Source organism: Eleginops maclovinus, chromosome 4 (genome assembly GCF_036324505.1).
Source record: "Eleginops maclovinus isolate JMC-PN-2008 ecotype Puerto Natales chromosome 4, JC_Emac_rtc_rv5, whole genome shotgun sequence".
Classification (NCBI taxonomy): Eukaryota; Metazoa; Chordata; class Actinopteri; order Perciformes; family Eleginopidae; genus Eleginops; species Eleginops maclovinus.
The window spans coordinates 14,332,460-14,434,195 of NC_086352.1; the positions used below are offsets into that span (position 1 = coordinate 14,332,460).

The 101,736-nt window shown below is 41.3% G+C and overlaps 3 protein-coding genes and 1 long non-coding RNA gene across 14 annotated transcripts; 1 reads left to right on the plus strand and 3 right to left on the minus strand.

The window, feature by feature from the left end:
* Positions 1 to 562: 562 nt before the first annotated feature.
* immp1l (inner mitochondrial membrane peptidase subunit 1) lies at positions 563 to 12,486 on the minus strand. Its single transcript, XM_063881922.1, has 6 exons — positions 12,336 to 12,486; positions 5,634 to 5,744; positions 5,440 to 5,528; positions 5,169 to 5,295; positions 1,288 to 1,398; positions 563 to 720 (listed from the first exon to the last, which is right to left on the minus strand). The coding sequence occupies exons 1-6, from the start codon at positions 12,441 to 12,443 to the stop codon at positions 640 to 642; spliced, it is 627 nt and encodes a 208-aa protein (XP_063737992.1). The 5' UTR covers positions 12,444 to 12,486; the 3' UTR covers positions 563 to 639.
* Positions 12,487 to 12,523: 37 nt separating this feature from the next.
* On the plus strand, positions 12,524 to 61,230 carry elp4 (elongator acetyltransferase complex subunit 4). Its single transcript, XM_063881921.1, has 10 exons — positions 12,524 to 12,701; positions 14,429 to 14,464; positions 18,978 to 19,099; positions 20,078 to 20,212; positions 21,650 to 21,786; positions 24,755 to 24,839; positions 27,554 to 27,742; positions 31,426 to 31,534; positions 33,860 to 33,966; positions 60,418 to 61,230. Exons 1-10 carry the CDS (start codon positions 12,524 to 12,526, stop codon positions 60,544 to 60,546), a joined length of 1,227 nt encoding a protein of 408 aa, XP_063737991.1. The 3' UTR covers positions 60,547 to 61,230.
* On the minus strand, positions 17,356 to 25,782 carry LOC134863413 (uncharacterized). The gene is made up of 4 exons (XR_010165662.1): positions 25,674 to 25,782; positions 21,617 to 21,839; positions 20,060 to 20,197; positions 17,356 to 17,458 (listed from the first exon to the last, which is right to left on the minus strand). It is a non-coding gene; the product is annotated as an uncharacterized LOC134863413 (long non-coding RNA).
* A 2,494-nt stretch (positions 61,231 to 63,724) lies between the features above and the next one.
* Positions 63,725 to 85,049, minus strand: pax6b (paired box 6b). Of its 11 annotated transcripts, XM_063881913.1 has the most exons (15): positions 84,826 to 84,874; positions 78,848 to 79,023; positions 76,193 to 76,266; positions 75,917 to 75,970; positions 75,115 to 75,138; positions 72,576 to 72,706; positions 72,197 to 72,232; positions 71,896 to 72,111; positions 71,394 to 71,559; positions 68,181 to 68,339; positions 67,924 to 68,006; positions 67,668 to 67,818; positions 66,948 to 67,060; positions 66,567 to 66,708; positions 63,725 to 65,852 (listed from the first exon to the last, which is right to left on the minus strand). In XM_063881913.1, exons 4-15 carry the CDS (start codon positions 75,927 to 75,929, stop codon positions 65,767 to 65,769), a joined length of 1,320 nt encoding a protein of 439 aa, XP_063737983.1. In that variant the 5' UTR covers positions 75,930 to 75,970; positions 76,193 to 76,266; positions 78,848 to 79,023; positions 84,826 to 84,874; the 3' UTR covers positions 63,725 to 65,766. The 11 variants fall into 11 exon arrangements, with proteins under 11 accessions (XP_063737983.1, XP_063737979.1, XP_063737982.1 ...); XM_063881909.1 differs by lacking the exon at positions 76,193 to 76,266 and having other exon boundaries at positions 84,826 to 85,049; XM_063881912.1 differs by lacking the exon at positions 84,826 to 84,874 and having other exon boundaries at positions 78,848 to 79,089.
* Between the last annotated feature and the right edge of the window lie 16,687 nt (positions 85,050 to 101,736).

Consider the following 101,736-nt stretch of genomic DNA (forward strand, 5'->3'; position numbering starts at 1 on the left):
TCCATTGCCTTGGCAGCCTAATGAAATATTAAATAATAAGAGAGCTTTTGTTTTACCATAATACTAAGAAAGAGTAAACATGAAATTAATAATATCTTTTTAAAAGCATGTCTTTCCTTTGGTCCTAGTTTATAGATTAAGACAGATATCTCTGTTTAAAGCAATTGTTCAGTTGTCCTGCAAATAGTTGTTTGGGTGCATTTCAGAGTAAATTAAATTAAACAGTTAAATTCAACAATAAGTACCCATCCCATAATATTTTTATTCAAAACGTTGAATTATTTTGTCTTATTAATGAATGAGCACAATCTTCAACATAAATGTTGTGCTGCCCATTTTCTACCATTAGCAGTTCCTCAGAGACGCAGCTTTATTTGCTGCTCACGCAGTGCCGTTTTTTATAGTATAGTGCTGCACATCCAGCACAATGTAAGCCCCAGATGACAAGGCCTTATCACAAAACAAATAATCTAAAGATGAAGCAAGTATAATGTACGGTTGCATGTTTTAACCCTTTAAAAGACTGGGTACCCTGATTGAAGAATAACTACCTTTTAAAATACACATTTATATAAATATCAGCTTTATTCAAAAATGGTTGAAAACAAAGCAACATACGGTGCAAACAAAGTGAATGAGTCAGTCTGAGTCACTCCGAGCTTTAATGATCCGTCTGCTTGGGCTTTCACTGAGACTCCCAAAACTATGCAGTGGCCAGAGCTGTATAGGACAAAGGTTACAGAGAAACAATGGGTTAATAAAAGAGAGATTAGACTCACAAAATAACATAAATGACTCCTAACCATCATGTGCAACTCTTTATCTCACTTTTTGGACACATTTGCTAATATGCCTTTTAATAATGCGTTTGACTCCATAGAAGATCTTGTTATTTCGTCAGCTGTCGTTATAGGGCCTCCAGTGGAGTGCCGCTGTCCAATCAGAGGGACAGAAGGTTGGCTGACCTGTTTCCAGGGTTGTGGTTGCTATGACATTCAGTGACATGACAACACAGCAGAATGGAAAGCTAGACAATATGTTGTCCAGGCTTTGGTCAATCAGACACACTTGCTTTGAACTTCCAACTGACTCACGTCTCTCAATTGTGCTTAAAAATGGCCATACTGCACTAATGAAAAACCAAATGAAGAGGAGCTCAACACCTAGCACTGGTAGACCCCATGATTGAAAGATTTGATCAAAACTATTCCTCATTATGCAATAGAACATATTTTTTATGAATCAAAAATAAATACATCACAACATGCAGTTCACAACACCAGTTACCTTTAAGCAAACACGCCCTCGGATGAGGGCATAGGGAATTGGGCCATAGGTCCTTGAGTCAGAGGAGTTCCTCAGGTTATCCCCTTCTAGCCATACATGGCCTTTTGGAACCTAAACACATCACCACACACATGGAAAGAGGGCAAAATCATAAACATGTGGACTCTTTCAACCCACAAATGTTTTTATTAAATCTCCAAAAATGCAGCACTACTTAAGTTTAACACGTAAAAGTGAGTTAATTAATAAAAATGATATTCAGTGAGAATCTACCTTAACCCCACCCCCTACCCCCAACAAGTCGCCTCAGCCGGCCCTCCCTCCTCAACCTATCTTAACGTCAAACCTGCCTGTCCCTTTTTAACCCTGAACCGTCTTAGGAGAGGGGTCATGGGTAACGGGCAGGGTCGGAGGGATTTAGAAGAACTTCAAACGGGGTCATTAGGCTGTTGGCTGAGATCTGCGCCCCTCTTACCCAGGGAGGGCAAAGCAGGAGAGGGGCCTGAGATAGCTGGGCAGAGAGGGAGAGGGAAATAGGGAGACGGAGAGGGCTAAGCTTCGGCTAGCAGCAGTGTCCAAGGGTCTCCACCGCGGTCTGACCTGCCAGTGGGGCGCTCATCCAAGCGGGCTCTAATTCACAGTGACACCAATTATGATTAATCTCATCACTTTAGGAGAGTAGGCTTGTCAAGGCCCTAATTAAGTGCGCTGTCCCCCCTATATGGGCAGACAGGATCAACAACACATTATATTGTCATAATGGGCATCACAATCCACGAGTCTATTTTTGTGGTGCCTAACTTTTTAACGGCAAAAGTCTTCTGGAGAAGAGAACAACATGAATAAGGAAAGAGAATAATACACAAACTGAGGTGACATCACATCTTTGCATCTGCTCGTATTTCTCAGTCCCATCACCCTGCTCTCTGATTAAAGTCTTCAGTCCTACTGGGATGATGCGTTTTCTTTCATATTCGATAATTGAGACAGATGATGTGACATAATCACGAGCCATTGACATGTTGACCTAACATGAGGTAAACAACTCACTGAATAACGACAACACAAATGAATATCATTAAAGGAGTCATCTGAGAACCATATGTCAGCATGCTGGATTCCCACCATTACACCTCATTAACATGGTAACATATGCTGGCTCCCAAGCAAAGGAAAAAGAAACACCACCGTTTGTCATCTGCCAAACCAGAACCCCCCCATATCTCTGCATCTTCTATTAAAAAAAGCTTTATCTTTGTTGTACTTATCCTTAAGACGTGGAGGTTTGATTAAGACATTTCAATCTGCAGCACTTTCGGGGAAATGAGGAAGCTTTTCTTAGTCACTCTCCACATCTCTTCTGCTTTATTAATAGGCAAGCTTGAGGAATACCTCTATGACGATCGATCAATATGATCGGCAACAGCTGAAATAACGCTTGGATTTTGAGACCCGTCAAACAAATGACACTATGGAGAAATCCAAGCCTTAATAAAGCGAAAAGTACTTTAAGGATCATCCAAGCGGTATTTCAGAAAAGTGGGAAAGTGAAGTGGTCTGAAACTTGATCTGCTGTTCTGTGGTCAGAATGAGGAAAAAAGCTCATGCATATCACCTTGCAAGTCGCAGGTGTGTGAACGAGGGGGGAAAGTAAGTCAAAAGGTGAGGCTCTGAATTAAAGGTAGTTTAATGCTAAACAGCGGTGTAGCCAGATAATGCCCCTGTAAATGACCACAAAGCCATGAGCATCATTTCTTTTTCTAAGCACGAGCGTTGTGTTTGAGACACTTCTCTGCAGACAGGGTGGTGCGGAGAAACCTAACAGTTTAGGCATATAGTTATAGTTTTCAGAAGCGGAGTCTCTTTGATCAGCCCTGCCGGCGGCTCTGGTGTGAATGAGAGCAGAGATTGCCCTCGTCCTGGAGTTATAAGCTGGGTCTAAGCGAGGCATTGTGTACCTGTCAAAGGCGTGTCAAGAGGCACTGAAACTAGAGCTCTCCTTGCTGCGGAGGTGTGTTGTTTAACAACCACACCATTACAGCGCTCATTACGTTAACATGATTGAGGTAGTGAACTACGTTTAGCTTAAATACATACTGGCTTATAGAGATCATCTTCTACTACATCTCTCCGTCTATCTTTACTGCAAAGAACATAACTTGAGGGGACATTTTATCTCCCCTTCTCTCTCCCTCGCTTTGCTATAATATTTGGGATCAAGTGTCATTGTTTTGACACAATAGCTCAGATACAGAAATGATTCCTAAAAGGTGACAGGGCAATTAGTCGGCTGTTGGATCTCTGAGGGAGGAGAGGACCTGCCTGTCTGTCAGGACACAGAAAGGAGGTGATGACAGGGTCTAACATTGGCTTCCAAAATTCATCTTTACAGGTCCAACCCTAATGCCTAACACCATCCTAATAGTCACAGACAAAACATACATCCTCTGGGGAAAAAAGTCCCTGAGGGAACGCAAACATTTATATTGTCAGCGGGTGTTTTCTCAGCTACCTCCAATGCTGTCACATGAAGCAGATGATTTTGCTCCAGGGAGATAATGAAATAATTTACCATGGGAAACTTATTAGGCTTTATAAAAATAAAAGCTCAGTGACAATCAGCTTTGGGAAGAGTTATTTTAAGCTTTCGTCCTCCACTGTTTGTGATGAAGACAATTGTAAGATTTTAGAACAACATCAGCTAGGCAGGTGTGCCTTTTCAGACCAATTATTTTTGTAATCAATTTTAGCCACTATTGAGGGCATTACGTTTTGTCCAGTCTGGGCAAAATACTTCTTTTGACTTGTTCTAAAGTTCTGGACGTATACGACCGTGTCTGTTGTGTGAGTTCCGAATGCTTTAACATCATGATTGTTAAAAAGGTTGCCCAAAGCATCATCTCTACTATCAGTGCTACTAGGGACACATTGGAGCTTATTTTTAGTGTGAATGCCCCTCATAGACCCAATGAGATGGTTAGTCATAATGGCCAAATGATAATAAGCATTTATGGGCCAGCCAAACCCTTTAGTGCACCTAGTGGGAAACTTAAATATGACTCAAACTGGACTGTCAGTTCATCCTGGGATCAAAACACAATGATGTCACCTGTTACAAGTCCACTCCTGTGTATGAGGGGCTGGGATTGAAGCTAGTAGAAGAGGAAACCTTTGTTGAATGACACTTACAGACTTGGCCTTATGCTATGTTTATTTCTGAACTCATTCAACAGTCTGCCCATAGTCTATAAAATGCACAATAAATTCAAAAACATTCAACGCAACCTTTGCTTTGCCGACGTATGCACACAAACACACAAGCACACACACACACACACACACACACACACACACCTCCGCCCACCCATCAGTCTGTCCATTCGACTGGCACTAACTCTAACAGGCTTCAGAGAGATTGCAGGCCTGAGCTGTGGGCGTTGGGGAGAGTAGTAATAGAAAAGCAATGACAGTGGTTTCAGCAGCAGAACCCCTGCTCACTCTGTGGTTTTATCACTGTTCTGAGGAAATATAGGTGTTGTCAAAAGCTGATATTTTGACCAATGACACAAAATGGATGTGTGCCGTCTAAAATGTAAACAACTATGATAGTCTATAGACTGTGGTACACACACAAAGAAAACCAAAGACCAACTGAGAGACGGTTTTGCATTATGCATAGAGATTTTGTCATTTTAGGATGAAACAAACTATCAAGTATTTTATTGTAAACACATTCTTTAGTCGTAGTCTTTTTTCTCCCCAAGAGACTCTAAAGCTGCTACAAGGCACCTTTTTTAGAAAGCAGGTTATCAGGATAGTATAAGAAAAGCAGCTGGAAATCATGGAAATGTTAAACAAATGTAAGATGTAAACACACTCACATATGTGTGGGCCTTGAACAGATCTGACGGGGAACTTGTGCAGACCTTGTCCCCCTCCAGTCCAATGACCCTTTTACAAATGTTCATGTTAGGGTCAAATGGACTCTTTGCAATTACTACATCACCCCTGAAAAGAAAACATACACAACATCCCTTAGTTTCAACACCTCAGTGTGGGGTCATTCACAAAAAATAAAGCAAAATATCTTGCTTTCAACATGTGTTGTCCTATTTTTGCCATATGCATAGGAACCCATTGAATGTAACTCACTTTTGTATTTTGCACATCTTACGACTCATTCGTTCAGAGAAGACAATATCATGGTTGACAATGGTTGGCTCCATGGATGGACCTGAACACTGAAGCAAAAATACATCATTATTTCTTGTGTATAGATCTGTTATCAGGATTTGAGAAAGGAAATAACGGCCAGGACGTCAATTCTTTAACATTAACCTACGAACCACCACAAATTCTCCAATGTATTCGAAGGCACAATGTGCAATGCAACCATACTGGACTGTGTAGCCCACAAAGCCCAAGGTCTTCCCCAGTACACTGCGGAACATCTCCACCTGCAACACAAAAGCACAACCAGAGGTTATAACACGGTGTCAGTGTACATTGTTATCATGCTCTATACAATAGGGGTTACATGATATGAGGAAGACATGCAATAACAATATTTCATCCAATATTAGGCCTGATATTTGATACTTCCCTTTATAATCTACTTTTCCTTTCTGTTTTTTTTTAGAAAGCCATTCAAATACAAATATTGCTTGCTCAAAAATTAAAAAAATATGTGTAAACATTCTTTATTCAAACTAATTAAAAAAGGCACCAACAATAAAACAAATATACAGTTTTCTACTGATACTCTCCTTAAAAACAATATATTGTGGAGCCCTATTAAACATACAGTGGTGAGTAAAGGACTCAACCTTTGCTCCATTTATGGTAGGCTTATGTCTTTTACAATATTACTAAAACAAAAGCGGTTTGGGGTTTAATTTTTAAAGGTGTGGAAAGGTTGTCACAGTTGGCCTACTGCTAAGATGGCACATTCCCTGGTGTTTCATTCTCAGACGCTGAGCGGCCGGTTCACACCAGAAAACTGTGCTGAACTTTGCTCTTGTGTAGGATGGACCAATCGACACCTTGCGCTCAGGTGATGGACAAACACCGAGGCTGTGACACATCCAGCCATGCAGCTCCACCGCTGACACTGTGCTGCCTCCACTACCACCACAATCATTAGAGCAGTTATCAACTTCTGTCAGCACCATAGAAACACAAAGACACCCCCAGCAGCACTCATCCGCCCGCCCCGCAAACACTCTGTCACACAAACACACACAAGGACCGTGTGTCTTCTGAGCAAACATCCCAGCCACACTCAGGTTATTGACTTTTACTCAAGCTGCAACCTGTTGTTCGGAGAGAAGAAAGTAAGTCAATCTTTACACACCGCCATGCTCAGTGTGTACGCAGGCTCACCTGCACACGCACACGCACACACACACACACACACACACACACACACACACACAAACAGATTGAAACTCTATGTATTTGAGAAGAATAGATAAAGCTCGGCTTAGACGTTAGTCTGCACTTCAAACATTTTATAGTTCAGGCCGCCGTCCTGCCAGTCCGCCACAGGGTAAAGAAATCTTTTCCTCCGTCTCCCTTATTCCTTCTGTCTCTTTCCTTCTTTCTCTCTCCATGTCTTCTCTCCCTCCCAGGGTATTATTAACAAAAGCAAGTAGAGCGGAAACCAAAGCCCCAAATCCTCAGAGCTCTGGGAATGACTTCCCAAAGATGGACACGGATTAGACCCCCAATTTCTCCCTTGCCCAACCACCTCCACCCCCCTTTCTCCCCAGGTCCCCAACAGACCGGGTGTCAGGTGGCTCTCCCAGCCCTGCCAAAGGTGTTACCCCTAATCCCATTACCCCCCTCTGCTCTTCTCACACACAAATACAAACACACACACAATGCTCTCTCATTCATGCCAACTATATTCCACCTATTAAACCCTCTATCTATTCGTTCATCCCTAGCAGGGTTTGTCTCTTTGGTCCATTCACCATCCTCTCTGATCCAAAAAAGACCAACTTCATCCTTTCACCTCCCTGCGTGCTGCCTTTCCACTCTTCCCACTTTTCGTTGATCACCCCTGGCAACCCTGAATAACAGGTGATGGGGGACATATATGGTGTCAGCACAGGGCCCAAATGAGGTGCACCTTTCCAGTCAGATTCTGCTCTCTTGTGCTGTTCCACAGGAACTATAAACTCAGTCCTTCCACAGCTGGTACAATAACACCTCTGGCCCTATAATTCCTCTATAGGGAAGCGAGTGGTCTAAAGGTTAATGTGAATCTCTAGGTCTGCACTAAGGTGACATGTTCTACTCTATTTGTCTTGTCCTCAGCATCCTCCAGCAGCAGCTCTGTCATTGCAGGACTGTAAAGCACTCTCAGACATGATCTCACATGTGCTCTTCCTTCTGCTAGGCTGGGGATCAGGAATCTTTGCTAGCACTCATTCGCAGAGCACAGTGGACTGCCTCCCTTACAGCTGCCCTCATATCTCTGTTTCAGCTCCCCCCTCCATTCCAGCCTGCATTCATCATAGGTAGGGATTAAGGGACTTTGCATAACAAGATCACACGGCCAGTGACTGATATCAAGAGAGTCCATATGCAGCCGCCTGGTTTTCTGAGGCACCCTCTGTCATTGATAGTGTGTGCTTGTGTGTGTGCGCATGTGGTGTGACTGTGCACAGACAAAAGCATTACCTATGTGTTTCATAGAGAGTGTATTTGAGCCGCAGTGACTCCTTTGGGATTCAGAATAAGGTGGACATCCACAGAGACTTCTGATTAGATCTCTATTACCTCTAACTCCCTAGGGCAAAGAGTCAGACAACCCACACTATCTGTTGGCCCTAATACCCAGTCCATGTGTGTGCTGGGGAGCACCAACATTAATCGAATGCTGTATTACAGCTGTAAATGAACACAAAGTCTCTCTGTTAATCCAGGATTACACACCAAACATGTTCATTGGAAAACAAAGTAAGTCAGTGCAGCCCCCTCTGCAGAACCATCTGTGGCCACCGGCCTCCCGTGGTCACAGCACAGCGCTGCAGTGGGGAAAAGAGGGGGATCCCAAATGAATAGCTGTGGATGGAAACACTTCATTGTGTGTTTAACTCTGTGATCCTCTTACTGAGGGGGCCCGTTACTCAGGACAGAGCGAGCACAAGTAGATACATTCTTTTTTTTTGCCAATAACAACTATGAGAAGAAAGTGCAGCAATGACAGGGATGCCAATTAATGTGTCCATCGAGCTGTCAAAGGCATTTTAAATGTAGAATTTGAGACACACAAATAAAATGTAAACAAATGCTTATTCCTGCCTGCTGTATTGACATTAATGAAGAAGCTGCCTGAATGTCGCTTTGACAATAAAACTACTAGAAAATAAAAGCAGTCTCTCAAAAGTTGATATGTGTTGGACAAGTAGTTATTGTCCTTTCATAGTGCTTTATCAGGATGTAAACAATGAAATGCCCTTAGCAATATCCCATTTTACTTTAATGGTTGTGGTTCAAAGATAAAGACACTCTTTTTCATCTCATTATATAAAGGCTATTATCTTTCGCTTTATAATAATGACACAAAGAAGTTTCATATCAGCATGAAAACATCAACTGTCCTTTTTCTGTCGAAGTTATACAGCCAGTTCTTTTGGGTTTTGCCAAGTGTCATTGAAATACCTGCACATACTAAGCTAATTTAGGAGCAGCAAACCAAAAAACATAGAGAAGGTGAAGTCAATAACAGCATATCAACATTGATACCTGATTAAACACGCATCATTGAAGCCATAAGGAAATATTCAAAAAGGAATTACCGCTACTGGTCTCAAGAGAGTCGAACCTGCCACTGGCTGAGGAGTGTTAATTGAAAAACACGGCCAGTCTATTAGAGTCACAAAGAGAATCCGAATCCAAACATCACATAAGGGCCTTGCAGTGGACTCCTTACACAACTAAATTAGGAAAACATGGGCTGAGAGAGAGCTGGGCAACAGGGGGGCTAAGAGGCTTACAAGCCCCTTGTCAGATATTCTTTTTCTCCCTGAGGATCCCAGATGGAAGGGAGTCTGGAGGAGCAGGCAGCACCAGAGAGGGGACCAATCCCACCTCTGATGTCTTCCTCTGGGCAGCAGAAGGCAGAGGAGGGTGGGGCATTAGTCCTGTTGCGCAGAGCTTGATTTGATCTTAATGTGATCTATAAAAAGGAGGAGGTTTGGCAACCAGGGGGGTCTGTTTCAACTATCAGTTCAATCAGAGATAATCCTGCTGATTTAGACACAGACACCTGGCAAGATGGAGAGTGACAGATGTAAAAGTCCCAGTCACAGAGAACTCTGTCTAGCCCCCATCTCCTTTAGGTCTGCCTTCTATCAGAAGCTTTATTGAAGCAACTGATCTCCATATTGCTCTTTTCATTGTTGCTAACGGCAACATAGCCGTGAAACAGCTGAGCGAGGTTACTATTTGAGGAGCTGAGGGTTTAAAGCTACAATCAATGGGTCAGACAGAGCAAATAATAGCCAAGTGATATGAATACAACTGCTATGAATTGAAAGGAAGTGTGGGTTGACAGAGTCCCCAGCCAATTACATAGAATGGAAAAATCAGCAACTAAGCCTTATTGTATAGACCAAAGCGAATGCATGTTGCTGGCCTGGTGCTGAGAGAATTGAAAGATCTTATCATGGTTTGTATCAGATTCACAAAGGAGTTTGTCTTTGGCACTTGCCTGTTCACAACAAAGCCCCATATATATTTGACAATAGCTAATGACAGACACCTGAACCTTAAGGCAAACCTATGATTTTTAACTATGAGATTTCCTTACATTCTAAATGAATTACTTACTCTTTATTGTCATTTTCTTTTCTATCCAGTAAGTCAAACTAAATATGGCTTGCTGTATGTTATACCATATTAACAAAGAATCTAAATACAGCTTTTCAAAACAGTGGATGTTGAATAAATGGAAAAATCCTTTGACAACATCAGGTGGTTACAAAACCCATCCTATGCTTATTGTACTTGAGCCCTTAGAATATTACTTTACTTTTGTGGCTAACTAAACAAATATGGTGCAAGTTGATGATAATCTTGCATCCCCCGGACGCGAGAAGTGTACTGCTTCTCGCAGTTCAACACTGATGGCAGAATTACACTGAAGAAACCAAAACAATCTGACCAGGAAAAGTCTGACATGTTATGACTGCTGCCATTATATAGCTCAATCAGATACAGAGACTGATAAAACACTGCAGAAAAACACCAACATGCACAGATGACATATTGAAAAAGGGGGGAAATTATGTTGTTTTTCTACAATTAGGCTGCAGTATTTACACTAACACACAGGATTGTGCTACAGAGCCAAGGGTTAAATTGGGATTCAAGACAATTGGAAATAAGGTGACTGGCACTGTGCAGAGGATGTGGAGAAAGTTTCCACAGAAACGTACTACATCCTGCAAGTTGCACTGCTAAAGCCGGCTCTCCTCTGTCTGAGATGCAGGTCAGTCTCGCATCTTATTTGTCTCGTATAGGCTTTCCACAATGCTCAGTGTTGTCAGTCATGATATATTCCCTTGGTCTCCTGTCAGCACATATAAATCTCAACAGTGCTGTCAAAACAGCAGGACTGCCTCTGCTGAGAGCATTTGTAAAGTGAGCAGTTGGGCTATTGCCTCCTCGGGAGTCTTACAGTGTCCTGTGATCTTGGGCTGCCTCTGGCCTCTCTCTGCCACAAAAAGGTTTTTACAGCTGCCTTAAGGATTGCACTGATCATTCATCAGTCAGCTAGTAACAGTGGACATCATACAGTACAAAATAAATTGACCTTTCCCGTTCAGCGGTTTGCCTGATCAGACAGAGTATTCTTAAAAAATATAAAATAAGTTTCCATGATCAGTAGTCCTTCCTCACACCGGACCTTTTGACTTGTCATATTAGGAAAGACACTGAAATTACTAAAAACAATGACAATGGCTCTGTGCTAGTGGAGTGGCAAAATGGCTCTCACTGCAGCTAAATGGAATACATACATAATCATTTTATTATTTACCCTCCCTTATCCTACTATGAAATGTGCTGCATTACAATCCATACTTTAGCCCTTAACATCCCTTACAAAAACATGAATAAGCTCAAAGTATTTTAGTTTTTGTTCCTTATGGAGACTTAAACATACAAAAGAGGAGTCACAGTGTGCATTATTTGAAATAGATTGTACAGATGCAATACTTGGTTGTGTGTTGTCACATAGGCTCAAATGTGAATGTAATAAGGACAATTTAAGTAATATTGAAAATATACTCCAAGTTCAAGGTTGTATTCAGCAGAACACTTTTTCAACATTTTGGCTATAAAATTATATAAAATGTAATTGGACTACTGCGTTTAATAAAACTCTTTAAACCAAAAAAGATAACAGAATTGGAGTAGAGCAGGTAAGCAGGAATAGTTGCATAATTTTACCATTAAATCTTGCTGTTCAATATTGTTATGTAAAATAATAAATAATTGTAATATTTGCAAAAATTGTAAATCATAAATGCAAATTTCGTCTAAAATAGTCCCCTATCTGGTATAGTTGCTTTACTTACAGGTGTGAGCTATGCCTGTCATTTACATATTGCTGTGTGTTTTTAAAACATATAATGTAAGACACGTAAGGTAATCCGTTATGCAATGAAGCAATTTAGTGTACGCCTGATTCCTGCAAATTGCACATAAGTACCCCATTCATTCATTGTAGTATGTTTTCCTTTTTACATCTACGATAAGTCCTAGAATGGAATATTGAGCCGACTTGTTCATATGTAATACATTAACATACAGTTTAATTGATTATAATTATACTCTGGCAGTTATAGTGCTTCTGTAAAACAGTTTGCAGGTTCTGTAGTGTAATGAAATGAACCAACAAGGTCAAAGCGACACCCTCATGAGTTAGGTGACTCTTTTAGGCACGGAATAGCAGCTGGCCATTGTATAGAGCACATAAGCTCACATTAATGTTAATAATAAAAAATATAAGAAGGGGCTTTAGCTTTACTTACCGACTGACTGAGTGACTCAATGCTCCGACAGTTAAATGTACCACAACAAATTGAAAAATCGCGTTCGTCAGTTCTCACACTTGGCCCCGCAACAATCTTTGCCCTCATTGGTCGAGCGACACTAAAGTCTTCGGTGATTGGACAACACGCTCCAAAACATTAACAGGCGTCACCACGTTACAAACAGTATGGCTGCCCCCATGAGCAGTGTGGGTAAACCCTCAGCTGAACGATCACCGTTCAATAATACGAGTTTTCAGAAGAAAACGAGAAGCAAGTTAATCTCCATACCTGGTACCAGACCCTCGGTTCAAAATGGACAACTCTTAGTTTCCACTGGGGTCACGTCTCTCGACTATCTGCTGGGTCAGTCTGATGTTAGTGTATGCGCTAGCTACACAGGCTAACGTTAACTTTGTTTATATATGTAACGTTAGCTAAGCCCTGCGTTTCAGCCTGCTAAAAAATGGATCGGATTACTGTCCCAAAGAGGGAATGTATGATTCACACAGAATATGCAGTTTTGTCACTGTCAGGATCAGAGAACCTGTCCAAAATGTGTGAAATGTAACAATGTAGATAGGCTACTATGCAGATTTAAGGCATATTTGGTTGGAACCTGTTCACATACCACTCTACATTGAATTTAAGGGTATTTGATTAAATTCTGCATAATCAGTCATTTTAATCTTTGTATTTTAACTATGTTTGGATTCTAAATACGACAGGATTGTTCCTTGTAACAGAGTATGTTTTAAACCATGGTAGTGCTTCTTCCATCGATGCCCTTATGCTGATGACAACAGCAAGGATGTCAACCTGGTCTGATTTAAGCTATGAAAGACCCACACAACTGTATTTTCCCTATTCTATCTCAATGCACATATCAGAATGTAAAAACAGACAGCAACACTTAAAAATCTAAATTTGACCCACATGAGCAGAGGGACCAACAAGTCAGAAAGTGTGTGATTAGGAGGAGTTTATCTGAATAAATGAAACAGTGTACCAATAAAAGATTGCAAATATTTTAAGAGGAACATCACTATTGTTGTTTCTAAACGAATATAACTTAAAAGTATGTGATCTTTAAATAAGGTTAAATTAAATAATTCCTATCCTCATCCTCATTTGGTTTTTGATCTTGAAGCCTGAATGGGTATCATTTATCTCTATATATTTATGGCCATATTTAAAGCAATACATAACAGGTCTCTATTCACTTTTTATAGAATATTTCCCCCTTTATATAAAGAAATATATCTCGCAAGCTTTGATATTGGGATATTGAATTCCGTGTGTCATTATCTGATAAGGGCCATTATTCTCTTCTTATGCCTTGGAGTTCTGACAGAAATGTAACAATGCCTTAATAGAAACATTGTAACCTGCCTATTTTTTTAGTTTGTTTGATCTGTTTTATAGTTATTCTATATAACATGATGCAACATGTGCGTGGCAACAGCTGACTCTTTGTTCTTTTCGCTTAAACTTTTTGAGGCCACTTTAATTTTGAGATTACCAGCCAGTCCAATATCAAGCAGAACCTATAAGCAATGCAGGTTAGTAAAAAACTATCCTGAAATGCTCTTAGTTTAGAAATGGTCCTCGTTGTTTAACATAGTCAAAAAAATTCTTGCCATAATGGTGTGAAAGCCACATGTCAGCTGTCTCTTCAGATGCTTAGTTCTCCAATTGGCCATTTCCAAAGGAGGCATTTTGACATGTCACAGTAGGAGAGGCCCAGGTGTAAATAACAAAATGAATGATGGCTGCGTCGTTTTTTATCTGTTTGAGTTTCAAGGTCCTGTTGTCATGCTCATTGTCACAGCTTAATTGGACACTTGAATAGAACACAGCCTTTATTACTGTTATTATAAACATCTGTGCTTTTCCTACTATGACAAGTCAAAATGCCTGCTGTGAAAAATGGCTCTTTTCTTATAAAGATGAATCCACAGCTTTGGAGACATGGAGGGAGAGTGAAAGGAGCAGCAGTCAGCCAAAGGGTGGCTCAAAGTGGTTCACATTGATTCAGTGCCTGTAATATGTGACTGATATAATTAAGAAGATATTTTTCTTTGTTTTTACAGGTGGCGGGTTAGCAGTTGGAACAGTACTTCTCATAGGTGAGCTCGCCTGACAAATTGAACAATGATTTAAAGGTCCTTATTAATGGAATGATTACTTTCTTTCTTAATTAAGCAGTAGGTCACGCACGCCATGGTATGTTGTGAATATGTCACAGCTAAGGGGGTGTTGTTAGGCCCACTGCAAATCAATGGCAATATGAAAGTTTTGGATATTGCGTGTGAAATAGTTATAAAAGTCCCTTCTGGCACATACTGTAATGGTTGTTTCGTACAAAAGTGGCTAACATAATTACAATTAGAATAAATAAATCTTTAGAATAATATTTATAATAATGGACCTACTCTCAGTGGGCTCTGCTCAATCCACTCTCATGAAAGTTAAAAAGAAATGTTTTCCAGCTGGAAGCAGCTTTTATTTTAGCTATCTAACAGTCTGTGGGTGATTGGGAATCCATGGTACACAATGATTGATGATTTTAAGTCTTTAAGTGAATGGTTTAATACCTGAAGCCATGTCTTTTTGTTGCTCTGAACAATGAAAGATACATTGCAATTAATGCATTACTGTTACAGTTGATGTAGATACATGTGTAGACTTTAATGCACTGGTGTTTAGAAAGATCCATTATGTACTATATTTAATACCCCAAGTCAAAAAGGTGCATAATTGCTACTTTTTCTGAAGCATTATAACCTTCAGCTTTTAAGCAATTCTGTCAATAGAGAACCTGTATAGATAAATGACTCTGTGTTAACCCATCACTGCAATAATACATATTTTATATTCATGTGTAGCCAAACATCAAATATATCCCCACAACAGAATTCAGTAGCACTTCTTAGCATGCCACAGCTAATGATACTGTCTGTCTGTTCTCGGGCTCTTTGTAGTTAGTGTATCACTGTCTATCAGAGTGGTAAATATTGTAATAACTTGAAGGTCTGTAGCTAGAATCCCAGGTGTTTACTCGCACACTGTGATTCTTAATTGATATGCTCATCTGCAGATGTTATGTAGAAGTTTCCGGAAGTACATTTAAAGCAAGTTTTTCTAGACACATAAATGTCTTCCACTGTATTATTATTGTTATTATCATTCATCATAGGCTAGGCTATATGCACTGGGAGACAGTAAGGTTAAGGTATTCTTGTTTTCCCTTGAAGCTGTAATTTGTGTGTAGCAAAGGCCTATACCAACTGATGATATTGCTTTGCCCTTTAATTCACCCCCCCAATCGATGCAGGAGTCAGTGATTATACACTAATGCGTTCTTCCCTTCCATTTTGGGAATCAATGTACGGTTGGTTTCATCTGGTAATGAGAGACACAGTAAAGGTGAAATGCGTGTGTGAGCTCTCTTGTGTTTGTGTCTCTGAAAGCTGTGTGTGTGTGTGTGTGTGTGTGTGTGTGTGTGTGTGTGTGTGTGTGTGTGTGTGTGTGTGTGTGTGTGTGTGTGTGTGTGTGTGTGTGTGTGTGTGTGTGTGTGTGTGTGTGTGTGTGTGTGTGTGTGTGTGTGTGTGTGTGTGTGTGTGTGGACAGTGTGCTGTCTGTGTTGTTGTGTGTTTTGAATGGGTGTGATGGGGGGGTGTAGTTTGGAGTGTGTTTGTTTGTGTTTCAGGCAGTCGTCTCCTACAGTCTCCCCCTTTAGCTGTGATGGCCTGTTTGTGAGACACGGACATAAAATTATCAGGCTGGTTGTTGTCGGCCTTTGAAGTGTCTTGAACTGTCCTTCCCGATTTGTCAACTCGAGGGGGATCCGCTCAGTATGGCCGCTGTCTGAAGGTCTCTCATCTGGTGTTTTCGTAATAGAACGAACAAAGCTTCTTATTATGTTGACCATGTACGCTTTCATTCCATTAGTTCAATTTAATGTGTTTGTCCATTAATGTACCCATAATAATTACTTTTAAATGTGGCCTATTTGTTTTGTGTTTAAATGTTTCAATGATGTACTTTGAATATGAATTAATCTTAGATTTGGTCATAGTTTTAGTATTTATGTAGAAAACTCTAACAAATGGTTTGGAAGTTGTTCATCATAATTATTACTCTGACAAACCAAATAGAACTGGTTGGAGAGTACAATAAATATTTATATAACAACATGAAATGCAGTGAGCATGTAGACACATTTGCAATGAATGTTACTTACTCAATCATATTACAAACACTTCTATAGAGGTAAGCTATAAAGAAACAATAACAAAGCATAAGCACAATCGAAAAAGATACTAAGACAACTGAAGACATTTAAAACACAAGTACTGTACATGCAATAGACAGATAGACAGATACACAGATAGACAGATAGACAGATACACAGATACACAGATACACAGATACACAGATACACAGATACACAGATGGATGGATAGAAATACTTTATTGATCCAAATTTGGGAATTTTTTTCGTTGCTTTTAAAAATAAACTAAATATACAAATATACATTTGGGACAAAAAAGTGTTTTCAAAATATAAACAAACACAAAATATAAAGCAGGATATTATTTGTACAATAAGTGTGAAAGGTGTGGAATATTACATAGAATAAATATTGAATGTACAGTATGGTATGGAAAACAGGATACAACAAAATGTTTGTAAAAGCATTTCAAAAACACAACAAGAAAAGGCACAAGATAATAGGTAAGAATGTTCTGACAAAGACAAACAAAGGTCCCATGCAGAAGCTTAACAAAATAAGTGTGTTATACATATACAGTGTATGGTTCTCGAGAGGTGCTGCTGATTGGCATTTCACACAACTTTGTAGTAGTACAGTGCATTAGTTATTTTAAAGATAACATGCTGTCAAAATTGTATTTACCTGCCGTATGGCCTAAATGAATTTGAGCTCCTATAATAGAAATGATGTAGACCAAAGATTCATACGAGGGGGAAATCACCCTGACCTACATATTTTGTCTCCTCCCCCTGCGCCTTTAGCAGATATGATTCAGGACTCTCGCCTGTTTGAAGGCAAATGAAGCAGAGGCGTTTCCCCCCTCAACCAAACCAGCGTCAGAATCTGCCAAAAAAAAAGAAGAAAAAATCATCCCATGACTGTCCAGAGTGACTGATCTACCTCAAAGATATGACCGTCCCCCACCCCCTGTTGCTTGTATACCCCGCCACCTCCCGCCCCCTCCCTTACCCCCCGCCTCAACAGCCTAATGACTCCTGGAGGTTCCATTTGTAAGGCTCCCATAGAAACACAGCCACAATAGGCCCCATCTTGAGAGGGCCCATCTGGGAGTCTTTGTGGGGCCTGCTGAAAGCCACAAAGGCCTGCTGACCTAGAAACCCATCAATAAGAGAACAGGGAGCCCCACCGACAACAAATTGAAGAGCCCTGGAATTTCCTGTGCCATCCTAAGTCCGTAGGTGAGGACATAGACCGGGAACGTGGGAGGGGGGAATTCTCCGGATGTTTAAGGTTGACACGTCAGGATGTCATTCCCAAGCTGTCAGCTGTATGCCCATTAACTTAAATTGTCAGTGCTGCCTTTGTCCTTGTGCCCACTGTTTGTCATTGTGTGGAGAGGCCTATGAAATCTTTACAAAATAACGATAGTGACAGGAAGCAGCACCAGCCTGCTGGGTAGAGTTATGTGTCCTGTGAGTAGGGGGGTTCATAGTGATGATGCATGCATTTTTTGTGAGTTTGGGTTGTGGAATGACCGGGTGGCCGCTTTGTGTTCACCGAGAAACGACACATTTGGGAAAGTATTTTCAATTTTAGAATCACTTGTCAGTCCATTTAATGCTTTAACAAGACACTCCTCTATATGAGCTTGAGTCCTTCCACCTCTGTTTACAAGTATATTATGTAACCTGTCTATGCCATCTAACCTACTTTCATGATATAAAACACAACTGATGTAAATGGCTGCTGAAACATAATGAAAGGTTGCCATTGCCATCAGAGTTCAGTCAAAAAACTGAAAGATTCAACTGAACCAGATGTCGAGAAGCATTTTTGAAGATAGGAAATATCTTATCTAGCTTCTGCCTACACTTGTCAGTTGTCCCAATAACTGGGGTACCTTTGTGTTCAGGGGGAGGTGTCAGGTGAAGGCTTAAGACAGGTGTCTCCTTCTCACCTCCGCTGCGGGTTGGGTTATGATAGGTGGAAGTGGACAGGAATACTGTGAAGACCTTAACAAGAGCGTTAAAGATGTCAGCTCCACTCCGATAGTCAGGTCACACAATAACACCCATGTTTCTGTGCCATGTCGATTGCCACTTCATCTCTTCCCTTCAAAAGATAGCTCGAAGTGTGGTCCTTATATCAATTAGAGTTAGTGATTGTGATGTGGTCATAAACCTCCGGATCTGTGGCGTCTGAATGAATGTTCAGAATAAGACCAGATCCAATGATAGACTTGAGGGTGATATATTTTTCTCATAGGGAAGATGTTGTACCTAGTTTATCACTGAATCATTTAGTCAGGCCTTGTTGGCAGTGTTAGAAGTATGACATTAAATATGTGTTTGAGTTCTCCCACTCACCCTGAAATTGTTGTTGTCTCTGTTTCTTTTTTTAGAGGAAGACCGATATGATAGCTACTCTCGTATGATCTTAAAGTACTTCCTGGCAGAAGGAGTTGTGTGTCGACATGAACTTTATGTGGCGGCGGCTCAAGATAACCCAGATGACATCTTACAGGTATGAGAGGAGGTGTCGTACTTTCCCTAAGCTTTTAAGAAGGACATGTTTTGTACCTCAAAGCCTGATTTATTTTAGAGATGCAAGTTTTGACAAACCATCCACAAAGAAGAAAGCATGGCCTCAATATGTCTACTTTAACATCATCCCTATAGAACTGCAAAAAATACCTTTTACTTTTATCTTGTTGACCTGTTCGTCATCTGAAGTGGTGGGTATGTTCTGCCTACTTTTATTATGTTATTGTCACAATTTATAAATCAGTTCCTGCTGTACTGTATTCATCCTGGTTCATGCTGGTCAGACCATGATTTAAAAGACATTATAGGCACACAGCTTTCCCCAAGATGTGTCAGGGTCAGCGGGGGTATTTGAGAGGTCGAGGGTGGCATGGTTGTGACATTGTTGAAATGTTTCCCGATGCATCACTCTGTGAAGAGGAACGTTGCCCCAGAAGCTGACTGCCACCCAGCATACAGGAGGAGGGCCTCTCTCCCACTGATTGATAGTGGGAGGGGTCACAGCCTCACCCTCTCTTTACATATCAAAGGCTTATTAAGAGAGGGGACTCCCAAAGGGGATATATCACATCATTTAGTGTTTTCACAGCTACATTCACAGTATGCTAATCTTCCGATGCTGAGGTTGTACTTTATGCATTACGTTAACATGCACACAAAAAACAAGCTTATTGGAAATCATTGAGTTAAAGCAGAACATTTCAGAACGGGTTTACACCTACGCCATCAACAAACCTATCAAATACCCCCCCACACACATAGCCAACCAATATTGAAACGTATTGTCTTTTTGTTTTATTGTAAAGTTAAGATAACTTCAAAAAGCTTACACCGATGTGCATATACTGATAGAAAAGTCTGTACGGTCTTTTACGTCATATGATTTTATGATATATCTCCACACCATTCACAATCAACATGTTTATACTTTTAATATTACTTGTATCATCTCCTGTAGGAACTCCCGGCTCCCATCCTGGATGATGTTGCCCTGCACAAACCTCCAGAGCAGCCCAGGCTGTCGTGTGAACCTCAGGATGGTTTGGACGCCATGAAGATTGCCTGGCGCTATCAGAATCTGCCAAAAGTACAGGTAATCAGGTGATCACATGACAGTTTACGGTACATTGTCTGTTATTATAATGGAATATATGTTAGAAAATAGGTGATTTGTAATTATGCTACTTTTAATAAACTTCCTAATGTTGTCTTTGTTAATGATTAAATGAGAAAGAACAGCACTGGCTCTCTGGTCTTAGTGGTTTGGCAATTGTCTCTACCACTAAATCCATCAGCTTCTAAACTCTTTTGTGGAGTGAATGAGGCCTCAGCCTCTCCTTTCAGAGCTGGACCAGATTACTCACACTTAGCTGGCAATAGGTAGGCTTTTCACTGGTCCCCAACTCACAAATACACACATACACACACGCCTGCACCCCTGCTTAGCCTGGGAAACAAGAGTACTTTGCAGCCTGTGCATTGACATGTCTGCTCGCTCAACCCCATGACCCAGACCTGCGCCTCTGTCTTCCCCCAAATCCCTGCCTTTCCCCCTGCTAAGGTCGGCAGCCCTACACTCTTTCTTCCGCTTTGAGGAGAGGTGACCCTCCCCTTCTACTTCTCTGCAGTCTTCCCCCTTCAGTCTATAATCCATATCGCTATGTGGATTAACAGCACACAGTGTATCCCTGGGGATCCTCTCCCTCTTTCTCTCTCCCTGGAAACTTCTTTATATCTGTGTCCTTTCCTCACCTCTCCCCCTTCCCCTGTAAAATCGTCTTTACAAACCACTAGTAAGCCCCACCAGAGGATTTGCATCCCAAATTCACCCCCAGAGTCAACGCTTACTTTCCCCTTACACACACCTCTCCTGGCATAGCCCAGTGTGTCGCTCTCCCGATGAAGACATCAGATCAAAGGTGAGGCCGCCAGGGCGGGGATGGAACGCTAAGCGGGTTGCCTGGCTCACAAAGAGAAGATGAGCCCCTGACCCCCCTGCCCTGCTGACCCCCTCGTCCCGCCAGGAGAGGGACACACCAGGGGCCCTAATCCAGATTAGGAGTAGATTAAGGGCCCCTCTAACAATGGAATCCCTGGTTTCACTGAGAGAGAAGAGCTAAAATTCTCTCTTTCAGCTGCAGGAAAACATCCGCCTTCCCCTGCGTCCCTGACACGTTTGCTTTCACAGCCAGAAGTGGACATTTATGTGAAGAAATGATTAAGAGCGTGGTCGTAGTGGTTATTTAACTTCTCTGCTTAGGGAATGTAGAGGAATGACCCATAAAAAATGCAATTGCATAACCATAGTATCGTCAAGCACACTCATTGAACGTTTTAAAAGACAAGTGAGATAATTATTTAATAGATTGCTTTATAGTCATCTGATATAAGTTAAATGCAGGTTATTTTTTGTTTGAAGCAAGCAGTAGCGCCACACAGAGATGAATGAAAATGCATTAAAATGCTCTTAAGTTAAAGTTCTTAAGTCCCCTGATACCTTGACATGAGTTTGACTTGTTGACCTCCTCAGACTGCCCTGGCCTCTTCATCCCGGTTCGGGCACTACTATGACGTTTCCAAGACGATGGAGCCAGAAATTCGCCAGGCAGCCAAGTGCCACCGCTTCTACCTTCCAGAACATCCCACCCAGTCATCACCCACGCACAGGTAAACCGACAAGACATCATCCACAGAACGCACTGAAACCAATGAGACACCGTCTGCATAACACAGGGACACAAACACGACATCATCCACGAAACACAGAGGCACAAATAAGACATATTCAACAGAACTCAGGTAAACAAACATGGCATGATTCACAGAATACAGGTAAGCCAACAATGCAGGCAGACCAACATGTTTTAAAGAGTGTATACTTTATAAGGCACATAATATGTGTCTTGGAGAAAAGTCAACCTGAAAGGAAAACACTTCAGATTTAGCATCCCCCAGTGTTATGAAGAGCCCTTTGTTTTAGACATTTGTAATAATATAATAAACTGATGCAACTAATGCAACTACTGGTAAAGATTATTTTCATTATCAATGTATCTTTCTGAATTTATCGTTTCAGTGATTTTTCTATACAACTTCAGAAATAGTCAGAAAAAATTATTATAACAGGAATAACTAAAACAAAAATACATATACAAAATATGAATTCCCAAAAGGCAAAAGAATTTCAATTTTTATCAATTTACTCAAATGTTAATAAAACATTTTTTGAAGAAGCCGGAGACAGATTTTGTGTATTTCTGCTTGAAATATTACTTATATTATTAAAATATGTCTGTTGTAGTTGCTCCATAAATTGTATTAGACCTACAAATGTACAGTACAGTGCGGTCTATTAGTTTTGGATAGTTACTGAAATTCATTTATTTGCTTAAAATAATTATCATTTAAATCATTTCAGGTGAAACCTAAGAATCCACATTTTAAATCCTGTCTTTTTATTTTTTCAACCCAGTATTATTTTGTTGAAAGTAAATAAATAATTCAAATATACATTTTTTCACACTTTTTAAAGCTCATACAAATCATTTAAACACCTGCTTGGTCCATCCTCTGTTCTAAGTAGTTTGCGTTTGGCTTAAGACACTCAGCCTCTTGGAAAGGTTGTGTATGTCTATTCAAATAAGGGTTGTGTTTGCTCAGCGTCTGTTTGATTTCTCCTGCGTTGAGTGTATTTAAGGTTCAGAGGTCATGCAGGCTCTTTACTTAGAGAGTGCTGTTGAACACACAAGGGCACACGAAGCCACACTCACACACACTGGGTAAATACAGCAATCTGGAGCATTGAGGATGTGGAGGAGGCTTTATAAAATCCCTTTATTTCAGCAAACAGAGACTGTTTAACAGCACAGCGATGCAAACACAATAAATGTTGTGGATATTCAGTTTAAAAAACACATTTTGTGGACCACTGAATGAAAAGCATTCTCTATTTTACTAATTAACAGTTCAGAATTTAAAAAATCTTATTGCTTGGGAGAAAATAATAATAATATCTTCTCCGTTGATGTTTGCAGCAGAGTGTCACAGTGTAGTGAGTAGGAGTGACATGGTGGTACTGTTTGTGTCTGAATAGCTTGTAGATCTTACAGACATTTTGACAGCAGGAAACTACACCTGCACCCCACCATTGTGCCCCCAGCACCGCCCAAATACTGACACACACACACTCACACTCACACTCACACTCACACTCACACTCACACTCACACACACTCACACACACTCACACTCACACACACACACACACACACACACACACACACACACACACACACACACACACACACACTCAGCATATTACAGACGCACATGTTCCACACAAACTCCTAAGCAGGCTACTCCCCCTTGCACGTGTCCACAGCCCCATGTTGATACCCTAGCTGTTAAATTGCTCCGTTTCACTTGAAGGCATAATTGGCACAAATTGCTCTCTAGGTGATACAGATCCTGTTGTTTAAGACCAAGCATCCCCCTTCTCTCGTCCTTTCTTTCATTGCTGAAAGAGAAACACCGAGATAAAGAAGCGTCCCTGTGTATGATCCTAATTAGCCGACGCACTAGCCCCTGTAGCTAAGCACCTAGACCTTTTTGGTACCTGAATGAGGGGTGCTCGGTAGGGGTAGCTAAAACACAATACCATCCCACACAATAGCTGCCAACCAGCGGCAACCTCCTGCTTAACTGCATGTCAAACCATCCCAGCCCCCTACCTCAGAGCAGGGGCATGGGCAGAGAGGCCAAGAAGGGTAGGTGTCCCTCTTTCACCAAACCAGCTCTATCATTAGCCCCAGCAGGGTCAGGAGGCACCATTGTTGGGTTGAATAACTGAAATAGAGTACATGGATGTACTTGGCGCAAGTGTAATCAACACAAGTGTGTATTACTGTTCTTTATGCGGGGCTATTGGCGTGTGACCAATCTATGTGTATCAGCTTTTGTAGCCTGCAGGTTGAATTGACAACTGACATAGCTGCCCACTGTGACTCACTGCAGAGTGGTCATTACAATGGTGGGGCGTTCTTAAGTTGACGGACCTTAGTAAAAACATGGGGTTAACATTGTCCGTCCTATAGGTCCATGATGGGTTCAGCAGTAATCATTCCCTCGACTGTTTCTAAATGTGGCTCTGATGGCACTGTACGCCCTTTGTCAGTAGTGCACATCTTACCCCTGATTAAACACCAAAATGCTGTTCCTTGTTAATTTTAGATATCAGCCCATTAATCCCCCCCCCGCTCCCCTCCTTCTCACTTATCGTCTTTGTTGTGTGTATGTTTGTGCATATCCACGTCTCATCTGTCTGTTTGTCCGTCTGTCTCGGCACAATCAGATCCTCGGGGAGCTGACAGAGAACCAGTCATGTTGTAATTTAATCAACCAAATAAATTAATTGGATCTCTTGATATGGATCATCTGTCTGCCTCAGTGGCTCCAGAAAAGCACAGTCAGGAGGAACATACTGCAGTCATACAGGATTAAGCTACTGTGGTGAAAGGCTTGGCCCAGATTTATCAAATGTTACAGTTAACACATCTGAAGTAACCCCTTTTATGTTCTCTTTCTGGTTGTCCCCTCCACTGTGTCCACCCTCTCCTCTGTCTTGTGCTCTTTTCAGTACCATGCTTGAGTCCTACTCTGCGTTGCTCAAGTCTCTTCAAGAGGTCATAAGCAGGGAGGGCTTTGATGTAGCAGCCCCTATGGTAAGAACTAGAACTGATGATCCACTTTGCATTTGTTCCCTTCAGCCTGAATGATGGGTTTTCCTATATATTTTTCAAACTTTTGCAAATGTGTATCTCAATTAAAAAGCAATATACTAAACAGCAACCCCACTGTGAATCTATGGATATATATTTGCAGCAGGTAAAGTTGCTAAACAAAAGAAATATTTCCACTTTAGGCCATTGATCTTTTTACGATCAACCGTTTAGTTTTTGTGATAAAAATTGCTTCAATTTGTTAATTGATTTGACTCTATAATAGAAACAAAAATCACCTGCCACTCATATTTGATCACACACAATTCCACAAGTTTAAATTTGATTTTTTAGATAGTTTTACTTTTTAATGATAGCTTCACTGGAGATGGACAGGAAATAGAGAGAGTTTTTAATCATTTACCTTTCCATTGATTGTGGATTTGGTTTCAGCGATTATAAAAAAAACAATGCTTAAAAGCAGTAAACATGCAGTAAGATGCCGCTAGCAGTGAAGCAACACAAAATGTTTGTGTGCATTTTTTCTTCTCGTTCACTAATTGTTAAATAAGGTGAACTCGTTGACGTTCTGGTGCGTACAGGTGTGTTCTTCCAGCCATGCTAATTATTATAAGCCCAGTCAAACTATTGTGCTTTTAAAGTATTATGTGTGAGCTGCAATCGAGGACTAATTTTGAAAGAGAAAAAGTCAAACAGCGTCTGTGACCTGCAGCTCTTCTGTCACATTCCAACCACCACTTGTCTGGAGTCTGTTCACCTCTCTGTCACCTGCTCGGGATAGGCCTCACCTGTGTGTCCCAGCTGTGTGTGTCTTACCTTTGACATACATCTTTTTAATAATCATCAGTCCCTTACAGAATGCCAGAAACATCCACGGCCCCTTCTGTTTCCCACAGGACCCAGTGTAATCCTCTTAACACTGTGATGTGCCTGTATATATAGATATACGGTACGAGTGTTTGTGTGTGTCTGCACCTCCTGTGTCTTATTCACCTACTTTCGATGACCCCTCTGCTCGTCACCTGGAGCCACCTCTCCCCCTGTCAATCTCGCACAGGGTTTACCTCCAATACCCCCCACCCTCCCTCCCCAAGCGCTGTCACTCACACGCCAGATTAACTGCTGACATCATTAAAGCAGTGTGGCCGCCTGACATGCTGTTGGCACAGTCGAGGAATGCAGAGCGGCGCAGAGCGACATGGGCACTGGCACAAGAATGCCCAGTATGGGTGATAATCAGTGTGTGTGAGTTTATATGTTTATTTGTGATTCTGCCATTATGGACTGGAAACAAGAAGCTGATTTGATATAAACCGTGTAATGTAAATAACAGATTACATCAAGGGTTAATCTCCCAGAACATTTTTTTTTTTGTCTTTTCAGATGAATGGGACAGGGGTGGCAGCAGGACTGTGAGTCTGCTCAGTGATTGGCTGGTGATTAGGTTGTGGTCCCAGGCTGGCTGCAGTCTATATGGCTGGCCTTGGGTCCTTGGCTGGACTCAACTGGCACTGTTCCCTGATTTTTCTATAGGCTAAACTATAGGAGTTAAGTTTGGCTTCTACTCTTGATGCCACAGCAACAGTCGTGTTACCACAACCCCCACCCCCTGCTGGGCTGCAAACATAGAAATCGAATTCTTATTCTCTGGCCCCCCGGGACCTGCGTAGGCAAAGCCTGTTAAACAAAGAAAGGGTATATCTAACAACGACAAAGGCCCACACAAAACACTTTCACTTAAGTATAGTAAGGTATTGAGATGTAGCACTGATTTTGAATGCTGTAGCGGAGGATAAATGTAGTCCGGTGTGAGAGTCCTCCTTTGGGAAACTATGAGCCAACTGTGGAAAACTCCCAGAAACAATGGGGTTTATTTTTCTTAGATGCCTGTGATTCTGATCCAGATCCAAACCAAGCTTAGGTCATACTGTTGGGAGAGGAAGCGATGGGGAGTGGGGTAGAGGACATTCTGGAAGGGTTGAGATAATAGAGGGGGAGGGATGAAAGAGAGGAGAGGCTGAAAAAAAAAAGGAAAAAGCGATCCGATTTTGGGCCAGAGCTTTGTTAATCACTCTTGGCTCTCACCTCAGTAATCAGGAGCCACCCTGAAGAAACTCCAAATAAAAGGCAATTGTAGGAAAGGTTAAAAACCTCTCACAGTTTGGACAGGCTCCTCCATTCTCTGAGTTTCAGTGATATATATCCCACCACTGTTTGGCCACTTTTTCTCTGTCTTCATGAGAGTGGGTTACTGTTGATCTCTTATGGTGGGTTGGGGGGGTTGTTACAAGGGAAGGCACTCCACCCTTACCCAGGCCCCCTTGGCTGCAGAGCATCACTGTTGTGCCAAGAATGTGCTGGGGTTTCTGGGTGGCGGCCATATTGGAAGCCTGTCTGACAGGTCCATTGTGCGTGTGTCAGATGGCCTCTGTGATTGGGCAGTTGTGTCCAGTCACGTTTGGGCACCGATCGTCTGTGTTGGTGAGCAGACTGTCCAGTCGCTCTCTCCCAGAGTTTGGGAATAGTACCCATAACAGCACCTTTCCAAAATATTCCAAAAGCAGCAACCTTTTAATCTTCAGATGCACTGGGAGAACTTTTAATAAAGTAAAAATGTATTACTGAGTAGAAAGTAACATATTTCTCATGTTTTTCGGTTTGCCTGACCCCTGCTTTTTGGTTCTTCTTGCTCATAGTCAAATTCACGTAACATCCTGCGAATCGGGCTTCACTCTCTTGGCTCGGCTCTGTGGGGTGATGACCTGTGTTGCCATGACAACCCTAAAAATGGCCGCGCCCTCACTACCTTTCTCTATGGACTGCGTGCTTTGCTGAGGACCTCGTTGTCAGTGGCAGTAATTACTCTGCCTTCACATCTCATCCAGGTAAGACTCATTTTTGACACATGAAGAACAATTCTTTGCAGTTCACAAGCATCAGCATTCGCTCAGAATACAACTTACTGTTTCTGATTCAACATCAGCTGAACTGATAAATAACTGATGTTTCCACTTCTAATGCTAGTTTTAAAAAGTTGAGAACAGTTTGTCATTAGTTTCTAAAATGTGTGGTGCTGATAAAATACCACACGTCCAAAGTTTACAAATCATATCTCCAGTATGTTTTGCATTATTCTCTTCTACATCTCTTTGTCTTTCCTCCTCTGTTGTGTTTTAAACCACAACCGCCAGGGGGGATAAAAAAACGAACATTGAATTGACTTGAATTTACAGATAATAGACTGTCTGGATTTTTTGTGCGTGGTTTGATGTTTGGCCCATGTGCTTTTTCTTTGTCTCATTTCGTTAATGGGAAACAAAGTTGGAAGTCTTTTGTAGCGGGGCCTCCTCTTGACCCTGTAGTTCGGTGTCAACCTGGTATGACTCAGGCCTGCGCGGGGGCCTCTTGCTCACGCATCGCTCCCCCAACAGACCCAGTCGAGTGCACACTTCATTCAAAGCCCTCTAGATCTATGTTTGTTTGTTTGGGCTTTTAATTACTTTGAAGCGCTACACAATGAGAGTCTGTGTTTATGCATTTTATTCTCTTACAAAAATCCCTCCGTGTAGTCTGTATCTTTGGCTGTGTGTGTTTTTGTGTGGGTTGGGGGGGGTTATGAGTCTGCGTGCATGCGTCTGTGTACAGTCTGGCCTCTCAGTGTGAAGGTGGAGTCATCTGCTGAGGCATATGGCAAACCACAGCCCTCCCCCAGACAGTGGACCGTAGAAGCATACTTACCAGAAAAGCCATCTGAGACTTACTCTACATAAATGTTTTATCTTGCCTAGACGTAAAACACCCTACTTCTTGAATCTTTTCAATCACAACAGCATGGGAACACAATAGTCTCCGTTGGTTTATATAAAGATATAGGTTGATGCTTAACTTTCAGAACAGCTGTGTTGTCACAACATGCTCTGGCTTCAAGCCTATATACTCAGTGCACAGCGGCCTTGGCCTAGTCAAAAAAAGGTAGAGTGGCTAACTAGCAGATGTCAGCTGTGGTGGGAGCAGTCCCCCTGTCCCTCTCCGACCTGGCCTCCAAACCCTTAATCTGTCCCCTCCCCCTTCTCCACCCTGGGGAGTGAAGTGAATGAGCGGGTGAGGAAGAGGAGAGGGGGACATATTGGACTGAATCAGGTGTTGGGTGACTAAGCCAACATGGAGGTAATGAGAGGCGGTTAGGATGGGCATCTATTGACCTTATGATTAGTTTAATTACACTTGGTCTTGTTATAAAAAAACGACTCTAATTGATCAGATGATCCCACCAAGGTGTGCAGGCTGCTCATTTTAACTAAATGACAACAATGTGTCTGGTACTTTAACAATTTAAGTGTTAGCAGAGCTTCTTTCCGGCCGTACCTTTGCTTAGATGTTTAGCTTAGTTAATGTGGCCTTTTTAAGACTGTCTAGACTAGTAGCAGTGGGCTAGCTGGCCGAGAGCGTGCTGGACTCTCTATCCATTATTGAGCAGCTTGGGAAGTTGAGAAACTCACTGAAAGCCTCCTCACAGCGGCACAGTGCCACAGTCCATCTGAAACATTAATTAGACTTGTCCTAGCCCGGTCCTCCTCCATCATACTATCTCCTGCCACCACCCCCATAAGTAAACACACACAAACACAAAATACACAGTCGTCGCTAAGATGTATCCATATACACCTCACCTGCTGCTCAGACTAAGTGGTGTCCTGACCTATGCAAATATGTAGACGCAGAGTTTGGACTGGTCAGGCAGAGTTGTTGTGTTGCTACAAAACCACAACTAATTATTTGGTAAAGAATACATGTGATCATTATGTTGTTATATTTAACCTCCATAAACAGAGTGAATGTTACTTAGTGGCTGTTTGTTACATTTAACAGTTGTTTTTCCATCTTAATCTCTCTGCTTTTTACACATATTTAAGCATTTTTCAAAGCATGTAACCACATAATAATCATGAAAACTGCAACTATGAGTTACATTTTATTGTGGAAAAACTGTGCCTGTGTTTTTTTTTGAGAAACACCTTCCTATCCTAGCCTTGGAAGTGTGCATTCATTCTGTCTCATATATAGACTTTACTCTCCAAAGACATTAAACAGACGGAAAGACATCTGCCTCCCTCAGAGTGATGTATTGAATTTTTGAGTCTGTACACATAATACATCCGTTTTCCAAAAAAGCAAACAAAAGTACAGAGAGACATACTGCCGAAACCTGATAAGTCAAACATCTGTGATGAAATGGTGATAATCAGTAACTGGTTACATGAATTGACTGCGGTGTATTCAGTCAAGTTAAGATGCTGCAGGCTAAATGAAGGCTGGCTCTCCCTATGATCTGTCAGTCAGTGAGTGTCAGCTGAGGCTCTGGGTGTTCAGGGGATTTACACTGATGGAATCTGAGCTAATTGAGCCAGCATATACTTTCATTGCAGAATGGAGGACACTCTACTTTGAGCTCGTTATCAATTATGAATTTGATTTTAAAAAAGATGTAGACCTCGTAAAACTCAAGGAGCTGTGTACCACGTGCATTTCTTGCTGACGTCATTCTGCCTTTCTGCCCCTGAACTGAGCAGCTCTGTGACTTTGAAACTTTTGAGTCTTTGCCAGAGAGCCTCATCTTTGTATTCAAGTAAGCACAGAATAATTATTATGGCGTAGACAGACTAGCACAGATAAAGTTTTTGCTTCTCTCTCGTACAGACGCTATTGGCCATACTGTACCATTAGTGTTTTAAGAAAATGTCATAGCCAAACTCTTACACTGAGTTTAATTGCTGCATTTAAGTGACCTCAGATACCCTGTAAGTGCTGGCAGCCCTGACTGGTGGGATATGAATACTTTAAAAGTAGGACAAAAATGAAAAGGAAGAAGAAAGAGTGGGGAAAAGACATGAAGGCATGAAAACTGCATTAGGCGGTGGCAGCCAACACAGAGAGAAGGATGTGAATGATTCAAGAGGCAAAGGGATTAATAATGCAGGACTCCCTCTTTCCCTCCATCCCAATGTCCCTCTCTCTCCCCCTCCTCTGCCTTTACCCTCTGCCTCCACCCTTTTGTATGTTTCTCATTCTTTCTGTCTACTGTATTCGCCCCTGATGTGTCCTCTTTGTTGTCAAGTCAATCACCTAACCAGTAGGGGGAGCCCTTCCCATCGAGCCTCTACTGATTTCTCCCACTTCCTCTCTATCCTCCCCCTCTGTGTGCCAGTTTGAAAGTGTGCACCAATTGTGAGCCTTACTGTTATAATTGTTCATTCATGAAGTAAAATCATTATAATGTGTTGCCATTGACTTTTCCTATGGCACGTTTGAAGATGTATGCCAGTTGTAAGGTTTTAGTTAATTTACCTGCCCCAACATCACCTGTGTAACCCCTATCAGGGCTCTTTCCCCTCATCACCCTCACCTCAGCCTTGGGCAGAAATGACCTGGCCACGGGACATGATGACCTAATTTAATTGCAACACTGATGGCCCGTCAGGAGGCTTTTAATTACCTGCTCATGTTTCTCTCCCTCTCTCTCCCTCCCTCTCTCTCCCCCTCTCACTCACTCACTCTCTCGACCCTACAGGACAGAGCTCTAATGGGCAGCATAACCAGGCTGTGTGACAATGCCATAGCCCTGGAATCATTCAAAGGCTCTGAGAGAGAGACCAACCCACTCTACAAAGATTACCATGGTAAGAACACACACACACACACACACACACACACACACACACACACACACACACACACACACACACACACACACACACACACGCACACTCGCTTATCTTTCTGTCTCTTTCCCTCAGTTGCACACACACATGTACACACAAGCAGTGCATTAAGGCTGGGGCTGGGCTGTGGATGGAGGCAGGGCAGCCCCCTTGCAGGCCAGGCTGTCAGTGCATGTTAGTGTGCTGCTGCTCAATCAGACGTGCTCCTCAGTAGACAGGCCGGGGGGGATTCAGCTGCCACGCTGTACCCCCTCTCCCTCGCACCCTCACCCACTCCATCCCTGCCTCCCCCCCTCCAGCAGAGCCTCTCTCCCTCTCGCCTCGCCCTCTCTCCATCCCCAGTCCCATACCCCTGAGGCTCTGGAGCAGAGCAGACCAACACTGGGGAATCGATATTCTCACCATCACTCTCTCTTCCTCTCTGCCTGTATCTCTCCATCCCTCGCTCAATGTCTCCATGGCCAGCATGCTCTGCTAATAAATGGAGGGCAAGGCTTTCAGTAGGGGGAAGAGGACACCAATAAGGGACGAGTGCAGAGACGGAAACGAAGAAAGGGAGGGGTTGAAGCATAGTTTGTCTCTGCTCTCTCCGGCCTCGCCATCACTTTTCTTTTACGGTTTTATACTTCCTTCTTTCTCTCGTTTGCTTCCCTCTTTTCTATCACACTCTCAGCGAATAAAGGTCAGTTTAAGCGAGTGGGGTATTTTTAGCCATGCCTCTCGAACTCTCCGACTCACTCTTGCGCTTTTTCTCTCGTTTCCCCCCCTTCCTCCCCTCCTCAGGGTTAGACGGGCTCGGTTGTGACAGATGAAGGGATGAGGAGTAAAAACATTCAATGGCAGATTTTGGTTTCATCCAACAGCATGTTTTATTTAGATAACACATCCCATAGTGATCACATTCCTCTGCATTGCAAAGGCAGGTGGCATGTAAACCTGTGTATCATTTGAGTGTTGTGGGGCATTGTTTTAAAAATAATTTTGTAGTGTAAAATGTTCTTTTAGATTTGAAATTAATATTATTTGAGTTTCTCGTAAGAGAATATACTTGCCGTCTATTTAACCAGCCAGTGAAATTCTGGTTGGGTTATGAAATACATTTTGTGCATGATTGTTTTGATGTGTGTTCATGAGTGCAAACGCATCTGGTACGAGTGTGAGAGTGCGTGCGGATGCGCGTGCGTGCATGTTTGCGGCAGCAGTTCAGGGCTGCTCAAAGCATGCTGGGAAGCCTGTCACTGCAAATCAGGCAAGGGAAAATCACCCAAGTGCACAGAGGAGAGAACCCACCATCCCCCACTTTCTGTGTCCATTTCTCCATTACTCCCTCGATTTCTTATTTTCTCTATCACGATCATTTATACCATCCCACTTCTTTTGTACTTTTCCGGTTTTATTTAAATGTAACTTTTTGGGCACAGTAAAAGTGAAACAAAGAGTTGAAAAAGTACTGCAAAGCGTCGCTCTGTCCTTTGCTGGAATCCCTGGCTTGTATTTTTGTGTACTTGCCCTCATTGCTCTACTGTGTCCTTAATTGGGAAATTTACTTCAAAGTACACCCGTGCCCCACAGCCTGTAGGGAAAATAAATAGGGTAGGAATGTCAATTTAGGAATGTTTTTAGATATCTGATAATAAGTAATTTCTCTGTTGATTTTGTCTTACATTAACAGTAATGCATTTTATTTCACTTCAATACCACCATGTTCAGAGTTTCTGGTCAGTGGATTAAAACTTTGATGCTTAGTGCAGATGAAGGTGTGTTTGTTTATGACTGTCCTTCTACATTCACTCAATAAGAACGGCAGTCTTCAAAACTAATAAGGAAAGTGTACCATTCATTTGTGTGCTCCATTTTTAAAACTCTTCATTTTTTTTCCCCCAACATTTTGGAATCAGCAGGTGGATTACTTCAAGTTTCCTTTTAAGATGCAGACTTCAATGCGTCAAAGGAAGTGTTTGTCGACATCAAAGAGAGAAAAACACTTCCCTTATTAACATATATTATTATATTATAATAAAAAACAAAGAAAGAAATAAGGATACCAATATGAATTGGTTTGTTCAGCATTTATAATAAATAAGACATATGTAAATCAACATATCATCCAAATATGGCCTGGGTAAATGACCCTGGCCCTATGTAACTTGCAATATTTTAAGATGTTAGTATTTAAAAAAGAGATACAGCTTTGTCTAGGCACAGAATAAAGACTATATATTAGAAGACAGACACCTTGTTCAGCCCATTTAGTTTTTAATGTGTTCTCTTCGTTTTTCACAGGTCTGTTACATGTACGCCAAGTACCTCACCTGAACTGCCTGGCGAGTAAACTTCCTGACCACAAGGACCTGGCCTTTAAGCTCAAGAGAAAGCAGTTCAGTATTGAGGTACGTTTTCAACATTACACAGTCTAGCCATGATTTGGTCAGGCTTTGATCGGGTTGTTTTATTTTGATGATCTCTCTTTTGTATTTGGTTGGTTTTTTTTTTGCACCATTTTATTTTCTCTAAAGTGTTTTTATTTTGTATTTTCCATCTAACCATTACCCTAGAACAAGAGCTGAATGTAGATGAAAGTTTACTGAGAAAACCATTACAATTGTTCCCATTCATCATTTTCATAGCAGGGCTGAATTTCAGTGCTGATGATAATGAGAAGTCTCTCACTTCAGCCAAGTTCTGCCAACCTTTTATTATTATTGGGTGTCAAAATAAAAGGTGAAGCTATTGATTATACACTGTTGCTGCCACACTTACTTCAGTGTTGTGTCAAGAGGCAACAGGGTGAAGAAAATCTCCATCTATATTCATGAATACGCAAAAAATAAATAGTTTTGGCAGTTCAGGTTAAAGGTATAGTTCACATTTTATATGAAAATAAAAGACTATAAACTAATCAGCTGTAGAGACATAAATGCATGGACATGTTTTCAGTCATCAGGACGGACAAAAGTGAAGCAACAGCAACAAACATGGTTCCACTATCCACTAGCTCTCAAGAGAACAAGCTTTGTACGGTAGGTGCTGCTTACGTTGTCTGCCAGGTCTCTGTTCATTCACTCCACAGCTGGCAACCGCCGTGACCTGTTGAGAAAATGGAGCAATAGACCGTTGCAGCCCACAATGACAGTTTTATCAGTGGTGGTTTTATGTGGAATAATGTTGGGCCAAACACTTCTTTGCTTTGTCATATTTGCTGATTTCTATATTTGAACTGAACTGGAGCACTGCTGACTCTAGCTTCGTTAATGACAGCTGGTGGCCTGCGTTGCCTCTGAGAGGACTTACTGTAACTCGTTTCGGTGACCCCAGAAGAAGGGGGTGAAGGCGGTGAGAACAAAAACAGCCTCAACATCCCTGGCAGAGCACAGCTGCTGCAAAGGTCAAAAGATTGGGCAGTGTGTATAATGGTGCACAAAATGGGCGTTTGGAGGTCTCGTTAATCAAGGGTATATGATGCGAACATTACCCCTCATCATGGTGGCACCACCATATGTGTTTACGGTCGACTTTCACCTTAAGATTAGTTAGTCCCTCAGGATGTTTCATTTTTAACTTCCACAATCTCCAAAATGTGTTTTCTCTCTATGTTGATTGTTTGTTTACTGTATATTCCAATACAAGCACCAGTTGGGTTATGAAGGATTAGTTTTTTTCAACCTTTTTATTTCAGCCACTTATAACTTATTTTCCATACAACGGGCACATGCGGTTCAATGTTCATTGGAATATTTACCTCACAGTTTAATACAGTTCACTCATCACTCACCTGTTTTCCTCAACTTGTTGTCTATTTTCTCCATTCCCTGTTTGTATTAACATTCAATTTGTTTGCTCTGTCAGTACAGAGCATTATATACATATACACAGCGCATACACACAGCACTGACAGATTGTGTGGCCTTGCCATTTCTTGATTCATTATGATTTATGAATTCTTATCCTCTTTCTCTTTCTCGTCGTGTCAGAGACGCATCCATTTTGCATGTGTCACATCATCAATCTCACTCAGAGCAATCAATCCGTCACTGAACTACCACTCTAGAGACAAATTAAGAGGCCCTCCTCTTAGCTCAGGCTCATGATTGGTCCTCATTACATTATCATTACCTTATCACACCCTCTGGTTCTTTGGCTCTTAGTCAGTCCTATTGTCTCATGCAGGAGGTGAGGGGGAGGAGAGAAATGCCCACCCCCCCTAAACCCTCTCCTCATCCTATGGTCAACCCCTACTCATTTTCTACCAGCCTTCACCATCCTTCTAACCCCTTTACTCTTGTCTGCATTGGTCTGCTTCCCCCTCCTTTCTCTGACCCCCTCAATAGGCCACTCTAGTATAGATTTATATGGTTCGTAAAAGTCAAGGTGGTTATCCACAATGGTCTTTTAATTAGGCCTCTCTATTGGGCAGGCCAGGGGGCAGAGGCCTAGAGCATCACAGTAGCTCTGTGGGGCCTGGATACTGTGTCATATATCCCAGCAGCACATTGTAAAGAACAAGCTTTGTCTGCCTTCCTTGTTTAAGGAGCTTTATTGGAGTTTTGTGTTGAATGGTAACCATACTCTTGTATTGACCTGATTCACATACCATTAAAATAGTTATATCCAGAGGACTTTTCAAAATATTTAACGGCTGATATGAAATGTCAATCACAATCCTTGGCAATGGCACGTTTTATGTCTCAGGGAAATTCCCATAGAACATTGTATGATATCACCAGTCAAGCATCAAATCAGTCAAAACACACATTGCAATAGGCAATTATTTTCTCGTGCTGGGTTCTGTGGCTCTTTGATTGACTGTCATTAATTAGTACATCACCTTACTTCGAGATGTCACAAAGGTATGAGTGCATGTTGGCTCTGCATCCCTGGTTACACAGGTTGGTCTATATCAGTTTACCTGTGTAAACCTTGCATGCAGAACTGCTGTTGTGCTCTGACTACGTGGCTCAGCGTACACTGTGTTTGACCTGTTGGTCAACTGCTGGTGGGTCACTGATTGACACATGATTGGATTTTAAGCCCAGTGTCTGGTGTGTGACAGCTCACACCGTCCCTGCTAATCACCTCATTTACTCAAACTACAGGGCTCCTCAGCCTGGGGCCACATAATACAACATTCTCTTACCCATTGCTCACAGTCTTTCTTGTTCTTCATATCTGTTATGGTGGGCATAGATCAGTTCTTCAGGCCCTTCTTTCAACTTTTGACTTGTTTTCCAAATGAATAAATGCTGTGAATCAAACCTCACTCAGATGTTTATCAGCATCAGATCTGGATTAATTTGTGGCAAAGGACAGGAGCTGTAGCTTCTCTCCAGGTGGGTCACGCAGCTACATGATACTCCTAACTCTGAAGGGAGTCATGCTAGTAACTAATTTTTAACTGCTGTTTGACGCATGATTCTATTACGTAGCGGCTCAGGAATTTCGAAATATTTATTTGACATCACACAGAGTACAAGTTTTGTTAAAAAAAACACATGTTACTTATAATCCATTCAAACTAATTCAAGGTTTGAATGTATTATATCCCAGCTTCACACTCAGCACCGTCATCAAGGTTCTGTTGGTTCGTGATAAGGTTACCATGACAACAGTTGACGTTTCCAAGAGTTCACACTGCGGTTGATGAGCGGTTATTAGCCATAATGCCTAAAGCCAGAATTAACCCATGGCCCTGTCTGAGCAGGTAGGGTAGTGTTAGGTGTTTCGACAAGATTAACACATACTCATAGACACATACACTGCTCACTGCTCACTCCCACACATAGCGATATTGACTTTCATGCAACGACAAAAGCACATACTTATTGAGAAATGCAAGCACATATGTGACACGCAGTGCGTGTGAGAATTTTCTCAGTCTCTACTTTCACAATACAAGATGCTTTGAGGATGAAGCTCTGAAGAATGCAGATGGTACACAATTATATTCTCCTTACCTCTGTCTGACCCTTTAAACTGACAGCTAATGTGCCTATGGGGTACTGGGGTGCCAGAGGCAGGTCAGAGGGTCAAATACAGTATAAGACGGGGATTTATGTCAAATTAGTCTTTCCCTAGACAGGCTATTTAGAGGTGTCACTGACAAGCTCTGTCACTTAAAAGGGTCATTTAGTCTGTACAAATGTATTTGCTTTAAGGAAAACGACATAGTCATGGAAACTTTAAGTCATATAAGAATGTGAAAATGTTATGCAGTCATTTTAAAGACATCAATGGAGAGAGTCAGTATTAAGAGATCAGTGGAGGATAACATGATAAAGCTCCTGGACCCTGATGTATATTCAATATGTCGCTGTGCCTTTTACCACATTGATGAATGGTGGTTATTGTTAATGACTATTTCTGACTCATTAATACAGTTCAAATCAACATCCAAGTCTGAATTTAAAACCGAATACTATATATTTTAGACATTGTTGGTTAAAAAATGTACATGGCTCAATGCAGCACATTTTCATCATTAAAGGTGCAACCATGATCAATCTAATTCATGCAAACACATGTAACGACTCGCTTTTGGAGCCTTAACTTGACATTTGATGGACTGCAGTTGTGGCTCGCACTTTCCTCTCCTAGAAGTTGCCACTTGTATCAATGCATGCTGATAATTGTATTGATAAAGTGCTAGATTGAGAATGCAACATATTTATAACCACTACACGAACAATTTTAAAGATGTCCAAAGTCCTTTTATCCCCCAAGTCATGAAAATGACATCAGCTAGCTAGGTTTTCATATTTCATCTGAGTGCAAGAAAGGAGGGAGCTGAAAAGGGGGATGAACAGGATGATGGTGCTGACTATACAAAGACTTATGTAGAAGAGGAAGCAAAACTGAAAGAGTCCGAGGGAGGTGTATAGAGTAGGTTGATGTTTCTTGGCATGTCCTCAAAACGTCTTTAAGACAACGCCTGTGTCTACCCCCTGTTGAAGCCTGTGGGTGCCGAGGGAAGGGTGTTAATGGACCTATGTGAGGAACAGAGCAAAGGCTGAGAGAGGAAGGGGGGGGAGGCGTACGCGCGGAGGAGCAGTTAAGTGATTCTCAGGTCAGGTCTAATTAAAATGAGGGCTTTTCCTCAGAGGCACCAAACCGTCTTATTGAGAGAGAAATAAAAAGGGAGGGAAGAAAGAATTGTAGAATGCAGAATGAGTTAGACAGAGGCCCAGTCCTAAGGGCTTGTTTGTGTATTTGCTTATATGTTTGTTTGTATTCCATGCCTGGTCGTATATGTGCTTCCCCTGTCTGAAATAATGTGTGGTACTAGAGATCAGAGAAAAGCCAATGTTGAAAAAGAACTCGTATAGAGGACGAACTGAAGTGGGTCATTTCGTGTTTACTTCCATTAGTGGATCACAATGACTGTTCACAGACTGAAATTAGACCAAATACAAACAATAGGCTTACTTAATGTCTTGAACCTATTAGGAGCAAGGAGAAAATACTTAGCTTCTTTATACATCTGCTTGTGATTCCAACGCCTGCCTTGGGAATCACGATCAGATGGGAATGGACCTTTTGGAATAATACTCCGATTTAATTATTTATATTTCCTCCCTTGGTCCACACCAGCCTCTGTCGCATTTTGGAATGAGGTGTGCTTATGGTTTGTGCGTGTATGAGAAAAAAGAGAGAGAGAGAGCGCCCGGTGTAGGCCAGTCAGTGGCACGCGATCGGACCCCTTAGCCGAACAATATTCACAACATGCATCAGATTTGCATTTATTATTTAACAGGGATTTTATCTATTCTGCAAATGTGCATGTGTGTTTGAAAAGGGCAGCTTGTAAAGTCTCTGTGCTGAGTCTTGAGTCTATGGGGGGGGGAAACGTGTGCTTTTTTTATGGTTTGTTTGTTATGGTGTTGTATAAATACTGACTTATCTTTAAAACTATTGATTTAGAAAAACCAAACCTCACCAATGCCAAATATCATAAATAATCCACTGATTTGGTGGTTGGAAATGCAAATGCATGACTAGGTCAGGGTTTAAAAACCATTAAGGACTCTGGCATTAACAGTAAGCTATGCATTTTAGATTAAATGGCTAGGGAGAAAACACAACAGCATTTTCGTTTCCTGTAGTTGAATCAAAGCTAAGTAAGAGAATATCTGAGACTTTGCCGAATGTGCTGCCCTCTATATTATATCAACACATTGCAGAAATGTTTCTCCCAAACAGTAAGTATTAAAGGAAAACAAAACTGGGCATATGTGTTCCTCCTGCCAGACCGAGTAAGAGTGTGGTCTGCCTGAACACGCCCTGGAAGTGAAGCTGTTTCATCAGTAAGCAATGAACCCTTAACATGGTCCATGCACCACTCAGACCCCATCACACCAGACTGGCCACATGGACTCAGACCTGATTATAGTAGCCCCAGTTGTCTTCAGCTTCCATTAGAGGGAGAAAAGAAAAGATGCTGTAACTTGCATGCCACCCTGCATCCATGGGGTCTGTGGTACTATAGTGTATGTGTAAGTGTGTCCAGAAAGGGCTCGCTATTAGCATAATGGTAGTGACTGGGGAACCATAGGCCCCCTGGTGCTTATGAACTGGGTCTTCACTTCTGAATCAGTTTATTGTTATCTCCTAATTTTGCCTTAGGTCCATGCACTTTTGTGTAAGTTTGAAAAGACATTTTGTTGTTTATTTGCAAGATTGTTAAATGTGTTTGCTGTAGATCCTGTGTTTTTCCTCACAATCAAGCATAGTTCAATGGGTTTTTTTCTAATTGTTGGTCATATAAACCTTATACTTGGACATGGTTCTTAAAAACTAACTAGTTTAACATTATATGATGGAGCTACAAAATGAGTGTCTAATTTAATAGACATTCAAAAAACTAGTCACTCTGCATATTTGCCCACAGAGAATAGGTCACTTGCATTTGCAATTATGCATATGTTTTTAAAACCTACATGTTGGTATTTAAAAGTCCAAACACTCAATGATGCTAAATCATCCAAAGACAATCAGTACTTTAAAGATGTCCTTTCTCAAAAGTGCACTTAAACAGATGAACACAGTTTTTAAGGTCTAATCACGAGTTGAACGTGTTTTGGTTTTGCAGAAACTCTATTAAGATTATTACACGTACTTGAATAAATAATGGCAAACGCAGCAGTTGCCCAGGTTTTGCTCGTGTCATTTTAAACCAGCCAAAATGTAACAGTCCCCTCAATGCAGTCTGTCAGTAGAGAAAGTTCAAAATTGCCACCATTGGCACAAACGGCTCCGCGGTCGGGAGTGGTTCAAAGGTGGAATGTTGATCCGGAGCAGGAGCATCAAACTCAGGAAGGCTCTCTGCTTGGGTCCTAAAAATAACTTTCCCACACTCTCGCTGCTCAGTGTCCTGGGGGGTCAGGAGGAGGAGTGTGTGTATGTATGTGTGCCCACTCAGTGTTTATGTATGTTCTGCTGCCGTAATGTGAACACAGTTGAAAACACAAACAATGCGTCTAATGGGATGCTGTCCACACCAATCTTTCTGTTTAGTTTACAAAATATATGTCGATTCTCCACGCTTAAATCTCTTCATCCTCTTCATCAGTTTGGCATAAAAACAATTTTTGAACATAAATTTGTGAAGCATGGAGTTGAATGGAAACGTGCTTGGAGTGTTTTTTATATTGTTCTTAGTCAACCCCCTGATGAGTCTGATTGTTTATCACAAACCATTAACTGTTCACTACATAACAGTCGATAGTACAGTGTAAATTAATGTAAATAACTTCCTGGAAATTAGGTAAGTATTGTTCTAATTAGCTTTTAATTTTCAGATCACAGTAACTACCACTGGTAAAGACATATAGGTCATCTGGAAACGCTCCCTACAGATATTCCTGTTTCTATTTTATCTGATTAGACAATGGACAACTTTAATGATGTTAAGCATTTCCCTATCCTGAGTAAAACAGGTTTTTCACTTGAGGCTTTTAGAGTGAAAGAACAGTAAATGATCAGAACGGTAAACGTGATGCGCTCAGCAACAAAAGCAGCTAGCTGAATGCTTCTCTTTTATTGAAGACAACTAAGCCACCCCAGGTTGATAAAATGCACTTGTCTGATAGAAGCCTTTTTTTCTAAATGCACTCTGTGTCAGCAATCCCTCAATGAGTCTTTGCTTGACGAAAACAAATTGGGGCTCTTGATCCTCTTTCTTTCTCTTTATCTGCGAGCACACCATAAAGGCATTTGTTTCAGCTAATCACGGGAGCTACTTAACCCCTGCTACTGTGAATATGGTTGTATTTAAAAAGGATTCACCCAACAGTCAACACAGAGTTGTTTAAAGTGTTGTTGCCCATTGAGAGATGTTGGCCAACTGCTGAATGTAGCAGGCTTCATGAATTTTATGAGGGCAAGTGTCCCTGTCCTTCAGAGTTCACAGGTGGCTATTGAAAGGACCGGCCAGATGATGGAGGATAGTTAGGACACATATAGAGCCCTGAATAGACTTTAATTACACTTAGCAGATGAGTAAGAGGGCCATTCGAAGGACAAGCCCATTTCAAAAGGCAAGTTAGAGGGCAAGGTGACGGAGCCTTATATCGAAAGGCAAAAATAAAAACATTTTCTTTTTGAGTGTGTGTGTGTGTGTGTGTGTGTGTGTGTGTGTGTGTGTGTGTGTGTGTGTGTGTGTGTGTGTGTGTGTGTGTGTGTGTGTGTGTGTGTGTGTGTGTGTGTGTGTGTGTGTGTGTGTGTGTGTGTGTGTGTGTGTGTGTGTGTGTGTGTGAGAAAGTGGGGGAGGCATTGGGTGGGAGAATACTCCAGTGTGTGGCTTAACCAAACTTTCCTTTTGTCCCTAACAATGATGAGTGATGATGAGTGACAGGGGTGTGGGATCTGGGGAACAGAATGCGCCTAAGCAGTGCTCACCCAAACTCACACAAAAGGCAGCAAAAGGTCAAATCTGAGTCAAGCATCTTATCCACTGGCAAATAATATTGCACCATGTTATGTGTCACATAGTAAGCTAAAACATATCATGTGTCTTTGCTGTGCTTATGCTGACTTGCAAATTGTTATTTCAAATCTTAAGTACCATCCTGTACATCATTTTTCAAAACGTACTTCATGCAATCATTTTGAAGTATTCATATTATGTCAGGTATTGATGATCTGGAAGTGTTTTCACATTGAGTGAATAAGATATCTATTGCTTTCCTCTTTGCCCTCATTTTAAACTTTAATAACAACAAGGTTTGCCTCAAGATATTTTCTTTCTCTCGCTTCTGCATCACTTCCTTTCCTTACCCAAAGCCAAACTACATATGGGTATATCCCCTCTCTCTGAAGCAAGTTAGAAAACATGCACAGTTGTCCTTTTGTTACTCAAAATCCATACATTCTGCTTACACAGCCCAACACTATAAACAGAAACCCCTCCCTTTAAACCCCCCCTCACACACACATTACGCCCCACCGCTAGCTAGGGATGAGGAGGACTTGCGTGCAAGTGTTTCCCAGGAGGCAGTGGTAGACTGAGGGTTCTGAGGCCTGAGGATGGCTCTAGATGGCGGTTAGCGAGGAACCAGTTTTCTTTTTTTTGCCTGCTCTCCTCCTACCCCTCCCCCTTTCTGAACTCAGGCAATGATCGTAATGGGGGGTGACAGCTCACCTCTCCCTAGCGTGCCTATGGTCCTTAGAGCGTTATCCCCCCCCCACGTAACCCCCCCACCACCACCCCCTCCGTCCCGGAAGGCCACAAAGGTTACTCCATATGTTAGTCTGAGGATTCTTACGAATCGTTTTTTTCCTTTCCAAGTATTTTTTCTGTCAAGTCCAGAAAGATTTATATGCATCATATCTGATATATTTCTGCTTGATCCCTCCATCATAAATATATCTGGCAAGTATGGAGTCTCTTTTATTATTTAATTTTTTGCTCTGTCATCCTCTGCGTCCTGTTCTTCTGTGCGAGTTGAGACTCAGTGGTGTGAAAAGATCCAGGGCCCGGAGTTTCACATCTATTAAAGGGTTTGTGTTTGGAGAGGGAAGTGATCTGATGGCCTGATGTTGTACGCTCACTTACACAGACTGTTTGTATGAGGATGATATGTATACTTGCTGCATCAACCACATTGAATTCATGCATATGTGTGTATAACACATTGAGCATGCATTTAATCCTGAAAGTGTACACTTACATACAACATCATTTTTTGTTTTAAATTTCCTACATTGTTTCCTTAGTGAACTTTGTTTGGAAAAGAGAAATTAACACTGCAGTTTATTTGCTAAATTGAAATGGTACATTCAGTATTGTTTTGTTTACTCAAAGGTACGTTAAGAATATTTAAAGTCTCTGTAGCAAACATCAAATTATTGAGTGACTTTATTTACTCGTACCAGAAATGACCTGCTTACCTGATCAAGAGGAAGGATCCTAAAGAACATCCCACTCTAGATAAATCTCATAGGACATGAAAGTTAACAGCTCCCTTTGAAGCACATCCTTTAAAACACTCAGACTTTCAGAAGTCATTGCTTTCTGCATCAATGGAAGTCATGCTAACAGACAGCGGATGCAATGCACAAAATTATATTTAAATCAGTGCACCGGTTGTCTTGCATCATTCAATACGTAACACATCTTGGTGTTAGTGTGTCTTTGAAATTTTGAAAGAGTGTTAATGCTTGTGCAAGTCTTGGATAAACCAGCTTGTGAAGTCGTATATTGAGTAGTGTGTTTATTGAGAGGAGGGGTATGCGTGCTTGGATGGGCGAGGAATAGCGCACAAAAGCATGTGTCGTGGTGAATATTAGAGAAGGCAGAGTGTTAGCAAGGTCACTGTGTACAGAAAGAAGTGCTTTCCCATTTCAAACTCACTCCCTCGTTCTCTCTCCCCCTCACTCTGTTTCTTTTGTCGGACCCTCCCTCCCTCTACTCCTCCTTTTTTAATCATAGTGAGTTTTTCAAGAGTGTTTCTCTCTCTTCATTCATTCATTTACCCCAACTTAACAACCTTCACAATCACCCATTCCACATCATTTGCTACTAGACACAAAGTCAGCTTGGCATCTTATAAGCTGGTGCCTGTTTTAAGATGTTGTAATCATGGTGAACATTCAATCTAAACTCAATTGCTGAACCTTATTTGCCCCCACCCCCCAAAAAAGATAGGCAGGCTCTTTTGGAAGTGCATAGACACAGGAGCACTGCTGTGGGAATCAATTTGCAAGCTTAGGATATGTCAGATAAGTGCCAAAGGATGTGTGTGCAGCTTCCCAGCATCCTCTTCAAACACCCTGCAGGCTTAAGTGGAATCCCAGCCACGCCCCACATTTCAGCCCGTGTGATGTTTGGGGACACATTCAACACCTACTCTGGACACGCAGGGGTCTTTTTTTTTTTTAAACAGATGAGACTCCTGTCTTTTTTCAATGCTGTGCATCCCCTAATGGTAGCCTACATATCAGAAAGGAGGCACTGGTCTGGTGTAATCTGACTTGTCTTAATTACAGGCAGTATCCAGTAATAGGCTGCTTCCATAGATATCGGCCATTAGAGCAGTGTCTCTGACGGGAGAGGCCTGATTGGCTACGAGCTAGGTGATAAAGAAGCCATGCCTCATTTACCTCCAATTTTTTGTTCACACATCCCTGTATTAAAGTCAAGCGTGAAGATGGCAAAGGACTGTGTTAAACTGATTTATGTGCTCTCCTATGTGGTGGTAGCTAATCTGCTCTCCCTTATTGCATTGTCAGCAATCAAGTAAATTATTTCAGTGGATGGGGGTAGTTTAAGCAAAGTTTCAATGCTGAAGTTTTTCATTAAATATCGAATTTCTAGACTTGTTAAAAAGGATGTGAATCTTGTGACATAGATTTTGTTTTTCTTCCATTGTGAGCTTATAAACTTCCCAGGCTTTGTGTGTGGTTTCAAATCAAAAACCTCAGACCAGCAGCTCTTGTCTGCTCATTTGGGTTAACCACAACAAGTGTCCTCAAATAGACTTTACAAACTTGAACAAGAAGTTTGTCTTTCAGCAGACTTTTACTGTTTCCTCTCAACTGTCTGCACTTGTCTGCCTTTATTCTTTCTTCACAAGTCCACACATGCCCTCTGATCGAGTCATTGTGGGCTTTCCTTGAGGTTGAGTTTGGATGCAAAGATGTGCAGTGGTATAAATGACAAACAGAAGTATGATAATGAAACATTCTCTTTGCCTCTGTTAGCACCAGAGCAGCATGTGATCTGATGACATGATATGTTTGAGCAATTCCACAGACGACTTCACCATCCGTTTCAAATGTCATAAAACAAAGTCAAACTATTAAAAATAATATACCCATTATTAGTATGGAAATTAGAAACTAGAGTACTGAAAGCTTGTCACTTGAGTGACAGTTGAAGACACTCCTGGTTCAGTGCACTGTATTTAAGATATGTTTGATGTTTTTCAAACTCCATATTTGGCATATTATCCTTGGGTGGCAGCTCACACCTTGTTGGTATTTAAGACAGATTTCGACGGATATTACCGGATTGTGGTGGCGCTTACATTTAAGGGTGAAGCTCCCTCATAACAGGGAGGTGTCGTCTGCTGACAGATCACTGTCTGGATGAGAGAGCACAGCAGCATCCCACCTCATTACCGTAGCAACACACTAACCGAGGGGACCGACACACTGCTCGCTGTGATTAAGATGTAAATTTCCTCTAATTGGAATGTAAATTCATACATTTATATGAAGACGTCAGCTGTCAGATTGCAATATTGTGTCCTTTTTTCTCCTTCTCCCCTGCTCCCCAGGCAGGGAATAGGTGCCTGTAATCTGTATCATACTCCCGCAGCCCATCCTGGGATTTGCCGTTTGTTTAGTGCCGGGCCCATTGTCCCGCATCCAGCCCGTCATTGTAATGCTTCCCATTCATGTTTCTATGTTTTGTTGAAGTCTGATTTGCTCTCGCTACCTGTGTTTGTTCCTCCATGCATGGATGCGTCGCCAGGTCTTCGGGGACGGGGAGGGACTTTCAGACGTGGATGGGGTCATTGGGTGGCCGTATTTTGTGTGTGCATCAATTACTTCTGCTGAATGTTCCTCAATGCAAATACGTCTGCCACTTTGAGAGGAAGCACATGTATCTGAAGTAATTAATTTTACCCTTGAATGCCAGCTGTGGTGTTTGTGTGACGTGTTCCAAATAGAGCTTTCTCACCAAAAAGGTGTTAATTTAGGGATTTGGCAGATGATGTAAGTGTGTTTGCCAACATATATGTCCCATATAACTATGATGTCTCCTATGTCCTGCTAATTTTGTGATTGTTCCATCCTGTGGGATTGTAAGGTTACATTATTATATTTTGAGACCCAATCACTTTTAAAATGGCAGTAGACAAAGTTCTAAAAAAAAGAAATGATGCGAAGGGGTTTTCCTTAGTGGATGGATGCCATTCAAGACTGTGTTATTGGTTATAAAATAGTTATGTAGTTAAGCTAAGCTTAGCCTTGTTATGTAGTTAAGCTAAGCTTATCCTTGCAAGTAATTGCAAAATAAGAGCATATTTTCCACACACCAGTCTTCTACTGATTGTGAGAGAAAAAGGAAGCTAATACAAAGGATTGTAAGTATTTTTAAGTGTGATTTCTTTTTGTATTAATTTGAGTTCTGGCTGTTGAAACACTTCAGACTGGGTGCTAATCCTATTTTCACACAACAAGCTTTACTAATACTGTCTCAACAGGTCATGCTCCTGAACTGATCAGCATGCAAAAAAACATTGACAAAACAACACAGCTGACATGCTCTTACAATTATCTTTCTGTGTGTTTGTGGACTGAACAGATTATCAAGCATTTCTAGGTGTGTAGTCGAGGATCCTGCATATCACGTGTACATTCCTCTCTGACACAGGTAGCGTGTGAAATCCTACAGGTCACGCAAACCTTTCTACGCAAGTGGTTGAGATGCAGGAGTTGTCGGGGCAATTCCTCCATTTTTCACACGGTTCAGAGAAAACGCTTATGTTGAAATGTGTGTACAGACCTTAATCAAATAAAAACAGGAAACAAACCCTAAAGACAATGGTGTGATCACAGTATATCAGTGTGTGTGAAGGGTGCTGCAGGGTTTGACAACAGCACATGTAGGTGTTGTAGGGTGCAGGAAATTAGAAACAGTAAAGCTACCAAGGGGATCCTCCTGGCCACATCAAGCAGGGAGGAAGAAGGAAGACAGGGTGAGGGGACCGCCTATTTTAAGGATCAGCTGCAGGTCATACTAGCTGCGCCTGGGTTAAAGACACAGTGGTTAGTTAGAGGCAAGTAAGTCTTCACAGATCTTACCTTTTGTGTTATATGACAACCTGGGATTCCCAAGCTGTTCCAGCTACGGGTGGAGCTGTACACCAGGATTCCTGACAATGCTGCCATCGCATGTCAACACTACTCCACCCACCTGTGGAACCAGGAGTTCTTGGTGTGCCCTCCCTCAATTAGCAGTCTATCAGGAAGGAATCCTAATAAACCTGCTCCTTTCACTTCAATGCAATCCATCACCTTCTGTTTATTAATCCGAATCAACAGCGTGGAAAGCGGACACGTTCCTAGCCGTTGTTCTGTTTACCAGGAATCTGCCTCTGGTCAGGTGAACGGGTTGGCCCTGGTGATGCGGTTTATTTTTTGAGTTTGGGATGGGCTCGTACATCCTGGTGACAGGAGAGCAGCCTTTCACGAATCACCCTATGTGCACATAAACCACAGTGACTTACAGTTCAACCCATCACCTGATCATTCAGGTGTCAGAAGAGGAAGTGAATCATCTCTTTTGCCTTTGGGTGCCTTGAGAAAAATGGTTTACATACTGTGCAAGTTGTTCCTTGATTAAGGTTTTTTAAATAATGATAATATTATTCAACTCCCCGTCCCTCTTTATTTTAGCCCTCGGGCTCTTCTGCAACGCATTGCCTCGCCATAGTCAGAATACAGACATACAAGAGGAATTGAAAGAAGGCACTGGGAGAGAGAGAGGGACACCATTGTGTCCCCCAGGTATGACAGACTCACTCATGCAGAAAGATCCCACATGGAGGGAGGTGGCAGTGAGGAAGGGGGTATGAAGGAACTCTTGGCTTCCTCTCCGTGTTGTGCCCCCCTTCCCTGAAAACACATCTGTCTTCTTTTCTCTGCCACACACCTTTTTTGCATCCTTTACTCACCTTCTAACTCCAGTAATCAAGACTTTTCTCTGCTAACAGCTTAAAATATGTTCTCATATTTTGGCCAGCCCAAAAGTGTATTCCTTCTGAGATTTCCCTGTCACATTTCCTGCCACCTGCCATTTTTTTGTCTGGCATTCTGGGGATTGAGTTCTTTGGCTGCAGGTTTGTTCTCTTTTTAGCTAATGTTCTTTGGCCTTCGGACACACTGCTGTTACGATTACCCCAAGCGGTCCGTCTTACATGCAAATATGTGTCGGCTCTACAGCGATCACCATTTTAGACTGCGGCAGAGCTATCTCATGGCCGCGTGCATTAAAACAATTAAACTTTGCCCCTCCCCCGCCACAACAATCATTTGCGGATGTGTTGGGTGAAATTTAGCAAGAAATTATCATTTTCTGAATCACTTCACTCCGCTCGCTCGGTGTTTGTTTCATTCTTTCTCTTTCTCCGTCTTGTCTTTGAGCTCTTTAAAGACTTGGAGCCCCCTGCATGTCCTTCTTTTTGCTTCCTTTCTCTGTACTTTTTTTCATCATTATCCAACAGCACTTTTCTGTGCGTGCAAATGCTTTCTGAACGGCGTCCTTTCTTCCCTTTCAGGCTGGACGTCATTGTTGCTGCCTGTGGGCTGGGTGTATTTATTTAGGGGTAATTGGTGTGTGGATGAGTGAGGTAATGAGGTGCATCCACACTTGGCTGCTCCCCTCCCTGAGAGCCTGAGACAGACGTAGCCTAGCTGGGCTCCGGCTTGAGCTGTACCACACTGCTGTTTCCTCCACACAGGCCAGAATGGCTCTTTCATACCCAGGTGGACAAACACAATCACTGGGGCTGATACCTCAATGAGGCGTCTGCAGTTTGAAGTGTGTGTGTATGCGTGCATGAGTACGCATACACACAGGCCTTGTGCAGGAGTCCTTGTGTGTGTTCATGTGCTTGTATTTGTGGGTGGGGAGGGAAAAACAGCGCTTGGTTGTTGGCTTGTCTCTGTCTCCAGTCCTTGTTTGTCTTACGACTTGTGTTTGTATAAGTGATTTTCCCTGTGTGTTTGTAAGTGCATGTATATCAGGCTGAGTGGGTGTTCAATGGAGCTCAAGAAGGACCTCTGGCTCTCATAGCCCTCCTGCCAACCTCAAACTGCCCCTGCTGTCCTGCAGAGTTACCTAATGATTTCACTTACACCTCCCTTATCTGTCTGGCCCGTGTGGCAGCAACCGTCTGACGCTTCAGCCTTTACATGCCATTTGCTGCCTCATATCCTGTGAAATTCAATTGCACAGAAGCAACTGTAGCCAGAGTAGAGGGATCTCCCTCTCTCACCCTCTCTCTCTTTCCCCTTCTCTTGTCTCCCAAACTCTTCGCCCATATTTGTAAATACAAGCAAACAGTGCTACAATGTCACTTTTTATCCATATAATCTCAGTGCAACGTTGCATTTCAGCACTCTACGGTTGGCAATTTAATTCACTGCAGTGTGTTGGGGAAAGACTGTAAATGGGATGTAGAAGTTTTAAGCCGGCAAGCATTCATGTTTGAGGGTTCCTCACAGGTGCTAGGCCGATAATATTATGCATAGATTGTTTTGTTGTTATCAGGGTAATTGTGTGTCTATCAAAGGCTGGCAGGTCTACACCAATTACTGTATGTGATGCATAAGTGGACTCATTTTAGGGCAGGATTTTGAGTTGCTAATGGTGCATTATTCAGCTTTTGGTCTGTCCCCAAAAGTGCCGGGCCAAATCAAACACGCCGCTCCAGGGTAATTGAGGCCCAGTCCGCACCCCCTGCGGTGAGCAAGGCAGAACTGTAATCCCCTGACAACTCTGACTTGGCCCCAATCTGGCAGGCTGCCCATTTCCCAGCAAAACACCTAACTCAACATCGGGGAGAATGAAGAAGCTGATGGTCACATTTGGAACGCTTTCCAATTTTGTTATTCTTTTCAACTCGACAGGACTGTGTAGCCATCGCTGTTCTTACGCTTACTTTTTTTATTTTAAACACTACTTCATAGAACATAATTGCTCTCTAATTGCATACCGTCAAACTGATATTCTTACTCATTAGTCTTTTGAAGCTTTTGTGGTTTTATGATCAAAGGTTTTTTGGGAAAAAACTACCATATCCACAGAATAGTTCCACTTTTCTTTTAAAACGGTTGCTAGAAAGTCTCCCACAATACCAAAGCCTGATTACATTTTGGACTGAAATTCATCTATTCTGTTAGTTTTGTCAGATTCCTTCCTGAAATTTTAAAATTCATTTCCAAGACCATTTGACAAAGAGTCAGTTTAGTTGAAGCAGTTTTTCATAATGGGTTTTGCTTATTGCAAATGTTTTAAAATCCAGACATTGTTTGCGATGGCACTTTTTATAGGGGTCATTGGCAGAGAGGGTATCACATGCATTTAGCTCTGATTTTTAACGTGAGCATGCATCCTCCCCAGGCCCTGGCTCACTGCTTTAATGGCTTTAGTAATGCTTCACAATTAACACTCAGACAGCGCTCTAGGTTAAGTACTGGCTGATGTGTTTCAGGCAAAACTATGCAACACAAGACAAGAATTCCCCGTCACCCACAGTGCTTTTAGGACCTAGAGGTTACGGGGGAAATGGAAGGTGGTGAATTTTTTGACAGGGCAACCGAGGTGATGTCTCATTGCCTCTGACATCTTGAACACCCTAAAGGTGGTTTTGCCAACAGTCTACCCAGGAAGCACCTCACCTTGCTGTGGCTAAATTTACACAACCACCTGCCCACGGGTAGCATACTGGAGAAGAGAGCAGAGGTGGAGTTGGGATGAGGATGGAGGACGAATGGGGCAAGAGAGAAGGACAGGGTGCTGAAGTGCGTCTGATTGTCAAAGGTCAAGTTTAAGTAGATGTATTGAACATCATTTGCTATTTGGTTGAAGAAAATTCAATTAGTTTCAACCTTTTTATTTAGCATTGTGTCCATTATGGCTCAGCTTTTCCTTTTTGCAGTTTTTCTATGTGTCACTGCATCACATAATAAAGACATTCTATTTGTTATTTCTTAAACAAACTTGTGTCTTTAGCATAAGATTGCTGAGATCTTTTTAAAATGTTATTCCCAGGCATATTCATTTCAGAAAAATGCAAAAGGCTGGAAAATGCTGATTGAGAGGTGTGTTTGTGGTCCGCTGTAAACTTGTTGGGTTAATTCCATGTGATAATGGCTGCTGTGGTTATTCTGTAGCACCAGAAGCTTTTATCTTACTAAATGTTTAAAAGTCAAAATAAGTTCTGTAGCTTGTATTGTTTATTATTACCCAAGGAATTGTGTTGCAATCGCTGTTTGAAGCCCACATTTAGTAGATACTGGATACACTTTGAAATACTGAAAACACTGAAAGATTTTCAATTTATATTCAATATTGCCATATTATTTCCACATTTTGATGAATAGCCACAGGCTCTATTCCTTTAAAACTGTATATTCATGCTTTTTTTATGCATCTGCTCAAAGGCTGCATATATTGAAACTCTCAAGACGGACAGTCCAATTGAATTCTAGATGCTCCCCAGTGGCAGAGTTCAGGCTGTGTGCCTGTGGGCTGATGTGGAGTGAATGGCGTTAGAGGCTCTAGGCTTGTCTATGTGTGGCCCGGCTGGTCCAAGTCAGCAGTAATGACTGGCTTTGACCAGCATGCCTGTTAATGTGAATGGGGTTACTCTGGGCAACACCTTTTCAGCTGGGTCCTATGAAGTCCCCAGTATGGTGGTCTTTGTCCACACAAGGGCTGTCCTCTCAGCAAAAAGGGCTCCTTTTTTGTGAGGACTATCAACTGGTGATGGATTATACCCACCCCCCTTTATTCATCCGGGCGGACCAACATACACGGATGCATGCAAACATACACACACTCTCTTGCAGACGTACCACCATAAAGACATCAAAAGTATTACGAACACGTAAGCACATTGTCCAACGCAAGTGTTTCCTAGATGGTTAAGATGCACCCATACAGATGCACATATCTGCCTTAGGTCTACTCACAACAGACAAATAACCAATGCTTACACTCAATTAATTCACTAAGTAATAATTAATACAACTTCTTTTCCTGTCTTGAGTAACCGAACATTTTTATAACTTTAGTTCTGCAACTTTTCGGAAATATTTATGATTACTTTTGTTGTAATATAGAAATCTTTAGAGACATTAGCTTCAACACTGCTGTGTGCATGCATGTGACAAATAAAGAGGGTTTCATCCTCCGATTCTATCTATCTATGAATGCTGGTATTTATCTGCTTTCAATTTGTGTGCATGATCCGTATGATAGCTTGGATTGTTACTAAAGATTTAAAAACCATTGAGATGGAGAACATAATCCTGATCGTGAAAGAATAACCAGTATCACCGTTGTAACACAACTGCATCTCTCCTCAACTCTATGGTAACTTTTCTTCAAATTGGAAGTAAATAGTGGTTGAACATAAATGTCCTTTTACACTGTTAATTGTGGCACCAAGCAATATAAAACAGTTAATATTTTTTCAACTAAACTCTTATTCAGTATTGGCCTTAAAATGCCATATAACTCCGTGCAGGATCATCCCTTAGTAAGAATGTTGCTGGAGGTGAGGTTTACAGAGTTGTGCTGGGAGCTTAAACATCCACATGTTGATTCAGGAAGTATTTTAAATGATAATATACAATATTCTGCCTTCTGTCAGAGTATATCCAGTTTTCAGTGTGTCCTATTCAATCCTGGTCTTTTGATAGCACAACAATAGATCATTCCTCAGTGAGTGTGATCACCCCCACCCTCAGAAGGGGTCATCCACTTACCCAGGCTGACACAGTAACCTCCAGACGAACTTTCGCTTTGCCAAATGTCATGCTTGTAAACTGCTTAACTCGTTCACAGTGCAAAAGAGGAGACAACAGGAGAAATAGGATGCTCCGTTGGAAGGCAGGCTGGGTTAAGGAAACCCTAGCTTTACTGGCCAGCTTTGTGTGCTCATGTTGTAAATACCTTTGTGTGACACATGCATAGGCAAGTGGCAGTGTGAGTCTGTGTCTGCTTTTGTACATCAGTGTATGCACTTGTCGTCTGAGTGCAACACAGAAAAAAAAATGAATAATGCATGACAAAATATCCTTGGTCATGCTCTGGCTTTTATTTTTTGGTGACTGAAGCAGTGACAGAGCCAGACATGACAGCGATCTCAGAGAAATATGTCAACATTTTCCCTTTTCTCTTGCTTCCTTGATGTTACTGTGAGATTACCAGTTATTGCTACCAGCCAAGAATTTGTTTTGTGCCAAACTATTTCAAAAACCACAACTTCAAACAAAACCAGGCCAGCTGTTTTCTTTGTTTCCAGTGTTTATGCTATGCTAAGCCAAAATCTCCTATAAAAAGGACGCCCTGCGATTAGATTAGTACAGTGCCATTGTCATGCACATGTGTTGGACATTATTTGTTCACACTAACTTCCAAATCAACTTGTCCATGTCTGAACCACAGACTGTGATTTGGTGAGGCACATTTTAAAGGCTTGCTTTTATTGTCAAGCCTGTTGCTTTCTCATACTGTTCTGTGGCATGGTCCTTTTTATAAAAAATCTAATGCAAAGTGGAAGACTACTTTGCTTAAATTCAGTTTAATAGTGTGCCAATTGCCTCGTGCATTTTTCTGTAAAGTGTGATTGTTATAGCAGGGCATCTATGTAGCGCTACAAAACCTTCTTTTACCAAAAGTGTCAGTGGTGTTTTATCCTCAGGACGTTTGTATCAGAGTCATGGTTTGAGGGGTAAAATGTGTGTTTGAGGGGTGGAGGGCACAAGAGGTCCCCCAGATATGCTGTCATAACCCATGCAGCCGCGCTCTTTGCTATGGGCCTATCTGTAGTGAAGGCAGCACTTAGACATGTTTGTACTCTACGCCCTACATCCCCCCTCCCTTTCTCCCCAGGCACCATGTCACTCCAGGGGCGGACCAGCACTCCCTGACTGTGCCCAAGTCCATAACACCAACTAAGCCCCCCCTCTTACTACCCTCCAACAGTGGGGTCAATGTGCCCTCACCCCCTCACCCTACAACGCCCAGGGTCCATACCAACACTGCCCTCCAAAGAGAAACAAAACCGAACTGAAAAGAGACAAAATGGCCCCACGCTGCTGCTCCTGTCAAAGCTCTTGACAGGCCCCGCACAGAGGCCCCCAGAGGAGGGTTCAGTTGAAGATGATGACGACGGAGATAACAAGTCAAGTTGTTGTGTTACAGCGCAGTTACACTTTGGCCCTTGTTTGTCAATTTGGTTATTCAGAAGCATGGCAGAGCTAACTGATTCCAATGCATGTCATGTTTAGTAACATGACAGATACTATCAAATGCTGTTTTACATCAGTCTCTGGAGCGTGAAGGGTAAGTAAAGAGGTAGCTTTTCAAGAGAACAGGAAAAAACATTCCACTAGGTATTAAAAAACCTTGAAATATTGTCAGCTAATCAATTTCCTGTTTAGACATGCTGACTTTTAATGAAATTCATTCAAATATTAGTCCTTTCCTATTCTTCCAGTGTTTGGGAATATAATTACACTCAAAATGCTTACTCATCCTTCTGCCTGCTTGCTGCCTACTCTGTCAGATGCATTAACCGTGAAGCAGAAGAGATGAGGAGCCTGTTTCTGTATCTGTCTCTCTGTCAGTCCGCCTGACTGTCTGTATGCCTGCCTCTCAGATTATCCCGGATCAGGCAGCAGGTGACATTGCAGGCAGGTGACCAGCAGCCAATTACCAAAAGGAAACTTGAGATGAGCTCCAGTGTAGTTTACATTTGTTTCTTTCATCCCCTCTCACTCTCATTATTTTGTAATGTTTTACTCAACAAACATTTGCGTACTCTTTCTTTGCTCATCAACATGACGAGTAAAGTTGTAAAGTGTACCCCTCCTTACATTTTATTTTTATAAAATGTTTTCACTTATCTTTATTTGAAACTTTACGGATTCGGCCTACGCTAAATTGATTGATTAGTTTTAAAAGGCCTTAATCACCAACATAACACGCTCTAAAGAGTGAGGGCTGTAAGGAGAAGATCGGACATAAAGATACATTTGTTGATATTTATTTGACTCAATAAACTGATCAAAAATAGTGAGTAAGACAAATTCAATTCTAAAAATGAGAAAACCTAAGGGGTTAAAACGTTCCCAGTTAACAGGTTATTCTTAGGGCAAGGCCAGGGATCGTATTGCACTCTTTGTTATCACGAAAAGAGGAGGAAGGAAAAGCTTCTTCTCAGCTTTTGTTGGATGCAGGTGGGCTAGAATTACCAAAGTGATGGGATTTATGCTGGGTTCTTTCTGCATTTTCATCTCGTAAGGAAGCGGAAGTATTGTGTGAAATTTTCCAGTGCAAATGTGATGATAGTGTGCTTCTCCAATAGGAAAGCATGTCACCTCATTATGTGGATGTTGGTGTTGCTGAAGCTCCTATAGGATCAGCAAATGATTTCCCACACAATGCAGTGTAACTTTAGAGGTGTGAAGGATTACGACACTGGGAGGTGATTTACCTTGGTTTAGTGAATGGATAGATAGGCAACTCTGGGAAATTTCTGCCAATTTTGTTTTGCTACCATTTTGACCCTTGGCTGGTTGGAGAAATAGGACTGGAAATGGAGGACATTGACCTGGTGTCATGGACAGACGTTCACATTAGTTTACAGTGACTGCACGGCAGCTGAGTTGCTCAGGGAAATGGAATTGGCAAAAGGTATCACCTCCAACGTGACCACTGCCCATGAATACTGGACTTTTCCATTGATGGTATTTTTAAAAAGTATATTTGTGTGTTCTGTATCAATGCAAAAACTGGATTTTGTTATTCATTTTTTCAAAGCCAGATTGCTTTGTCAGCATTTACTGTGTGATTATTATGACTTCAGCTTAGTGAAACAATGTTCGTGTTTACCTCATAATGATTTCAATAAAGCTCATAATATGCTGACAAAATTACTACAATGATTGTGTTAAGTAGGTGTTTATGGTAAATATCGTGTCACTTCCATGAGCATGTTCCAACGTAGGCTAATCTGATTTGAGCAGCCCGAGCAGTCGTCATGTGTTCCAACAAGGTGTTGGGTTTCCCATAGTTCTAAGCTGTACAGTGACACGGGCCATTTGAAAGTGTGGCTCAAACTCTATGGAAGAAATGACTCGTTAAATTAGCACCTAATACTCCAGTCATTAGCAAGCCGTTACCAGCAGTGGAATGCCTTTGATGGTGTTGCTTTGTGTTGAGCAGGTCCTGTTTAATCTCCACTTGGAGATATTGGTACGTTGGGATCTTGGAAAATATAATGCACTTACATAACATTGTAATACTTATAACCAAGACATAATACAAACCTAAAGAGCTGAGATTTGGTGCTATTTACAAGCCATAAAAAGCTGACGTCATATGCTGTATGTGGAGATTATGAATGACCTGCCTACAGGCAGCATAAAACGCCATATTCCTTAAGAACCGGGTCTTTGGGGCGTCTAGTAAACCAAAGGGAATTGTCCATTGTAGGGTGATATTACTAACCCTCTTAGGCAAAGCTAGTCTGTGGGTCGGCCCTGAGGGCTCATTTCAAGTGCTTAGCTCTCGTTTGGAGCTTTGTCACCCCTCACCCTTTTGCCAGCATGGCCCTAGCCCCTCTGGCTGTGGAGCGGAGCTGAACCATGGACCTTTACCCCTGTTCGCCACCAGGGAGGGAACACTAACATCACAACTCTAACACACATACTCACACTAGTGTTGTGGCACACATCCATTTTCACAAACCCCCCCCCCACCCCAAATCCGCCAACGCACCACAACCAATGGTCTATTTTCCCGCCGTTCACTCCCATCCAACAACCCCCCCTCTCTTTTTTTTTTTCCTCTTTCTCCACCCTCATGAAGGTTGCCGGGCAGCACAGAAAGACTTCACACACACATACACCCCACTATGCCTCTGAGGGTTTTCCGGATGTCCTTGTTTACATCATGGAGTGTGCAGGTCGTAGGGAAGCAAACTCAGAGCCTCCCTGGTTATGTCTGTCTAAGTCCTACACTGACCTCCATTCATTTGGTGTCAATGCAAATGTTTATGCCCGCCCTGCAGTCGGCTGCCATCGAATATTCGGTTGTAAATTTCAAAATCGTTGTGAAAATGAATCTCAATATTTTTCTTGGATTGTGCGGCTCAGTTCACTTGCATTGACATTGGTATGAAAGCAGTTTATTTGGAGTAGGACTGAATACAAGTAAGTTTTCATGGCCCTGATAACCAATGACAGTTATCAGCTCAAATATTGGCTGTCACTGATGAACAGGAGGGTTTCTGACTGTTACTGGGCTCCCTTTTCCCTCTGTGTCAAACCAATCGATTGGTTTTGTCTGCTCCTCCCTCCAACTTTGATGTTATCATTGATTGTTTTTATCTGCCCCTGAACTCAAAGGTTAGACGAGCGGAGCTTCACTTCTGGATTGCTTTGACCTTCGCTCTGCACATGCTCAGTGGGTTTACAGAGCTCAGAGCCAAACAGACACGGTGTAGCCAGGCCCATGGGTGCGTGACAGCCAGACAACGGTGTGATGTCTTTTTTTTACTCACCCACTGGGGGTGATGTATATGTGATTGATTTTTCTCCTACCCCTCTCTCTACCATGTTTCCGCTGCAGTGCACTAAGCAGGACTGAGTCCGGGCTTGATCAATGCATTGTTTTTCTTTTTCAATCACACTTGAGTGAGCTGAAGACACGAAAGGTTACACAGGTGAGGTTTGGCAGGGGTGGAAGCTGGAGCTTCTGGAGGCCCCCTCAAGGCCAATATTTGAGTTTGCATAGGTGTGTGTGTGTGTGTGTGTGTGTGTGTGTGTGTGTGTGTGTGTGTGTGTGTGTGTGTGTGTGTGTGTGTGTGTGTGTGTGTGTGTGTGTGTGTGTGTGTGTGTGTGTGTGTGTGTGTGTGTGTGTGTGTGTGTGTGTGTGTGTGTGTGTGTGTGTGTGTGTGTGTGTGTGTGTGTGTGAGCGAGAGAGGGAATCAGAGAAAGAGTTATACAAAGAGAAGTTTACTTAATTGATCATTTGTGTTTCTAGTAACTTGATATTTTTTCTTTGGGTGTCACAAGACTAAGTAAATGGTAAATATGGTATTTTTGTTGTCTCTTCTCCCAATGGCATTTTCCATCTGTGCCTCTATACGTTCTTTGTAACCTTAGCTTTACCATCCTACATTAAATTATAGGTCCTTCACAATGTCTCAGAGCTCACCTGCCCCAGATAATCTGCAAGGCTGCGTAAAGACTCCTCTTGTTTCCTCTATACTTGCTTGACAAACAGTCTTCTGACACACACACAAAGGCAATGTGTTGAACAGAAAAGAGACCACTTGAGCGTGTCGCGCCTCTGAGCTGTTATCAACTGAAGTAGGAGAACAAAGCTTCATATCAGACATGAAAATCAGGGATGTAAAAACATTTTGGAGTTCTGACTGAGCCGTTTCAATGCTCTTAAAAACACAGTATTAAGCAAATGGAGGAAGTAGTCTACCCTAGAGGGGTGAAGAGTGTTACGTTGTCCTGAATTATCTCTTAGTAATGACGCTGTTAAACCCTGTACCCATACACCTAGTCATTAAGAAAAAGATAAGTATCTGTGGGAGTGGAAGGGCTCTTCTAAAGCTGCATGTCTGGAGGGGGTAAGGATGTGGCAGGCAGGGAAGGTTTAGAGGGCTGGGGTGGGAGGCTTTGACCAATGGGTGTCAGATGTCATGGCAGATTCTTTCAGGGGCAAATTACAGGGTTTAACTTCTCTTGTACCCGCGATGCCGGTATTCTGATTCAACTTCCTCGATAGACACTCGAGCAACATGCTACTCAGCACCATTGTCGGGTGTCCCCTTGACTCTGGAGATACTTCACCTCCTCTCACGCTCTGAGCACCTCTTCAAGACTTTGTTGGTTGAGTGCCACTGGCGGCCTTTCTCGTGGCTCCTGGAGAGAGCAGAGCAGTGTAGCCCCCTCTTAGGCTTTATAGTAGTTAGAGTGTTGGTGTTAGGGAGCTTTACACGAGTGGCCCTTATTAACCTCTTAGGGTCTTTGTGCTATGAGTTGGCACAGGGCTGCTCCATAGATAAGCTTTATGAAACAGCAAAAACACTTGATTCTAATGACTCTGGCATAAGCTGAACATAATCAGGTGTGTTACTAACGAAGTGCAAACACATCCAGATTGTGCACTCACATGTCTGAACTCACACTTTTTCTTACCTCGCCTCATAAATGCACACTGTTGTTGTCCGTACACAACTTCTCTAAACACCCCTACCTCACACACACATATTCCCTGTGAGCTGTAACCGACCCCAAAGCTCTCTGAAGCATTTAGCAGCTCGCTTGCAGGTTTGCTCTACCATGCCGGGGCAGAGGGGAGTGCTGAAGCATCTAATGCAATTTCAACCCAACATGGCTCTCTGTGAATAAACATCACTGAAGTGTACCATCTACTGTATGTTGATCCACTGTAGTGCTTTCTTTTTTCTCCGTACAACCTGATCTAATACGCTGCCCTCCTCTCTCCCTCTCTCCCTCCCTCTCTCTCTCTCTCTCTTTCTCTCTCTCCTCTCCCTTTTCTCCCTCTCTGTTTTCTGTAGAGACTGCATTTGCCTCCAGACTTGTCTGACACGGTGAGTCGTGTAAGCAGGGGGGAGCTGGCAGGAGCGACAACGGTGGCTTCAGCCTGTGGCTCCGGCTCTTCCGGCAACAAACACCTGGACTTCTAGCGCTCCCACACAGTCGCCACGGGCAACCCACACCTGGAACGCTGTGGCGTTGTCCTCTTTACCGTGGTGACCAGGTTGTTCCCTTACCTACATGATGTCAACCTCGATAACCCTGCCAGCCTTTACCACCTGCCAACTGTCCCAGCCAGGGGTGAAGATCTAAACATCCACAGTGCTTTGTCTCATAACGGACACATTTCATCCCATATTTCAAGTCTTTTTTTCATACAAAGCTACAGTTCACAATTGTTTTGCACATTCCAAGAATAAAGATATGTTTATTTAACAAAAAATATTGGCCATTGATTTATATTTTCACTTTAAGTTACAAAATAATACCTTATAGTATTTTTGAAATGATGACTACAACCTAACCCAACTATAGTAAAACAAATTGAGGGTTATTCAAGATTTGGGACTTTTTGTTGTTGTTCTCTGGGGATTTTGAATACAAGGAAAGTGTAATCATGGAATATTTTGTAGTCTTCGCAGACTCTCACTCTTGGTAAACATTAAATAATTCATATGCATTCTCCCAGGCTGCCAGAATACTGTACAAAAGACATATGGCCACTCCTGCCTTGCTCCACAATGCACAAGAGCGGCTTATTCTCTTCGATAATGCAATGAAATGTGCTTTTGTTCAGGCAAATACAATAAAATAACTACACAATACATGACAAATGCTCTTTAGGATTTTTTTACCAACACCAGAAGGGAATGTTTACTACCTGTGAGACTGTGAGAGGATGTAAAGTGAGTGTGTTATGAAGGACTGATCTCTGGTCTGCCTCACTGGTTTCAAGTTGGAGTAGGGATACCTACATCTGACCCTGACACGGTGCCGGTGAGTGACGTCCACCTCCAGTAAGCTGGAGAGCTCGGTAGGAATGTGGGCAGAGGGTATGAGAGCTGGATTTGGGTGCAGGCTTCACACCTCATCAGGCGTGTTTGCTGGATGAGCTGCTTTGCCATGACAAGCCCAAAAGAACAAATTAGGTCAAATGGTGACATGGAGAAACTGAAAAAAAAAAACATGAAAAATTAAATGTTTCATTGTTGTTTTCCTCAGTCTGCTGTTGATGCCAGTTTGAATAATGTTGCCTGTGAAAACTGGCAGTATTGGTAACCATCGGCAGCACGTGTTGCGAGAGGGTAGTGTTACGTGACAGTTTCATGCATGAATGAAGTGCGCTTATATCGGGTGTATGAGAAAGAGAGATGACATACACAGGTCACTTATACAGGTGAGCAAAAGCTCGAGTTGTCAGGATAACACATATTTTCCAGGTAATTGTTGTCTAAGAGCTGACATATTCAGGGTACACTAAAAAGGTGGAATAAGATAGAATCAATTCGTTTTGGCATTTGTTTATGTTGACATACTACAGTTTCTTTCAGTACATCTGCAAGTCAACACGGCTGCGGGTTTCCTTCAATAAGTTCAGAAAGTGCATAATTTTCAAGTCCTGAAACCATTGAAGGTGTACAATGTCAGTTTAATAATTAAGAAAGCCTCATGCATCATACAGCTGATCAATATTAATGCAAACAGTTAAAATAGGACTTCTTATGCCTGATTGGAGTGTTAGTATTTTTTCCTCAAATTTAGTCGTTTACACGTGATTAGATAATACTTTGAGCTAGTTAAGTCACATATTTTTCTGTTATGAGAGTATGAAAACTAATTCAAGGTACAAGGAAATCTCAATTAACTTAAGCCTCTGAACACAATCACACAATGACTTGAACTTCAGGTAAATAATGTATTCTTCCCTGATCAGTGTTTTCTGGATTCATTTCATTTCATTCATTGAGGCTCTTTGAACAATCTCATCCTTCACACCTCACCCATAGTATAAATGATACGGTTCTTAGCTCAACCTTACCATCATATAACATTTTTTAATGAGTTTTATAACAGCTCATTAAATATTTAAACCTGGGAGGAAAATGTCAGTATTTCATATGAGGCAATCTTTTCTCTTGTTTGCATTTGGTCTTAATACAATTTGCAACAACGACACATAAGATGGACACTCAGTGCTGTTGGCCAATTTCCGAGACCTGCTTCTTGAAAGCCTCACTTAGCCTGTAGAAAAGACAGGAAGCCATGGGACCGAGGGCTGAGAATACGCTTTTATTATCGTGTCTTTTGGCAGCTGCCGCTCATGTCCTATTGATTCCTCTCCAACGCCATGGTTGTTGTCCTGCAGTAGCTTTAGCTGAGGTCTTATGGATTGTATTATTGAATGTCCGTCACATTGTAGCACTATTCAAGTAGTAAAATGTGGGACAGTGCATTTTTACCATATTGGACATCTCTCTCTGCCAATTTGGTTTAATAAAATCAACCTATCAAATATAGTCTACAAAATACACAAGTAGCACTGTTTTGTATTTTCTGTTGGAATCAAGATTTCAGGGTCAAAGTGATTGTCTCATAAATAAAAAAAAAGATTACAAAAAGTTCTGTGAAACTTTTGCTAAATCTTTAATTGACTGATTTTGTTTCAGAGGGAGAATGGCATTTAAACCTTTTTATCCCGAGGCTGTGTATTATTTAGACTTCCTCTAATTGCAGTCTTTCTTGCGTTTTGAATTTATCTTTCATTCACTCTCTGTAATTATTAATGTTCTTCTCCTTTCCCCCCCCTTCCCCTGCCCTAGCTCTCGAAACACTGTTCCTCGGTCTGTGTGATAAACTGGATTAAATGAATAGAGAAACTGCATTAGCTTCAGAGAAAAATGAATCCTCTTAAAAATCTGATTAACCTAGATCCTCGAAATTCTGATTGGACTATTAAATATTAAGTGAGACGTGTAAATTCAATTAATCAGTTTAGCAAGATAGTTGCCGCTGTTACAAGCTGTGTGAATGTTACCTGACCTCGCTCTTTCCTGGACATCCTTTCCTTTACATGCTGTCTCTCTCTCTCTCTCTCTCTCTCTCTCTCTCTCTCTCTCTCTCTCTCTCTCTCTCTCTCTCTCTCTCTCTCTCTCTCTCTCTCTCTCTCTCTCTCTCTCTCTCTCTCTCTCTCTCTCTCTCTCTAACACACCCCCTCAATCCACACACATACACACAGACTCAGCCCCCCTACTGAGGCAGCAAGTGAAGCAAAATAACTCACTCTGCCACACAATCGCTCCTTTGCCTCGCTCTAGGCACTGACTGCTTTATTCCATGACTTTTTTTCTCTCTCCTCTGCTCCCTTCTCCTCCTCATTGGGGCTGTATTTTTTTTTTTTCATACCATCGTAACTCTAGTACAACAAGAGCCAGTGATGTTGAATTGCTTGACCTTTCTCATTGTGGGGCGGTGTTGTGCTGTGTGGTCTGTGTCGACTTGTTACATCAAGAGAGGTTTGTTATTTAGGACACCTTTGTTTGGTGGGAATTGGAGGTGTTGTGTGTGTAAAACAGGCTCTTGTACTGGCATTTGTCAGCATTTATATTTCATAAAAATGTACGGTTATGATGCGTTATGTCTATATTTTTGTTGGTCAGTAAATATGGACACTTTATAACACACAACATTGAACAGGCAAAAAGGCTTTCTTTAAGACACAATTTTACTGTACAAAATGTTTTATAGTTTTCACAAAATACATTTAGAAAGCTCCATTTTAAATAAAAATTAAATTGAAATATTTAAGAGACAGCGTGTAGACGTTTTTATCTCAGAAGCATTGCTCAGACGTAAACCCAGTGTGTGTCCATGTTTTACGTACACACTGAAATAAAAATGCAAAACTCAAAATAGCATGACAGATGATGCTAGAAAAACCCTCCCATGGTCTTCAATTATAAATAAGGACTGCGTGGTTCGACTGCAGTCTTACGAACTCGAAGCCAATGTAATCGAACAGAACGTGTTTACAAAATTTTGCAACACAAGACTAATATCTTTAAAAAAAACATTGTGTACTAGATGAAATACAAAGGCTTTGGTCTGTTTTACAATCAACAATGATTAAATCTGATATGTACTTGTAAACAACTGCCAAACACTTAAGTTTAAAACTCTGTCAAGCAATGTTTAATCATAATTATAGGAATTAAATATTTCTAGTTGCACAATTTTTTTTTGACCATAGGACACTATAATACAACTATACCTAAGAGACAAATTGTACCTGACCCTAAAGAAATGTATTTCATGATGCATGGAACATTTATAGAATATTCTCAGGGATATAAATGAAATCAACTTTTATTGGAGAAATCTTTCTGGAAGATTTCTAGGGAAGACAAGTACTTTACATTTTGACATAAACAAACTGGAGTATATCGAAGACGCAGTCTACCATTTACAGACTACAGGTTTTCTTTTACACCTGTTTTCCCACATGTAATGTTCTTCGTGGTAATCTAGAGTCAATCCAACCACCGAAGCAAGAGGTCCGAGTTGTGTCGCATGTTGTGCCGTCTTTGCACACTTTGAGCTGTTGATAGTGATCCGTGTTTAATAAGCCGGCAAACGCAGGCCCACATCAGAGGAGTCAAGACCACAGCCTCAGTGGGTGGATCGAGTTTGAGTTTTCCTCTGCTAAAAATCCACTCGTAAGAAATAAGACCAATAAATAGTTGTTTTTTTTGACACAGTAAGAGTCTTCCCTCCAGCTTTTCGTCTTAATGATATGCAACAGCGTCCAGAGACCATGCAAAGGCTGGTAGAAAGTCTCGATATAAGCAGATCAAAAGATAGTCATGGCAGAATCTCTCAGGTTCTCCTCTCTCAAACAAACGCAAGACCAACATGGTTTTCTAGCAGTCCATCTATCAGTACTTGATCTTGGTTTTTCATATTAACATACAAATGGCCATTTACTAACACACCAGAGAAAAAAGGAAACAATGACTGAAGTTGGAAATAGAAAAAAAAACAGATACGTTTTTGTTCCATAAAAATTTAACACCGGGCACTTTACAGAGGTCCATTTTTTTCGGTCTATCCATTGTTGTTCTGTCTTCCAAGTCCTCCTTTGAATGTGCCTAGAGCTACAGAACAGCACACAGTCCCACTGGAAAACAAAGCCCAGACGTCCGAAGGCTCTCCCAGAGTCTCTTTCTTTCTCTCCTCCTCCCCTCTCCTCTCCTGTCCTTTGCTGCTTCACAACCCTCTCTCCTTCTTTACTCTCCTGTGCCGTGTATGTGTGAGGAGCACTGCCGGAGGGCTATGGTGGAGTGGGTGGTTACAGGGTGAAGTAGCTCTTCTCTCTACTGTAGTCTTGACCAGTACTGAGACATGTCAGGCTCGCCGCCTGGGACCTGGACAGGGACAGACACTCCAGGAGAGATGAGTCCTGCAGAGACAAAAAGAGAAAATGTCAGTAAAACTAATACATTTAAAAGAAAGCCCCAGAAGTCTACATGCTAAATAAGATGAGTGGATGCACCATGCACAGTTAGTTGACAGCTAACACTAGTTAGCCTCATAGCACAGAGCATTGTGCTTTAAATGCTTGCAAATAGGTAGACGAGCAGTTGAGCTGCAGTGAGTCACAATGCTCTGCACATGGATGCACAGTAAAAGGCTTGCAAGCTCGATAAATTGAGGCTTTGGCAATGGCATTTAAACAGAGAGAGTAGAACAGCAAATGAATCAAATTAATTAGCAATTTAGCACAGAGGAAATGTGGTTATGCATGATTAACTCTTCATGACTATAACCGGTATATATGGCTCCCAGTAAAAGCATCCTAATGGGGTGGAACTAAACTACGGGCTGGAGTAGTGGGGTTGACATGATGGCGTACAGCGCGCAGATGAAATGAGCTTCATGCAACTGGAGAGGGAAATTGATATGGAAGGTAGAAATGTTGATCTGTTTAAAACCATGAAGTTGCTCAGATAGATGGAAAGGAAAAGAAAGTTGTTGCAACAGATCATAAATCAAAGATGGCTATGTACTGTAGTACCCCTTAAATTACAGAAAAGGTGGCAGATGTTTCAAAGATTGCACTGTTTGTTATGATTAATTCCCAAGCATGTTGGTAAACAATGAACTGTCTGCCTACCTGTTGAGGTGGTACCAGAAGTGGTCATTGATTGGCTGTTCATATGTGCCTGCATATGAGGGGGCGTGTATGTGTCGTAGCTCCGCCCATTCACAGGCGGACTGGTAGGCAGCATGCAGGAATAAGAGGAGGTCTGGCTGGGCTATAGATGGGGAAGAGAATGTGACATTAGCTTAGCCAACCAACGTTGTAGTCTTTAATTCTGGTAATTTATTTATATTTTTTGTTCTCTAAGAAAGCTATCATTTAATTGTTTTTGTTTGGCCAGGAACCACAGTATAGTCTGTTTCATTTTCTTACAATCATTTCAATCGTTATAATATATTACAGGAAAAGTCTTTAAACATCATTCACCAGTGAGCATTATGGTCTTTTACTTACTTGCATAGATAGATTGTTTGCCATGGTGAAGCTGGGCATGGGGGGCAGCGCACTGTATGTGTTTGCAAGTGCAGAGTCAGGTCTACCAAGCATTGACCCCGAGGTGAAAGACACTGTGAATGAAAATATAAATAGTTAAAACCCGCTAAAATAACACACAAATAGAGTGGGCGTCTAATTAGCGTAGCCCATTGCGTGCGCAAGGTGACGCCTTATCTGGCAGGCTGATCGCCCGGACACATACTGTACAGCACAGCGCGTGTCTCAGGTGATAGACTTGTGAGCATGAGCTCTGCCGGTGTGCCCTCGTGCCTGATTCGGTAATTGCGCAGATAGTTAGCTTAGAAGTGTTGCTCAATCATCCATCAAAAGGAAACCACCGGAGCTTCTTCATGTGAAGTAGAGCGCACAGCCACCGAGGCCTCTTTTCCCCTTTAATATTTATCCGCATAATATTTTGTAATATTTCACGTGTTGTCTGACTTGAACTCATTGACATCAAATGTATTGTTGCTTACTATATTACAGTAACGGTGACGAGTTATGTTATGTAACGTTTGTGCAGTAAAAGGTTGACATATTCTCAGAGATGGAAGATTAAGTGCAGTACTTGAGCACTTAGTTACTTTACACCACTGGATATTTTATTTTAATAGGAAATGGAAATATATTTTTTTAGCGGTGTTCTGTAGGTGTTTGTCCCGGCTGTGGAGGACCTACCCGGCGTGGTGGGCTGTGGGATAGCCTGGTAGACGCTGGTGCTGAAACTGCTGCTGATGGGGATGTGGGAGGAGGAGTTGTTGGCCTGCCGGCGCTGGTTCCGCAGTTTCTCCTCTCGCCTCCACTTTGCTCTTCTGTTTGAGAACCATACCTGCAAAGGAATGTGCTTATTAGTTTTTTCACATGCATTTCCTTTACCATAACTTTTGAAAACTTTCATATATCCGGTGCAAAAAAAAAAAGTACTATCACTCACTTGTATTCTGGCTTCGGGCAGGTCGATTTTCGCTGCTAGTCTCTCTCGCGCGAAAACATCTGGATAATGAGTCCTTTCAAATTCTGTATTGCAAAAAATCGTACAAAATAAGTAAGTAAGTATTTGTTTTATTATTATAAATATGTATGTGTTTCAAAACAATTAAGAACGTATTTGTGTTGTATGACTAATACATTTGTTATCATTACAAAAGTCAATGTGGTAGATATAAAAGTATTTTTCATTGATTGTTCGACCTTTTTCCAGTGCTTCAATCTGCTCCTGTGTGAAAGACGTGCGGTTTCTCTGTAGTTTCCTCTTGAGCTGCAGTCGCATTTGTGTCTCCTCTGAATCCTCCCCGTTCGAGCTGATGGAGTTTGTGTTTTCTCCTGCACCGTCTGGTTGTGGGCAGCCATCTGCACAAAAAATATAGAAGAAATATACATTCAATTAAGCTAATTGAATAATTAATTCTCTGCTCTCGTGTTGTATCGGCCTACAGCTAATTGTACAGACCGCGGTGCAACATCATTAATTAAAGCCCCTATCATGGCTGATTAAACTCAAAATCAGATGAATTATTGCCGTTTTTTCTTAATGTTGGCAGATTACAGACGACTGCCTGCGTGAAAAGGAACAATATGAAAAAGCCTCCGCGGTTAAACTGTTTATAAAATATTGTGGGAAAAACAGGCTGCAGAGGGAAAAGCTCCGCGTACTTATCGCTGCCCAACAATGGCGTGTGTTCTCAAAAGGTTAAGAGAAATGTGACAAGATGTGGCGAGCCTCTTTTCAGAGCCTATGAAATGTATTAAAACCCCAAACTCTCTAGCCCCCTTTTTTAGGGCAGAGCAATGCCTCAATGGTCGTTCCCATATGGGCGTTGGTATAGCCATTGAGGTGACCACCAACTTTTGAATAGAAGAAGACGCTTTTCAGAATGATACAATGCCTTCAGGAGTAAGGGAAACCATTAAACTATGGACACAGCCAGGGACGAGCAGTGAGCCATCAGCGGGTGTAATATATGGGAGGGGGGCTTTTGGAGGAGATGACAAAAGGATCCTCTCTCTCTGGAGGCGCGCAGGCTATAGTAGTTTGGCATTGTGCGTACGAGGATCCCAGTCAACAGAGCTTTGAGTCCAGTGTGTTAACCCTTATCCACTACCATCATTAATCACGTCCCCCGGCCAGCTACACGCCAGTCAGGATTTCTGTCTTCAATTGGAAACAAATGAGTGAGGAGAGAGCATGCAACCCCCTGAACAACCAAAATAAGGCCAATCTATTCACTGCCCCTTCAGTTTGCAGGGCGAGGCTTATCGACTAATGTCTGTCTTGTTGTTGGACATCATTATCACACCGAGAAGTTAATGCGAAAGTAAGCAGGGGTGCGTTGATAAGAGGGTGGTTTATGTAATATCTCACGGAAGTTTTTTCTGGAGCGATGGGTTGAACTCATGAAGGGAAATGTATCTTTTGGCATGCAGATTTAGATTTGCATAGTTTTAGTAAGTAGTACCTTGCTCAAGGACACGAGGTTGTTGTAAGGTTGTGGACAGGTGCATGTCGTCATATAAAGGCATGCACATGTGAGTTACATTCATAGCCACATTTGTGTGAAAACTTTATTTTGTCGTGTGTGAAAGATGTAGCAGTTAGAACTGTTTTATATAATTATTTTTAAAACCGTTTCTATTCGCACAGGCAACTTGACTGCTGTACATCTGAAAACACATTTGTTTGTTTAAAAGTTCTGGAGGAAAATCTGGTGCTACACGTTTCTTGACAATTTCCCTCGCTGCGGAAAATAGACAAAAAGTATTCTTCTATAGGCCAACAGTTTGTAACCATGCTATTTGTTTCTTCACTCAGGATAATCCATAAAAAGGAGTGAATGTGCAGCTATTATCCGTCTGCCAGACCCACTGACGCTAGGATGGGATTTGTTTTCTTTATAAAAGCGCTGGGAAATAAACTCATTCTTTAGTATCACGATGTCTCAGCCACTGAGGCGGAAAAGCAGCAAAAAAGAGATACCGAACCAATTGCGGCACCTTTCAGCTGCTGAGACCGGATCAAAACACTCTTGAGAAACCGCTTAGAACTGAAAGAGAAAGTGAGAGACTAAATCCTATAGACGGGATTTAGAGCCATATAGCCAGCGAATGAGAATGAGATAAAAGACGAAATCGGTGAGGAGTTTTTAGTCGTTCCTTTTGGATAGAGTTGTCTTCTTTTGGGGCCCTGTCACTCTCCATGTAGCTATTATATCTGCTTACTCGGCTGTCAGATGGAAAACATATTTTCTTTCCCCTGAGACTGCTTTACTAAAATAGTCATTGAATTCAAAACACATTTAAAGCTAATTATTATTATTATTATTATTAGTTAAAATATTAATTACAAACCACAATCTTTATTAAGAATCTATAATAATTAATCAATCTTACAGGCGTTTGGAAACAGTTATCAAGTTAAAAAAAGAACGTCACTATTTAAAAATAAATATAACAAAAGCAATAATATTTGATTAAAAAAACAAAATGTTTGAATTCCGAACTAAAGTTAATAATTTAGCTGTATTTCTGGTCGTTTCCGCTTTATTGCGTTTTGATAACAGCCCCACGTGTCCAAATGGTCATCAAACAAATGCAAATTATTATTTGATACGAGTGAATTCCAGCACTTCCATTTCCCTTTTATGATGCAAATTAATCAATGTTTCATAGAAATACTTGTTTAATGCATGGATATTTAGTTCGCAAAGTAAGCGTATAAGGTGATGTTTCCATTAAAAAAAATGTGCTCAGTGCTTGGCCTGCAGAAGGCCGACAGGAAACCCTATGAAGTGGAACATTTCCACAGCAGCCTTACCATCTCCACACTCCTGCATGTTGCCATAATGAGAGACAAAGCCCTCTCTAATGAGCAATTACACGTAGTGCGGGCCGTTCCCATAACCAATCATTGCGTGTGAAGGAAAACATTCCTTTGTACTAATATCCCCGCACACAGCTCCCCGGCTCTGCCTCCCCATCAGGAGGGGAGGAAAATGCAGGCTGTTGGGTGGACACCTCTGCTGAAAGGACAAGTCGCTGTCACGCACATCCATGTCTGGGACAGTGGAGGCATTCAGACTGCATGCATGGCCTATGGCTTCCTCTAATCGACTAGTCTTAATTGGGGGTCTTGTTCAGGGCATCAAAGCATGCCAATACAATACCTTACTCTAAACAGAGACTTGTACCGGAACTACTGGAATAGAAAGCAATAAAACTATTCATATTCAAACATGGCAATTTATGGTGACCTCTGTGGAATTCACATGTATCCGAAAGCAGCCACATTCACAATAAGACTGGTCAAATATTTATTCGTGTCTGACAATATCTGGAATCTCTATTTTTTTTAAGAACCGTGCAATCGTCAAGGTGTCTTTATTGCCACCGTGTGATAATGAGGCTCACCTTGGTTGGGCTGCCCTGGCACTGATGTTCCGGGGTACCAGCCGGGCCGGGTCCCCCAAGTTCCTGTCTGACCGTTGAGCATTCTCAGCTTGTCATACATGCCATCTGCGCCCATCTGTTGCTTTTCACTAGCCAGGTTGCGGAGGACTCTGTTTATCGATGACACCTGAATGACAAATTACATATGATAAAAGATTAGATGGAGCACCGTATCAGTGTAGACATATATGTGGAGCAGCAGTTTCATAGCACACATATAGGCTTAATAATCTAAATAAATGTACACAGGAAGGTGTTCCAACGCGCACACATGGACAGTGAGCTGATTCTAATTGACTGTATGTGTGGGTGATCACAACTGCGCGCCGCAATGTGAAACGCATTGTATTTAATAAGACTGAATGGTTCGTTGCCCATCTCCTTTTCCTCCACTGCATGAGAAAAAAAGTCATTTCATGTGGCAAATTAAATCATGCACATAACTTACAGTCAGCACACTTACACTGGGTATGTTGTCGTTGGTGCAGATCCCCTCCGACAGAAGTCTGTCACGGATCTCCCACGCAAAGATAGACGGACACTCCCGCTTGTACTGAGCGATTTTCGCGACCACCTCTGGAGTGGCGACCCTGGGCTTGCTGCCGCCTATTGCTCTCGGTCTTATGGAGCCAGTTTCATAATACCGGCCCAGTATTTTGCTCACACAGCCGTTGGATACCTGTATAGAAAACAAAAGACACAATTCACATACATTATTTACGACTATTAATGGAATTTCTGAGATGGCGTCAAAAAATTATCACCTTTTCACTGTCCAGCACTTGGACTTCATCATGGGTCTATAAAAACAAAAAATATGCCTTGAATGGTATATTAGGCATTTCCCATAATATATTTATTCTATATAGAAGCTTAAAGTTTACTGTACTTTTTACTGGTCTTATTTGGTTTCCAATTAAAGGAATTATGTTAACTAATAAATGATCATTTACCGGCTGAAAAAATCAGAAGGGCAAATTCAGGCTGCTTTACTGCAGCTTAAATGTTGCATTTTAAAGATGGACTTCATAAAAGAAAAGATATATAGTCTTTCATGCTTTGCTTAACGATTTAATTTATTGCATCCATACCAAACAAAATCTGCATAACCGTGTTTTTGTGCAAAAGGTGTGTTAGTGTCACCTGCAGTATCCTGGAGATGTCGCAGGGTCGAGCACCACTGTGAGCAAGTTCAACTATTTTCTGCCTGGTGGAATCCGGCAGCGGTCTACCATTAACAAACACACCACCAAGCTGGTTTACGCCACTGTGACCTACATGGAAAGAAAAGCATCTCAGTCATCACATCGCTTTATAACTCCAATTAAAATATGTGATAAAGCAAATGAGTTTCATTTAATGGAGAAGAGAATGATAGAAGCGCTCAGGATAACCGAGTGAAATATGAAAGATGAAGACAGTAAACAGAGGCACAGAAGGCTAATTGCAGTTCAATTTAAAATATTCAATTTAAAATGGTAGAAAACAGGGTGTAAAATCGAAGTGCACTAATATAACTATAGTTTTACGAAACTGTCACACCACTGGTACTTTGCTCTCTGCAGAAAACATTGCGCAGTTATTTAATAAGACATGCAGAACATTGATCCAACGACAATAGCCGTACTTTAATTAAACTAAAACAGTTAAAAACGTATTTTTCTTATTATAAATTAAGGCATCAGTCGATCTTTAGCCCATAAGAAACTCATCCAACCTTTTATCAAACCGACAAACTTCTTTATTAACAGTCGCATATTTATCCATGACCACCCACTTAAAGCTACGCATCAGCAACATCTGCAACTCACTCATAAACTAACTCCAAAATGCCAACCAGCAGCACCGACGATCACATAATATTCTTAACCTGCAATAATATGTTAAACTAGCTTATATTTAAAAGCATCGCTATTCCGAAAGAGACTTTAAATCTTCAAGTTCTTTCAACGATAGTCCTCCAAAACAAAACAATAATTACGCATCAATTCAGCGGAAACCACATACAATACCAGCAGTAAAACAGTATTTTTATGATTGGATATTGCCTATAAAAGATTGCTTTTTAGAGATTATTCGTAATGTGTTCTATGGTATTCCTCTAAAGCATAGAATAAAGCAGCAAACCTGAAGCCAAAAGGGAGAGCTGACTCCCCGGAGTGCCTGAGCTGCTCTCTGTTTCTCAGCTCCCTTCCCCTGCGCTGCCGCCCGGTACATTGACTCCGGGAGCAGAGGCTCCTTAGCAATAAATAAGCTCCAAATATAGAAGAGGGGGAAAATATGATGAGCCTGCCTGACATTTGTCTTTAAAATAAAGCTAGCTGCACGTCAAGTTTGAGCTTAATTTCTGGAAATAGGCGGAAGTCGCCTCGGATCATGCATGGGAGGCTAATTGAAAAGATCAGTTGGAGCACTTGTGGCAGGCATGTCACTTTATGACACCGCTCTGCTTTTGAAAATCGCATCGTCACGACAAATAGTAGCATGATAAAACGACCCTTTCTGTCTGCATTTGGATATCACTCAGACAAAATTGGACGCTACTCGTTTACCCTCCGAGGGAGACTTTGTTTTAAGGTGGCCAGGGGCTACGCGCGGTCACAGAAACGAGGGCGCGCCTGGATTCTTAACATATTAAAAGTGACAAGCAGTTTTTTTCCCCCCTTGTTTGTATTTGACAACAAATGCTCACAGCCACTGCAGTCCTGTTGTGTGCAATCGGTAGGCGTCTTTAATCTGAAATATGTCACAGGACTCTGTTTTAAACTGCTATTTAATTTTAGATAAATGATCAACATGCTTGGGAAAAACCTGTTTAACTGAGTAACATATGCCTTTTGGCCGCTATGTGTAATAATCTTCCAGCGTGGATCTGATTGATAGTAAATCCATTATCATCCCTCCAGCTCTTTGGTAATTCCAGGATTAAGTGGAATTAATAGACTTCTTACGCTGGAATTGGCCTAGCCGCATTAAGCAGTGCTGCTCTGCGGGTTCTCCAGTCACCTCTGATTTGTAGCTATCATATAAATCCTCCGGATCGATAAAACCGTCGGATAAGGACATCACATAAAAATCAAACTCTCCTAAGGTTAAGTCTTAATCATGGCACAATTCCCTCAAGTGCCCAGAGTCGATCTCGCCCGCTGGCGCTGATTATGCGCCTTGTATTCTATTACAAGTCGACTAATAGGAAAACATATGGTGTCAATTTGGACGCTCCCCACCATATACACCCAGGAGTTATTAGCACAAAAGCCACCGAGGCTGTCGCGACCTTTAGACAACCCAAAGGGCCGGGCCCAATGATATCGGCTATTTGCACCAGACATCACACGCCAAGCCAGGGGAGCATCCCATTATCATCAATCCGCTGCAAAGCAGAAGCAATGGGTATTGTATACAGCTTTGATAAGGCCTCATCATCTCTATAATGGAACACGGGCAAGCAAATTAAAAAAATCACAGGGAATAAACTATAAAATAAGACTCTATCTCTTGTTCATAAAAATATGTATTTATTGTCATCACTGGTCACTGTAATTATAAGTCACACCTCCTCACATCAAACAATCCAACTGTCATCAAACATATTTTTTTGTATCACTAAATCGCACAGATAACAGCACAGACACGTCATAAAGGTATATGGAGAATAATAAAATAAAATCAACCCACACACCTTCATCACAGATGTCATACACCTCTTGTCCAGCAGCAAGAGAGAAAATGTTTCATGTTTATCCTTTTTTGTTTCAACACACACCAGTAATAAGACAAATATGTGGGCCACTTTAAACACAGAGGCCTATAAGCAACTTCATGTACCATTTTTTTTTTTTTTTTTTTTTGATTGGCACCCACGACAATATAGTTGTTAATATTTATCTTCTGCTGTGAGTTCAGCCTGCACCTAACAGTGAGGCCTGCGGTTATAATATGAGTATTTTTTTTCTAGTTCATGCTGTCTGTCCGTGAAGAATATGGACTAATCTACATAAGACATTATTGCTATTCCTCATGTTTCATGCAGGGCTCTTCTCTACGCAGCTAATCTTGTATGCAGCCTGGCAGCCAGCTCTAACGCTAATGCAGACGGCTGTGCAATTATTTAATACCAACTCAAGCAGAAACAAAAATTTCCCTCTCAACCCAACCCCCTCTATTCTCCCTCCCTCTCTATGGAGCAGGACGACGTGTGATTAACTTGTTCAATAATAACTTCTCTACCTATCATTGCAAAAAATAAATTAACAGCAATGAAACGGCCATAAAATAACTGAGAATATTTTGCCCCTGCACCTCAAAGTCATGCAAATTTATGCCTGCACATACATTTCCTTTCCTTTAAAGTGCTCTAAAAGTTATTTCGCTATAACAACCTGTGCATAATGTCAGTGGGTGTTGCTTCAATGCAACCGCATATAATATTGCGGTTGTAATCAAAAGTTATACAAATAGAACAACATAAGAAAACAACTTACTGTTCTGCATCATTGAGGCTACGCCAGACTCCCACGTGGCTTGGTTGTGGTATTCTAAGCGTCACAAGGGGAAAACACATATGGTTAGTATCCTGTACACATTTTATTTTTTCACATTTCAATTATTTGAAACTTTTTTTGTAATTTATTTTGTATTATTTAAGTTTCTCATCTTATCTTGCTATTATAATGTTTGGGGTTCTTTGTGCTTAAAACATTATAGATGCATAATGAATTTTCACATCCTCAGTGTATGTGTATTTTAATTAAACTTGCCTGGAAACAGAGTTGACTGTCCACTTTATAACAATTTAGTCAATCATCTGCCGTTTTCACTACTTAATGTCTCCCTATAGGACAAAGCAAAACAACACATTAGCACAGCCACAGCTATACTGATGCACTTACTTTATCTTCATTTGTGCCCTACATTAATAATTAACCTAAATGTATCTGACAAGCAAATAAATTAAAATTGACGCGTGACAAGATTTTTTTAACATCTCTGTTGGGCCTGTTTCAAACAGCACTTGTTAAAATAAATTCAGACCAACAGCTCAGCCGTGATATTGGGCCTATAACTCTTTTACATCACTATTTCTTTTCAAGGCTTATAAAGGAATCAGCCCTCATCGTCTCAGCAAGAGGCTTCTATTATTATTCTTTACTTGATATCCCTCCTCTTGTGGAGTCTATCGTGGAAACTGTACAGTGACACACGTTGTCTACCTCGCCTCACTGCTCTGCAAAAGTCCAAACCAGGAGGGGGTACAAAGCTGCTGTATAAAGCCTGCTGGACTCCCAACAATGCACCCCCCTTTTCTGCCTCCGTATACCTCAGACCCCGGGCGAAAACTCGGCCTCCGCGACTAGAAACACACAGCTTCCCCACTAAACACACCAACAAGTTCAGATTAATACAAAGAGCCGGAGGCATGCATCCACCCCCTCCGGGACCATTCACACACACACTCTCCCACACACACCCACAGATACACGACCGTGACCCCGGTGCAGCTATAGTGTGTGAATGTGGGTTTTGTTGTCCCTGCTTTTATAGGAAAAGATTTTAAAAAGTAATTTCTTGTTACAAATATTTGGTGGTTATTTGGTGCTGCTGGTGCAGGTTGTAAAGCGGGTTTAAAGACACAACAGCACAGTAGGGCGCTCAATTGGAAAAGACAAATGCATTAAAGAAGCTATTGACTGGGAGACAGATAAAAAGGGGGCCAGGGAGGGAGAAGTCTGAAGTTTTCGTTTTCTCCCTCCATGCACAGTTGTGTTGTGTGCAGAGCAAAATGGCCTGATAGCGACGTCTATAACAGCCTGTGTTTAGTTCATGGCTAGTTGGTAGGATGCACGCAGAGGCCGCATTGCATTTAGATTGTAGCTTTCTTTCATGTTTAACAAATAGGCTGAATTAATTAAATTCAGATTCCATCACTGGACCACATAGCCTGAGTTAGCCTGTTTAGCATATCATAAAATTACCAACACGATCATTAATTCAGATATTAATGTTATGTTTTGCCTTATGTCATGATGTCTAAATTAAGGTGGAATATTTTATTTTTATTTTAAAAGCCTATTTAAGTTTGACCAGCCTGAAACGACCTGCAGTCAGTAGCTTTTAGCCTTTTAGGGTCCAAGTGGTTAATCATTTATTTAAGGTCGAAAGCTCAAACGTTGTTGTTCCCGAGGTTAACTACAATCTAATCTGCATTTCTTTTCCTTTGGTAATCCTTAACAACAATGTCTTAATTCAACATGCTTATTCTGGCCGCTCACAACATTCATATGCAGAAATAATGCATGTAGGCCTGGACTACAATGGCCCGGGTGCAAGTTGCAGAATAACAAAGAATAATATATATTTGTAATGCCTTTATAAAGGCTAATACGTGACTTCTAAAATATGTTACATATGACAGAATGCATTCAGTTTTAGTCAAAGCCTGCATGTTGCCAACAGGTTTAATATCAAATCAAAGCATTAATAATTTTAGTGTAGCCTATTTAAACAATTGTATTAAGCCATGGGACTGGTGGGTTTCTGCCATCATTCTTTTTTAAATGATGTTATAATTTTAGGTTGAATTATTTTCAGAATAACAACATAAAACATTTTAATGGCAGAAAACTACTACATCTGTTTATTTCAAATAATTTGTTTGTTTTGACAAAATAGTTGAAAGCATTAGCAATTTGAGTCATTTGTTACGTTTATAAAAATCGTTGAATAAATCATCTGAGTTATTATTTAAAATCATATACTGATTGGCCTCTCAAGATAGAAGGATACTATTTTAAAATACTACACAGCCTATGTGCTGAAATGTAAAAGTAGTTTAACTAGCTGTCATAAGGGGAAACGGGTTTTAAAAAACGGTGAAAGTTGTGTTTTCTCTGACACACAAACACTCAAAAACCGGCCTCCTCCCCAAGTGCTCCATGGGCTTTTTTTTGTAGAAGGCGCTTGGGTGACTCGCCTGCATGAATCAATCTGACACCTTTCCTCAACGGGTCATTGCGCCCCATTCTCCACGATGATCACTGTCCTGGCCCAACGTGACTTTTTACTCTTTGGTGTCATAAATAAACGGTAAGCTATCCGTAGGCCTAAACACACCAACAAAATCGAGCAGATAAAACAGACAGAGGCGCTAAAGGCTGTTCGCACTTTTGAGTGAGTCCGGTCAGAAGACCGGCTGCACAGTCCAAACGATAAAACACCCAAAACCTCACCAATGCACTCAACCTACAGCCGAGAATAAATGACCTATATTAATAATACAAATAATAATAATATTAACCCTAAAAATAAAATACAATAACAACAAATACAATAATAAAACGTGTTATTTATAATAATATATATTTTCAACAATAATAATTTGAAAGCACACACAAAACTTTAAGTCAGGATCTCACCTTTTTGGGGCATCCTGCTTCGTTGTTAGAGTCCTTGGTAAACTATAGGCTACAGCCTAGTTCTCCACACCACAGAAAGAGCACAAAAAAGCCGACCAGGATCAGTCTCTCTCGGGAAGTTTAGTAGAGGAAAAATTAGTTTCCAGTGGTCTTCGGTGGAGACGGAGGGGATATCCCTGCGAAGGGGACAGAGATTGACAGTGAACTCAGATGTCAGGACGCACGGAGTTTGGCGAGTATGTGCGCTGGCGTGTGAGAGAGCGAATGAGAGAGTCGGAAAGAGAGAGAGTGGGGAAGGGAAAGAGAGAGAGAGGTGGGGTGCGGAGGGGGAGGAGGGAAGGAGGGAGGGAGAGTGGTGGTGATGATGGTAGAAGGAGGTGGGGGTAAGAGAATGAACACACCTATGCTGATTGGTGATGGAACAAGTGTATTAATGTATGTGTTCCTGGTCTGCTGTGTGCGCCTCGCCTCCCTCCGCCGCTCTTCACTGGCCCATTAGCGCGACCCGACCTCTGTCATCATCCCCCATATAAACACTTCCCCCTGCACCATAGCAAAAGCGGGAAACGGGGCCGAGCCACAGTGAGAGAGAAAAAGAGAGAGAGAGAGCCTTCCCATCCCACTAATCAGCCCACGCATGCAAATACACTGCGCTCACTTGCTGAATATTGCCCTATTGCAAAGCAACTGCCTCGGAAATACCCATTGGTCAGAAGGCTCTATTCTTCCAGGCTGAATTGGTTCCGCGCTGGGAATCTAAGGCATGTTCAGCTCCAACCTGAGGCTAACTAGTGCTGCAGGGAAACGGGAAGTAGCACAGCAGCAGCAGCACACGTGAACGAAGGCATTAATAACACTGCATAACATTTACAAAGCGCTGCAGCGTGTTTTGTAACGAAACAAGGCACTGTTGTAAAGATGTGGGTAATGTCACAATAAAACATGATATTATAATATGTTGAAACGTTTAGAGACATGTTGGAAAGGGTTCAACCCTGGTTTTATGGGGGGTCTCTGCATCCATGTGTGACTTGCAGAAAGTATGATTGACATTTAACAATTTACAAATGTTTAAATAAGTTGCTCCGAAGTTGCTCACTTTGTGAAATTAAAACACTTCAACTTAAATCAGCTTAGCGCAGGAATCAACTCTATGCTTGAAAATAGCTGCCCCGAAAGTATACCTGAAAGTTCAGCTACGCTGTAGAAAGTATTTTTTAAAGCTCTGAAATGTGAGCATATTCCCCTTAAAAATATTTAAAATGTCCATGTGGTACTTCCCTCCCTCACTAAAAACAATAAATGCCCACCACGTGCTTTTGTTGATTCTTTTGGGTATCACCTTCCACTGAATAGCCTCACCCCTCCTGTCAACAAGGACACCATGCGTAAAGAGCGCAGCCTTTATGCAAGCTCCGGTGCTTTTTATGGACACATTTGCGAGGCACGGCGACGTCATTCCTGCGACCTGACAGCAAATAGCACGCGTAAATAAAGTAAAGCAAATGACTTTGTAGCCATGGCCACACGCTCCCAAACTGGGCTGGTTGAATGACTGGCTATTAACGTACACCTCAATGCACCCAAAAGCAACCCCTCTGCGCCCGTGTTTGAGCATACACCCGGAGCTTTGGGCAGCACCAGTCTCAGCTCTGAGGAGCCCCGTTGCTTGCTCCAAAAGGAGGAAACCCGAAGGGAAGAGAATGAGGGTTGTATGGATGTGGAAGCCAAACTATAGCAGAAAGGGGGGTGCATGAAAGGGCAAAGAGAGAGAGAGGGACAGGCATAAGCAGGGGGAGGGGAGAGAAATTTCTTATTTTTTTGGATGGGAGGCCATGAAATGAAGTCATAGAGGCCTACACTTGACTTTCTTTGACATGTGAAAAAGTAGGAGAAGTCAGAGCTCATCAATAAAACACTTCGGAGGTGAAAGAGGGATCCCTAACAACCATCGCATTCCTGACTATGGGTTCAATGAGTAGACAAACGACGCTGCCAGAGAGAGAGAGAGAGAGAGAGAGAGAGAGAGAGAGAGAGAGAGAGAGAGAGAGAGAGAGAGAGAGAGAGAGGAGAGAGAGAGAGAGAGAGAGAGAGAGCGGGTGAGAGGCAGAGAGGGAGAGGGAGGGAGGAAGGGGAGAGAGAGAGAGGGACTGCCCGGCTTGAATGGGGCCCTCAGTGGGCCGGCGAGATAATGAGCTGAGAGGACCGGCTCAAACTGTCACCGAGGGTCCCGCGGTGAGGAACAACACTTTGGCCAATACTCCTTCATCAAACAACCCGTAAACTAAACGAGCACATTCATCTGTTTCTCCTTGCTGCATTGTTTCTACTCACTTAGACTGGTGGCTCAGCATATAGGCCTACCGTGAATGGCCGCCGCTTATATCAGCTAAGGGGGGTTCCCAAACATTTTCACGTCAAGGACCCCCCTATTAGACATGCATTAGACCACAAACACCCCCCCACCTAGTAACTCCGATCGGAGTTTGTGCAATGGGGGACCTTGCGTAGGTTATGATTTACAGTCAATCTGAATGACGGGACACGCTGAAGGTGGAGTTAAACTTCCAAACTGAAATTATTATGATAATTAACTGTTAGTCTAGTTGTTTAATGGAGGGATATTATATCCTGGTGAGAGAATTTAAGTAGAGTTAGAGACATAGTGCTAATACTGAAAATAAACGTGGTTGATTAATTCCTCCGGTGTTTACCAAAACTTTGTATCCTCGAGTTGGCTGTCGCATCAGAGCTGTGACACGTAAACCTCAGACATGTTTTTAGTTATATATAATTATATTCTTTTTTCGGACACTTAAGGTGTGCTGAATTGTCTAACGCGAAGCTGATTAACACATAGCATATCGTCAAATTAAATGTTAAAATGTGGTCTCAACAAAAAAAAAACAATCAGTCTCCATCCCGTATTTAAAATAATTGTGGTTATAGCCTACCTTCGTAGTGCAAATGTTATTGCCACTCACTTGTCACAGACTGCAGCTGTCAAACATTCACACTACTAACTTGCCCTCGCTGAAAAGACAGATTCCCCGATGAGTGTGTCAAGTAGCTAGTTTTCTTTGGAAACAATACCTCCAGTAGGTTATTGATTTCTTTGGTTAAGCTGTAAATCCGCTCCAAGAGCTAATTCGTTGTCTCAACTCTCCGGAGATTTCAGATTTGTTTTTCTTCACATCCTTCACTTGCATGTCAAGTAAGCCTTAACTTTATCAGAAAATTAGATGCAATATATACTTCCTATGTTTCCTTGTTTTCTTCTGTAAGGTAGTCTATATTACTGTGTTAGTCTGTAAATACGGGTTAGGCTGATGTGGGGAAAGCAATTAGCCCAATTCGGATTAGCAGCAACTAATGCCACAGGCCTTGAAAAGAAAGCCTAATCTGGTCGCTATTTTACCCCCAGGGCAATTTGGTATTTGTACCCATCTAGAAACTTTTAAATGCAAAAAAAAAAAAAAAAAGAAAAGGATGAAAGAATGAGAAAACAGAAGGGGAGGGAGATGCAGTGGAAAACAGTGACATTGTTTTGCGACAGGGAGAGGGATGTAGTGCAGGGTAAACCCCCTAATTTAGTTCTTATTTGGGATTACAGATAACAGGCTGCTACACATTTATACGAAATAAATTAATCACCTATGAAACAGGTTGAATGGTACTTCCAATTAGGTTAGATTTTTTTGTGAAAGAAAAAACAGCTTTTTTCTTTTTAATTCTTGAAGGCTTGTTTGCCTTTGTGTTGATCTCCCATTGGAGGTCATAGTTCAGTCACCTTTTATAAAGCACGACATCTGGGGAGGTCTATTACAAAATGATACAAGATTGTTACAAGCTTGTATATAGTAAATAAAGGGGACTGAGCTGATTCCTTCTGATTCAAGGAGATTTTAAAGAAAAAACTAAAGGGGTTACTTATTATTTTGGGAAGATTACATCAAATATATATTTTGTAGTTTCAGGAATGCTGCTTTCATATTATAAACCCTGTGTAACTGTTATTACCTAATACTAATCTCATATCTACCTGCTGCCTAATTAAAATGGTACAGGCCTTACATTTTATTACACCTGCTTAATGCACAATTGAGCAAATAATTAAATTCAATATTATAAAATGTATCATCTTTTTTATTTTAACTATTGATAATTATTGATGATAAGAATAACAATTATGAGATGGCCTTTTTAATTTCCAATTAAATTAAACATAATTGATTTGTTGGCAGCACTTTAATGGACTATATTTTAGCCAATAATTGTATTAAAAACAATCCACTCTACAATTATTAGTATTTTGAAGTAATTCATAATAAGAGTGATTTTCAACTGATGTTTATTTTGAGTATCCAATTATCACTACAAACGTCGATCTGAATTCGGAAGTTGTATAATTGATGAGTTGACCTGTCATTCATCAAGCAGCCTCGGACTGTCAGATTTATTCTCGCTAAAGAGATTCATGAGGACATCTCTGGTTTATTGGCATACATTATTTGCACTTTAACAATGAGCAAATCCGTTTATATCAACCATAATTAAATAAACGACTTTTGCGCAGTTGTTTCATTAATCTGTTTCTTTCAAGCGTGCTTCACATGGAGCGCGTCCTGGAGTGAATCAATCTTTTAATGTCGACTTATCTTTCAGTACATTAAGAAAATATATGCCAAAATAACTCCATCGGGTAAAATAAAAAATAAAAATACTTGAAGATGTTACCAATGTTTGTTGTTGTTGTTGTTGTAAACAAGCATTTTCGCGTGTTTCTCTGTGAATAAAGATGCCAACACATGTAATGTATTAACTGAATAAGGGTTTATCCTCCTTGGTTGCAAATGTGTATTTTTTTATTTACCTAATTATTTGTGCAAATTTGTAAGAAAAAAAGGCCAGGATTCAGGATTTCTTGTGCAGCCTGCTGAAGGTGTAGCCACAGTCCACAGAAGCCCTCTTCTGGCAAAAAGCTGAAGGCTGGGATAAACACCGGGGCTAATGGTGTCACAGCGCTGCTCACGAGCGTAACAGAAAGAAACACTGGACCAAAACATACAAGAACCTGGACCGAGAGATCCAGTTTCCCAGCTCCTTTTTGGAAATAAGGTAGTATTTTTATATATTACGTTATGAATAAAAATATTAGTATTAAAAAATAAATAAAAGGGAAGGACCTCTAATTAGAGATGTAAATAAAATACATAAAATATAAAACCCCAATTTAATACAGGTATAAACACACGGCATAGCCCCTTTATATGTTTTAATATGAAAGTGCTCACGTTATTTCCCTCTATTGTTGCTTTTGTTGTTTGACTTTCTTTGCTAAATTACGCATAATAATAATTTTTTTAAAACGTGTAAATTGCAGCACAATCAATAACTGATTTAACTCATATATAGTTTTCCTCAAAAAAAATCCTCGTGGCTCGCATTTCAAATAAATATATGCAGCCAGCTCACATACTGACATAAACCGCTGATGGACAGCGTCATTTGCACGGTGTTGATTGATCGAGTAGAGCTTAATAGCTGCCCATACACTTTCAATTTACTGTACAGGTCGAGGCTTTAATTTCCACCCGGCGTAAAGCTCACAATAATAGGCGCTTTTTAACGGAGTGACGTGCGCTTAATTCCTCATTGAAGATCGCTAATTACACGCTAGCTACGTGTGTGATAGATGACAACAGAAACAAAGTCAGATCGCTATGTTCAACTTTGTGTGGCTGTACACCTCCTGTGGGCTACACTGAGCAACGTGCAAGGACTTAACCCATAATTGTACCTAATTTTGCCAATGCATCAGGCTTTTAATCAATCTGCATGCAAAGTTCCAGATTTAAATGTTCTTTACAGCCATTAAAGTTTAGGAGATCAGGAAAAGTACGCAAGTTTTTGAATGATAAAGTGTTTTCAAAGAAATGAAAAGAAATAAAGTTGAAATGTAGTCAGTCCCAACTCACCGGATGAAAGGCAGCGGCTGAGTCTGACCGGTATCCTGTGCGTATTTAGTCTCTTCTTCCCTCCCCGGATCTCTCCTCCGTGTCACAGCGACAGCAACTTATAGGTCCCGATTAAAATCTATCTACCTTTGGATCCGTCGTGAAGTTGAAATGTCAATGAGAGTGGGAAAAAAATCTGCGGCTCTTACTAGCAACTTTCCCTTCAGCATCAGCCTCAAGTTGGCAGTGATTGGCTGGAGCGATGGGTCGACGTCATACCTTGGACAGGACACAGAATGGGGAAGTGCACAAGGTAAAATTTACATGTGGAGCTCAACGGCCTGTTTACTTCCCCAATGTGTCCTGTGCAAAGCGACTGACAGCCAACACCATACTCAATAGGGGCCATTATTTACTATCTGAAAATTATCATTTTTTAAAAATGATCCTATTTCATTTAAGACTGTCCCCTATTGTGCCAGATTAAAGTAAGGTTAAGCAAGATACAAAAAAAACTCTGTTTTCTCCAGTGATTCTAGAAATAAAATTCCTACATTGAGAGAAGTTCTCTGAGCTTGACATAAAAGTGAAAATACATTAGTAAAATACGCATTTTAGTATATGCAAACAACATACAACATGGACTTGGGTGACAGATTTTTATTTTGAGTTATGCAAAAATATTGTTCATATCATTTAAATGCATGAACTTAACAATCATCACAATCAATTTTGTTAGCTGTATTTCCCCATAAACAGTTGAGGCTTACAACAAATTAACAGACAAAGGTTGACTGACTATAAGGAGAATGAGACATAAGCAGTAAAATAATTGTTGTTGTGTTTTTAAATATGAGCATGCTCAGTGTGCAACAGGTGTGGTCAGAACAGGTGAAGGCAGGTCCTAATCAATACACCTGTGTAAAATGACTCTTATTGCTCCTTATGGGCAGTGGGACGGGACTAATTGCCAAAGCTTTAGTATTATACTGCACAGCTCTGTTGCAACGATTCAAATTTGTACTCATAAACATGAGTTATGTTCCACTGTTTCAGCCTGTGCTGAAAAGGTTTTATTTCTACAGCCCTATAAAGTTGCCATAATGGGGTTTTGGCTTCCCTTTTACTAAGGCGGGCTAAAAGCCTCGAATCCTATTTCACAGCCTCTGATGTTTGTGTCAATTTGAACAAGAAGGTGAGTAAATGGGCAACCGCGCCGCCGCCTGTCTCTCAGGAAGAGACCGGGGCAGCGCAGGTACGGGCCAGTCAGGACTGGCTGTGTTTGGGCCATTATTTGGAGGGACAGCCATTAAGAGGCCTTGATACTGTGCAACGCAGCAGGGTGCTCGACATCCGCGCTGGAAACCGCACGGCTTGGTCCCTGCTTATCAGGCTGTCAATAAAACGAGATGGGATACAGCGGTCGAGCCAGGTGCTCCCTTTCCCTTCCCACACAGCCTCACTCTTCAGAAGCAGATCAGGCGTAAACGCAAATCTGTCCAGCCGGTTTTCCCTCTGCCGTCACCACGCTGCTGCACAACGCCCCCCCCCCCCCCCCCCCCTTACACACACACTCACACTAAACCACACTGACAGTTGTTTCCATTTTTTTATGAATAAATGGATACTACTTTGCAACTCAAATACTCATGATAATAAATACAAGCCTATATTTGCATGTAATCTCAATCGTCACAATTAATGCATATTTAGCAACCACATACATTTCAATAAAAGTTAAATATCTGACATTGTTCCCAGCTATATATTCAATGAGGATGTGAACAGGCCTGCGTATACAATCTTTTTATAAATTTATGGGGAATATCTTAAAACTAAGGGAGTCCTGTGTAAGCTTTTCAGGAACATGCCAATCTCTTGCTCGCCCCGACTGATCAAATTTGAAACAAATTGTGTAATGATCGACCTCCCCTCTCTAACCATGCAGAACATTATGCTGCCATAGCCTACGCCTCATGAGCTTATTGTTTACTGCCGCTGTAGCAGACAGAGAAAAATGTCCAGGGGACCGAGCACGTTACCAGAAAGCAGAGGGTGCATGCAGAGTTGATGCTGCTTTCAAAGGGGGCATTTCATCCATCTAAATTAGGATTAATTGCAATGGAGACGAGGAGGTAAGTTTGATCTGAACTTCAAGTTTAAACTGACGGTGAAGAAGGCCCTGTACATTTGATTGCAAGTTTGTTAAATGCACAAAGCTTTGGGGTTTTAATGGCCTTTTAAAGTTCTTCGCGTCAAAATAACCTTGACAGACTGGATAATAAAGTGAACCTTGTCTGTTAGTGAAACTGCCGCCTGATCTGGGGTGGATTGGTTACATTTCGTCAGGCCTGTTTGTGCTGGCTCTGCCACTCAAACAGCAGGCATGTAGTGTGCAGATATGTTTAAATTTGTCATCTGATATTTTCAATTCAAAATACTGTGTCCAAAGATAATATAGCCTAATTACCCCAACACATACCCCACAGTACACGCGCGCGCGCGCACACGCATGCACAGACACACACCCCTCGCATCTCTCTCCCCGTGTGAAATGTTTTAATAAGCCCTACACGCTCTGTGTGCAGTTTGATTTGTTTTCTCTCCATGCTCCCCGGCCCTGGATCGAGACATTAGCCGAATTCCCCCGGGGTGATTGGATGCAATTTGTCCGGAGTAGACAGGCACGTCCTGGATGTTAGGAATTCACTTTGGCTCAACGTGACAAGTCTGACTTCGATCTACAATTGCATCTGAAAGTGTAGTGAGCGGAAAGATCCCATGCCATTAAGTGTTCTTCTCCCCTTTTCTTTTTTTCGTGCAAAAATAACAAGATCTTCCATTTGCTCACAAATATGAATAACAATTCTATTTGCGACACCTCTAATCTGCTACTGAGGCCTGTGTGCAGCGCTAAATGCGGACTGTGTCGGCAGTGGTACACATGGTCAGTCCTCCGAGTCATACTGGAGAGAGAGAGAGAATCCAAACGAGGGGATATTATGCCCCACATCTTTGACCCTTTAAATTAGATTAAAGATTGACAGTGGGCAGGATCTAAAAAGAGAAACCGCAAGATTGACACCTGCCAAGCAGACTTTCCTGTGATTGATTCTGATGCTTCGTGCTGGCAACAATAATGCTGCTGTTTTGCGCAGGGCTGAGTAGGCACATTTATCACTCGCTTGCCAGGAGTGGCTAAAGTCAGTGTCCGTGTCGCGCTGCAAGCTGACAGGGGAAAATGGGAGCTAACGAGGTTGTCAGATGTCCTGACAAGACAAATGAGAGCTCGTCACTCCCTGTGCTTTAATAACGTTTAATGGAAACGTATTGCACCGTTCAAAATAAAGTGTTACACATACCGGGGTCTGTCGGCGACGCAGTTAATTACGCACGGCGAGGTAAATTACGCATTAGCTAAAGGGTGTTGGCCTGGATTCAGCACCACCAAAGAGCATTGTATCTATATAACACGTATGATTTGTAGTTTGGCAGATTATTTCGACCCTGGACTTTTTGCTGTTTCTTTCAAAGGGTATGTACACTGAAGTTAACGAAAAATCATTAATGCAAAATTAACTTTCCAACATCTGGACAGTTTTCACAATTTTTGAACATTTCTTTTTTTCAGAGCATATCTTTGCAACAGCTGGAAAATACATCCAAAATCAACCAATAACTTTCAATTGGCCAGCCGATGGAAAGAAATCAAATATCTACAATATATATGATGCATATACGTTCCTTGATGCTTATCTCTGACTTTATCATAGGGGATACAAAAGCTGAAATAACATCGTTTTTAGTGTCTTCTAAGCAGTGAAAAATACACAAAACTATTGTTTGTCTCGCTCAAACATGTAAGCAGTTCATTTGCCTCTTTTTCTCATATCACTTACTAAATAATTTCAAGGTCTGGAGTTTAAATCCAACTAGGACTATGAATTTAGCAACGCTTTGAGGATTTGCACGCGTAAAAGTTTAGACGAAATGTAGCTCCAGTCACCCCTCACCACCTCTGCTACTGTGATCTGGCTGATTTTTGTGAATAACGTGGAGCGCAGAGGTTGTGCATTCTCCTGTGTAATTCATGGTGTGCGATATAGCCAACACACGGTATGGTAGTTATGGTCATGATACATAATCCCCAGGGCAGGAATGATCATGGGCTCTTAACTTAACCCTTTAGCAGTGGTGTGGGCTGCATTAGAGACTCACTACCAGTTTTGTATTTAATCATATCTAGGCTATTTGTTATTTCATTGCCATGATGATCTGCTCTTACTTTCATGTTGCTTTGTGTTCTGGCTGAATGGGTGGATTTGCATGCTTTTTCGAGGGTAAACAAATAAGATTTGATAACGTTGTGAAGATGTGTAAACTGAGCACCAAATTAAGACACATATTCAAAGATTGACTGAAAACAATAACGTTTCGACAAAAGATTGTTTCCCCACAGCCTCGTTTACCCATAATGATGAATTAAAATAATATAGGTGTCGTGCGTCAGCCTAAAAAAGGAGTATTCCGGACGTCTCCTCCACTAAATGATGGTTATAACTCATTACTTTGCACAGAGACTCACCTCCCCACGATTCAACGAGCATGGTGAGTGACAGGTGATGGGATGGCATTTGTAAAGATCTTATTTGGCCCCTGTTCCTTTCTTTCCTGAGAGAGGGGGCGGCATGTGCGCATAAATATAGACATCATTTCACTAATGCCATCACCTGGCCTCTGGCACTTTTCTGTGCAGGGTCGGAGAGGCCAGAGCACCTGCTGCAGTCGGAGCAGTGAGAGATGATCCGAGGAGGAGAGGTAATTATACTGTTGACCCTGCTGCACACATACTGAAGCACACGGCAACACAATACACACATAGGTCTGATAGTGATTTCTTTTTTTTGTTGTTGCGTAAAACTGCAAAGAATAATGCTAAAATGTCCGGATAAATGAGCATGTTATCCCTGTGTTGCGCACAGGCCAGTGCCTTATAAGCCTATAGCTCCAAGCAAGGGGGGAATACAACATAAAACACCAAATGTGACAAACTCACTGCAGATCTGTGTGATATGTATAAATGGATGCAGCGGCAAAATGCTGTGAACTCACACAGATAACTGGGCTATGTAAAACAACACACACCAAATCAGGCAATAACGACGACAAACCGTCTGGAAAATGGACGGACATAGAGCAGCAAGAAATCACTTCTTGTCCCCTCACTCCTTCTCTGTGTTGGATGACACATCCTATCCTGGAGTAAATATTTTGAGGATAATTGAACTGATTGTTATTTGCAAGTTTCGCTGCCTTGAATATAAAGGCGGCGGCGGCGACGTGCCTGCTCGCACTCTTAATGACTTTCAGACCATTGGCAAGATATATTCATAATGTGGCGAATCTTAAATCGCTAATATGAAATTCTGCGGGATATGTCAAGATGCATTATTAATTTCCTTTTGTGTTTTTCCCTTCTGCAAATGTTTTTTTAACACTGAAAATGTGACTTAGATGGAGATCCAGAGGCTCTCAAAGGACCTGAAAAAGCTAGTCGTTAAAATGTGACATAAGCTGACCCCGTCACTGCTTTTAAGAAAGCTCACTAAAGGCTTCGAAACTCTGAAGGGAAAGGTTATAAAAATAGGCTATGTGCAAACATAATGCAGACAAAAAGGAAAGCGACTATGTTTGGCTCACTCGAGGGACTTTGTTGTACCTTGAACATATAGATTATTGAGGATTTCTGTGAGAAAAATAAGGATAACTTTCGGGTCAGTGCTTCACTATTGATCTTATTCACTCCGTCTCTTATAGGCCGGTTATTCAGCAGCACCCCGCTGTGGATACACACTACATTTCAGCCTATACAGTGTTAAGCCTGCGTACTGGAAACAGAAAGCCTCTGTATAGACCGAGAAACGTTTCTAAATCTAATCACAAACGAACCGTAATTAGACAAGTAATTACCGGCGTAATTAACAGCCTCTTTCTGCTAGCTGTGCTTTGATATGGACGGGCAGCGAGCTCTGCGCTTTATGGCACACAGGCAGCAGAAGCGGCAGCGGATAAAGTCTTTATTATTATTGCTGGAAACCCATCTGGTAATAGTCTTGCCCGAGACCTCCTCCCCCCTAATCAGGGTTTTAATTAAAGACGGTTGAGGGCCATGGAGAACATGAAGGCCAGTAATTAAGACTAACATTGGACCCTAACAGATGCAACCCTCCTCCTGCGTTGGTGCAGAAAAGAGAAGCTCACAAACCATGACGCGCACAGTCGTTTATGCATAGATGTAATATTCAATAAATAATGATGGTTGAACTATGATTGGGAGTTGCTGAACATTAAAAGTCATTAGGCTACAACACGGAAATATAAACGAGAAAACTATTATTTTCTGATGATATTTTCAGCAGGTTTAACCAAACGCATGTCAGAGTAAAGGGGAAAAAAACTACTAAACTGAGGAGAATCTGGGTCTTGGTTTCTTATATATTTTTTAAAGTACTGATTTGAGGAAATTACTGGGCAATTCCATAGCAGGTAAGAGCCACTGGTCACTCTCCTTCACTGTGATGTCTGTGCACTACAATATCTAATCTGTGGTCCAAAAAGAAAGACAGCTGGACATTATCATCACCAAATGGTCATATGAGCGCGGTTTAAGGCGAGTGTAAAAGTTGGCATCACACATAACATATATTCAAATTAAGGCCACGTTTGGATTTTCAATAAAGAAATTCTAAACTTTTTTATGTAATGTATTTGTCTAGGGTAATTAACATGCGAAACTGACACTATAACCGATTTAGAAATTGCATTATATTCTAATTTAGATAAATCCCTCTTGAACAAAAGTTATGCTGCTATAATAAATTCATCCGACATGAGTGATCGAAGGTGAAAGACAGGTTTTAGTATAGGTACCACAATAATAACAAAGCAGCAAATCATTTTAATTGCTAATCCTAACCTGCAATAAAACTGGGATTTATGGGATTGTTTTGCATATGTTGTGCGTAAAAGTGCACCTGGAATCAATCACGCAGACCACGTTATGCAGAAATACAATAAAACTGTGTCATGTGTGGTTATGAATATTCATCATATTTGCTTCAATCAGTCCCCACTCATCCCCTGTCTCTCCTACGCACGCACACACGCGCGCGCGCTCACACACGCTAAGAGACTTCCTCCATAAGTTGCATTGTGGAAGTTAAAGATTTGCCCCTCTCAGATGGGCCAGCAGATGGGCGGATGTTTAGCCAAAATCCCCCGCAAAGTTGCCTGGCTGCTGAGCCACCACTGGAGAGGGCCTACAGGAAGGATGAACTCCGGCTTCTCGACCTCGTCACATCTCCCTTAACAAATGGCACACCTGAACCCGAGTCAAGATTCAGACCTCAGAGGCAATACTGTCAGGTGGACCTAAAGTAAAAAACCTTTAATGGGAGCTCTACATTTCTCCTACGCACGCTTATCAACTTAAAATAAGTGTAAATAGTCCTTATTTTCATAGCATACAGGAGGTTCTAGTTAAACGACGATTACGTTGACATAGTTACTGCATTTGTGGTTAAACTGTGATGTGTTTTGATGAGACAATACATATCCTGTACAGATCTGCAATGTCTGCAAGAGTATTAATATTTCACATAAATCACACATGTGGTAGATTTCATACTTTATTACAGGGGAATGCTTTCATTTAAGTTAATAGGTCATTTTGAACAATAAAAGAGATAAAAAGAAAAGTAAGTTCGCACCGACTATATCTGCTGCTCATAATGAAAAGCCCAGAACTTGGCCAGTGTGCCGCAGCATTTCTCAGCCACACTGGGTTCTCCATTCTCGCAACTTGTGGAGCTTTTCTGCCCCCTAGCGTCCGACTACAGATCCGCACATACAAATTGATGTAGAGTTAAATATCATAAGATGCTGCTGGGCTAATTTGCGCTCTGCTTAACAAAAGGTGACCTGGCACTGTTTGTATTCAGGGGATCTGGTTTGCTGAATGATTATTTGTATTGTTTGAGTTTTGATTATTTGTAAAATATATATAGTTATGTATGTTTGGCATCATACTGCATGAGGTAGGGGCAGTGATTCTGAATAGGTAGCTTTAACTAATTGTACTTGCCAAATGCTGTGAGTGTAATTTCCTGTGGGTTTTATTAAAGTACTTTCTCCATCTACAGTAACGGTTTGAATTAATTCACTTAATCCAGTTTTGATTTAGTAGAAGAAAAAACAATAACATTTATGGTTTTCACATCATAAATAATGAACAAAAAATAACTTTAAAAGTACTGGCACAAATATATATAAAAGATTATCTTCTGAACATATAAGAGCTGTAAAATAAAAATAATTTTACCGCTTTATGCAAACATTAAGATCTTAATGGTGACTGACACACATTGATGTTTTAAAGTCATTGTCACACATTGTTCATTGATGCAGTTAATATATGTATGTAGTTCCCTGGCATGTCAATAGAGATGACCTCTCAGTTTATGTTGGCAAGCTACATCTATACACCTACTTATCAACGTTCTGGTACTGCTATAAATGCCACAGTATATGATATAACATCTGACACATTATGTAATTAAAAAGTATAGTTGTGTTTAAGAATTAAAATGGTCTCTCCATTTAAAGTAAGTATTTATGTATGTGTTGTGTATTAATTTGAGTATAACAACACAGAAAAAAAACTGAAAAATGTGTGTCAATAGACTGTAGCTGTAAATGTTAAAGTCCCCCACTGGCTATGTACATGAGTCACAATCCTCATGATCCATTAAATAATAAAGTCATTTTAGAAATCATTAATATATAACTAGTGTAAATAATTAAAGAGTATTAGTCTTTAAAAATTCATTTGAATTCACAGAATTTTGAGCCCTTTTGAGTTTGGGACCAAATCCAGACCCAAAGTAAAACTTATAAAACATATAAGTGACACAAACACTTTAGAGTTTTACTTACTTATTCAGTGTAGAGTATACAAATATTCTCCTGTCTTGATTTAACCAATCTTTAAAGTTCAAAAATAACAAGTCTTAAAAATATTATGCGAGTAAGGTGACAGACTCTGTTACAGCTTTCTGCTTCAGGTACACAGAAAGGAAAGAAGCAATTATCCTTAATATCCATGTAATGTTAAAAGAATGAGTCTTAATTTTCCATCTGATTGCATGGAGAGAAATGTCAAACGTATTGGATTGAGACTGTAGTTTTAATCATTAAGGGAGCACAGTGACGTTTGATGAGGAGATATTATAGTTTTACCGCTCATGCATAACAAGGATCAGGTTAGCCTGGAGCCCAAATGGACAACATATTGGCTTCTTCATTAGATAACTCATTTTAATCTGTTTTAAGTAGAAAATAGGATTATTGACAGTACAGCTTGAGAAAAACCTTAAATAAGTGAACAGTTGTGGCCACTTCCAGAGACAAAGTGTGTAGGTGTCGCAGTATTTTGTCTTGTAGTGGAAATGTGTTTTCCTTAGAGTATCTGTCTCTCTCTCCCTTTCTTTCTCTCTATGCATGGAGGGAGGTTGGCATTTACTTGACAATTCTGCCTTTAAGTGCCGGCTTTAAGTGCAGTGTTTTTATCTACACCTAAGATAGCTGCGGACCAGGACAATTTAACAGGCAATTTAACTGACCGTGCGTTAGTGAAGCTGTCTGAGTCCCACTCCCTGCCAGAGCGCCATGGCATGATGGATGTAGGCAGTCTGGGCTAGGTGAAGACACACACACACACACACACAATCCTATTGAATACACAGATACACAGACACACCGCCCTGCCATATTTTTCCAATACAAACGCATATGGGCCAATCCACAGCCAACCCCTTTCCATTAAGTCAACATCTTGTGCTGGCGGTTGGAACAGTGCGGGGATGGAGTCAGGTCGTCCAAATCCGTCAGTAAGAGGAGGCAGAGGCGTTTGTCATCCTCCTCTCTGGGCACCATCCTCCTGGAAGAGAGAAAGGGGGGACAGAGTGTGGTGGAGCTACGTAGCATCTGGCTCTGGTAGCTCCAGCTGCAGAGAGAGGAGGGGACAGGAGCTACGCTGCAGCCCAGGGGAGACACTCTTACTGCAGCCAAAACTGCTTCACCACCATCCTATCTGCTGGATTGAAGAGTGGGGAAACAAGTCAGATCATACAGCAAAAGAGTTTGCAGATGTTGTCAATAATCTACAGTCAAGAGAAAGATTTAGTACAGAGAAGAAAGTTTCTTGATCACCGTTGTTTCTTGGTTCATTTTGCATCACAGATGATAAGGGTCTTTGCAGCAACACTTTTCTACATAGTGTCCTCCGTCACATGACAACCCTGCAGAGACAACACAAAGGCTGGAAATGGCGTTCGTGGAACGTGAGCACACTTGAGCACAGTTTGCCTCAAACATACCAGAGCGCAGAGAAGGTGTAAAGAAAGTATCGCTGACTGACAAGAATGATGTAGAGGAAAATGTCACCCAAATGATGACCCATAAATCACAGGCCGCAGTCAGCCTAGAGACAGTCTTTAGCATCTATCGTCAGCACACAAATGTTAAGCCAGTGTAGCACATTTAGCACCAGACTCCATCGCCTCTGGGGCCACTCTGTCACAGATCTATGAATGATTCAAAGCCCGGGGTATTAGCACTTAATGTCCCAGTGTGTTCCAGGGGTTGTTCTCAGGCGGTATAGTTATGCTGATTGAAGGAAGGAGATCAAATTAGATCTTTTGAGGGAGAGGATGAGAAGAACATGCATTTGTCTTATTCTGAAGTATGACCTTTATTGGGGGGAGAACTAGAGGGCTGAGAAGCCCCTCTTCTCAATCTGAGATGTCATCTGGGATTAATTAACCCCATTCTCCCATTAGGCCTCTGGGATTTGCATTTCCTAGATTGGGTGAAGTCTACTTGGGAAGCACTGTTATTATGATCTCTACCAGGTATAGCCTATGCAGTTCCTGTAACATTTTTAAAACACGTCCTAGCCCTCACAACGTGTCACAGTATTGTCAAATCTTTGAGCCTTTTGGAGGATATGAATTTGTATTCCCTTCTCCCCGCCAAGGATGCCTGTATTGTTAATTTCCCATGCTGTAGCTCATACAACTCAACAAATAAAGCAGAAAACAATGGCAAAAGAGCACCACATCTGACATTTTTGCATCTCTTCCTTAGATGCAACAAAGGCATTTAACACACTGTTGTGGTTAGCATGACAAGCTAATGAATTTAGCGGCACAAATCACAAGCATCTGTTTGATGTCACTAATGATGTGTCAAGGGGGCTGCCTTGTGCTATTGTTCTGATCGCCTATAGATGCATGTCTGTATAATGTGATAAATGTCATATTCTCAAAAGACAGAACACAAATTTACCATTCTATCCAAAAACTGGACCATTAATGTCAATCATGAAGATGGCTACAGGAAGCCAGAGGGGTGCCAGCTCACACAACAAGCACTGGTCCCCACAGTCTCATGATGGCGGTCCCCAGACGGTCTGCTGTAACAGCTCCAGCTAATCTTCTTTTCATGGTCTTCATTACGACCTGTCAGGACATAAATTGACAGTAAATTGCCGTGTTTATTAACACAGCACTAAAACAGCATCCTTAACTGTTCTGCCCCCTCGTGCAAATGTTAACGTTTAACAGTGACCAATGGGATCAATTAAGATGCGGCATAAAATGATGCTGCGCCCAAAACAAATCCCCCTTCAACAAACACACACACACACACACACAAACAAACACACAGGGCCTCACATTCACAATTCCACCTTAATATGCCTCCTCAAACATTATGTCCTCTGTTGATGACCCCCTTTGAAGACCTATTCAGACAGACACTTGCTCGCCACATATTTGCAGCTCGAGTAACGATGGGAAGGGCCATGCTTCACGGAGCACTGCATCAACAGAGTCTTGAGTCTGAGACTTGCTGCGGCCTTTGCCATATAACACAGTAATTACTAGATCAAATCTGTTCAAATTGAGGCAACGCTGTTCTGTGATCCCTCCTATACTAATCAGCACGCTGAGGTATGGCTGCGCGACTATAAATTGCTGACTTAATTAAAACCAGGACCTCTCTGTCATCTAATTACAGGGAGAAAAGGTTATTGCTTCAATGCAATTTTCCAAATATGATTCCTTCACAGTTATTAAAGGCTCAGGCGTCGTTTATTGTTTCAGATTTTTCAATATGGAAATGGCCCCAGTGACAGACGTAATGACTCGGGGAAAACGCTTCATCTCGATAGTGGCCTGGCACGGCCATTTGTCTAAGATAAGTGGAGCGGACAGGAACGGGGAAATGTCATGGGAGGCATCCCATGATTGCCTCCACTTTACAGTTGTCATTAAACAGAGCAAAGGTTTCTTTTCTCCTATGTGGCAGCAATGAGAAGTTTATTAATCTATCCAGAATAGTAGGGGCGGTGAGTTATTATAACTATGAAAATTCACAAGGAGAGGGAAATTGTGGAGAGTGATTGTGTGAGGAGAGACTCTATGCTGTTATTGTTAAATCAATATTGCACTTAAAATCCACAAAAAAACATAGATGGAAGATTGTTCTAGAGAATTATAGAGAAAAACACATGTTTATTAAAAACCCACATTTTGAAATCCCCCAAAAATGTGTTTGAAGAGAACTTGTGGAATTAAGGAGGACACATTAAGAAATAATGACATTGTAGTTTCAAAGGTCAGACAACAACAAGGGTACCAAGTTGACTCCTCGACAAGGCTGATGCACAGCAGGTAGACCTGCACTGGATACATAATCACATAAACAAAAATACACTTCATTATGAGTTTGTCAGACAGTGGTGGTTTAAGGCTAATCTACTTATTTGATTCTACTGTTAACTTTTTATCAACAACTTGATCATCGAAGATACATATTTTTAAATGTCTTCCCTTTTATCTAGGGCTGCAACTTACCATTTCATTAATGGATATATGGTACTATGTTCTAAAGTAATTAAAACTGTCAAATCCCATAGCCCCTGGTAAAGTATGTAAGTGTTTTATTTAGTCCAAAACTCTCTGCTCTTAAGACATTTAGCTTACTATCTTTTTTTCATTAAAACAATGATTTAATCCTCACATTTGAGAAGCCATAGGTTACAGCTGACCGCATAGAGAAAAGCACACTTAAATGGTCAGATGACCGAGCAACAAACTAGACTGAATGGCCTAAACAACATCCATTAATACCCAGAGCAGAGTTATATTTGTTTCAGAAAGCTTCAAGAATAGAGTGGCTATTTTTCTTCCAATACCGAATGAAACATTACTGATTACAAATATGCATATCATACCAATACACGTTTTTTCTATAAAATCGCTTTGATATTTTTGGGTCAAATGCACTTCCATAAATTAGTGTAAGATCTCAGTTGCTCATATGCACTTAGATATTAACATGTTCAGATACATTTTTCACACATTAACATGCTACCAATCTTCCGCTGCACAGAAAAAATACAGTCTGTGGCTGTGAGCGTTGGGGCAGGAAAAGGCCACAACAGAACAGTATATCCCGGACATTAATGCTCTGTGTCTCCCACCATAGGGTTTTCTTAATTACATTAACCAAATGCCTTCTGCAGTGTGTGTAATCTCATGGTTAACTGAACACCCCTGTAGCTGCAACCCCCCCCCCCCTGTCCTATTCCTCAGTGAAATATTCATGTTGAAAGCCTTCTTCTCTTCCCAACTACTTCTCTCTCCAACATGTTAATGCCTGCAATTGTTCAGCCATGCCACCATTGTTTGAGATTAATCCTCATCTCCCATATCCTTCAACACATATCAAAAGCCTCTACTAATATCTAGGATTAAGCCGTTATAAAAAGGTACTTTTGAGTAAATTAAGCTCCATTTGAAATATCAATACCATCATTAGCAGAAACATAAGTGTTTAAATGCATGTCTAAAATCAATAGAAATATATTTAATATTGGCTATAATATGTTGATTTATACTTTTTTGGTTTATTTAATAGATGTATCTCACTGAGAAAAAAAACATTTGTATTTCTTCATTTCTTCACAACACACTGATTCAAATTGACCAGGCAGGACTCATTTAAATACATTAACTATTCATTAATTGAATAAAGAGGCTAGTTAGCCCCAGGGCCCCTTTATAATCATAAACTGGGGTGTACTGTTTATGCAAAACAGCAAAGTGCCATGTGTTGGCTTATTATGCTACTGATGAATGGCAAAGTACATGTTTCTCCTGCCCACGAAGGAGGATTAGGCACGGCAGTGTCAGCAAGTTGTTTCCAGGGTACAGAGTCTGCTCCTTCACATTACTGCATGTTGAGATGCGTCTCGGTAATGTGATTCGTCTACTCCTCTTCATGTAGATATGATCGCCCCCCCTTTGCAAATTCCTTCTCAAAACATAATTTTGCAAGCATAAAGTTAACAAAAGCGGGACACCTCCACACTCATTACATTAACACACCAATTACAACAGACTTTAGCTAGGGTTTGTCTTGTTTTAATACCAGAATGCATACAATCAGGGCATCTACCAAAAACTAAGTACGATCTGAAACCAGCGCTTTAATTGTCCTTACTTTATGACTATTCCTTTTTAAACTTTTCATATAAAAGTTACATGCTGGCAGCTCACAATGACTTTAAACATAAATTGATAGCGACATTCATCATTCATTAATTAGAATTAGTTAAGTTTGCAAACAAAACAAAAAAAGGGATCTGCTGCCTTAAAAAAAATTGTGGATTTTTTAAGAAAAGGTAAACACTGTGGCTTGTAAAAAATGTGGATGCTGACCAAGATTAAAGTTTTATTGGTTTGTCATCTGGACTCCTGCATCTGTTCTTATATTATCAAAGACAAAATGGAAGGGAGTGCATGTGTCTGAAACAGGGGACTGTAAAATCACAAGTGAGGTGAGGAGGGGAGTCCAATAATATATTTTGTTTTATAAAAAAAACAACACATACGTTGCCCCCGACAGTGATGTATGGATAACTAAGAGATTAACCTTTATCGTTCTACACTGGGGTCTGATTCTTATTGACTATTGCTGCGATTATCACTACAGCAATGGTAAATGTATCGGATGACTTAGCTCCGGCTGTTGTTGACACAGATTGTGTCTGTAGCCATAGCAGTGACACATCTGTGTTTTTAACACTTACATGCAGGGGTTGTTCGGATGCAGTGAATTGATATCGTTGAAACTTACTGAAGCTACTGCAGTCTTGAAAGGTTGTCCTGTGGTGTGTTCGTGACACATCTATCATATCTGATAGACAAACAGGGGTCGAAATCTTGTGCACTTTAAAAAAGTTTTACTTGGCTAATAATATATCAGTAAAAAGTTGTCACAGTGCAGCTACCATATCATAATCCATAGCATAATGAACTCAAATACAAATGTAGACCTAGTCCAATAATAACCCTCCGCAATGCTACAACCACCACAGGCAGAGCAGAAGCAGTCTGCCTTCTGAAAAGAGTAATTAGCAATAAATGCATAAATGCCACATCATCGCTCCTTTCTGTAGTATCTGCAGCGTGTTTCCCTAAACTGGCAGTATACTATAACTAAACCTAAACACTAACTTTTCTTATGAATGAGTGGATTTCAAAAATGTTTGTAAAGGAACTCAAAGCTTAATTTGAAGGAATGCACAAGTAGTCCCAAAAAACTTGCTGTGATCTTTGGGGAGTTCTGTAAACCCCTCCCCAGCATAATAAGGCCAATGTTTACTTTGGACACAACATTTTATGATAATACCCTTCCCCCAGTATCTCCCACAATACCTATGGTAAACAAAATGGTGTCTGAGCCAGTCACTCTCCATTTTCTAACAAAAAGTTGGAACATAAATGGTTATTGCTACCACTAATAAGCAAGCTCTGTTGGTACTGGACTTAACCATCACCGACACAATTTTATAGTTCACCCTTAAAATAATATAAAATATGCATTGACTAGATCAGAGGATTTTGTACCGTGTTATGTCTGGAATCTATGTCTACTGTCTGCCAAAATTAGATTGCATGATGCCGTAGTTGCATGACCAGACATGTTGGGGATGCAAATATCAAAGCACAAGTTAATCACAAAATGACAGTGCTTGTTAATGTAAAGAAGAAATAGCTTATATCTGTGTCTAGTCTCAATGTATGGTGCCAGTAAACTATGCACAGCTGACATGGCTTTTAAAAGGCAAGGCGACTTGAACTAGGTACAGGCCAAGGTTTTTTTATGACCCAATTTACAATGGACGTTTAAAAATAGAATATAAATCTTACCAAACTGTAGTCAACAGAAATATTAAATAAGAAATGTTTTGTAAAAATATGTAGGCTAATCTTTCGACTTTTCTGATTTGCTCTCGCTTCATATAATCTTCAAACTGTGTCTACAGTACAAGAGCAGAGGTAAGCAACTTCTATAGAACCAACTAACTGGGCTGCCCAGTTTAAAATGTATTATTATTATTATTTTATTTAGCAGCTCTTATTCTGCTCAAAGAAAAATATATTGTATTCATCCTTTGTTAAGGAAGGCTAGGCTACACTACCAATCAGTGAAGTTGGTGCAATGTATTAAGTGTTTATTATTAATGTCGTGTAACAACACCAACAATTACAGCACAGGGCCTCAGCCACACAAAGAAATTGGCTAAACATGTGCACAGGCCTTACCTGGGGAAACCTAAATGATTGTCAGGGTGCTGTAGATTGTTGTGAACCTATTTTCAACAATCGTCTTTGTTTTGATTACAACACTACAGTAGAGACAAGACTCTACAGGGGTTGCACATCTGTGGGTGACAGTGTATAATTAAGTAGTAGTAATGAGGGATTAAAAACGTTGTACACGTAAACATACCTGAATGCT

Bases quoted from the DNA above. Each gene is read 5' to 3' on its own strand.
- immp1l (XM_063881922.1), bottom strand. From the start codon at position 12,443: ATGAGGGCAAAGATTGTTGCGGGGCCAAGTGTGAGAACTGACGAACGC. The intron at 5,745-12,335 runs GTAAGTAAAGCT...TTTGTGTTGCAG, and splicing joins TTGAGTCACTCAGTCAGTCG to GTGGAGATGTTCCGCAGTGT. The intron at 5,296-5,439 runs GTGAGTTACATT...TTTTCTTTTCAG, and splicing joins AAGATGTGCAAAATACAAAA to GGGTGATGTAGTAATTGCAA.
- elp4 (XM_063881921.1), top strand. From the start codon at position 12,524: ATGGCTGCCCCCATGAGCAGTGTGGGTAAACCCTCAGCTGAACGATCA. The intron at 14,465-18,977 runs GTGAGCTCGCCT...TTCTTTTTTTAG, and splicing joins TGGAACAGTACTTCTCATAG to AGGAAGACCGATATGATAGC. The intron at 24,840-27,553 runs GTAAGAACTAGA...TCTTGCTCATAG, and splicing joins TTGATGTAGCAGCCCCTATG to TCAAATTCACGTAACATCCT.
- pax6b (XM_063881909.1), bottom strand. The intron at 68,007-68,180 runs GTCGAACAATCA...TTTGCAATACAG, and splicing joins GATTGAAGCACTGGAAAAAG to AATTTGAAAGGACTCATTAT. The intron at 66,709-66,947 runs GTAAGTAAAAGA...CCCCATCTATAG, and splicing joins CAAACAATCTATCTATGCAA to CCCAGCCAGACCTCCTCTTA.